Below are 128,953 nucleotides of genomic sequence, written 5' to 3' on the forward strand. Positions count from 1 at the left end.
ATCAAAAAAATCCACTCATGTTTCCACTGGCTCTCAACACAAATTGCCTGTCAGGGTAAAACCTTGAAAACTGTGCTGTAACCTGTGAAACTGTGGGCAAACAGATTATATGGCTGAGATAAGCTGTGTAACTTTTTAGTGCCTCCTAGCTTAAATGCATGTGGGACAAACGCAGACTCTCTAAGTGGAGTATAATTCAGAGCGCTCGTATTTCTAACAGATAGTGGTTTGAACTAATTAAAGCTTGGTTTGGATCGTAAACAGGGTGCATTTGCCAGACACGACAGCTTTTCTCCAAAGACTGTTTTTATCCCCATCCATTACAAGTAAGAGTTTGGCCACTGATACCGGAATGGCTAGACTCGGAGCAAACAAACTGAAAGACATGATGGATTAAAACACGATTATCCCGTCACTCATTGTAGACATCCTTGGGGGCACGGAGGCTGCGGGGAGCATCCAGCCAGCCTTGGCATCACAGATACCCATTGCTTTATCCACCGACCCCCCCTCCAGCATCAAGGAGTGGTCTCTCCCCACACTGTTGTCACCCCCCCCCCCCTCCGCCTCCTGGTGACGTTGCGCGTCTCTGCTGCCACGGGAACGGCTGTGGCGTCGCCGCCGTGGAAGCGCAGAGCGGGGTCGTTGGGATCGTTAAGGCAGGTGCCGGGGGTCCCATCTCGTGCCGAGACCCCGATGTAAAACCCGCGTTCGTGGCCGTTCGATGCAGGTTGTGGTGCTTGTTGTAGTCGCTCTTTGAATTCTATGCGTTTATTAATGTGTGAAAGCTGTAGGGCTGCAGCCTGCTCCCGTTAAACTCGTGTGGTTTGAAACTAACTGCATTCGTTTCATCCATTCCTTGTTATGCTGCACAGACTACAGCCGTTTCACCCGTTTTGAAGCCATTAAGCTTATCCTTCAATTGATGAGGAAGAAATTCCAGCCGGTTGTGGAGTTCTGATCCTTCCATAGCGCTGTTTGTCCATTCACAGCACAGAGGAACATTCCAGAACAGGGCAGTGTGGATGCTGGAGGTGTGCAGGAGCAGGCAGAGGGTAAGGGGGTAATTAATGCCTCTGATACTGACTTGCTTTACTCTTTGCCTCACTGAGAGGAGTGTCTTATGCATATAGGGGATCTATGGGAAAAAAAAAGGGGGATGCTCATTTTACTTTATTATTTTAATTATATCTTTACCCCTGTTTTGAGAGTAGGGAGTAACTATCTGCTCTGCAAGTTACATTTCCATTGTGAAACGGTTTGGGTAGGATGCATTTTATATAGTATTAAGCTTCTTTCTTTGAACTTCAGGGAATTGCCCAAATGAAATAGGAAAGTCAATCTTTTCCCTGGTATTGTGAACATAGTAACAAGCTTTTCTTTCAGCTAAATATAGTCTAGAGTTGTTTTAGGTTTTTAGTGATGCTTCATATAAAGCACTTCCACTCTGCCTTTGTCTTTCCACGCATTGGTACTTCTTGGCTTTCTAAACATATTTTTTACTGTTTTAATTTCAGTCAAATTAACATTTCATAAGGTTTCTCACTCCAGATGACACAAATTCTCTCTCTTTTATTTTTAAGAGCAGACAATACTGGGAATCATGAACAGCAAAAATTTTGTGATACTCCCAGGTTCAAAAAGTGGAACCTCTGTGAGATTAAAAGCAAAGTAAGTGCATTTTATCTGACTGTGATAGACATGTTGTATCAGCATTTTTATTAAGCTGTCATGAACTATTAGGTGAAACAAATTATTTGTGCACAAACAGGGTTTTAATGATATTTTAAACATCATTAAAACGTATGTTTGATCACACAGCCTTCACAAACTTCACTTATGTGTGTTTTTCTTCTAGTATTTTCCCTATGCTTTTACTCTCTAGCCTTTCTTCGTTCTTTGACTTCAAATTACTTTCATGTCTTATGACTCTGTGTAACTAACTGTATGGGAGCTCACAGCTTGAACCTCTGATTAATCAACTGAGGCAAGTGTTGGGTCAGCTGTGGGAGCACAGGTGAGTTCTAGCTGTGTTCCCAGAAGGGGTGGACTTCGACTCTACCCCCTCTAAGACCTCATTTAAGGGCTGACCACCACTGAGGCAGCATCTCTTGGAGATTGTTCCCCAGTGGAGACTGCCTCAGCTATCCAGTCCAGGCATTGACATTGATGAGTTTTCTTTACTTGTAACCTTTGACTATTTATCACCATCCTCTGTTACCACCTTTACACTAACATATACATATTTGTGAACAAATGGTAATAAAGCATTCACTGGGACAGTTTATTGCAATATAATTAAGCAACAAACCTTTCTGAACTCGGACACAGCTGGATTAGTTTTAGAATAGCAAAATAAGCTTATACTTGGGCAGCCATATCACGTCAAAAACAAACAATGTCAAGAAACCTTAAATTAACAACATAAATCTTTATGTTTTCTTCTGATCAAAGGCCTCACAAATCTTATGAGATTAAAAACCTGCAGTTTACTGAGGAGACTGGAATCTGCATCCTCAGAATACTTCTTCTAGTAAAGCCCACTGTGATAGGACAGTCTTGAGTGCAAGGAAGTTGTTCTTGACCTGCAGTTAATTTTGCAGAGCTGTCTTCAGTCTTACTGGTAGACAGAAGGGTACCCTGCCTTTAATGGCAATTATTTTCAATTTTATCTATTTATTTATTTATTTTGTCTTGCTGCTTTAATGTCTTTCAGCTGTCTCAGTGCATTTTATGCAGTTCCTGTTGTATATTTTACTGCTTTAACCTTTCTAGATCTGTCAGAGAAATGCGGCTGGAAAAAGTGCGGCTGGAAATGGAAAACAAAGAGGTGGAGAAGAAATTACGACAATTGCAGTCCAACATGAGCAGAGAAAAAGAGGAGAGAAAGTAGGTGAAATTTCTGAGGGCAGACCTTGCAGTCAATTAATTAACATACCACAGTCCATACTAATAGCAGTATGAACAGAAATGATGAAAAGTCAATGGCAGTAAGAAAAAACATAGTGAAACATTCAGTGTGCTCTTGACCTTTTCTTTTGGGGAACCTGTTGCTGCTGTTCTCAGCTGGTCCTCAGAGAGAGTTTTCCCTTTCCTTTTCCATCTTCCTTCTTGATTTGTTTTATTTTTCCTCTTTAAAGTGATCTGTTCTGTTGGAGTTACATGTTTAGTAAGCTCTTGCCTTGGTTCATAGGAAATCAAGTGCTTATCATTGGAAGTCTGGACAAGCGGGACCAACCCAAGCCCGATTTTGGTCACAAAACAAAGGAAAAAACAGTAAGGTAATATGCTACCAGGGTATGTACAGATAAAGCTATTTAAAATGAAAGATTTCTCAGCTCAGCAGAGAAGGATCTGGGGGTCCTGATGGATGAGAAACTTAACACGAGCCAGCAGTGTGCTCTTGCAGCTTGGAAAGCAAATGGTATCCTGGGCTCCATCAGGAGAGGGGTGGCCAGCAGGGATAGGGAGCTGATTGTCCCTCTCTACTCTGCTCTTGTGAGGCCCCATCTCAATACTCATACTCCATCTGGAGTACTGTGTTCAGGTATGGAGCCCTCAGTACAAGAAAAACAGTGGAAAAGAGAGGATCAGAGTGAGAGTTTTCTTTAACCCACTTCTTTCTTCCTCCCCTTGCCTGAGTCAAGAGGTTTGGATTTGTTACTACTTGAAAGACTTACCATTTCTCACCTCTCACTGCCACTCCCCTCAACAAACCTTATGTGTGGATGGCAGTGTGGATTTTAAGCCTGTTCAGTAGACTGCATTGGTTGAATTTTCAATTGCAGTCAGTATGGTTATGAAGGTTCTACAGGTTTGTGTGCATTCTTGCTATGTGCCTGCTGTCTGCGTATTCATTTTCATTAGCATCGTAAGGTTCCTTTTAATATTCATACCATAATACATTAGTATGTAAATATGTGTGTAAATACTTTTTCACACAGGTTTCTTCAGGAAAAGTGAAGTTGCAGCTACTGAAAGAACCTCTTCAAGGTAAGAGTTTATTATCTTAATTAAAACCCCATAAACTTCTGGAAGAGTGTCAGGTTCTTGAAAGTTGTTGTAATTAAACAATAAAGAGGAAATCAGGGATTGTGGTAGCAGATTATTTGATTTTATTTTCCCCCAGTGCCGGAGAAAGGACCATTTAAGCATGAAATGCCAGATTATGGAGCTCATGAAAAATCTGAAGCAGAGAAGATAGTTTCCCATCGTCCACGTGCTAAGAATGCAGGCCTGGTAAGTGGACTGTATCAACAGAATATGTGTACATAGAAGCTTTGAAACAGTATCTAGGTGTGATTATATGGTATAGTATGTAGCAACAGTGTGTGGTGACAGGATTTCAACTGGCATAGATCCCTTCGGTGAGCTCCAGAGGTGGAGATAAATGTGTACTCTGAAAACACCAGTTTAAACCTGAAGGTTAGTTATTGTCTTATGCTAGCTTTTCTGTGCCATGCTCCTGTATTATAGTCAATAGGAGCGTGTTCCCTCTGCCTCCTGTTTGGAGAGGAAGGGGGAATATATTTTAATAATGCCTTTGCCACTGGGAAATGATCATGTCAAGGAACTGAACTGAGCTTTCAGCCTTAGCTTTTCTGGCAAATTCAAGGTTTTTATACATGTTTTGCAATTATTATTATTGTTTTTCAGTTGCTGGGAATAGTAAGTCGTTTAGGGAGATGCTTGCTTCACTGAGATGGTCCCCGTGAGATGCCAAGTTAAAACTATTAGGTACAAAGCAATGTACAAACAGAAATATATATATGTACACACACACATATGTATGAGACATTTTTGAACTGAGTTTAAATAATCTGACTTTAACTGGAATGGAATTTTTATTGCAATAAGGTTTTTCTACCTGTTTGCACAAATTTGTTGGTAATGTTCTACACGATTACATCCCCTTCAATTCTATGATTGCTTCCAGTGATAACGACTTAAGTAAAGGAAGGCTTTAAATGATGATCCAGGAGTGGCAAAGATAAATAGCTCTCTTATCAGGTCTTTAACAGGGAGCCTCCTCAGGCTGTGCTTTCATTCACTGGCCCAGCTGTGCATGTGGCTGAGGGAGACTTGAGATTGCTGTGATGGAAGCAAGCTGTATAGTTGCAGGTGAATAGCGCATATTCAAGTCTGTGCATATTTTGTACTTCTAAGTACTTCGGCACTTAAATGCTTTGATAAGCAGGATGCGTTGATAACTGTGTTCTTTCTGAACTCAGGCTTGCTGGCTAAGTAACAGTAGAAACAGTCACTGTGAATGATGAGTTGATTTGCGTGCGTCTTTTAGCAAGGGCAAGCAGGAAACCTACCTTCCAAAACTCCTCTGAAGATCACCTGGCATCAGAACCACCTGTGTTTTGCTTCCCTTAGTGCTCAGCTAAGAATTAATTCATTCTCCACCTGTACAATGGGAGCTCCGTCTGTGCTCTGACACTGGTTGTTCCCTGACACACCGCCAGGGGGCGCTGGGGCTCCACGTCGCCGGGCCGGCGTTCATCGGCTGCTGCTCTGCGAGCCTTTGTGACTATGGGTTATTGGATTCTTTTGTTAACACTCTTGCTTTCTGTTGATTTTTAACATTAGCGTGTGTTTGTCACCATCTCTCTGCTTTCTGTGTGGTTCTTTAGTGACGTTTGGAGGGAAGTTTATTCATAAAGAGAGAAAGGTTTCATAATGTTTCATAAACAGGCAGAAGCTGGTACACGTGCTGGAAAACTGCAAGTTGTCGATCGCTTCAGATTGACTTCATCGACGAATGAAAGAAAAATTAATCATGAGGAGAAGGTGAACAGCAAGCATGGGGTCACTGCAAATAAGTCGCCATCCCCACCAGCATCAGCGGGCACTGCTGAGGTATTGTGAAGTTCAAAGCCAAAATCCTTCTAAACGTTAGTGATACATTCAGTTGAGTGACCTGAGGTCCCCTTCATTTTGCTCTTGACAGAGCACTTCACTTTATCTGTGGGCACGATCACTTAACAATTGAGTGGGTTTGATTACCAGGGCAGCACAGAAAACTGGGTTCTGCATTTCCGTAGCTGAGAGTAAAAATGTTGTTGCTATTATGTATGTAACCAGGAAGAGGATTATCATCAGAAGTGCTGTATTAATGATGCTTTGGAACTGATTTAGGAGCTCTCTTCAGAATCAGACGGGACAGGCCTTGGCAATCAGGACAAAGGGATATTACTAAATGGTGTATTTAATGAGGAAGAATCTGCAAAGTCTTTTCAGGAAGCTTTGATTCAATGGAGAAACGGTAATCATGATCACAGACAAGAACGGCATGCTGGTGAGTTCTACCTCTACAATTTCTTTGTTATTGTTTGAATTGCATTCTAAGAACATTAGCAGCCATTTGGATAAGTTAGCAGCTATTTTAGGTAGCAAGCATAGGTATTCTGCTAGAATAATAAACGTTTATCCTTTCCTCTACATTCTACTGTAAATTAGCAACAACCTATGAAGTTTTATGGCTACCCCCACTGCTGAAAGTATTGTGCAATGATCGGTTTTAAGATCTCATGCACCCTACTGAGATTACTTTAAAATTTACTTCTAGTTATTTCTAGAAGAGAAGCTTCTATTACTAGAAGAGCAGCTAAGTAACCATTGGATGTATGAACCTATCTAAGCCTTTATAAAACCAGCCTTTTCTACAAGTTCGGACAGCACAAATTCATCCTGGCCGAATCCAGTAAATGGAAACAAGTTGTAAATTATGCTTCAAATAACTCATATCTCCCTTTATCTTTTCATCTAATAGGATTATCCTGACATTCTAAATGTTAGAATTATGTATGCAAAGGCTTAGCTGAGCATAGACTAAATAGAATCTAAATAGCATGCTTATAAATGTGAATATCTGCATTTGTGTTGTTGTTTTTTACTAATAGAATCTGTGGGAAATCAAGAAGTGCAGACCAGTCTTTCTGTAATGAAAGAATGCGTCCAAATTGAGTTCAAGGAGAGTGGCCTGAGCTACATGGAGAAACTCATGCTTAAGAAATACAGAAGGTATTGTTGCAGTCACTAGCGTAAGTAAGACTGAACAAAACTCTGCTTTTTAGCAGCAATAAATTGTGATGCAGGTAAGCTAAAACTTTTTTACAGCCTGATTATTATTATTATTATTATTATTTTTGGTGGCAGTTGTTTGCTTTTCCTTTTTATCTTTTATATTAGGACATCTGTTGATGAGTATAAACCAACTGCATTACACAAAGCTGTGACTGGAGAAGAGAAAGGAGATCCTGGTGATGCAGATGATTTAACAGGTGCAATAGATTTGTTATTGGCACTAATTATTATGTATTTGGGAGTCAGATTTTTTTTTTTTCTATGGCAGTTTCTGCCTGAAAAAAGTAACTATAACCCAGAAAGTAACAATAGTTTGTGTTTATAGAAATATATCATGAACATTAAAAAAAAAAACAAACCCATCATATTAATTATTTTTTGTAGTTGAAGAGGTGAGGAGATACTGGACTTCTGTTTTTAGAGAGGAAGTACCCAAGAGTGTTGCAGAAAGTGTGGAGCCTGCTCTGAAAATGGAGTTTCTTGATGATGTGAGTATATGCTGAAGAACTTCATAAACCTTCACAGTCATCTTATATGGTTTAAGTATTGACCTGTTTAAATCTGAACTAGCAGCGATGTAGTACTTTATAATTAAAATCTGTATTTATTTGATCTTCTGATTATCTTCATAAAAATATGGGAATTTTAGCTTTCCCTTCACAGTAGTTTTCTCCTATGGTGTCCATGGACCCTCAATGTATGGGATTTACACAGAGACTGAGTCTGCAGGCTTTTTGTCACTTGAGTTCGTGGTCTTTGTACTTATTCTATTGCTGAATATTTGTGCTTGTTTGGTTTTTTTTAATTAGTCTTATGATGTGGAGTTGGAAGAATCGTGTAACTTCTTGGTGTTGGAAGCTGAGGCTACAGGAGTGAATAACCAGAGAAATACTGAACCGTCTGCAGTTGCAGACCAGAAGAACATGTTACTGGACCTATTCCCAAAAGAGACTGCAGCCATAATGAGGAAGTCATCTTGTCACTCAGCTTTCATGGCTGACACTAAGAATCCCTTACCTTCTCCTCCTGATGGAAACCTTGTTTCCTCTAAAGAAATTTTGCGTGGTAAATCTTCACATGCTTTTTGGTGTTGTTGTTGTTTATGTAAGCTTTATATACTGTTTCATCGTTCTTGTGATAATCAGCTATTGATAATAGTATTTTTTTTTTAATTAACCATTTGTTGAGCTATGCAAATGCCATGAACGCAACTTGCATGGTAGGTATGCTCATGTCTGTGAGCTTTTATATGAGCTGTAGCTACTCTAATGTGAGTTGTAGACTGAAAAGAAATCCATTGTTAAGCAGAATGTGATGTTACAAATCTGTTTCAATGTACAGTATCAGATTTAAAATGTGGCACATGGTTTTTATCCTTGCTCATTGCAGGAGGCCTGGAACTGAATGATCTTTAAAGATCCCTTACAACTCAAACAATTCCATGATTCTTTTCATGTAGGAAAAAATGATTTTATATTGAAAAGCTTAAGGAAAGCATAAATTATAATATTTTCTGTGTGAAAGGTAGGCTTTGGTGTGTAAGTGTTCCAGTGCCTGTTGCATTCATTGTAGTCACGATGAATTCGTATGCACCAGAGTGGTTCTCAGGTTTTTATTCTGTGTCTTAAATACAGAATAGGTCACTTAATCTGTTAGTCTGTAAGGATATTTTGTTTCTTAACCTTGCAAGTACCAAATGTTTGCTTCAGCACCTAAAGTGTATTCTTTTTGTACTTGGTTCAAGAAACTTCTTGAGTACTCAAATGCAAGGGGTCTGAGAGCTGACTAATGAGCTGCAGTTTATACTTGTTTTATACTAAGTACAGAAAACTTAATAGATTTAACACAGCGTGATATGAAGAAATGCAGCAAGTATAGTAACAGCAAATAGGCATTACCACAAACTCAACAAAGATTTTCCTTTAATCCTTAATTTCAGGAGATGGGAATTGGGTTACTGAAACAAGCCTAAGTGAACATGCTGATGAGTCTGTAGTTCAGGCTGTCTTAAAAAGTCAAATGAGTGGATCTACAAGTGGTCTCAAGACTCGTAGAATTTCTCCTCTGGTAACAGGCAGGTCATACTCAGGTAAGAATGATAGTTTTGAGATCCTAATTTAATAGGTTATTTTGCCTAGTATTTATTTTCAAGCATGTTTGTAACCTTGTTTCTTTAAAGCAGAGAATCTGTTTTAGAGATCTATTTGCTGTAGGTCCCTTGTTTCTGTGTTGAAATATGTGGAACTAGGAAATGGTTTTGGTTTGTTTTTTGTTCCAAATACAGAGTAAAAACAGAAGAAACAACCAACCATCAAAACATTAATATTAAATGCTTTTGGAATTTTGATAGGTATTTAAATGACAGTAATAGTTTCAGCTGCTTATAGAAGGACAATCAATAACCAACACTTACACAGCTTTTTTTTTGTTCTTTTACAAATGTTCCTGACAGCTTGGATTGATTTAGATGAGCAGAATATATGCAGTCTTTCAGTCAGGATGCCTTATTGCATCTGGAAGGCATAGAGTTGAAGATTTGTCTGTATGAGTAGTAATTGTTTGTAGTGTTTGTCTTAATAATTTATTATAACTAATCCATTTGGATCATCTTAAATGATATAATCTGTAGTTTAAATTACATTATTTGAAACTGTACTATCTTTATGAAATCTTAAGTTTGCTACAATTTGTGACCTCGTGTGATTTCAGGGAATGATTCTACCAGACCTAGGTCAATGGATGCGCTACAACGTAACCAGGCCATAAATAGTGCCAAAGACACTCGTCCAAGACCAAAGAGTTCACCTATGCATACATTTAAAGCTGATACTGAGACATCAAGGCACAAGTATGTTGATGTACTTAAACAAGATGAGCATTCTTGGGAAGATATTGCTGACCAAGAAGCCTTACTCTGTCTGGAAAGAGAGTTACAAACTTATACAGGTAAGTGGTAATATTGCCCCTTAGAGGTAATGTAATGAAAGCATGTTGCTACTTCCTTATTATTTTTGCCTTAATATCAGTTAGATCTAATAATGTTGAACTAATTAACACTTTCAGATAATGATTTACTTTCAAACAAGTATCCTTTCCTTTAGTATGTATCCTTACCTTCAAAATGGATGCCTTAAGTGTTGTAGAAGCTGGGTTTGTGATACAAGGCTAGCAGGAAAGGGAAATAGTGTGCTTGCATGTGTGTTACCTAACAACTATAGACTGTGGCACTAGCTGATTTTTCTCTCTAGATTAGTGATTGTTGGTATATCCATTACTGTTTTCATTACAGTCATAATGTATTTGAGGGTTTCTAATGGCATCCTTCATCAGCGAAAAATTTTTAAGCACTTAAAGAGTTTCACATTATCAACAAAAGTATTAAAACTGAGAGTGTAAATAATGTGGGATTTTCTTTGTTTTATTAGTTACTGAAATAACTGCAAATGTTTCAGATCCTCAAGAAAAACTTTACACCCTAACTTCTGAAGGTGGAACCTCCTCCAGCAGATGCTCAAGAAGGATAGATGGAAATGCTACAGACTGCCATAAAAACCTAAATCTGAAAGACCATAACAGAACTGATATGCTTGGGTAAGCTAAATTCCTCGAGTATGTTTTTATGGTACTGTAAAATTTTAATATGCCAAACATCTTCCTAGAACTGAAAAACAGTCTTAACTTTCTAATTATACTTTTTATACCTATTAATGTCAGCATGACCTATTTTGTATCTTGTGGGTTTTTTTTAAGTCAGTATTTGCATCCTCAGATCAAAAATAAAGCAACATATATTTTGAGACCCCAAATTAGAAAAGCTGAGGTTTAAAAACCATAAACAAATAGATCATGTTAACATGCAGCACTGAGATTTATCGGTCAGCTGAGCTCTCTGCTTGAAAGATTCCTTTAAAACAGTAGTGAGCAAGTGAGTCAATAACATTTAACTAATTAGATGTATCATTTACAATTCTTTGGAGACTGAAGAGGTACTTAGAAAAAAGGATATTCCCCAAAGTTCTGTTCTGCCATTGTTTTCTTATTATGATCTTGTAGCAAATAATACTGAGGCACTGTATATTATGTGAATATAGCTGATCTCATCTTCTTGTGTTGATAATACTGAAATTACAGCTCAGAATAAATCTATATGATATTTACAGATGGTACCATTGCTATCAATGAGGCTCACTTTCCTAGCTCTACTATTCTGGAGTGTGAGATTCCTCCACTAAGGAATAACAGTGACAAGGTTGTTAACCTCCTTCTTCAGAATAAAATGCGATATAAGCTGAGGGGCTAAAACTGGATAGAGTAGGTTTTGGTGTATATAAAATATACAGTAAAAGCTATTTTCATACCTTTATTCCTGTGTGAGAACACATGTCCTTGAGGCTTTGCCTTGAGTAGCTATTGGAACTTGAACTGCTGAAAATTACTGTGTGGTATTTGTTTTAAGGGCCTGTGATGAAGACCAAACAGACAATGAGGAAGAAGTTTTGGAGGATAAACGGCAGGTTCTCGCATTACAGTAAAAGTGAAGAATTTAATGACTTTCTATCTTTGTGTATTGTACAAAACATGCAGATGAAGAGTCATTCTTGAGTGCTGCTGATATTATTTATTAAGGATTACTAAGTAAATCTACGAATAATAATAATAAAAAAACCTTAAGAACAATGTGACTTGGATTCTTTTTCTTACTGTGGAGAAGTAACAGAATAAAAGAAAACCTAAAAATCCTGTTGGGTTATTTCCTGCATTCTCAGACACAACAGCCTGTTTCAGCTTTCTTTAAGGAGGGGTGGTGTTTTTTGTTAGTTTGTTTCCATGTATGAAATGTGGTTAAAGCTTTTGTGTTTTTTCCACTGTGGTTTTTATGATGATTTTGAAAATACCTTGTAGTGGTTTAAGTGGGGAGTCTGTATGGAATGTGATTCAGAGATCCGCACTATGTGTTTTTGGTTGTTATTAACCATTTGATTTCTTCAGTGAAGGGACTGTGTGTCTGTATCGATCATTACTCATCACAGCAACAGTGATTACGTGATCAGTAAATCATGTAACCTAATATTAGATCTCTTTTAATGAAGATTGTGATTTTTTATCACTACATTAACATATGTAGGTAGCTTGACTAAGTTTGTTCTGTTCATAGCATCAAATGTTTAAGGGAGACTTTGAGTGCTGAAGACCTTGTGGGTGTGTGTTTAGAGGTGGCAAATGATCTGCTTTAATATAACAGAAGAAACACTCCAATACATGAGGTAGGTTTGGACAGTTGAACGCACACTGGTGTTTTCCTTAATGCTATAGAACTTCAGTGTGGTGTGCATTTATTTTCTGTCTCCCCCTCAGTTGTGCACTGAACACTATATCAGTTTCTTTTACAGGAAGAAGTATTTCCTAGCTCATAAAGACTAGAGTGACTGGGCTGAACAGACCATTGATTTGACTTCCTGCTATGTTTCTCGTCTTTAAGGTGAGGGCATATTTGTTCACTTTAGTTTTCTTTACAAAGTTTACCGTATATCGATGTTTTATTATGGTAGTTCTTTGCCAGGAGCTCTAATAAAATCAGAAAGCAGGTTTTCTGCTTTGTTGATTAGGTCTGCTCATCTTTTCTGAGTGTGACCTCTTATTTCTTTTTGAGTTACTTTTCTGCATGTTCCTGTTCTGCTCATTTCCCTTGAATACAGTGGCTGACTTCTTTCATGCTGTTCCAAGCTCTTTTAACTAGGAAGCCAGTTAAGCATGTTCTACTGTATTTGTGTACCTCAGCAGTCAGATTTTAATCCTTTGTGACTGTAAGAAATAAGTAGAAAGACAGTGTGTTTTAACATCTGGATTTACCAGCTGTGCCATCACATTCCTTTTATCTGAAAGAAATGGCTACGATAATATGGCTAATGAACTTTGGACTAAAACTTACTTCAAAATGATAGTCGTCTTTCAGGTTGGTTATGCTTTAAACATATCACAGTTTTGTAATTCTAGCTTTATATCTTTGTCTTTATATGTTTGGTTTTTTTCCAAGACCTATTGGTAAGATTGATAGACTAACTAGATGATCAAAAAGAGCACCTGAACTGTATGAAGTGACTTTTAGTTAAATGTGTGATTTTACACAACACAAATCTTACAAATTGCTGCAGCAGTTTGGGTTTTGTAATCTGTTTTGAAGCGGTCAATACTTTATATATAAAGTTGTTTTCACACTCTTGAACGCATCAGTGCATCTCCATTGACAGCAGTTTTGTTTACAAGTGTTTGCAGGCTCTCCCTAGAACACTTCTTCAGCTCTCTTTGCAGAGCACTGTGAATTGTATGCTTGATGTTCACTTCAGTGGTCAGATGGGGAGTGCTCCATGTCAGTGTCTGTGCTCAAGGGCTCAACAAGTGCTTGAAGAGAAGCAGGAAGGGAACTGCTCATATCCTGATGTGTGCTATTGCTACCTTAATTTGAAATAAGGTTCTGAACAGCATAACCTTTCCTCTTGATTATCTCCATTCTGAAGCTGATGCTTCATTTTAATTTGAAATCTATTGTCTTGTAATGTGAAAATCTCTACTTTTGTAAATTGCTCATAATTTACAAGTCAGTTAAATGCTGTTATATGAACAACAACTGAGGATTTGTGCCTGAAAGTATCACTGCATGAAGTGGGCTATTTAAAGTGAAATCCATTTGCTTTAGATGAAAGTGAAATACTTTGTATTTGAATGACCTGTCAAAGTGTCAACTGAGTTGTCAGCCAAACGTGGCAGCTGTTCCAGTTTTAGGTTCAATTTATATAAAGGATAAGGGAGGAATGTTGTAGTTTTGTTTTGTGTGAAAGTATCTTTGTACTGTAAATGACTTTTTAGTAATTGGTAGTAAATGGCTGAACTTTTATTTAGGTTTCTGAAGAAACTCTGATTTCAAAATGTAAAGAAATCTGTATCTTCTGTACACTTTTAAAGGCCTAGATCCATTTCATCCTACTTTCTTCTGTGCTTTCTTTTGTGGTTCTTCAGCTGCTTCTATTTTCTTTCACTCCAGGCGTGTTAATCAAAATGCAACATATTGCAGAGTAAAATAAGTAAAGGTCTTTGTGTAAACCTTGTACTTGGTCCTTGAACTTTGCATCTTGTTCTTATTCTTCCTTTTATTTCTTCCATCCTACATTATTGCTGGTAATCAACAAGTGGAGGCAGGGGAGAGAAGAGAGTAGGAAAAGATATTTGCTGGGACTGTGGATTTGGACTTTAATGGAAAGTCTGCTATTTTGCTTGTGTGCTACAGGAAGAGACTGCTCAAATTTCTCTTCTCTCAGGACTCTGCTAATGAAGTATCCTGGTCTCTCTCTCTCTCCATTCACACTGAAGCCAAGGAAAGGCTCTGGTTTTTGTTGTTCTTTGTAGCCAGTCAGTGTTGTGGCCTCTGTTTCTCAGTAGACTCTCTGGCTCCAGCCTTTGTTTTGTTCGTCAGTGTTTCTCTTTGCTTGGCAGCCCTCAGCAGAGATGTTGCTTGTACCATTTAAATGCTACAGGCAGGCAACTAGTTACTAGGCTTAAAAATAATAGATTGCTATTTTTTTTTTTTGTGTATATGACAATTGATTAACTAAAAGTACCACAAGATGCACACCATCTGGCTCTTCCAGTACAAATTTGAACTTCAAAGGATGTGAAGATTTTCCTCAAATGAGGACATTTTACTTAGCTTAGTTCATTAGCAATATAGCATCAAATAAACAAAATCCAATTAAAATCAGTATGGGTTCAGATATATATATATATTTCTAGAAGATGAAGAGCATAGGCTAAAGGAGATGAGAGATTAAAAGTAGATTTAGTGGCATAAGTGCATATGGTATATTTACATGGCTATAGAGATAAGGCATTGTTTCATGTTTTGATAAGGGGGATCTAGGACTAATGTACTAAGATTGCTAGCTGGAAGGTTGAGCACACATAAACACATTGCTGCTCTTGTGTTTGTATGTTTTCAGTATGTGCACAGAAGTAGTTTAAATGATCTGAAAAAGGCAAAGAATTCCTTGTGGAGTTTGTGGAATATATACCAGCTTTGGTGTTCTGTGGTTATTTGTTTTTGTTTATTTTTTGTCATATTCTATTACATACTAACCTCATTTAACCCATCCAGAATTGTGGTTTAAAAGATATATCTTGTAGTAAAAGAGATACCTCGTGTCTGTACTTAAATTTTTCTAAGTAATTACAGTGCAAGTTGTGAGCCTTCTGTAGGGTTTGCTGTGCAGGGTTGAACTTTCTAGCCCAGCTCTGTCCTCTTTAGCAATCCTCATGTTTTGAAACAAATCAATAAACTGAGCATTAACAAATCGCCAGGACTGGATTGTTTTCAACCAATACTTCTAAGGGAATTAAAATGTGAAAATATCAGACTATGCAACAAATGTGGTCTGGAGTAAGAAGACAAATAAGTGACAATTCATTGATACAAAAAGGGTCTGATATTCTCATTAAATTTGCCTTTGGAAGCATACAAAAATGATTGGATGACAGAGTAAACTGAACACTGATAAACAAAGTACTGTCTGTGGGTGGGAAAGTACCTTAGAGGAATGGGAAAGGTTTGCATTTGCTACCTGGGCAATAATCATTGTATTTTCTTGACAGTGTTAGCTGAGTGTATGTCAGGCTACTGTGTCTGTAACTCGTGTAGATGTTTTATATGATAGTGTTCAGTATAGTTGGCACTGCAGATGTAGCGATAGCTGTGTTTGAAATTCAGAGTATGCCAGGCATGCTGACTTGATATATCCACAGCCCAAAGCCTGCAAAATGAAGAGCAAAAGGAAGGAAATAAAAGTAAGTTTAAACTTCATCTTACAACAACAGAGACCTGAGAATGGAATTATGTAAGTTGTGTTGCATAACCTTCTGAATTGTGGTAAATAGACCCGTGTGTAGCATCTTTTTTCTCATGAAAGAGCTATGTGAGGCATGTGGGAAAAAGTTGTTTTATTGTTGCTGCGTGATACTGCTTGGAAATGCTGTACAGTCTTTATTTTGGCTGCAGAGAAGGATTAGGAAAGGATAAAAACTAACATCCACCCCTTTACCAATATGAGATGTATGGAAGAAAATTAAAGCAGTCAGTAAAGATAACAGGGGCAGCAATACTCTTATCAAAGTTGAGCCCAAAGTAGGGCTTTCAAGCTCTGCTATTTGATCCAAAATCAGTCACAACACTTCAGATACTTGAAACAAGTGGAGCATCCACTGGCAGAGGCAATATTGCCTGATGTGTGATGGACACCTAGTGACATAAGTACCTCGAAATCTTTGACCGCATCCTTGACCCATACCTTTATTTCACTGTGATGCAGCACTTTGTGAATACTGAGATACAGCTGCATTGAGCTATATAGACATACAGCCAGATGGATCCTGCAGGGCATTTAGATGTGAGGGAGATACTGGACAGAAGTGCTAGGCAGCTGCAGAAGGAAGAGCTGTTTCATTCTTTGCCACATCAAGGACTCTAAGAGCTGCCTTTGCTGCCTTAGGAAATGCAGAGTAAATCAGAACAATGAGTTTTGGTAAGAGCCATCACTCTGTGGAATCCTCACAGCTTACTTCATCCAAAAACAAAAGTTTATCTGACTTGATATTTATTTTTGCTTTCCTTGTCTGAGAGAATTATTAAAATGAATTATATTTAGTGACAAGCTTTGGGATGCTTAAGGCAACTCTCCAGTTTTTAATATTTAGTTGCAGTGTGTCTGTAATATGTAAAAGGACTCCTTTCTTTCCAAACTGTGATTGTTTTATGCACTTGCTGATTCCAGAAATAACTCTGCATTTGCTGAGTTACCTCCACTGATAGTGATGTTATTTGGTTTCAGTTCACCCTTGCTGCAGTCTGTTGTTATTGCTTAAGGGCTTGAAGGAGATGATTACTTAAGTCAGGGAACAGTTTAACATAGGTAGAATCTGAGTGGGTTTCTAAGAAAGGAGATAACAGAGTCAGTTATAACACTTGCTGCACACAGCAAAAAGTTCTTGCCTGTCCTTTGCAGGCCATGTCTGCCTATAAAATAAATAAATGAAATTTCACATGCATCGTGTTCCTTTATTCCAACTTTTTGATTTTGTTTTGGGAGAGAGGGAGGTAGAAGTAATCCTCATCTTTTTTGGAGATAGCTGTGTCATCTTTGTTGCTTTCTCATTTATCATTTGCTTTGGAAAGGAGAACATCTGTGAGTCTAGATTAATGTTTAAGGACAGGGAGTAATAAAACAGTGTTTTATTAACATTAACTCCTTTGTGACAATGTGTGCTTACTTAGAGACCCACAAGGAATTCTACAGAGGCCTTCTGCTTTCAGCCTGAAACAGTCACAGTGCTAAGACCAGTGTCAAGCACTGCTGATAGTTCTTATGGTCTGCTCAGTGTAATGGAAGTAGCTACTCTTTGCAAATAAACATCATCTCCAGAATTGAACAAATACATGTCTTAACTTGGACAGGCACAACTGAAAGTCAAGTTAATTCAGTAAATTCCAATGTTAACATTTTAATTGGAGGGAATAGGACTAGTTAGGTTAAATGAATAGGAGTGAATTATGGCAACTGCAAGATCTGCTTGTTGTTCTATTTAGCTTCAAGCTGGCATGTCTAGGTCTTTGCTCTTGATTATATCCAGATGTCGAAGAGAGAAAAGAAATCCTAATGGATTCACAAGCAGAGAAACTGTCTATCAGCTGGGAAGAAAAGTATCTTATGTCTATTGTCTGAGGCTGTTGGAAGAAATCAATGAAAAGTAGGTTCTTAGGTTAAACCTCTGGAATGTGGTCACCCACTATAATCTTGTAATGAAAAACTCTGAGCCTGTATAATAGTAATAGTCTCGTGCGGGTAATCATTCTGTTCTGCTGAGGCTGGATGTTGCTGAAATATTTTCTGCACGCTTATTGCAGAATTTATGAGAATGTTCAGAATGCTAAACTTTTCTCCCGGAAAGCTCACTAAACCCTTGGTACTGAAGTTTCTCCTGGTGAAACAGATGCTAATATTTAAGAGATACTAATTGCAGTTTTATATTGGGAAATGAAGGCTTTTCTTAATTGATTCAGATTTTCCACCAAATCCTTTGAAGAGGACCCCTCTTCATACAGGTCTTTGATGTCGTGCAGCTACTTAACTCTTCATTAACCATAAAAACCAAGAAAAGTTAAGACCTGTTGGAAAGAAGAAAGGAAGATGTTGTGTTGTCGGATGCATGAAGCCTGGGGGAAAGGAGGTAGCTGCTGCATGCCTCAGGATTTCTGTAGGTCAGGGAAGTAAAATTAGTATTTAAGGTGTCAGGCCCTGAGAGTCCAAAAATATGATATAAAATGAACTTGGATGAGTACTGAAAGTAGTTTCTAATGATTAAGACAACATTGTCCTCAGAAGATGTAATATAATTAAAGCATAAAGAGTTTCTAAAGAAAATGAGGAGTGGGGAAAAAGGAATATTTCTTTCCTCCACAAAAACAAAATATTCATTACATTTTCAAGGGAAAGTAGATTGTACAACACCATTGCAACAATATGGGGTCAATAGAAAGTTCCAGAGATGATGATGCTTGTAAATTCAGCAGTGCTATGGGAAAGAAAGTGCTGATCTTTTGAAAACTGTTAAAATTAATGCTTCTGAATAAGTGCTAGCAAAACACATTCAGCAATTTAAATAACCAACTTTGCTTGGAAACTTGCTATTAGCGTGATTTTGTGATATGAGTCTAGTGCAAACACTTATAAATTGGGTCCTAAGAGATTTGCATACAGCATTCAAGAGCTTCTCACTGGGTTTAAAACAATCCATGTTGCAGAGATGTGCAACATGTTTAGGCAGCTCTTAGGAATTGTTTCTATGCTGATTCCTTCCCAAGTCCTCTGTTTTAAGTATTCTTTTCTCTGTAGGTGTCACTATAGCATAGCAGACAGAAAACACTTCCCTTAATAAAAATGTAGAAGAACATAGGCAGATCAGAAGCAAGCTGTAATCTGGTTTATTGTGCCATGGTTGTCATATCAACACAGAGGTTTCCCAGCAACTAACAGAATAAATTGTTTTATAGATTTATTTACTTATCCTTTCTAACAATGAATCTGATGCAAGAGATATTTTTTCCCCTTACAATTATGTGCCAATTAAGAAAGCCTTCTCAAATCATTTACGCTTTGTCTTCATGTTAATACTGACAGTTAAAACGGATCTTGTTAATCTAATTGAAGCTGATAGAATTAATGAAGGCTTTGCCCTCACAAAATAGTTATGTTATGAAACTTTTCATTTTGCTGAGAGGGGAAGGAAAAAAAACACTAGGATTTATGAATTTGATGTTATTTTAGAACCTTCAACATGTAGAATTTATTTGCCTCCTATTAGTGTGTCTTCTCTGTTTCTTAGAGTATCTGCATGCTCCTTTTCTGAAAGAACTGTTGAATCAGGGCTAACTGTTACGAAGAATGATTAAAGGAAGCAGGTACCTGTGCATCAGGAGCATCCTGTGGAATGTCAGAAACCTAGGTCTAACACATGCTTTGACTTAGGTATGAATACGCATCTCCAAAGGAATGGCTGGCGGTCTGGTGGTTAGGACCCAGCTGTGGAGGGAGTGCTGGAAGCTGTAGCTGTACTCCTAGCATTCTAAAAGAATTCTACCTATGGGTTATTTTTTTTCTTAATCATCTGTATGTGCAGGAATGAGAGCAGATCTCAGGTCACTGTTCCTCTGGCATAGTGTCAGAATCACAAGGCTAAGCAGCACCATGAATTTTATACTATTTTCTTGTGGCTCACTGATTTGGCATGGTTTTGCCAAAATGTTTGCCAGTTTCTTTGTTGCTTTACATAGCCTGGTGCTCATTTGGGTATTGCATCCAGCAGTGAGTGATTTGGTGCTGAATCTTCTCTGGAGAAAGGTTGTATTGACCTGTTTTCACTTCCCTGGAGGGCTGTTCTAATTTTTAAGCTATTATCTAATAAAGTAGAAGAGAGACTCTGGCTATCATTTAAAACCAATAAAGTTGATCTTGTCTATTAGTTGTACTTCGAACATGCTTAATAGTTTAGAGTCTCAAGGGTGTTCAGAGCCCGTGTACTTAATTACAGGCTTGAGGTTTATGTGTCTGGCTCATAAGGGCTGGATCCTTCTAGATGCAGCTTTAAAAGCTTTCAGGCAATAGGGGAGATCTGATGAATTTCTCACCTAGGCAACCAGTACGAATTCCGTTGTGGGGGTTTTTTGGATGAAGTTTTGACTTTGGCTCTAAAAAATCCTTAAGAAGCATTTGGGTACTTGCCGTTGTGTGTATACCTAATGGTTCAAATTGCTAGAGATACTGAAGTGTCACGCTACCATGTGGTTTTTATTTAAGAGCTGAAAGCCTGGTTCTGGTCCTTAGAGAAATAGATGTTAAAATAAATAAATAAATGATTTACTGCAAGCAGACTGCCTTGGATTTCTACTCTGCTCACATTTCTATGTAATTTATACCACACCTCTGCATAAACTCTCCCTCTGCTTCCTTGGAGAATAGAGCACTTGAAGTTAATTAAGTAGAGAGGCTATATGAAACCCAGAAGAAAGTAGAACAACACTGATTGTCTGGCAGTAGGAGATCATCTCAAGCAGGCTTTTGGGCACTTATTAGGAAACTGGGAAATTACATGCTAAGAACTGGGGGGTTGTGTATGTTGTGCAGTATCTAAGGAAAGGTCTTCGCTCCCGGGAAAGGAAAAAGAAAAGGTGTTTAGCAAAAAAGTCAAAGGAAATGTAATCTGGTTAATAGAAATGCGTGTACTAAATTGTATGGGGCATAAAAACAGAGCTTTTATTTGCTTAGGACAAAATCTTCTAAGTGCATTGGCACTGAGTCTGCTGGGTTATGCTGGTTTGAAATGGGCTGTTTTCACAAAGTGGTGTGATGTAGTCCTTCTTGGGATTGGAGATCTCTGTGTTTCCCTGAAGAGTTGCCTCCCAACCTTTCTGAAGCTGTTGTGATCTACTGTTATTGAGGGAAATGGAATTAGGACAATCATTTTGTACTCATTTAGTTAACATGCTGATAGGCTGGAAAGGGCAGGCCTGTTTCACTACAGACAGCTTTTCTGCAGTTCTGTGTGTTCCTTTGCAGTACACTGAGAATATGATGCAAGTTGTAACCATGAGCTGATCCAGAAAGTGGTACCATGATAAACCTGATCTCTTTTATTTTAAGGAAACTTGTTTATTACCAGCTTATATGGTGACTTGCTCTAGCTCTTGGTACTCTGTGGCAGCTTAGCACTAAATGAAACTTTTCTTCATGGAAAGTTGGCTGAACTTGTTTGGTATCATCATCATTATCACTCCATTACCAAGAGTAAAATAATGATAAAACCTGTGCAATTCATTTATCTGATTTATATTATGCACGCTCTTTGGAGCTCCAAATGCTTGTTTCCTTCTTGTGTCTCTTCAGTCTCGAGCATTGCTATTGTAATTAATTGATTCACAGGATATGCCAATTTTGTCATTCAGCTTTTCTCACTTCTGAAACCTGTTCCCTGTATTTTATATATATATATATATATTTCAGTTTAATCTTTAGCATCTTTTGATCTTGGTCACTATATTGCATAGTAGTAACATTCCAGGATATCCTCTGTAAGTAACCTTTGTTCTTAAGAAACAAGCCCTAGAATATAAATGGCTATAAATCAGTGGATATAAGTAATCTCTGTAGTAGCAGAGGACTGAAGATGTTGAGGTCAAAGTACTAGTTGTTAGTTTTATACAAGTCCTGATCATTTCATGGAACCAAGATATATGTCTGTGCAATTCAGCTCAGCATCTCCTTCTGGGAGTTGTATGATTACTTTACTCTAAAGTGTAATTTTTGAAGAATGTATTTGATAGATGTGAATGTTTTTGAAGGACTAATACATAGCATTAATATTTACTGAAGTTGTTTAGCTGCTTATTTTGTGTTAAAGCTTCACTATCTGTGAATGTCTTTATAATAAATAGTATGTGAAGGAAGCATGTTTCTGAGAGTCTGTTCAACTTAGCCAAAAGCAATGGAGTCATTTATTGTTGGCAAAGACTCCTTCATCTCTCTTTGTCCCACTAAGACTGTAAATCACTTGTGTGGTAAATTCATTTATCAAGAATACAAGAATAGAATCTGTTGTTCCATTAGCTGGGAAAAAATTATCAGGCTATTAGTTCTCATGCTGCAGGATAGAGATAGATCATGAGATAGGAAGAAAAATCACAGAACCTATAGTAACCAGATTTGATTGATTCAGTGATTTATCTATCTAGATATTTATTGATAATTTTATTTTGTTGGATGCATGTGATGTGCACAGCACTGGCCAGCAGGTTAAGCTACTATGCACTTCTAGAACCCTCACTCTCTTGGGCTCCTTCATCAGTCTTTGATTCCACCCTCATTGTTCTTACCCTGTCCTCCACCAGATATAAAGAAAGAAATTGAACAGGAGGATTGATGAAAAAGAATGAAACTGTACGCAATACATTGAAATTGCATGCAGGATTCTATTCAGCACTCAATTTATTATATTTATTATTTGGTGGAAAAATCAAATGCAGTAGTCTTAAAGGAAGGATTTTGTTACACAGGTTGTAGAATATTAATATAGTATCGCAAGAAGAGAAGGAACTAAAAAATAGGAGAGGAAAGAAATGAATAATTTATGAGAAAACACTTTCTTCGTCTCATTAAAATGGTCTGACAGTCATGGAAACCTAAGACTTTTCTTGTTCAAGATGAAAGTAGAACAGATGCAAATGAACTTCTAAAAAACAAATCAAATGAAACTTTCTCCCCCATATCTTTTGAAAGTGGGAAAAAATAGTATTCAGTAGATATTTCATTTTTAATTTCTTACTGTTTTCTATAACGGCATTTAAATTTTCATGCATAGATTACTGTGTAGCTAAGGCTGATGGTTAGGAAAGTGACCTCACTCCTTTCCATTCCCAGTGACAGGTATGTGAGTAATCACAAAGAAATAAAGTTGTTTCTTTTTTCCCCTCTTCAATGTGTGACCTGGGAAGATTATGGGAAGAGAGATGGTTTGACTCTCAGCTGCTCTTTATGTAGAAAGAGTTAATTTCTTATTTTTTTTTTCCTGCACATTTTTTAGATCTTATAAAAGTTTGGAATAAAACCAGTTTTAAACCTTACTTTTCAGAGTCTTTTTTTTTCCTTCAAAAATTGGAAGTGTCAGTGGTAATTCTTTTTGGATGGAAGGCATTTAAAGGATAAAGAGACGTAAAAGGAATGCTTTGTTAACTTCCAATTTCACAATTGTAAGTCTACTGCCTTAGGTTAAATTCGTTAAATGCTGAGTTATGGATTATTTTTTTTTCTCCCTCTGTAGTCAGCCATCCCAATTATTTCAGCTGGAGTCCTTGGGATAGAAAACTTGTTACTACTTTCGTGTCTGAGCCTTGACTTAGTCTGCTGTCAGAACAATGTAGTGCATCACACCACCATCTAGTGTTAGCTGGGTGAACTTATGGGTCACCTATAGATAAATTATGTACAGCTTTTGCAGAATTTTTGAGCAGAAAAAGTATTTAGTAAGAAACAGCATTAACCACATTATCTTATGTACTCTTTTAGGTTTGGAAAGCCAATGCAACATGTTTTAAAAGAGACCAAAGCCTGAAGAGCCTGGAGTGCAATTAAGGTAGATGAGGATCTTTTTTCCACTTTATCAGATTTTTGATGGATGTTTGTCATATGTAGGATTGTTTTTTTTAGTTCTTCAAATGTTCCATGCAGGTGTTTCTGATAGGGATATAAACTAGCAGTTTTAATCTCCTGTTAGCATACTTACTTATCTGTCTGAAATGCATATAAAATGCTGTGATAAAACGTTAATAAGGGCTGCCAGCCCAAAATAATGTTAATTGATGCTGGTGAATACTGATGTTGATACAGATGATAGGGAAATCATACTTAGCAGTGGGGTAGGTCATGCATGTATGCACAAACACGCATGCACAGTCAACCTGGAGCTATTTGCACACCTAGAAACGCATGGCCCATTTGATCCTATTGTTCTCAGAGATAAAGGAACATACATCAATTCTGCCTGTTTAGACGGCACCTTCAAAACAGATTACACAGCAACAAGGGTTTAATATGTGACAATGCATAATGTGTTACAGGGCCCTCAGATCCAGCTTCGACTGGCAGTCTGCTCAGTGAGATTAAAACTTGTCCAAAAACGGGGCTATGGCTGCCTGTGTGAATGCTGTGACTGTGATTTGTTTTTCAGCAGCATGCTTAGGCAAACCAGCTGTCTAATCTTGGCTCTGTCATGTGGCATACGACACCGTGGCGTGTTGATTTCACACCTTTCACGTGTTACTAACAGGATACAACGTGTTTTTATGTACTTTTGTTTTCTTATCGCTCGTGTCTTTAACTTGCAATAGAAAGGCTCCTTTAAGAGAAAAGATTTCTTTTGCTTCTTTAATAGTAAAGGATAAATGATTGAAAGCTAAATCCAACTCTGCTGTTCAAAGTAAGCTGAAAACAAAGGAACACACACACACACACACACACACACACACAAAGCCATTCAGCTACTCTATTTGTTTATCCATGAACACAGTCTATTTTTATCTTTAACAATGTTACTTACATTCATCTTTTCACAGTTGAAAGTCCTCTGGGTAATGCCTTGCATCCAACCAAACTTATGAGATACAGGTTTTTCATTGAAAACAGTGGATTATACTTGTAAAGGTGCCCTTATCTGAAGAACTTATTTCCAAATTGAGTGGTTGTAAATTGTTCTTCAGGCTTGCTCCAAACTTGCTGTGATATCATCTATACATTTTAAGTCTTCTGTGCTTCTTTGTAAAGTTTTCCATGGGTTTACCAAACATTTTTTTTTTTTTGCAGTGTTATAACCATTCACCAAAAATTCAAGTTCAAATCAAATACAGAGTTCCTACTCTGGAACCTCATGGGTCACTGGAAGGCTCTGTCATGATAAGAAATTTTTCTTGTACAAAATGGTAAAAATCACCTAGTTGGGAAAGTTCAGAATTCAGACCATTTCTTCTAAGAAAGATGATTGTAACTTTTACTGTCTCATTTCTGGAGGGCATGGAAGAACTCCTGGGCTGCAAGCAGTGCAGAACTCAAATTTCTAATGATTTTATGTTCTCTAAATAGAAGTGGGACACCTCGTTAAGGAAGAAGAGGCAGTTAAGGAATAAGAAGCAGTTCTGAGAGGTGCTTGTTGTGGTAACAGGTCTTTCCAAGGATCTCTTTCTGAGGCTATGTGCTTTGGTGCTTTGCTGGAGTGCTCTCATGATCCTCCAGGCTCTGGTTTAAACCATGCTGTGGCAACTTTCTCTTTGCTTTGTTATTGGTATTATTTCACATCTCTACAGCAAAACCTGTAATGTAGAACTTTACATGGCCTTCCTTAATCTTTCCTCACTGCCAACAGCAACAAGAGAGGTCAATCTCTCTGTCCTTTTGCAGCTGGGAACTGACTCAGCTTTTGCATTTCCTGATGACAGACTGATAAAAGCAGCATAAATCACCCTGTTGAGAACTGTGTGTAAATACATCTTGATAAACACAGGAGATTTGGGAAGGCTCAAAGCTAGACATCCCAGACCTCCCAGGAGTCCTATACTGACTCTCCATGTAAACAATTGCTAAAAATGGCTGGTTTTTTTACCACCTGGCTATTTTACTTTTGCTCTGATTTTTCTTGGTTTTGGTGTATTGGGCAGCATTGCAAAATGTGTTGTGCACCATGTGGAATTATGCACATTTGTAAGAATCAAATGTCTCAGGTCAGACCTCTTTAGGAAGACAAAAGCATACTTCTCTTTTCACACTGTTTAGAGTTCTGCTGTGTCTAGGCAAAGCCATGAAGCTAGCAGGGATTTTTTTATCTACTTCTTGCCTTCCCTCAGATGAATGGAGGATATTGCTTTTAGTCACTGACAGTGTATGCACTCATATAAGACCTTGGCTAACTTTCCTTTTTCTTGGCTGCAGCTCAAACCCTTGAACTTCTGATAGTATTTTACCTTGCTGGATCTGTTTCAAAATTCAAATGCAGAGTATGTCAGCTTTCCCACAGGAGCAGGCTGCAAATGCAGAATGTGCTCAGAAGATGGTTTACCTTCTGCCCTAATTATTTTCCTCCTAGAGATGCTTGTTATCTGAGCAATAATGTAAATGACAAATGAGCATCTGACCAGTAAAAACAGTTGAAGGGAAACAGTCAAAACAAATAGGCTGGGACTGAACTCTCTTGGCCTCCAGAAATTAGCAAGTAAAAAGAATGGTTTAGTTGAGAAGATGAATGTGACTGTGTGCCCAGTTTGTGGAAATAAAGGAGGGCTTATGTCCACCACTCTGGTATCAGTGTTTGCTGAGTGAGAGTCTATGTATTTATCTCATTGGAGAAAGCCCATGTAATAATGTCAGGCTGGGGTAGGTAGCTCGGGTTTAACTCAATTGTGCTTTCTCCAGTCTCCTTTTTGCTGCTCTTGCAGTATTTTTTAGGCTCCCAACTAAATTAGTCACAAGGGCTGCTTCATTAATAAGTGTCTTTGTTCATTCAGCTGCTTTGTTGGCTATACACAAAGGTGACTTCATCTACAGTTTCTGAAAAGGTCTTTGGAAGAGTCTTTGTAGATTTTTGTACCTCTCTCTTTGGCCAAAGGAGCTTGGAGTGCAGTTGTTTGATATCAGTTTGTTTATATGGTCCAATATGTTTGAAGTGGAGAGTTTGTGGTGTGTGTCTGTGGGCATAGCACAGAGCTGAATATTGAATCATGGTTTTTATCTTCCCCTATGGACTTCCCAAGAGAAGCAGAGCTTCAATTCTCCCTGAACTGAGACAGTTTATATAGAAGTTCGTGTGCCACACTAAAACTAGAGAGTTAGAAGGAAACTGATAAAAGAATTAGCACATTTTTCTCTGGCAACACCTGGGTTGATAGTGCTGAAGAATTTAGGTTAATAACCTCTGCCTGCTGTTACCCAGTTTTAATCCAACCTGTGTTGAGTGGATACACTGCTGAGCTGCACAGTTCCTTCTTCAGGCACCAAAACAGGTTAAGAAACCCTAAGAACATTCTGCTGGAAGTATTAGGCCACCCTTATTGATATGCTTTGCCTAATTTGTGCTGCTCCAGTGATGCATAGCAGCTATAAACCAGGATTAGTGCACTGGAGCAGTAGGGAAACTTAGTAAAGAAACAGGACAACTGTAGTTTGCTGTGGTGTTTACTCTTCTCTGAGACTTGTATCTAATGTATATTAGTTGTCCAATTTACTAACATTCTAATTTGGTGCAGCTGAATTCTCCTAAGTGTAGTGAATATAACAAAAATATGATCCTTTTATATTTTATTTTCCTGGAGAAGATATGGATGGTACGGAGTGGTAGATCTTTATCTGTTTTACTTAGTTATTACTCATAGTCGTAAAGGATTTGCCCTTCACTGTGATAGAGGAGTGTGCCTTGCTCTGTATCTTTTTGCAGAAGCAGAGAAGATGAGAGAGCAAGAGCAAGACTGAGCATTTGCAGCACTTCTGTGGAGAGGAGTGAGAGGTTTTCTAGTCATTATTTTCGTTTGTTTAAAAAGTTGTATTTGCTTACAGTCAAAGGGCATAAAGAAAGAGCTCAAAGAATTTGAAGCCAACTTTTAAGGTCTGAGATTACCACCTTTGACTTAATAAGAAAGGCAGTAGGAGTGTCTTGTGTTGTAATATTAGACCATCACATTGCCTAACGTGAAATGTTGAGCAGCTGGCATTAAGCAGGTACTAAAATGGGAGTCTTTATTTCTAAACTCTTAAAATTATATACGAACCCATTCTAAGAAGAAAATGGAGTATGCTTTGCAGAAGAAAGATAAGGCTGGTCTTCTTCCAAGTACAACACTATGTTTTATACCGCCACTTTCTCCCTATTATATTTTATTTGCACTCGATTTCAGCATAATGAACTAAATCTTGGGAGATGTAGAAATTCCAGAAATAGCTAGTAACAACTCTTGTTTGAAACACAGCATAAGTAAACTGAGCTGAACTATGTGTAAATACTCGGTTTCCTTTTTTATTTTTACCATTACACAATTTATTTTCCAAAGAAGAAACAATTAATAAAACATAGAATTTTATAACTTGAACTACAATCTAGGCCCCAGTCTCTCTTTCTTCTGTTCTACAATTGCTTTCCAGTAGAAAATTGATGATATTTCAGTTTAAACTTTATGAGCATTAGAATCAGCCCCATAGTGATGACTTGATGACCTCCCCCTGCCACGCTTCACCAAACAGATGCAGTCTCCTGTATGTGGTCTTCCCCTTGCTTTACTGAGATTTTTAGAAGTACTGAGTTTTTCAGTTTGCATAAAAATTTACAGCAAGTCTATGTGGAAATGAACATTAATTACTTTTTTATGCTGAGTTTATTCCCCCTGACTAACTACCAGATCAGATTTGATGTTGAGCTCTTTGGAGCTGAGCTTTGAGGAGCTGAGATGTATAGTCTTGCAATGTCTGTCTCTTTTTATATTTGTTCTCTTCATATTCAAAGCACTCCTTGCTATATAACATTAGGGCTTGTTCATATGCATTGCTGTACCTCTTTAAATTAAGATGTAATTTTAAATCAGTGTCATTAAACCAATTCAATAAACTGCATTGCCACTCTTGCTTCAGACTAAAATAAGTTTATTTCAGTGTAGTGTAAATCACCTAAGAATGTTAGCTTAAAATATAATAATCCATTAAACTGGACTGAAACTGCAAACATTCTCACAGGATTTTGCACTAGTGTATGCCTACTAAAATTAGCTAGATCAAGTTTGTGTACACAAGGAATTAGAAATACAATCAAGCACCTGCTATCATAAATTCCATTGCCCGGGACTGGTCAGAATCTCTGAGCAATCAGCAACCAGGGAAGAGACAGAAAGGAAACCAGGGCATCAGCCTTTCCCCAGCCAATGTAATGCAGCTGGGGGGCCATGCTGCTGTCCTACCCTCCTCCCTGTGCCAAGCAGGAACTGTGTCTACTGGGGTCCTGTGCAGCATCTTAAGAGCTGGAGTTGGGAAGAGGAGATGATTTCATTTTGTGGTTCAGCTGGAATGCCTTGTGTGCTTGGTTTTTCACTTCTCAGTCCATCTCCCTATTCACAAATATATTAGAGAGGGGATGGAGAGGATGAGTAATGCTAGGAGTGGGCTTTTTGCGTGAGGAATGGACTCAGTTTTGTTGCTCTTCTGCAGGATTGTTAGGAGGGAAACATGCAGGTGCAAAATGGTAAAAATAAGCCGTGCTCTATATGTGGAAAGTTTACAGCACCATCTGTGCTTTGGAAAAGCTTTCTTTAGCAGAGAAATACTGGGCTGCTTCCCTATTCCTAGTGGTTTCTTTTACTGAGTTGCCATTAAAAAAAAAAAAACAACGCAAAAACAGCACTCCTAAAAATTAAATTCAGTATTATTTACTGCAATATTTACTAAAGTTTTGTTTTGTGAAGTGAGTTTGAAGGACGACTCTCTGAGACTTGTATTTTTCCCTCCCTTAATAGGGGGAGGGGAGAACTGGGTTGAGGGAAGATACAGCACCTTGGGACTATAACTGAATCTCTAGTTTCTGATTCAGTACCTCTGGAGCTCCACACAATGCCTAGCATCAAGGAGTTGCTTTGGGATCACAGTGACAGTAGTTCCCTCCCCGGCAGTAGTACCCCCACCAATTTAACTTGCTTCTTTCCCCTGCAAACTTAGTGGGAGGAGAGGGGAGGTAACTATTCGCATCTCCAGTTGACATCACTGAAGTGTGTTTTCCCTTATGAGCAGTGATGAAGACAACCAAAGTAGCTATTATTTTCTTAAGCTTACAGGGGGTATTATTGCAGCAAACCTCAGTGATTATCATCAGGGCAGCTGCTTGGTATCAGACTGATACTAAGCAGGAACTAAAGTAAATACTAAATTAAAGTAAATACTAAATAAGTAAATAAAAATTCTCATGGTTGCCTGTCAGTATCAACAAGGACACCGGAACAGTTATTTCCTAATTCTTCCATGCCGTGAAATAACAGGTAAGGTATTTAGGATTCAGTCCTGTCCACTGCTTATGTGTGGGGTGTGATTTGCATCAGAATAGAGATTTTTCCTTTTTATCTATTAATTCCTTGACTTAATATTCATTGGTGTGCAAGCTGGGCCCAACTTGTACTGGTGTAAGCACTGTTGACATGGTGAGATGCCTCATGCTTTTGATTTATTGTTCACATGATGGATATCCAAAAGTAGACCTTACAAATTATATAATGTATTACTTGTCATCTCTGCTGTCTTTATCCTACATGAGAGGAGCTTCAATAAATTTGTGACTTGGTTGAATATTATGGCAGGGTTTAGAAAAGGGGACCCTTGAATCTAGCAGTTTCTGAATTCACCCTGAATCTGTCTGTGGGGGATTAAAGCACTGTAAGCAAGAGAGTCGATCTGCAAGGAGAGAGAAAGCAGACTTGATGAAGGTGGTATTCCAAAGCATTTTCCCAAAGGCTCAGTTTGACCTGAGGTGCTTACTGTGAACAAAATACTTGCAAAGAGAAGCCTGATGAGTTCAATAGTGCGAAATCATTAAATTCAAAGGAAAGTCAAGTTTCTTAAGACGCCTGAAGAAACATGATGTGAATGTGGGATGTTGAGACGTGCCTGGGAGCAGAAAGAATTGCTCAAGGTATCAGCAGAACAAATTTGGGGTATGACATGGAAAAAAACCACAAGCGTAGTGAAGCTTAGTTGAAACAAAGACTTCAGTTTTTGCTGAGTTTCACAAGTAGTAATGAGGAATAAAGCCTGGTACATTGTGCAAGTGGTAATCTGTGATCTGGCTGCCAAAGCCACATTGGAAGGTTGTGTGTGCTGATCAGCCTATGCTGAACTGAAGAAATTAGTTGTTGCCTGGGCCCCCTTGGAAGGTGTCATTAAACCTCTCCTTATTGTGAAACAGCATCTGAACATGCAGTAATTGTGTGCTACATTATTGTGGTTTGAGCTATAGAGAGGCAACGACAAAACATGCCAAACAAAGGGAATTATATTATTAGATTTCATAGCTCAGTCTGGGGAAGAGGCATCTTATTAGAAAGTTTGGCTGAATCAATGAAGCAGACAGTTCAGTCAATGGATTATGAATCTCCTTTACCAAGGTATATGACACAGCAACTACTGCTTTAATGTACGTAATCTTAAAGCTTATGCTCTTTTATAAAAGTACAGAAACGTTTATTGAACTAGTAAAGCATGTGCTTTACAATGAAACGTGCTCTGTCTTAAATGGCATCTCATAACATGAGGATCAATAAAATAGTTATGCAGTAGGAATCCTTAAGATAAGTGCATTTCCCTGAGTTGCTTTCTACCTGTTTTGTTTTCTCAGCTTGGAGCAGACAGATATACGTATTAAAACAAAACAAAAAAACAACAGATTGTCATTCAAATACATTTGGTTTTATTCAGATTGATTAATGAAATATTTTTGAAGATCATGGAATCATAGAATCATAGAATTACCCAAGTTGGAAAAGACCTCGAAGATCATCAAGTCCAACTACAGCCTAACCATAGTATGTTAACTCTAACAACCCTCTGCTAAATCATATCCCTGAGCACCACATCAAAACGACTCGTAAACACATGATATTAAACACAAGATATTATGTACCTGAACGTGTTTTAAGAGCAGGATGGCATCATCTGTTGGTTTTCGTGTGAGAGAGGCTGGAAAAGAAATTAAGATCTGATTTTGTTTGTATTTAGGTTTTGTGCATCATTAACTTTGCATTTAATTTTGTCAAGATGCAAGGACGACAAGTGCAATGTGTTTTTAGCTTTATACCTGTGTTAGCATCTGGGAGGCAGAATTCTTTGCTGGAAATGCACTTAGGCCTGGAAACTCAGTGGTGTTTGGAATCATTTCTCCTTGTCCATTTACAGTTCATTCACTGATCAGGATAGATTTGAAAAGGCTGTATCTTCATATATTGTTTATGTACAATTATGTTCTGTTAATCCTTGCTATAAAATTGAAGCATTCAATTTATTTTACAGCAGTTGAATACAAATAATCACTTCTGTGTGGAGTTTCTTCTCATAATGATTTTTTTTTCTTTATTTTAGTTTAAACTTGTTTTCATGTTCTTATCATAGTTTTAGTGGAAAAAATACACTAATAATCTCTACAGAGTTCATGTAAAAAATATAATGACTGTTCTTTGTATTTTTTCTTGGTTCTGTACAGAAGCTGAAAACTGCAATTTTTAAATATGCATCTAAAGATGTCCATTGCTAATTTTATCATCTGTAGGATGGATTGAGAAAGTCAACAAACGTTTGGGCTGTAAAGTCTCTTGCTGATATGTTTTGGCTTGTGGGATGATTTACTCAGAGGATATATCGAGATAAGTGTTGCAATATATTTACACAGACAAGAAAAAGCTGTCAGGAAAATTAATATGTATGCTGAAAAATGTACCTGAAAATGTTAAAATGTGTACTTTTTTGTATGTAAGGATTATTACCTGCATGCGCTGAAAGTGAGGACTATGCATGTATGTGATTAAGATAAGGAAGGTGTGTATAAACGTGTGTGACCTCTTGAAATCTGTGAATGCTTCTTCTCACCTCTTATTCTCCTCTCAAATCTCAGGATGCTTCTTCCCTCTCACTCTTTTATTTTATTGCCTCATAAGTTGATTTATTTAATTAATGGTAATTCTGGAGAGTTTTTCTTTTTGGCAAAATAGAAGGTGAGAGAATGAGTCTCCATAAATACTAACTTAGCTTTTTTCTAACAATTTTTTTTTGAAGTTACCTCTTGCAGGAGGTCTTCTGATTCAAGTACCTCTCTGCCACTGTCTGCTTCTCAGGTTTTCCGATTTTGCTTTCTTTTTTTTCTGCTCTTTTCTTCCTCTTTTCCATTTTATCCTCCTACCTTTGATCTGAGCAGCAAATATCCTTATGATATTTACAGGAGAAGTAATATTTGGATAGTTCTTTGTTTGGTATTTCCATTGAAAATATCACAAGCAGTCATGTTTCCATGATATTTCCATTGACATTAGCTTGAGAATGACTTCCTTTAATCGGGCTTATGGGGCTGGTGAAGCTTCATATTCATTACCAGTTTTGCATGTTTACTTTGTCACTTTTAAAATGATTTGATAAATGAGAATGAATGGGGAGGAAATGATTGCAATCAATTTATTTGTCTTTAGTATGATTGAACTCTGCAGTGCAGTTATGTTCATCTTCAGGAAGAATATATTGAAAGTTTTGGTGTGTTTTTTCAATTTATACAAAAAATTATTCAAATTATACAAAAATAATTTATTAAATGGTTAGTCTATCTAATTGTTATGGTTATTGCTGGAACAGTTTTTCCTCCTTCTATTCTAATTTGAGAAACAAGGATTGCAAAATTGTAAGCATTTTTGTAATATTCTCTGTCCTGTCATCTAAACTTTTAAACTTGTTTTGTAATTTATTTTCTCTGTTTTCAAATCTACTTTAATGTAAGACAAAGATGTCTACTTTAATGTAAGATAAATTGTGCATGGATTTATAAAATGTCTAACTAAAATCTTTTGTTCTTTGAAGTGATAAACAGAATGAAATATGTAGATAGGCAACGATGAAAATATGCTGATTTCCCAGGAAATATGTAATTCCAGGTTATTTCTGGAGATGGATGACTTTAGAATGTGGATTCTTGATCTTGTTACTGACTGATGGTATGAGGGAGAAGGAGTCAGTCAGGAGACGTAGGTTCTATTCTACTGTTAGTTAGAGTGTTACTTAGAGCCAGCCATGCTGCCTCTTTTGGACTCTGGTTAATACTTTACCTTAATTTGCAACTGGCAGGCACTACAGAAACAAATAGGTTCTAAGCTGGGTGAAGTATCGCCCAGTTGAAATGCGAAATGCATCTGACTGTAACAGGTGCTCTGATAAATTAGAAATCCAACAGTGAGTCAGAATACAGAACCACAACGTTTGAAATTTCTCACATTCTTCCCATCAATTTTGACAGGTTTTTGATTGCTTGTTTATAAATTCTGGTGTCCTGTGATGAATGGCAGCTAGCTAACAAAACAGCCCTATTTTTATCCCCGTCTCTCTGACAAATGAATTCAAATAACACGGAAGGGAAAAAAAACAATTAAGAAAATTTAAGTATTTTGCATTAATCAAATTGTGAAATCTTTTGCAGAAGAGGACTTCCAGTTTTGCTAATTTATTTATTTTAAAAGTGTCTTTGGAATTTTGCTATGACATTTACCCTGTGTTTTGAAAGCTTCTCAAAAGCCCCAGAAGGCTACCAGTTCATATGAATACCCAGCCATTGCCAGGAAGGCTCACTTGAAAAAGGCTGCTGAGGTGCAGGGGCAGTGCTTTTCCAGAACACAGTTAGGAAAAGATCATGTTGTGAGGAGGTGAGGACCTTCTTCAAGCCTGCGTACAGAGAAGCTGCGGTGGCTGAGGCTGCAGATCCTCCTTATGCCGAGATGCCTCGATAGCAAGCTGAGGAGATGAAAACCCTACCAAAGTGACAACTGTCATGTAGTGTGCCTTGATATTAGCGTCAGAATTTTCCAGCGTAACAGAGATTTGCGTTGATTTAATGAAGCTTGGCTTCCTGTAGGCTTGCATCTAATAATTACCTGGCTTTGGAACAGTGTCTCAATTCCAGCCACCTTCTCCATTTGGGGCTCTCTAGCATGCAGATTCCTTATATAACCTCACAGGAACTTTTAATGCAAAACATGGTGTCTTCTCATCAACATTCTGCAATGTTCTTATATGCTTTTTAATAAATTTTTTTTTTTTTTTTTTTTTTTTTTTTTAATGAGCGCATAATTGCACTCACTATATATTTAATCTGACATATTTGACTGAAATTGGCTAACAGTTCTCAGAATTCCTTAGGAACCCACATGCAACCCACAGACCTTGTTTGTTGAGAAAAGTCAGCCACAGTAATAGCTCACATTATTTTCTATATATTCTTTTGGCTTCTCCTTAACTCAGTTGTGATGAAGTAAACTACAAAATTTGCACTTTAAGGTGTGTTGCAAGGGCTTCACTTTCTGTTCTGTTTGTGTTGTTTCAGATTTGGATTATAACTCTTGTCATTAGCCTGCGGGACGCTGAAAAAATGATGCATTCTGTGACTTTCTTCTCTGGTAATCCATCCTGAATATTTTATTGACTGTACAATATAATTCCAAATCAGGAAAACCCTGTGAGTCATGGGTGTCAGAAGCTGAGTTTATTCATCAGAAATAGAATTGTAATTGGCAAGAGGACTACGTTAAATGTTCCACCTCTTTTGACTAAGCTGCGGCAGCCCCACCAGGTTCGTGAAACCTGTAAACTCACAGGACAGCTTAATCAAAGACCAAGGCGTAACTGTATTTGAGAAAATCATAGAAGTTAATAAGCTGAATACAGTGCTCTGACAAAATACTCTGAATCTGGTTCTTCATTCTTTTTCTTCACCTCTGAATCCTGTCTCATCACTTCCCCATCTTGCACTTTGAAAGGATATCCTTGCTCACAAGGATATTTTCACACACAAACTCTCTTTACAACATCAGTAGACACAGTTGATATGATAGAATACTTCCAGTGAAACCGAGGGGATTGAGGTCAGAGGCCATTTAAGGAACTTACATCAGTAGGAAAATACTTGTGAACAGCCATAATCAATTTTAAACTTCTGACTGGAAGGATGCCCAGCCAAATATCTTCCAGTGATCAGATTAGCTCACATTAGAATTTCTTTCTACCAAAAAGAAGTGCTGGAAGCCATTTCATAAGCATTTGCTTAATCAAAACTGTATTTCAATTAGGAAGAAACAAACACTTTTTTTATAAGAAGATGAGGAGATGGCAAAACTAAAATCATATAAGATGTAATTTAAAAAGGAAAAGCAAAAAAATAAAATAAAAATCTAGCAGTGCACTCTAACAGGATTTCCTTATCAAGCCCTTTCCAGATGCTGTAACTGTCATTTAGGCCATGCCAGTGCCTGGTATTGTGCCAACCTAATACAAGTTGGTTCCACTTGTCACCTTTTCAATTTCCCAGCTGGACCCAATTTTAAAGGGCATATTAGCATTATCAAAGTAATCTTTAGGATGTGTACTTGCTTTATTTTAAATCTGTTTTGTTTCTAAATCATATTAGTTGGGGGGGGGGGGGGGGGGGGTGGAGGGGGGAGGAAATGCTGGAAAGATAAAAGGAATGTTAGTTTTCTATGATATTAGATCTATGCACTCAGACTAAATACATTCTTTTTTCTCTTCAGAAGAATGCAAAAGGTTTTATCCAACATGTGACACTATATAATTTCTAATGATTGCTTTAGAACCCCTTGTGCAGTCTAAAATTCACATGATTTTAATAACTGGAATGATATATTAATTGTATTAAGTTAAAAAGAAATAACATTTTTTTTGCTATTTTCACTAGAGTTCTTAGAGATCGCTGGGTGGAAAATATTGTGTGGAAGATAAGTACTTATGCACAGAATTATTATTTTCTTTAATTCTGTCAAAGACTATGATGTTGCAACATCTCTGTTAAGCCATTTAAGATGTTTAGTCCAGTTGAGCTTCAGTCTTTATGGTCGGTGACCTCAGTAGGAGAGGTGCCTGTCTTCTGGCATTGCTTTAGTAGTTGTCTGTTGGACTTGCCTTGTCATTTCACTGCTCTACACTATGGGTCAAAATGGCAATGCTATTTAAGGAAGAATTTGTGTCTTGAATATATTCAGTACATCGCTGAGTTGTTCTGTGTACTTTTCAACCAGATCTAATGATCATACAGGTGATACAAAAGAAGGCAGAACCTCTGGAACTGGATGACTCAAACTGGGTGATTCAGTGCTTAGCTTTGATTCTTTTTTTTCCTTCTATTTTCAATTAATAGAATTGTTGTCACAAGCTATTTCCCAATAAGCTAAGGGGGCTCTATGGAATGGCTTATGAAGTCAAGAACCTTATTTTTCTATTTAAAATTTTACGTTCTGAAATAATACAAAAATTATTTCAGGAAATTGAAAAGAAATGTCTGTCTAAAGACTCCCAGTAAAAAAGAATAAGGTTGTATAAATGCTGAAGTAAAGAAGCTATTCTCTGCTTTTTCCATCTACCCTATTCCTCTTTTAAATTCCATCTCAAATTAATTTTGATAGGCTTTTTGTAAGACCTTTTGAAGCTGCAGTGGTGGGAAGGCCTTTTTGATTGTGTGGTTCCATTCAGTTAATATATTTGCTCTTCTTTCTTCAGTTCTTACTGAGATAATTAATGGAAATCTTTTGGTTACCCTGAGGCATTTTTAGAGGCATTATTCATAAATATCAAGGCTTGCAGTGTAAAAGAAACTGAAAATAGCACTGCAGACAGGAAGTGGCATTTGAAAAGTGATGAACAGGTACACTCCGTGCAGCAACCGCTAAGAAAATTGTTGCTATCAGAGCAGTTCAGTGATACTAAGTGTTCAGAACATGGCTAGAAAGGAACTGTGTCCTCTGTTCGTTCTTCCTGAGAAGGTGAGTGAGATGATGTTTAAACTAAAGGCTGCTGGAGGAGTGGATGTAACAAGGTGGAGGTTACGCTGGGGTGAGAAATGTACCTTTTAATTGCAATGAAGTAATCACATAAAATTCAATAGTCTAATAAAAGGTGGAAGGGAAGAAATGCACCTGCTGCCTTTAAACAGAAGGTAATAAAAAGTAAACTGTTTGCCCCCTAGGTACGTTTTGTGCTCTGTGTTACTGTATTACAAGTGTGAGAGGAATGCTGGGGTCATCTGCTGCATGGAAATCTGTTGCCCTGGGCCATAGGCTGTGTGCACTGCACTCTGCTCACCCACTGTCAGTCTCTTTTGCTCTTGCACATGTGAAGAAAATGGACGATTTCCACAGAAACTGCTGGAGAACTTTGAATTTTGTTTTTACCTCTTCTTAAGGTTTTATATTTTAATCAATTTTGTGCTAACATTCATGTTGCTGTAAACACAGAACTTTAATATTTCTTCCTATTTTTGTCATTCTCCTTTATTTCCTTCCTGTATCTAAATGATCTATTCCCATGCTTTGTAAAGTGTTTTCTTTCCCTGTTTTATAGCCAAATAGGCTCCTGGTCTTCCTCACCATGCAGCACAGTGTGGGACAGCACGATGAAGTTGGAAGTGGAGGAGAATCTGTTCAGCTGATGTAGTGGTATCCCTGCTGACCACACACTCAACCTTTCAGTGTTTTCCTTCAGGCATTCCCTTATTCCCCTTTCCTGGACATTAATCTGTGATTCTTTCTGAAAGCAGTGCTTTTTTTTTTCTTTCTTTTTTTTTTTTTTATTGGCAAGAAAACAGATCATTGCTTTCTTTACTTTAACCTTTCCTGTCACTTTCCAGATCATTTAATGGTCTGAAATCTTATTTTATCTGTCTATCCACATACAGAATTATCTAGCTTAGAGGCTGCTATTTTTTCAACTCTATTGTGTCATTTTCCCTTAAATGTCTTGCAGCCAGTACTTTTGCCAGTAGAATACTAAGGCTGGTGAATGTTACTGATATTTGATCTTACTTTTACCGACTAAATTTAGAGAAATTGAACTCCTAGAAAATAGGAAATCCCCTGAATATCTCTGCAGTGTTGAGTCACATCTGATTAGAAACACGCAGCTTCCCCCACCGTGACTTCTTAAAGCATTTTTATACATTTTCAGTTTTCCCTTAAAGAAGTGTGAGAGGTGTGAAAGGTGCCACAAGTCAATTAAAGGGTAATGGAACTGTTTGACAAAAATATTGCACAATTACTCGTCTTAAATTTACAGATGCAAATTCAGTTCCCGATAAAGATGGTGCTTCAGCTTAATTAATTTTAATTTATGGAGTATGGTGGGTAGCACTGCATGAGTGGGCATACATTTGCTCAGCGATATTACCTCTAAAATGCCACTCTGGAGGATGGCGATTTGAATGGCTTTTCGTTGTCACACACAGCTTCTTCACCCAACACAGTAAAAATTAATTTTAATCATATTAACCTAAAGGCCCTCTTGTACTTTTAGAGCAACCATCTTAACCTGCCTAAAAGACCCAAATCAGTGTATATGTCAGTGTGTTTGAGTGGTGCGTTATGAGTATGTGCCAACAGGCACCACGGAGACAATTTCTTATTGCCTTGATTACATTTGAATAGTACTTGTTCTCCTGAGAGCCTGCTTGGATTGGCTTTGTAATATTGCTTGTGTTTTATATCGGTGGAAGGTGAGACATGGTGCTGCTAGGGAACCTGATGCACCCTATATCTGCCATTAGAGAGCTGTCATTTGTTAAACTACACACAAAACATTGCACTGGGAGCAAGCTTTTTCTCCTCAGTTTAATCCTGATGTATGTGATCATAGATTTCATAGAATGTCTTTCCAAGGCAACCATGAGTTCTGTGTATCAGGCAGAAAAATCTCATTTTGTCTGCAGCTTAGTTGTCGTTGATCCACATCACATTACCTGGCATGTAAGCTTTCCTGCAAGTTACAGAGCCATGTGTGATCCTTGGTGATTTTGACTTGTGTTTCAGAGGGGTTTATTCTAGATATAGGATAATATGAGATGAGACTGAACTGAGCTGTCTTTTGGATTACAGAGCAAGAGAGCATTTGAGGGATGTGTGGGTGGGGAAAGGAGACATTTGTTTGGTGATTCTGAGCATTGCTATGCCAAAATGTTTAGCTTCAGAGTTGCATGGTGGATCATAACATACACTGATAATTTGGGTCATTGGAAGTACTTGCTTTCTTGAAAAGTGGTAGGGGCTGCTGCTTTGCTTGTCTTCAGCTGCAGCTGACATACATCAGTGCTGCCCTCTGGGCAGAAGGCTGAAGGCTGCTGCTGTGATTTTGTGCTGAGGGTCAGAACTGGATGAACGAATCGTTCTCTCAAGCTGTGTGTTTTTATGTGCACACTGGAAGAGTGATTTTCTTGTTATTATCCTTTTAATGTTTATGCTTCCTTTTGCTTCCTCACTGCATAAATAGCAGCAGGTAGAGAGTCAGCGAGCGGATCTACCTCAGCCATCCCCATGCTTCCTTCACTCTTGTGAGGATGAGATCAATATTTCACACACAGTTCTGTGCACTTAGGTCTCTGCAGTGTGTTGTCTAAGAGTCCACAAAATGTGCTTTCAGTGCTGTCTATGAATGTTTGCATGCACCCAGGGTGCAGCAGGGCCTGGCTCAGAGGGTGCTTCCCAGCCTGCAACAGTCAGCTTGGCTCTCAAAGTCCTCAGGAAAGGCTCATAATCCGGAAGTGATGGGAATGCTGGCTTTTCTCCCCCTAGAACCTTTGCTGACAGAAACTGAAGAGTCTTTTCCAAATATCTTCAGCTGGAAAGACAATGATTTCTCCCTTTCCTTGAGCCCTAGGGGCCTGCAAGTTCTAGAAAAGACCAGAGAATAACCATTCTGCAGTCTACAGTGGACCTGTAGCAAAGCATCTGGCAGTTGGGAAAGTAGGTATTAAAATAGAATTTAAAAGGCTAACACTTCTGTTCTTTTCCACAGCGTTCATCATTAGAATTCTCTGCTGTGGTTTCATCTTGTAAACATTTTAATATGTGGTTATCAGTCTGGATTCTCCGGACTTTTTGGTCTGACTTGTTTTAGCTTATCGCTTACAAAAGGGAAAAATCCAGCTATGAGGGAGAGCCTTGGCACGCTTATCTCACTGAGTATTTTTATAGCTCTATTGGGCTTACACTCTTTGTGTTGTTTGAATAATAGCATCAGGATGGCTGAGTTTGTGCCCCCATTTCTGCCTTTCTCCACTCAGAACCTAATGAATGATATTAAGCTCACAAAGGAGGGCAGATCTGAGGACCCAGAGGCAGTGAGTTCACCAGCTTAGGGGACTCTAATTGTTGCAGTTCAAAATGCTATCGTAGATCTTGTTAACGCTAATTTGAAGTGGTGGATTTACTTCTGGCCAATAGCAGAATACTTTGGGTACTGAATAACAGCTTCTTATCTCCAGATTCACAGATGGATTTTTGGATGTCCCATTTCTGATGGTTAGTGTTGAATAGGAAGTTTTGTAAATGATTCTTGGCAGGAGTACTCATTACATTTCTATTGAGATTTATCTCCACAGCTGAGTTTTCCTTTGCTTTTTTTTTTTTTTTCTTTTTTTCCCCACCATATAATTAAATGGGTGACCATCCTATGCAGAAGGAAATGCTTCTATTAAAGATGAAAGGAACTGAGAGTGAAGCCAGCTACACAGCATTTGGTTTTAAGCCAGCCTCACTTCAGTTTTCAGTTGAAATGAAAAAAAACACAAAACAAAAACTCCAGTAACCTGATGCATTCCTGGTCTGTGATATTTTCATAAAACGCATGCTGATAAATATATTGAATTCTTATATCAACCTTTTAGACTGGAAACATGTTCTTTAAAAGGGAAAAATGGTCTCAGTTTCTAACATTAGGTAATGAAAGCTTATCTCTTGCTCTGCTAACAACAGTAAATATTTCCTGTTGTGCTCTTTATTGCCATTTTAATGTCAGAACTCACAAAGCTGATGAGATGCTGTGTTTTACTTTACAAGAAACTATTCTTGTAAACTATTGATTGAAGAGCCCTGCTGTATTTGACAAGCTTATTATAATGCACATGTGAATCCATATCCTCTTTAGACAATGTAAGTATTTGGAAGTAAGCAAACCATCCTGAATGCCACCTGAGTGACGTTTTAATCCATAGATGAAGCACCCATATAATTTTTGGCTGAGAATAAATGTTCTAGCACAGGAATTTTTACTTGGGAGATTGCTTTCTAAATCCTCACCATCTCATAGTCTTCCACAGCAGCTGGGGAGGTGGGGGGAGGGGGAAGATGAAGTTTAGCATCAGGTTCTCTGCAAAGTGTTGCTTACCAACAGTGGTATGCTCTATGATCTTATTACTTATTTCTACGTGAATCTTTTCGATAGCCAGTGATATACTTATTCAAAGGAGAAGTGCATTGCCCACTGAAATGAACTACTGTAATTGCAAGTAGCTTTATTTTTTTAATATTTATTATCTGTGATGAACACGGTACTTCATAGCCAAAACAGTCTGTACTCATCAGAAAACTCAGCTGTGAGTTTTGTGTAATTTGCCAATAGGTGGCATGAGTGCATTGCTAAGTTTTGCAGGTGTATGCTGAAAATGAATGCCTATATTTAACTGTCTGAAAATGCTCTAGAAAACAGCGTCTCTCACTGTATCATAGTGGGTTGGAATTTAGTCATTACTTAAGATTTTATTTGTAATAACTTTTTTGAGGCACGAGAGCCTTCTTATCTATTCTCTGTACACAGAGTGAAGTCCATTGGTTACTTGCAGGCTTCTGCAGAGTGGGAGGACTTGGCCTGGATGGGACCAGTTAAAGGTCAGATTTGTACCTGTGTTAGTTATGCTACACACAGAAGCTGGCTGTTTGTGTTCTTAATTACATTTTCCTGTGCCTTTAGTGATGGCCATGACGCTGTAGAGGAAAGAGGTTTCCTAACTATTTCCATTCCCTCCCCTCCCCTTAATATGTTTTTGACAGTTTGTGTGAGTTTGAGTTGAATGTTGTACTTCATATGCACAAATTCCATGTCTTTGCTTTTGTGCTGCATTAATTTTTGACCCCATTAATCACAAGGCAGTCACCCACCACTTACATTCTCACCTCTCTCTTTGTTTGGTCTATGAAAAGAGAATGAGACTCTGCTTTAAACACAGGTGGTAATAGCTCTGTGGGTACTTCTCATCCAAGTGTCCCTAATATCAGATTAGATGGAACAGAAAACAATGCCAGTAAGGGATTTGGAAGCATTTCCTTAATACAGACAAGATTACAGTCTACATGTGATAGAAATAATAGCTCTACAAAAGAAATATGAATTGCCATCATTCGTCTCAGAGGGATGTTGATTTCTGAAGTGCTGACTTTGACTTTGTCTATTTTTGATTGGTTTAAAATGAGGATCTCGAGAGATGGTTTTGAACAAGAGATGTTCATGAAACTTTTAGACAAAGAAAAAAAAGATTAAAACTGTAATAAAAAAAAAAAAAAATTTGCTGGAGACAGTTATTTCGGTTGTATTATCTGTATTTAGTGTTAAAGCTCACAGCCTTTGCTCTCTTACCCCGAAAAGACTTAGCAGCAAAGGGCAAGAGAGTAAAGAATTAGATAGTTCTTCTAAGTACTGTTTTCCCTTATTTACCATTCAGAATGAACATAGATGAGACACAGGGTGGTTCAATTTTGACATATTAAGGACGTGTATTTTCAATTGTTCAGTTTCTGTCCTTGGAGACTGTTTCTTGTTTCTGGCTGAGCTTTATTTCCTTTTTCATAACTTGATTTTGGCTGTAGGACACATGGTTTCCACAGGTAGGAGTCTGTAATCCATAGAATCCATATTTTCTTCCTTGATGAAGAAGCTAATGTGACTTGAGCTTAAAAAGTGTTAGTTAAATTGTATGCTGACAGCTCTATAACGCTAGCATCTGTTTATGCGGAGCCAAAATGTAATATGTTCATTGTATGGAGGACTATTCAGATTGGTGGCAAAAATGTATTCAGCTTCTTCTTTGTTCTTTGTAGGTGCTGTGCTTTAACTTGGCAGGCATCTCAGAACCACGCAGCTGTTGGCTCACCTCCTACCTCCTGTGGGACCAAGGGAGACTGTGAAGAAAAATACAAGAACTCATGGACTGAAGAAAGGGCCTTTCAATAACTGAATTATCTTCTACCTTCAGAATTGAGACCTCAGTGCTATGCTGAGGATTTCATCTGGCTTTATGTGCTATTTAAGACATGGAGAGAAATTAAGGACCTTCTGTTTCCCATCTAGCGAGCACTAAGGCTGGAGATCTGGGCATAATTGCGAGCTGCTGCTTTGGAGGAAGTCAGTAACCGCATTTACATTTTTTGAGCCTTTCCATCAGCTATTTCTTTTAATGTGAAATTCATGTCACTTTGTGCCATAGGGAATAGAAGCCAGTGTGTAAAATATTCCTTTTCCTAAAGATACTGCAATTTTGTGCTGGTATAGTTCACTGTCCCTCTTGCAATTGGCTTACTTCAGTTGTGTGTGGGCTTGTCTGTAAAACACAGCCAGGTCCCATCAGCAACTTCATCAGCTGATTTCTGTCTGTTGGTACCAGTGGAATCTCTGGCCTATGGGCCAGACCCATTCATTTGCTGGAAAAGCACTGATACAAGCCCTGTTCTGTATGTTTGGCCAGCAGACATTCAAGGAAATAGTAAGATGTATCCAGAGGAATCTATGCCTGGGTGAGAAAACTGGATGTCCAAAGTCTTCTCTGACAGTTGTGTTCATCAGAGGGGCGCTGCTTGGATGGGGAGCAGCTCCCTGCAGCCAAGCAGAGGCATAACATGACCTGGTGCTTGAAAACAAAGGAAAGCAGGGGTTTTATTTGTCTCAACTAAACCTCCTGCTGCAAATTTATAGGCTTTTTAACTCGCAGTGCTACTTGTCAGTCTCTGAACAGATGCACAGCCTTCAGGCTCTCGTTGCTTGCCAGCAACTGGCATCCTGCTGGGAGCGGTGGGAGGACTTGCAGTGTGAAGCAGGGCAACCTAATAATAGCACAGGAAAACACTGAAACCAGTGCTTGCACAAAGCAGTACAGAAGTATAACCTGCAGTTTGGCTGCTTTTTTTTTTTTTTTTCCCATGCTAGCAGAAGAATGCCTGGTGAAAACCCATGGGCCACTGACTTGAGCACAGCTTGGCAGCAGGATGCTGAGAACCTTGGCCAAGATAACCAGATGTTTGAGTTCCCCCAATTCTGAAAGGAGCCATAGATACGTGAAAATAAACTTCTCTAAGCAGACGTGCATCTCAGGTTGTTCAAAATTTGTAGGATCTAGTTTGTGTTTGAGAGAGAGCAAGGGAATAGAAAAAGCATGGGGAGCATGTGTTGTTATTTTTCTCACTGTTAGAACTGTAGGTTTGAAGTTCTTTACCTTACAGGTTGCTAAAGGTTAGATTCAACCCAGATGACTTCTCATAAGCAACACGTGATTTGAATGAATGAGGTGAGGCTGATGGTTACATGCATTTCTAAACTGAGGGAGAAAATGTCCTGTCTGCTGTGAAGAAGAGGCAAGATGGGAATGAAAAATATAACTTTGGGAAGAATAACATTGAGATAATGTCCAAAAATCCCTCTTGTACTTAGTGGTTTTCCAAGAGAATCACCTTTGTATGAAGATGCTCAGAAAAGAGTACTCAAAGTTCATCTCAGACCTTTTAGGTGCTATGATCCAGGAGGTGATTAAAATGGATGGGTAAAATGGCCTAAAAAGTTTACAGAGTGAAAAAGTACATGGTGACACTGCTGTTAATCACATACATGCACATCTTCCACCATGGGGGTGAGGTCTTCTGAGGGTCTCCACCAGCACCCTTCTGCTTCTCTCACAAGGAGATTGAGGTGCTGCTAACAATGTTATCGCAGCTTTTTCTCAGTGCAGGGAATATGGTTTGATTAAAAATATCAATAAGTTTGCAAGGGGAATAAAAACGATACTCACTTTTGGTATTTTCAAGGCCAATTAATTTTTTAATTAACAGAAGTATGCTTGAAAATGTAAAACACTCATTTCTGGAAATTGGTCTGTTTCCAGTCATTGCTGGATTTTTCTGGTAGGCTGTATATTTTAAAGTAGAAAATGAAATTTTCATGCAGGAAGATGAATTGTTTAACTTCCATGGAAGTCTTTAATTCTTTTGTCTTCTGATTTTGTTGTATTTTATTATGTTTATATGTGTGCATACCTACTGTTATGATTAAAAGAGCATAATAAATTTGCAGTGCAGTTTCATTATAGTTTTCAGTGCTTGCTTCAAATTAACTTATAGTTCCCAACCATTTCTTAAGCATTTCTCCTATTCTCCTATTTCTCTCATTTCCAGTGTCGTATTTACTGAATCATCTTTATGGCGTTGCCATTAAGGATTCATTGTAGTTTACACTGTACACAGAGTTATTCAGGAGTTCATAACTCAGTCTGTTTAATTTCAATCATGCTGAAACTTGGCATATAAATTGTCAATTTGAATGCAAATTGTTTTTTTTTCTTCCTTATTTTTTTTCCTTATTTTGTTTCTAGTGTCTTCAATTGATTAAGCCTTTTAAAACTGCAGAGATGGAGAAACCCCAAAAGTGTCAAATCTAATAAGTCTGTAAGTGACAAGAATCCCCAACCCTGACAAAAGTTTTTAAATTCCAAACAATTGAATTCAAAACTATGATCTGTGTCCCAGTTGGGATGCTGCCTGTCTCCAGAGGTGACCCTTTTGTTACCTTGGTAGCTGTCTGTGCTCTCGAAACATGCAGGAATGTGTCTGAAGGTGGTGGTTTCTGTGTCCCTGATGGGCTGGATCCCAGCCCTGCTTGGAGAAGGATGTATCTGCAAGAATATGTCTATGGAGAAAAGCTTTCCAATGATAATGAAAGGATGTTTTTTCTCATGAAGGCAAGAACTGGTTTCAGTCTCCCTGTCTAGAAGATGGGATTTATCTTGATGTTTTAGAAGAGCATTTAATTATTAGGATATACACAGGGACTGGGAAGTTCCCTATGTGTATCTATTCTTGCAGCTGTGTACTGTACGTGGGAGTTGATGAGGTCAGGAGGAGATAGGCAAACAGAGAGTCTGATGTGATGACCTCATGGTGAGAGGTACAACATGGAACTGCTTGCAAACACCAAAGGGCCTTACAGTTGCCTGCAGTATGCTATTGCTTTGTATTTTATCTTCATAACAACTTAATATGTGTGGATAACCTAGATTTGAAATGATTGCCAAACTGTTACCTGTTCAGCCAGGAGCCTTGACAAACTTCTTTTAAGCTCACCATACAAAAACATTCCCAGTACAAAGAGCATTGCGTATCTCCTCCTGCCAAACATCCTTGGCAAGCCTTCCCTTGAACAATTCTTATTTGCTTCCATTTAATTAAGGAGCACTTCCCTGCTTTGTGATTATTGTCCTTGCCTGAAGTTGTTCCCATTATAGAGATGAATAAGTATTTCTCAATGTTAGTATTTACCTGCTACTTGGTAATTTGTTATGCCACTGGGGACCTATAACTTGTCTTTGCCTTTTTGTATCTACCAAGTTTGACTCTTCTTGATTCTCTGTTCTTATCTTGCATGACTTTTGTTTTGTCCTTCCCACTTACAAGTTCTTAGAACTCCTGTTCTTTTGCTGCAATCTATTCTAACTTTTTATTTTGTCATGGAATATGTATCCTGTGTTTAGGTAGGAGGTCTCTCCTTATTCTTATACCTTTTCCAGGAGCTGTTTGTGCCACACAAATGTGTGAAATGAGAAGCATAAATTATCACAGACTTTCTCTAAGTACAGGAAATAAATCTTATTCTCCCACTTTGTGAATTTTGTATCTGTTTGCATCTGTGTTGCTTTCCTTTGAATGTTTTCAGGGAACTTTAGATTGAAAGATCTTTGGTAAGTGAACATCTCCAGTGTGAGTAGGTTCCACGGTTTTGGATAAGAGAATATCAAAACAAGCACTTGACTTGCGTGACTCTTTAGCATTAGGAGTAGCAAAGAGCATAGGGGACTTCTTCATTGGCTGTCTCACGTTTTCCTTTTGTAAGCTATCAGTAGCTGATGGCTGCATTCAATAGATAAATAATTCACAAAGAATACAACAGGTTTTGATGGTCTTCAAATCAGTGCCTTTCTGGCTTTCAGCATACTGATTAACACAAAGTAATTGCTTTGGCATATGCCATACACTTCTATGAATTTCATAAGCACTGGACAAGTTGTTGGCCACAGGATGATCTACATCAGCCACCCTTTTGGTCACCAATGCTCTAAATGACTTGCATACCAGATAGCTCTGTCTCCATCTATGATTATGAGGGTAATGTATCCTGAGTATGCCACTCCAATTGCACTACTTCATCCAAAGCAAACTGTTAGCATGGCATTCCCAGCTGCTCTCAGTATGTTGCCATGAATGATATATGAGTATGATGCTCTCTCATTTTGAGAGCGATGCCACTTGAGTACTGCTGAGCTTGTTTCCATGTCACTTTGAAAACTACGGAGGTATTACAGAATTCGTGAAATGGTTGAAATACAAAGAAAACTTAAAAGCAAGATGTTCCCAGCAGCAATTCCCATTCACATTGGATTTGAGTGTTTGAATATGGATATACTCATATTTCAGTTGTATGTATTCTGTGTACACTAAACAAAATATAATTCATCTCCAGTGTGAATATATTACTCTAGACAGGAAGGACAAAAGTAAAAATTGTTTGAATGAATGTGTTTGGGTTTCCTCAGTGCTGTGATTAATTCTGTACCAGAGACCAGCAAAAAGAGCAGGTTCCTGGATGATGAGAGCTTCATTGAGACAAAAAGCAGTCGCATTACATGACTAGGCATGCTTTCTTTGCTGCACTTTTGAAAGTCTTGGTTGTTCTGGAATAATGCAAAAAACGAAATGGGAAAGCATAGTTGTGAATCATATGAAAGCAGAATTTTTTTGCCTGAGCATCCTCAAGTATTCTTATGAAACTGGAATTTGATATGAAATCTTTGATTGAGCAGTGTTAAGGAGAGCAGGAAAACACTGGGTTTGCAGCCTGGATCTTGGAAAAATAGGCATTTTCATCTCCATTAGAGTTTTCCATTTTGAGCCTGGCTCCTTTTGGGAATGGGCTACTTGCTAAGAACGTATGCTGCCAGATTGCAGTGCTACAATGGCACTTTGGTGTATAATTTATCTTTTTTGAATAGAAATGTTTGCAGAAGAGAGAGTGTAGTGGTTTCTTTGTCCTCTGGATACAGCAGTTTTGTTAGTGCAAACAATTTCTGTTCACTCAGATGCTAAGGAAATATTATTTTAGAGGGAAATAATGATTATGCAAAGTAATAATCCCTGTTGTTTTCACTGAGGCAAAAAGATTAACGTTAGAAAAAAAAGACTTGACCATAAAAGGAAAACAATAAAATTATTATTTTTGCAATTTATTTGAAGAGGTTGCTTTTTAAAATACTATTTTTTTTCCTTCATGAGAGATTAGTCTAATCTACCCTGAGTTCTAGCAGGTTCTTATCAGTGAGGAAACCATGGGTGCAATTCAGGAGTCCCAGATTCCCTTCAGGAGAGTACTTGTAAAATGAATCTGCCCGCCATACACATTGTAATATGGGTTAACCATTGTGGAGGACTCTTGGAGTGTGAGCTGGTTTCTTTTTGGCCAGAGCTAAACAGAAAGGTGCACTCTAGAGAACACCGCTTTTAAGCACAGTATTACCTTGCAGGTGTTTACTGGGCTGAGGAAGGGAATGATTATTTTTGCTGTTTATAAACTAAACTGAAATCTTGATAGTTTGAATTAAAAAATTAGATTATATTTTTGAACATGCAGTATAAGGAATGAGGTGGTGAAGTTGGTATCAAAAAATGAGACGTGAGGATCTGGTGGTTTGTTCACCGCTCTGTCTGTGTATCATTCGTCATTTCTTCATTGCTTTATGAAACCTATTTTGCCTTGAAATACTACATTTTTTATGTCTAAAATCATATTTCTGGTATTGATGCTCATGGGTTTCCAGGCAGTGGGAATGTAATGTTCTCTTGAAGTCTGAAATGTATTTTGGTCTTTGTAAAAGAAGCTTTTGTATAGCTTAAAATTTAAGGGTGTTATGGTCAGTTGTTAACGTCTTCACAGTACATGGAAAAGGTCCTGTGCTTCTTATTAATGTCTACTAAGGGGAATAAAGATTAGAACTAACTGTTCTGAGCCTAATGAGTACACTGGTTGACAAAAATGGTGGTACTGTTTCAACTACAAAATGGCAAAATAATGAACCAAATCAAAATGTATTTTTTAATATAAAATTGGGTAAAGGAGCTTGAGTACAGTGTATTTCTCATAGTTTATTGGTTTGATTTTGTGGTTGTTCCTAATTTTAATCCCATGTTTAATTACTTAATCCTCACTTTATTAATTATTTGTGTAAAATCTAAACAGACTTCAAATGTTACTCTGAACTTTTTGATACTATGTGGAATTTAAACATTTCCCCAGGTGATGTCATGAAAAAATTGGGTTTGAAATGAATCTGTGGCAGGAGAACGGAACTTTTTGGATGCTGTTGATGTTACTCCTCAGCATTTTTGTTGCAAAGCCAGAATTAAAACTCCAAACTTTCACGTGCTCTGCTAGGAAAGCTTGCTTTCATCTGAATTTAGTGATATCCTTTCAGCCTAAAAAATTAATAATTATTTCCTTATTATTTCAGTTTACTACTTATGAACTATCAGGTTATTTCATTTTTCTTCTTTGAAAATCAAGCACCAAACTGTTGTTTATGTAGAAGCTTCTCAAAAAGAAGACTAGAGAAGAGTGGAGAGCTGAATACCCCATCAGTCTGTGGTTGTCTTTAAATGTGGTACTTCAACGATAATCAGTAGAATGAAATCTGCTGACTTTTACCCATCATAAATCACAGCATAATGAGAACTGGAGTTTGGTTTCATGCTGATTTTAATCAGAGCTCAAGTCTGCTTTTTTTTTTTTTTTTTTTTTTTTTTTTTTTCTTAGCTAGTTCCTGCTAAGGAAGGGTTAGTAGATCAAAAATGTTGTGGGATTTTTATTTTTTATTAAAGGGCTGCTGGAATGGAGCCCTCCAAACTGAGTGATTCCTGCATCAATTTCATATCTTGCAAATGGAATGGAACCTTACAATGATGTCTAATCATAATTTAAAGATTTCAGTGGCTAAAGCCTATAGTATCCTTCACTATTATTTATCCTCAGTATATATAATTTAGCTCATATTGGTCAAGAAACAGGTTTTGTTCTATGAGTTATCCCTTCAGCTTTGACCATCCACAGTCAGAAATCTTATCATCCAGGGAACATGAACTTGTGCTATAATCTACATATGAAATAAGGAGCAGGTTGTTTCTCCTTTTATTACAGTCAGATTTTTAAACCTCAACAATAAACATTTGCAGGGAAGATAGGAGAGCTATTCAAAAGTATGTTTGTTTCTGTGTGTCAATCCATTGCTCCTTACATGAGAAAGAGTGAAATCCTCTGCCATGACTGATTGATTTTTCTGATTCCTAGAACCAACCAGAGCTTTGTAGACTCTTTTCTATAAATAATTCACATCCAATGAGTGAAAAATCCAACAAAGCTAAGCCAAAATGTGCAAATATCCATCTTAAGGCTCATCTTTTGGGGAAGACTATTATAAAGCCATTTGGAAAAAGAAGCTCATACATACAAATGAATGTTGCCATGCAACAAGTGCTAAAGAAAGAACCACAAGATTTAAGACTTAATTAATTTTACATAGTGGCTGGGAATGTTCTGGAATAAGGAAATTCAGGAGAACCAATGTTAATTAAACTACATTTCCTACAAATCTGCAAGCTTGTAGTTGATTGATATCAACTCAAATTGATACTTTTTCACAATAATAACATTTTGTGTGCTTGCTCTCCCACGGAACTTCCTTAACACTCAGTAAGATGTGTATTGCAGACTCTAAGCTGAACACTTGTACTATCAATTGTGCAATTGCTTTTTTCCTCTCATTTGGTAGGAGTACATTTATCTCTAAGGTCTTCATCACCTCTGCTCAGTATCTTGTAACGAGACCCACAAAAGGCCACGCAAATTTACTGGGTTCTTCCTTATGGTTGAAACTTAAACCAGCGTTTAGTGCTGATGTTGGTAAGAGAGCATAACTGGATGTATATTTCTAAATACTGTTGTCATATCAGCAAATCTGTCAGTAGCATTTGCTATTTAGATGACAGAATTGTGAGTTTCTGGGAGTTTTGAGAAACTGCTGGGCTGTGATTGGTTGGAGAGAAGTCGATGATATTATAGAAAAGGAAGAGATTTTGAAAGATGTAAATTAATCTTTTCCCATCATCTTTTTGCGATTCAATTGCCAATAGATAATGCTTGACTTGCCCACTGGGCAGAAGACAAGCAAAACAAAGTCTGTTGGTTGAAGTCTGAAATATTGTGGTGAGTGATCATAAAGGCATGTAAGTATAAACATGAGTACCTTTCATTCAACTCTACCTTCCAAGCTTCTTCAAATCCTATAACTGAAAGCTGGAGCACACGTGACCAGGATGGTCTTCTCATTTCAACCAGGAAATGGGTGCGCTGTATGTATTGGATTGTTGGATGGTATTCAGTAGTGAATTTATTAGGACATTATTTTATTCATTGGAGGAATTAATCTTTGCCTCACAGGACACAAATCACTGAGAAGAGGTGAGTTCTCTCTGAAACACTGAAATGTTTGTTAATTTTTGAGTGCTTCTCAAATGATCCATGGAATAGATGAATGGAAAGGTTAGCAAAGTTACACTCTATGACTGATGCAAAGGGCAGGTTTCTAGTCTAGCAGGTGCTGAAGCAAGTGGAAACATCCCATTTCAGAAGCTGACACAATTATGGATTAGGAAGGATTAGAGAATGTTCTGTTCATTTCACTTTCCTGCCCTACTGGAATTGCGTTTGCCAATTGTTATAAAAACTCACTAGTTTCAAGCGACTGGTGGAAGTGTCTCTGAATTCAGATGGCAGTGGATGGAGCCTCACTGAGTCAGTGTTACTTTTGACTTGCGCTACAACTTTAAGCCCTGGAAGAAGAGTATATATTTTCAAAGGGATTTTTGTTTGTTGTTGCCAAACATGATGCTTGCTGCAAAAGGATGGAAACTGTTCTTCCCTCTTACACAACAGGAAACAGTATTAGCCCTGATAGCACACCTCCACTTACATCCCTTTCTTTTTCAGTATCAAATTTTGTCCATCATATTTACAGTAACAAAATGGATTGCTTGCTCATATGCCGACTGTAACTTGAGAGGAAATTTGAAGAATAATCACCCAGGATAGTATTCATGTGGATATAATTCAAAGCATACGCTTCAGAGATTAAGAGATAACATAAAATTACAGATCAATGTGGCAAAAGATCATTCTAATGTACCTGTAATCATTTTCCCATCCAGTGGTTGTGCTGCTTCCCTTGTATATTGGCAGGGCTGCTTATCTTGTGGCACTGTGACAATTCTGAATGCTTTATCACCTCCATTAAAAGTGGAATCAATTAGAACTCTAGATTAAAATAGTGAGTGTAGTTCAGGGAGTAAAAAAGATATGCTGTTATGTGTTTTCTGAAAATGATAGCAAGGCCTAGCTGATGAGTTGTAACTCAAATCTTAATGAAATTAATAGAGTGACTTTGGAATAGATCCCATCACGAGGTGAAGGAGGATTTATATGATGTGTGTACAGATCCAGATTGAGTTGGGACTACAGTTAGGGTCAAAGTGATGGCTCCACAACTTTCCCTTCCCTAACCCTACCCCTAATCCTAGGATTAGGGTCAGAAGTGCTGGAATGGCAGCTAAGTGAGTAAAGCTCATTGACCATGATGGGTGAGTACATACAGGAATGCACAAGTCCTTTTTAACAGTTGTGCACTAGGACCTGGGCCCAAGTATGTCTTTTGTTATAGAGATTGTTACATGGCATTAAATGATGTGTTAATTTAGGGAAATCTTGTCAGTGCTGGAGGTCAGGTTGGCTGACAACTCATCGTTTTTGTTCTATAATCTGTAATGGACAAAGTCTCTCATGAGTACCATCATGAATACAGTGCAAAATATGAATAACCCCAACACAAAAATTCTTTTCATTTTTCCCCAAAGCGACTTAATTTCTTAAATTCGTAGAATCTTTCAATAGTTTTGAAGAAACTGCAAAGTCTGTTGCACATGACTGAGCATGTGCTCTTCTCGTATTTCCCATAAAATTACTAAACTATACCCAAGAGTTGCATTTAATGTTATGATTTCCTTCCACCCTGAAAAGATTTAACGATAAGTAGCTTAATAGAAAAACATTGTCGAGATAGGCTTTTTTCCCTTGGATGTTTTTGGACTGAAGCTTCTGTCCCAAAGGAAGGGATTTATGAAGCCCAGTAACCTCACTTCATTCCAGTGTTTAATTAATTTTTATTTCAGTTGCTCAATTTTGGGAACCTAAAATATTTTGTAAGAAGAAATGGAAAAAAAGAGTACTGTGAATTCTGCTTAAAAAAAAACAAAAAACATCATGAAAACAAGCCTTGAAGGAGAACACTGCCTCCATTCAGAACCAAATCTTTTTGTTCAAGTTCTCATTGCTCATGGTTTGGTTTGTTATTTTCTTGTTGGTTTTGTTTCTCCCTGATCAATGTGTAGTCTATATTCTTTTCTGAATTTCTGGACCTCATAGAGCAAGCTGAAGCAAAGACAGAGAGCTTGGGCTGCAGCTGGCTGGAACCTGAATTTTGTTATTAGCGAAAGATATTATTCACTGCTTTTGCCTAAACCAGAGGAGCAGAGGGTGAAATAAAAGTAGCAGAAAAACACTTCATACATATAAATGCTGTTTGGAGTGGTCTGTGTGGAAAGACCAGAAGAGATAAAGTTTTAAGCTGTCTTCCTCCCACACCCCCATCTGTTAACTTTTCAGTCCCTTAATGCCTACTGACCATGCATGCAATAGGCAGGGTGCTGTAGGATTCAGCATTAATTGTACTTGTAGCACAGAAAAAAAAGCCATTCACCTCAATAAGGGAAAACGGAGTTTGTCGCTGTTTCTGCAGCTTTATATATGAACATGAGTCTCAGGTTACAAACTCAGAGACAAAGATAAAAAGCAGATGCTCTTTAGCTGATGTCTCCTTTTAATCTTTTGGAGACACAGTTAAATTTAGTACATGTTGTGAAGATAACGGAGTTTTCCATGTTGAACTTATATCATCAAAACAGAAAATCCCTAGATAAGATTAAATTTCAAGGAATGACAAGATAACCCTTCACTTCTCTCTTCTCGTGGCTGTGCTGCTTTATGATCTGGGAACCTGTGAAGCCCTATAGCAAAGTCTTCACAGCTGATGGGGTCTGATACCAGCTTTAACAGGACTAACAATGGACAGCTGTAGCATCGTGGCTGTTTTGTGCTTTTTTTTTTTTTTTTTTTTTTTTTCCTAATCAGAACCATGAATTTCTTTCTCCAGTGTGGTGATGGGGAGTATAGGTGAGAGCCAGGTAAGAAAGATGAAGGAGCTTTTTGTGCAGGGCTTCTCTGACCTTTTCTGGTATCCCTTGTCTCATTTCTGGCTCTGTTTTATCTTTGCCTCTTGATTACAGCCTCCTTTTCTGTGGGGAAACTGTAAGCCACAATGTGAAATGATTAATGCATTCAGAGTAGAGTGGTATATTTCACTGAATATACTGAAACTTCAAATTGGAAATGTTATTCTTGTGGCAATAATTGCAAGAACTGGAGTGAGGTGAAGGATAATGAAGTAGGTTACCTTAACTTTCCCTGAGAAAAACATGAAATGAAATCTGTCCCAACACCTGTGAATCCTCCTTGGTTAACTTGTTGTTCTCAGTGGGAAGAGTGTTTTAAGTACAATCCCTGGAATTGATGCACACTGTCAGTGCATGTACAGCATCACTGCTGTGCAGAAGGAATTGTACAAATGGGGTGATGTAATGTTGGTGTGGGAATATTGAAATTGTCATTAAGGACTGTGCTAAATGGTTTGTGAGTTACAGCACAGCAGAAGTCACATTTGGCAGAATTATGAACTATGGATGAGCATATACAGGTGGGACCCAGCAATCCATCAGTAAGACATGTTTCCTAATCCCTAATGCCAGGAGGCCCGGCATTATGCAGCTAATAAAAGGAGAGACAAGGGTATGCGAACACACGCCTCACAGAGGGTACTGTGCATGTATACAATTAATGACGCTGGTGAATTATGGAGCAATGACAAACAACACCACTATCACAAAGGAGACCGAAGGGTTCATTCTGGGCAGATAAAATAAATTATGTACTCATACACGACTCCTTAGATCTTCTTAGCCAATGGCCTCAGGCAATTAAATGAGCCAGAAATTGAGCTCTCCACAAGCATTTAAATAGCAACTGTTCATATGCATGCACAACCAATTATGTTGTATTGAAATAAGAAAAGAAGATTGAATATAAGCTCTGTTGGATAGGGAATAAAATGGAATTACACTTTCTTGGTTTGTCAGGAACTTTGGTGAGCACAATTCCAGGGCTCAGCTGAAAAACCAACTTTGAAAAAAAAAGAAAAAAAGAATAAAAATGCCTGAGAGCTGTATATTTATTTGTGTTGAGGAATATTATGTGCTGTATTTTGCAGATGTGCAAAAATATTTTTGCTATTCTTGCTCATTTTGTTATTTTATTTTCACCTGGAGAGTTGTCCATCTGCAGTCCTATTGATTCTTGGGATGATCAAAGACAAAGTGTTTATATGTGAGTCTACATTATCTGTGTATATTTATGTATTCATATTTATGTACAGATGTGCATATACATGCAGGATGTATCTTTGAGAAGTACATTAAAATTATAATCTTTCACAGAGAAGCAAGATAGTAGAATGGGTCCTACAACAATTCACAAAATATGAATGCGGTACCTATATCAAATATAGCTCATTTCAAAAAATTAAATGTTTATCAATATCTAATTACCAGTAAGACACCCTATGATCTTAAGCAAACCCTTATCTTAACAAAAACTAGAATTACTGTGGTTTCTATGTGCAGTGAATATGCAGATGACATTACCAGATGATCTACTTAATAATTTCAGTAATAGAAAGCAGCAAGGCACATACTTGACTAAGACCTCTTCTAAGTGGCTCTGTTCCTTAAAGAATTTGAAGAATTGAGACAAATTCAGTGATATCTCGCCAATGTTTTTTTAATTTCTTTTGTGGTTCTGATGAAGATACAGAGTTCTGAAAGAGCTCTGTGAACTTAACATTGAAAAATATTAATGGAAATACTTTTAAAAGCCTTTTTTTCTCTCCAGTTTTCTTCTAATTTCTTAACTTTTGTGGCAGGCCCATTGGCTGGCATGCATGGAATCAAAATTCATTAATAGGAAGAAATTTTGAGTTAGTTTATGAAGTTAAGCAGGTTCAGAAACTTTAATGTGTCAAGGGACTGCAAATCCAAAGGCTGGATTTGGTTGGTTCCTTTATTGTCATTGGGATTTTAGTTTGTAATCATGCCAACAGCACTGAGTTAACCTAATGAATTGAAATATGCAGCTTGCAGGAGTAGTGCGTACTGTTCACATTAACTCGATGTACAAATATCTATTTGTATGATGAGTTTACATTGCAGTTTTTTCCAATCAAAGGTACATGCATACACTGTTCTTTCCTTTGGAGTTTACTTTCAGATCTTGTTTGGATGGTTTTCCCTTCATCTATAATAAGGCTATCACCAGGAAGTCCATTTGTGCTTGTTATGGATAAAGGAGAGAGAGGTTAAAACTTTTCATCTACCTGTTTATTAAAGAGGGACATAAAGATTTCAAATGCTAAAGGCAAAATACCTTGAGGACTGTTTAATTTTTTTTTAAGAAAAAAGGTATTTTTAAGTGGGGCCACTTTTAGTCTTTGAACTGATACATAAAATGGCAGATTGTGGTTCTGTTTCAAATTTCTGCTTTTAGCCACAGTGAAACCTCTCTCTGTAATGCTATCAATTTTTTGCATCATTACCAAACCACTGTAGTTGGAGCAGCGCTAACACGTCTATTCAATAACATCTTATTTTTCAGAAATTTTCATCCAGCGGTGGCATTTTTAATAGTGTGCAATTAAGAGTTAATCAACAGTATTCTGTGAGAGTAGTGCTGACATTCAGAAATGTAAGCAAATATGTGGTGTATTTTGCTCTGTTAACATGAATTCTTCGGTGCGAATAGCAGCTTTGACTTGCCAACTATAGAATTAATAAATACATTTAATATGTATTTCAAAATATGCAAAATGGCAGAAAATATTCTATTAGCCATCTGATTTTTAGAGCTACTGTATTCCAAGAGATTATAAATTGAAAACAGGTCAGTATCGGGGTGCTTAAACTTTAATGGTTTTACTTGTTGATGTTCATTTTATCAGAGCAGGCATCAGATGCCCTTTGTTGATGGTGATTCCCTCCCCATTTGTGTACTCTGACACCATGACATGATGTTGCCAAGATGAAACCTAGAGCAAGATTTGCAGCCAGTATGTTTCCATTCAGTGACCTTAGAACAATTTAAAACAGCAGTGTCTGCTGTTACACAATTCAATATGCTCTGTTCCTGGGGAGGAACACTGCATCCTTTGAGTCCAGCACTATAAAAACGAGCTCACAAGTACACTCATGACAGTATAGAGAATCCTCCTGCATGTCATCCCTTTTATTTTCCTGCCACAAAAATAAAGGGCAAGACTTAAATCCAACTGAACTGTAATGTAAAAGCTGAGTAACTGTCGTTTTCGCTTTGGCTGTCTTCCCTGTAGAATTTCTAAGACATGAAGCAAACCAAAGGCCACCATGCGGGAAAGCGTACGGAGTCTGAGGGCTTCCTTTATGCCTACTTCAGTTACTGAAGTTGAAAAACACCCTAATTCCATTCAATTACCTTCACTGCAGTGCTATTTTTGAACTACCATACATATGCATGGTTTGCTGTTCTGTGTGACCTAGCAAAGTTCAGCAGAGCTCCAGGAACCATTATGAAGGGAGAGAAATGATTCTACATGGCAAGCAGTGTTATTTTTTAATTAGTTTTTTTGGTTTCAGCAGCTTTCTTTTTTCTTGCTTTTCCTCATTCCCTCATTTTTTTCTCACTGAGGAGGAGAACTTCTTTGTCTTGTTAAGATCAAAGGGGAGAGCAGGATGTCTGATAATACCAGGATTTTCACAATATGACAACATTAGTAGAGGTGAGGAAGAAAAAAGTGACTTTACAAGATGTTTTTATTTTAAGGAATAGAGTTTATTTCAAGAACTTGTTCGTACGCATTTGGATTAAGAAGCTGAGCTCTCTGAAATCACACTGTTATGCTTTTGAGCCATGGACGTTTGTATTTATTCTTTCACAGCCATCTATCTGCTCTTTTTCTTCCTCCTTCAAGTGCAGCATTCATCAGAGTGGTTACTTCAGTTCCCATTGTTTTTGCTCTGAATTCATGGATGTAAAGCAGAGAGAAAAATAATGGAAAGATAAATCCCTGGAAAATGATCAATTAAAGATGGCAGATCTTATCCTTGAGAGTTGGAACTGTTAATGAGACATGGGAGTGATTTTACTCCCCTTTACCAATAAAGGATTCATCTCAGTGAGGAGGATGCAAAAATTTATACCACCTGCCTTGGAAGGTGGTTCTTCTTACTTTTAGTTCCAGAATGGGAGCACCTGACATAGATTTTCCCCAGATTACAGCTGACAGAGCTGGGGTCAACATCTGATGCTGATTGGGATGTTAAAAATGGTTGAAGTGAAACCCCACACTTTTTCTTGTGGTGCAAAGAGAAGCTTTGTTACTTCAGAGCAGCAGAGCAGCACATGGTAAGGACTGTTTTCCAACTTCTTCACAAAAAGTTTGCTTTGCACTCTTTTATTTAAAAGGCCTAAGAAAATGGATGTATTTGCTTTTTCTCTTTTTTGTAATTTTTTTTCATGAAGATTAAATAATTCCTTTTTAATACAAAAGACAACGCTCGGGATTTCATATCTTCCTAACTGTCTTTTATCAAAAACACTGAAGAAAGAGCTTTGTTGTTGGTTTTCTCCTCATGTACTACAGAGCTTCCAACTGCTGAAGTCTCTTGGGGAACTGGCAGTATTTGTATGCAAAGATAATTCAGCCATTCAGTTCAGCTGTTTATGAATTACACGTTTTCTGCACTTTTTGTGATAAGTTGAATTTGTGGTAACTTACATCTTTTAAAATGCCTAATATATGTGGAGTATTGGGATGTTGTATATACTCAAATGTTTAAAATTTTATTGTGAAATTCATGTTATTTCTTAAATGTGTAATACAATTTGTTGTGTGAGCTGTGCAGAGTCAGTGTTTCTGAATTAGTCTTACATTTAAACTGATGATGTGAAAAGCTGCTCCAGAGTCAACTTAATTTTTGTTGCTGTTGTTGTTACTGTTGTTTTCATCAAGAAAGACTTCTTATTTTATAATTAATTGTGGAACCATTATCTCATGGAATTAATTATATGACAATCTAATGAGAAAGAAGAAGCACCCAAATTAGTAGAAGTTTTTGCACGTTGTTTCGGGTTGCAATAAAGTATTATGCTTTTAGCTGAGGTGTTAAGGGCCACTTGCTTAGCATAAAGAAGCAGGTATGTAATTAAACACGCCAATTGTTAATGTGCTGCAGTTGTCACTTCTTGCCATGGAGGAGGGGTTGGGGAGTGGGGTGTAATGTGGTAGTCAGTGTCTTTGCTAAGGTTTAACTGAACAGCTCTCACTAGGGAAGGAAGGGGCTGTGAGCCCCTAGTGCTGCTTCTACTGATCACTACTCTAGAGGAAGATATAGACGCAATAGTCAAACTTTTAAGAAAAATGATGACAAATGCTGTTTTTCATAATTTACCAAAAGGATGTAGTGTTGCAACTGATGCTATTTAGCTCTAGATCAAGTTTGTTTTCTACTTCTTGAATGTAATTCTGAAATTCAGAGATACTTTCTGTTTTCTGGTAAGGTGCATAATCAAGTTCTTGTGTTAATTCTTTGTACTTAAAAATATAGATGCTGTTGTCCACAGAGGTTTTTCTTTTAGAAGGAAATTAACTTTATTTTGTTTAAATACTTTTTAAAAGCCTTCTTTAAAATCAGTTTGCAAGAAATTCTGTCAGGATGACCAGTAGTGCTTAAGAAGGTGGTGTATTTTGGTGTTTGGTTTTTTTTAGCAGTGTGAAGGAAAATCGTCATACTCCAATAATAATAATCTTGTGAAGTCATCACAACATTATGACAGCTAGAAAATGTGATCAGCAGACAAAACAACGTCTGTTTAGAAAAAGTTCCCCCTCCCAGCATGTAAAAAATAAAAATCCTATTGGTATTAAGCAAATATAGGCTACAGTTTAAACAACTTCTCTATTTTTGTATGCACTGATGCTATGAAATTATGTCTCTTTTTAAAAAGGGACTCTTCCACTTTAATGGTAAGAAACAATAGATAAGCTTACTGATGATGCCTTTATCATAGGGAAGAATGTGCTTTTGGAAACATATTGCTAGCATAGGTGTGAAGAGAGAGGGAAACCTGCTAAGTGTTCCATAAGCTCAAAATGCTGTCAGCCTTATAAGCAGCAGTGATTTGATATTTGTATTTATTAAATGCATTTTGTTAGGTCCTTCATGCTTCAAAGATACGTAAAGTACAACATATTTCTAGTTTCAGTCATCTAATTGCCTGCTTTTTTTTTCTCATAGAGAAGTCTTCATTAAAGGCAACTGATTTTTCAGTTGATACCTTATGATTCGTTATAATGCAAGTAACATTTAGCACATCTTGTAGACTGCCTGAAGAATTCCCATCAGTTTCCTAGCAAATGTCATCTCACTTTTGAATTGAGTGAAACACTGTCTTCCTTTTGCTTTCCTGCAATTTGTCATGCTTCATACTTGGCTAGAGCTGCCAATTTTCATTGTCCTCACTGACAACGGCTGTCAGTGTGCCATTTATGTCTTCAAAACTCTTGATGGCAGCATCCCCTAAGTTACAGGATTGAAATGCAACCTGAGCAATTCTGGGGTTTAGATTTGTGTGACTTCTTGCTATATTATGCTCGGAAATAACACCACAACATCTATTAATTGCTCCATATAGGAGGAGCACATCTGGATGTAGCAAAGTGGTCAGCAGGTCTGATAAAGCCATCGTTATCTCCTGACTGCTTTGAAGAACTTGTATTGACAGTGATGGGATTAAAATAATTCAGGAAAGTGTGCATGTTATGAATCTCATTGCTGTGAAAAGACATGGTGAAGCAGGGTAAAGCCAGCTATAGACAATTTTATTCTTTTGTTCCATGCAGAGCTGAGTAGATGCTTTCTTTTGTACCTTCTCATTTATTGCAAACTCATGACTGCTTTTGAATTTTTAAATGTAAGTGCTAGGACTGAGTAAGATAGAAAAAATGAAAAATTCCCACTTCTCAGAACAAGGTTGGAGATAAGTTCAAATTGGTTAGGTGGGGTTACAGGGAATCAGATAAGTCACTACCACCTTTCTGGTCTGTTAGATGGACTAATGCCAGGGAAGACTGTGGCATCTCAAAACTAACTCAAACAGAATTTGATTTTAATGTAATTCAGAAGATCAATGATTCTGGTCATTAATTTTATCTAAAGTACATAAACTGGTAATTAGTAGGAGTTCCAGTTGAAGTGTGTTTCAAGTATTATTATTATTATTACTTACAGTCACTTTATGGATTTGATAATTTATAATTCTAAATACCAGGAATGAGTTCAGAAGCCATGAAAAATGATTTGTGTTTGTTTTTAAAATTAAAGTATTTCTAAATATTGTGATATTTCATATTTAAAGTAAGAAAGCAGAGGCATAAGATATCTGCTGAATGGGAAAGAGCACTTTCAAATAATAATGATTTCAAGTATTTTAATAACTGACGTCTTTCTCTATCTTAACTTGATTATTCACCTTCAAGGAGGATGACATACTGGTTCAAGTCACAGTGAATATTTTGGGATGCTGTTGATCACGCAGAAGCCACTTAAAACATTTGCATATGTCATTTCTTCCTCCATAGGTGCTTTGGGTCTTCTCTGCTCTAAGACTAGCTCTTGGCAGCTTTTGAAATAGTCATTCACAGCCAATGTGCTTTTAAACTGCATTTCCATGCGTGTTTTAAAGGAAAGAAAGGATTGGTGTGTATTAACATGGATTATAGGGCTTATGACTCTAGATATTCCAGTCTTCCATAGTTAATTTTGATTACTCATCAGATACTTAGTGCAGAAGGAGTTTATTATGTCCAGTAATTTTGATGGCCCTATTAGTGATTTAAAAAGCTATTGTGACTCTACTCTGAATCAGCAGGTCTCCCATCAGTTATACCAGGTCTCTGGAGATAAGAGCCCTGCAGCTATTAGCTTAGCCTGCTATTGAGTTTGCTGCAGGGCAGTGTCTCAGCAACACTTTTCCTGGATGAGGAGTTTATAGCGCTGTTGGGCTCGAGTTGCTTTGGGCTGCAGGTGCAATTCCACCCTAAGGCAATTGAGTTTGTTGTTCAACTTACTTTTCTGCTGAAACACATTTGGAGGACTGCCTTCTCACCACTCTGGCTATGGAGGATGCAATGGTCACTGGGGGTGGTCAGGCATGGAATGAGACCTCTGTGGCTTCTGGGAATGGTTTGCACTCCAAACAATGCTGGTCTGCATTAATAGGTTATTATTTTTCACCGGAGGAAAGGAAGGTTACTTTGCACAGATAAGGTGGTACAAAAGTTGCTGTGAGAGTTTCCCTATAGGTTTCTAGAATAGGCAGTACCTAAGTTTTCAACAGGTCCTGGATAAAGCCTCAGTCTTGGCAACAATGTTGTTAAGGAATAGATTAACAGTTACTCTTTGATTAGGTCATAGAGTGCAACAGAACAGATCTAGGTGAAGTATCTATCTTTTTGCTGATATATTTGGAATGCTTTCTCACTGCAGTCTTCTTTGAATACATAAAAACACACTTTTACAGCCCAGAGATATATATACTTTGCAGTGATTGCCAGCAGAGGTAACTTAATTGCTTATCTAGATACAGCTTTGCTCATAATGTTCCATGAGAGCTGCTGCCTTGCTACTTATTTAACCAGGCTTGCTAGTGGGTTTTGAGCTCTGCAGTTCTGATGTGCTGTGCCGGTACACGAAGAAGAAAATTAAGCAGTGCCAAAGTACTTACATTCAAGCTGCAGTGTTTGGGTTGTGGTAGCCATATCCTTTATAAGTAAGCAATGTCTGTCATTTGCAGATGAGTGGCTTTCTCTTGCCCCAGAAAAACATCATTAGCTCATGCTGTGGCAGCTTGTGCTTTTGTTTTTTTGGATACTTTGACTTTCAGTCACAAATGTGGGAGAATTAGCCTGTCTAATCTTGTGGATCACAGGAAGACAAAGCATAGGCTTACTCAAAAATCAGCATGTCGTACATAGCCTTTTCCTGATACTTATAGTTAACACCTTCACTGTCTCAGAACCCAAGGTAACTTGGGCCTGCTGCCTTAACATGTGCTGCATTGCCCATCTCAGTGTATACTAATCTCTGTATTTAGCTTCATTTTCATATGCATTTATAAGAGAGCTCTGCACAGATGGATGAGTCTTTATCCATATTTCTTGGTGGTTTAGTGTAGTTACATTGGGAGGAGTAATTATTTCTATCAGGAAGATTGTGACAGCCACCACATATTATGGAAATTTTCTTCATTGAAACTTTTAAATTTTTTCCTTTTGTCTGATTCTCGTAGCAACACAAAGACTGGCTTAGAAATGTAATTGCAATCTGTGGAAGAAATATAACCAGACTTGCTATGAAGCTGAATTACATTAGAGCATAGGGAATAGAGCCACCTATAAACGAAAATGAGTAGAAAGAAGATCACAGCGTGAGCCGTTGTCATTTGTCAAGAAAGAGGAATCTGTGCTGTACCACCAATGGCCAGACACCCAAGAGAGAAGTCATTTTGACAGTGATGGCTTGTAGCTGCTGCTGCTGGGAGGCTCTTGGGGTAGTTCTTTAGCAGCAAGGATTGCTTCATTATCAGGCACATGGAGCATAATTATGGTGCTTGACTGAACTTATCCAAGCTGTTTTACCTTATATGTGGGTGAACTGGTTGTGTATAGTGCTAATAAAGCTGAACTCTCAGCTGAGGCTTTGAACAACCAGCACGACCTTTCTAACTGCAGGGTTCAATCTGTAAAACATCCATGCTTTGCTACCAAACCACAATCCTATCTGCTTTAAGGGGTTGTAAATGAGATATTGATACAATTACTGTGATCTTCAGGAAGTCTTTATAAAAGTTCAGTGAATCCATTAATTCATGATGCAAATCTCTTAATGCCTCATTCTTTCTCAGCACTGTGCACAGTGAATCACAGTAATGCAGATTATACCTTCATATGCATATATATATATATCTTTTTTTGGTCTACACGCATGCAAGCTATAGAAACATAGTAGCTGCAGAAAGTGTTAATAGTATTTTGTGTTTCTGTAACTGCTCTTACTTGAAATAACTGCTAGATCTGTTGTCTGCTGAATCTCATAAAAGTCTTGAAATCTTAACTGGCATTTTACCACATTCAGATATGCTCAGGTTCACTTTTGAAGCCCAGTACTTCTGATTCCATATGCAGTTTGTCAAACTGGAACTTTGATACTGACTAATCCTCCTTTACCCAACAACTTAGGCCAACTTCTCATTCTCAGTGTATTCTTTCTCTTTAATGAGGAGCTGGATTTTATTTATAGGGAGCTACAAGAATCTGAATTCTGTACTTTATCTAAAATAGTATCATGATATAGCTTAAAATTTTCACGTGGTGAATTAACAACTAAAGTAATTGCTGCACTATTTAATTCCTTTAGGACTTGTATTCTTTCCTCTGTAAAGTTCTGAGATCTCCCCTTAGACCAGTTTGATGATAGTTACTGCTATGATTATCTGGTTCCTTTTTTTCTCTGCTGCTATCTAAATAGAATATGCAGAAACAGGGAAAAGAATGTGGAAAGCAGTTGGGCTGAGGAAAACAGGAATTTCTACAGGAGGTGACCAGGAGAGCATGGGCTTCAAGAAACAAAATTGGTCATTTAAATTGATTTGAAATACTGTTTTGAATGGTACCTATCAAGGTGACTGCTTGGAACTACACTAAAGAAGCATTTTATTGTTAAGTCCCTGAAGTTTCTGAAAAAGTCTGCCTGAAAATCTCTGGTAATTAGCATAATGTGACCAAACATAATGCATGAATTTGGTATTGCAGTGTAAATAATGCTGTTCTGCAACATTCTCATACTGAAAAATTAAAAAAAAAACAAAAAAAAAAACAATAGAAAGCTATGTTTAAGAATTATGACTGCTTGTATTCACACATAGCAAAGGAAATGAATGTTTTCATTTCTGGAAGTTATTCTTCAGAGAGGTAAAGTAGAGGAGAACTTGTATTTGAATGAGGTATAGATGCTTTTATTATTGACTATTTTGTGTGTGTGTGAGAGCCATTCAATACAGTCCAACACACTACAAGTATGGGGGAAATTTAAGCAGAGAGGGATGTCAGGTCAATAACAGCATTTATTGCTCAAGTGATCAAAAGCAAAATCTGTTATGGGGTATTACATTGGAACTCTGTGGGTATTCCATATCATAAAGCTTATGAATCCTAACGGGCCAGTGGAACCATGATGATACCATTCAAAAAGTAGAAAACTACCACTGTGCAAGAGTAGAAAATACCTGCTATTATACTGATGGAGCTGTCAAGAGCATCTTGCTGTAAAAACTTGCTGTGAGCTTGGTTCAGCTGAAATTGGTGGAGTTATGCTGACATAAGCTGGAGTGAAGCAGCTGTGAATTCATTGTCAGATATCACGTATAGAATCTTAGAGGTTGTGAGGGAAGCCTGCTTTCAAGAAAGTGCTTAATATTTTATACGAGGACTTTAATATGGTGTCACTGCCTATATAAAAGTATCATAAAAGTTATACTAGCAAATTCTGCTTGTGTTTGCTTTCTTTTTTTAACCTATTGAACATTTAATTATTTCTGGTGAAACTGCTTGGCTTTAGCAGCTATTCTTAAAGCAGAATTAGCTTCATTTGATGGTTGAATAGCACCAGAAGGTTAAGACCTGTCAAGAAATAAGACATAGATTTGAATCTCTTTTGGGCAAGAAAAGGATTGAATCTAGATTCTCTTGTACATAGTAGTTTAAATACTCAGTGACCAGGTAAATGGAAGATGATAGTTTCTTTCTTAGCACCTTTATTATTATTACTAATATTTTGCTAGCTGAGGGGGGAAAATGTGAAACGGTAAGGACATTCTGAGATCTTTTTGTGAGTTATGGATCTCAATGAGTAAGGCAAGGAACTGGGGGAGTAGTTTGGTTTCTTTCATAAACATTTCAAGATTTTTCAGCACCATTTCAAGAGTGTTTCCAGGTGACATAAGAAATTTGGTACATTTAAAATGTAGCTTTTTGAGACATTATTATTGTTAAAAACTCAATTTTGAAATTAAGGCAGCCCCTTTTGAAAAATTTACCCTGGGACAAGTGTGAGGAAGAATGAAGCTTTGCAGGACAAGTGTGCTGACACTCAGCCATTTGGGGAAGCCCTTTCCTTTGGTAGCACAGAATATGCAGGCACAGAGATAACAGTTAATAGCTTTACATGGTGGAATAAAATGTAGTTTTTGTAAGTTTCTTGCTGGTTGCTAGCTTCATTTTTAGCAAGCAACTTCAGCTAACACCAGTCTGATTCTTAGTTAAGTGGAAGATATTAAAACAGTAGACAGGAAATTTTGGTTGGAAAAGATATGTAAAACCTTAATTATCTCTATCTAAGTTAGGAGTTGCAAGTGTAGGAAAATATTCTATCTAATTAATAGGTTTAACAAGGGAAGGCAAAAATTATTTCTAGTTGCTATCCTTGTTGCATATCTGTTTTCCCCTTCTAATCATCCAAATTGCATCTCCAGCTCAGACTACTTTGTAAATGAGGTGGCTTTTCTTCTTTTATTTTGTATGATTTGTCACATTGCAGAAAGATGTGCATGTCCATCAGAAGCACTTTCCTGCTTCTTGGATGGTGATCAAAAATTTGTTGAAAGAGACTGAGGATGTACAGCCATCTGGAATATTGCTATTGTATGGCTGGCTTCAATTCTTTCAGGGAGGGGAAAAAAAAAACCTGACAAAATGAATTCTTGTTGTGGTCAGTCTACCAAATTAAATGTTGATTACTTTGTGTGTGTGTCTGTCTGTTTTAAAATCTGTCACTCACTTTCTATATTTGAAGAGACAATTACTGAAAAGTTAAATCCCTGATGGTGTGGGAAAACCTGAGGCAGAGTTGCTGAAAGTTTTATCTCCTTCTGTCACTTCAGAAAGGCTTTCAGTACACAAAGTTAAATAATTACGATTGTGTTTTCCTGAAAATTAAATTGTATTTTTTTAATCTAGTTTCACCTCATAGCCACCTTCTTTCTAATCCTAACCCAGCTGAAGGTTAAATAGTAGCATATAGCTCATAAAAGCATGTTAACCCCTTAGAATGACAAATGATGGCTGTGATGTATGCCTGAAAGCATCCTATGGACCTGGACTGAAGTTCCTAATTCTCTCACATTGACTAGGATGTGATCGAGCACATGTTCTGCAGAGGGCTGTAAAAACTGGTGGAATTGGATGGGGTGCTTGATACCAAAATGTGACACAAATAATTGCTGTGTACTCTGAAGGGAACATAGTGAAGAATCTGCCGTGAAAAGCTATTTTGATGAGCATTTTGAAAGCTGTTCTCTTTCAAACCTTGCAATGGTACTTCTTTTAAAAGTAAAAACAAATATTTCATGGTGCTTCTCTCAGCTGTATCACTGCTACTTTCTCAGATATCAGGGAAGAACTTCATCTATCAGCTTCACTGAGAGACCCAATATAACTTAGGGTAAATAAGACAGCTCTTTTAACTTCTGCACACTCTTCCAACTTAAATACTACAGAATTTCAGATATGTGATGCACCCAGATGTGTACTGAGTATGACTTCGCATAATTTAAGCAAAGCCAGTGCTTTATTTCTGCATGCTACAAGGCACTTGTAGTCATTTCCATTTTGTAACCATTACTAACTATGGTCAGACTATGTGAATCTCTAATTCAGGCATAATATAGAGAGCTAGCAACTAACTGCATTAGCGGTGTAAGAGAGCTCGAGATCTCTGTCCTGTGGCTTCCAATGTATATCTCATGTAGTTATTGCCTTGTTGATCACAGTGCTTTGGAAGGACAAAAATATAAGGTGATCTGGAATGCTGGGAGGCTTTGTGGCTGAGGAGTAGGATAAGCAGCCAAAATGAAGTGACTTAATGATTCTGCTTTTTGTCTAACTGCTATCTTGTCATTTAAGCACAGCACACTAATTAAAAGGACAAAAACTCCCACAACATTTAAGACAGCATTGTGCTTAGGAACAATATTTCTGAGTCACTGCTTTTCTAGTGCTACTTTGAGGCTTACAGATTATATGCTTGTACCCAGGAGTTAACTAAAGTATGCTTTTATGGTTGAGCGCATGGGGTGTGATACCTTGACATTAATCAAAGTTGTTTACTGTTACACTGGCAAAAAGTTTCACCCATTTTTGTATGTAATTGCAGCAATGAAGAAAATAACCTGTTTTTGCATTTTTCATCCCTGGCCCCTGTAGGCAATGACTTGCTGATGTATGTAGTACGCATGAGGTCTATTTTCTTCGTTGTTGTTGTTTTAATTATTTGAAGTGATTTTAACTCTAGTGAGAGCAATAAGATAGTTACAAGCTTCTTCCCTGTAGGCTAGCAGTGACAGGGTGCCTAAGCGGTGCCCCATGCCCTGTTCTATGCAGGGCTTTGGCACAGCTAGGCCTTACCAGCAATTAGATGGCCATGCCAAATTTGTCCTTGAGAACAGATTCTATACATTCTATACACTATAAACTATACACAAGTTTCATGTGAATCACTGAATGGCAGTCATAGTGGCAATGACTCCTGACTTTAACTATGTGTTTTAGAATCACGAGGTTGTTCTCAGCAGCTGTTAGCACTTGCTGTCCTCTGGCTGTTTTGGTGCTAGTTTGGTGGGATCGTGCCCAAGATGGAACCCACAGATGGGGAATTTGGTGTTGTTAGAACTGAACATCCATCAGTGTTGTAATGGGCTGGAGTCCTCTTTTATATATTTTATATATATATGTATGTAATATATATATATATATAAAACTATATATATATATATATATATTGTTTATGAAGCTCAAGTACCTACATGGACTCCAGTTCCCTTCAGCTTGTGACTGCTGATACCTTTGGCCAGCACCTAGAATGTTGCTGATGAGCTCTGCAAGAGCTGTCTTCAGCCTTCCCCAGCCCTGGAGATGGCTGCTGTGTCTGGCCTTAAGGGAAGGGAAAAGTACAGTGTGGAAAATTAGAATGTCATGAAGGATAATTGGTCCTGAAGTAGTTTTAATTTAATTTGGTTTTAATTAAGGGTTTAAGGTAGCCCACAGAGAAGACAGTAAGCAAATAATGGTGCCTTGTGACTTGCAGGTGGTTTGAGGAACATCTTAGGCATGCTATAAAGTTGTAGGTATAATGCAGAGGATCTTTTATATTATTTTTTTACAATAAACTGATTCTATCTGTTGTGTAGTGACTAAATAGTTATTAAAATCACAAACTTCAGGGGTTAATAAATTGATTTCATAGAATTTGTTTTTAGACCCTGATCTGCGAAAGTAGCAATGCTGAGAAGGCTTTCTGTAGACAGGTTTAGTGAAGCTGGAGGGTGCAGTGGGGATAATAGCATACAATGTGTTGGGGGTAATCACAGAAATATTTGAGTGAACAATTTGCTTTTCCAAAATCTTTTACCTTTCTGTCTGTGAAGGAACTGCCATGCGTAACTCAGGCTCTGAATTTGTTTGAACAGGCTTAATGCCTATTCTATCCTCCAGATTAGATGTGATACTGCACAATTGCATCAGTCAACCAGAAATAATCTGTAAGCAACAACCAGTATTTTTAGACATCTCACACGTTACTCTGTCTCATTTTTCTTTAACCAAATAGTGTATTTTAATGAGCAGCAATGGAATGTAAGAAAGCATCGTTAAGCACATGGACACATAAACATGTTACCATAAAGAAAGGGAAGGTGGAAATTCACTGACCAAATGCATCCTTGGTTTCTTTAAGAGTCTCTGAGCAGAATCTTACTCATAGTAGTGCAGGAGCAGTAAACCAGTGTGTTTTTTATTATTGTTATTTTTTATTGTATTGAGGGTACATAAGGGCATAAAGGTAATAAAGTAAAGTTAGTTCTCACTGTGACTTGCTTTGTACTGTTTCTTTGTTCTTACTGGTGATTTCTCATTGAAAAACTTTTGGGGAGTGTCTGAAGAGAAAATACAAGAGTATAGCTGTCCAAAAGTAAGCCATAACTTGTTCTGTATGCAGTAGGAAATGCAGTAACACACAGTAGATGTTTAAAAGATGTACCTTTGGGCAACCTTTCTGTGACCTAAGTTCATGCTGCTCTAGAGAGCAGGAAAGGTAGCAGGTTGAAAAACTGCTGATCCTGTCAAGTGGTGGTAACTGGGGAGGCAACGGGCATTGCTGGACCTCATGTTCTATGGTATAGCTGTTTCCCACCAGAAAAAAATAAAATAAATATTTGTCTTGAGGCAAACTGTGTTGAATGACGTTTCTCAAGACAAGTTCTGTCAGGAATAAGAGAATGCCTTGCTTCTTAGACACAGAACTTCCCAAGCATGGCTGTATATCACTGTGAAGACATGCATCTCATTTCACGAACTTTTTTTTTGTCTGAGAAGGAGTTTTCTGAGGTTATCCTGTTCCCATGTGTGTAGGCTCAGAAAGACATAACGATTTGTATGCTCCTGTCTGCACTGTGAGGCTTCAGGCAAAATGCAGCCAGTGTTCCTCAGGGACAGTGACGCTCCACACAGTGCCCAAACAGCCCATAAATTATTTCCTCACTTATTCTGAATATTCATAACTTCAGCAAGTAGGAAATTGTATAAAGCTGGCATTGCAGTTTTTCCTACAACCTAGTAGTTTCGTTTCTTGGTTGTCTTAACATTTTGAATTCAAATTGACTTCAGCAAACTTTCTGTCATTTAAATATTTTCTTGATGTGAGAACACATTAAATAGAATCCTCAGATAATTCTTTTCAGTAAAATTCTCACTAAAAGACTAATCAGAGTACAATTTGAGAAATTAAAACTTGTTTCCTAGAGAGGATGACTCTTTCCCTTTTTTAATCAGTGCAAACTGTGCTGGTGCTTGCAAGCCTGAAAACAAGTTAGGAGAATCACAGGAATAAGAAAATGAAATGTAACATTGCTGTCAGCACTAAAGGGATGTTAGTCATAGAATTCTCTAAGATTCTTCCAGTGCTCAGTTAAAGAGAGAGAAACTGTAATGAGAATAATCATAATTGAGACTGATCAGAATATCACAGATAGTTTTGAACATTGTAACTATGTATCTTCTGTTTAGTGGCCTGAACTCGTACATTTAACACAACAATTTTACCACAAATGGTATTTTGTCTCTGCCTGATTTTCATTTTAATTGAAGTCTAAATTTTCTGACTCTGCTATCATTATAGAAAGTTCACTGGGGTGCACTTCCATCACATGAACTGTAATGTTTCAGAGGTGCCAAGTTCAGTGGAGAGATATTAATGCTGAAACTCATGTTTTATTATCTTGAGGAGTGGGGGAAGATCAGCAAATATAGTCACTGTATAACCTAAATAATATGACCATAATATGGAAGAAGGAGGGATGACCAAATTTTCTTTTAGACAAGTAGAGTGACTTGACATTACTGACCTTTATAACAGAGGTTATAATGGATGCAAGATCTAAGTTACCAAAAGTATAGTAGAATTTCTAGAATGTGTTTGGTAATTAATCCAAATTCATCCTGAAGTCACCATCTGACATTGGATGGATATTGTGTTGAGATCAAGATTTTTCTTCTGCTATTTCCAAACATGTTTAATGTATGGCTGAACTTTGCTTGTTTGGTAGCTACCTGAAAACTTTGTCCACATGGTTCTCTCTATAACAGTCCAGATACTTGATTTGAGGATTCAGATAATATAAAATTTAAAAGTATCCTAGGTATGGAGTGAGACATGCTGTTCTTTGCTTTTATCACTTTTAAAGGCCTTGGCTTCAAGTCTGCCCTTTTCTGTACTTTCTCCTCGCTGTTATACTTTTAATGGGTTTAAAGCTGTAGATGTCAGAGCCAAGTTCCCTCAGACAGGTGGCACTGCCTGTTAACTTCATATCATTTCCACCGAGGTCTTCTTTAAGATAGAGAATGGAAGAGATCACTTGATATTCCATTTGAACTCCTACTTTGTCTTAGATCTCTGGAGTAGCTAGGATTCTCATATGCCTGAGCAAAGAGCTGATATCAGAGGGTGAAAAAGATACACTCTTTATGTTCTGTTCTTTCCCTCTTTTCTTACATCCCTTTAAGGTGCATCCAGTGTCAGATACGTGGCTCTAGGATAGGTGTACACATGGGCTGAAATGGGTGACTTTGCAAGGACTTGTTGTAAATACTTAGTGAAGAAAATGGCAGTGGTTTTATTATGACATCTAACATATCAACTACCCCATGCTGGTGCACAGTCTTGTTTAGGCTGTGTACTTGTCTTTAAGAAGAAATCATTTCTGGAATCAGAACTTTATAGGATAGAAGTTTGCCAGCATCTGACCAATTCAGTTCTGCTTTGGAAAGAGTACTTGAAGGCTGTAGACAGACTCTTTGTGTGCTGTTGGAGACACTGCATCCTTGCTGTGCTACACTGCCTATGTGGTTACTTAGCCCTTCTGGGGGAAGAAAGTCCCAAGTTTTGGAATGAGTTTGTTACAAGCTTGAAATCAAAACAATGACTGAATGCACAATTAGGTCTTAGGCATAATTTCTGTTACTCTAGTCATAGTTTCAAAGACTCAGAATGGCTTGGGTTGGAAGGAAGTCACCTAGCACCCCCCTGCTGTGAGGTAGGATTATCAGAGACTATACCAGTGGCTTTCACTGGCTTTCAGTAATTTACTCTGAGTGTTGCAGGTAAATTTCATGTATATCTATATATGCAGCTGCTACAGAGGGCTGTACACTGTCCTTTATTACCTATGAACATCAACTAACCTCCATGGCAAGGCACTATTGCAAGCTGCTTTAAGTATGTTTTAAACACTGTGCAATTTCATTATTACCATTAGACTAATGAAATGTAACTTCAGGTCGTACTCTTTGCAGATGAGAACTTTCACTTGCACAGGCACTCACCTCTGAATCCCAACCAAAGCAATTACTGAGTTATAAATTGTGTGTTTGCCCATTCAGTTGCTTGCAGGATGCAGCTGCGAAAATGGTCTTTGTAGCCATTCTATGATTCTATGCCAGAGTAATCTATATTACACTGCTCTACTGTATATGCCAGCTCTTGCTCCTTTCTCTAGTTACACCAGCACTATCAACCTCTTTACTCTGGGTTTCTCAGCCTGGAGCTTCTCAAAATTTTGAAGCTTAGAGAAGTTCTCCCTAATTGGGTATACTGTAGGTGGAAAAATGCTCATTAAAATCAAGAAGTTATTTGTGAATGTTGAAAAGGTTCTAAACATCTGTAGATGGTCTGTGAGGCGTCATTAATTTATATGTGGCTTGGAACCCACATGTGAAGGGCAACCAGGGTCATGCTAACAGGATCATAAGAGTAGCTGTATCAATTTAATCAAAAAAAGATGTACCAGCAGTGGAGATGCAAACTCAGGTTTTACTGTGACAGGAAGCTGGTTACAAGATCCAGACATAGGACTCTCCTCATATTTTTGTCTACCTTTCCCCTTTGTATAGAATTATTTTGCTTTAAAGACTGTAGTTACATTTTTATTTTTTATTTTTAATGGGCACTCTAATAACAATAATGACTTGATTTTCTAAATAAATGGCTTTCCACACAGCACAAACTTTGAAGTTAAATACTGTTCTTCCCTGAAAAACTGTGAACAGCTATGATGTGTGAGACCATTTTAGATGACTATTTGAGGTTATGTTTATCAGTAGGAAAGGAGTCTCCCATTTAATATTTTGACAGATAGAGGAAGTAGACCAAAGGCCTGAACATACTATCAACAAATACAGTCCTCACTGATGCCCACAGCATCAAGGCTAGGAGGGACAATCTGTTTTACTTATGCATTTGAGCAGACTTTAAATCTAAATTTAGAGCACAATAAAAATGAATGCTCTGTTTTCCAAATGCATCTGCTGAGCATGAGTTTCCATACCAGATGGCTTTATATTATGTTAGAAGTCAACATACAGTATGATAGCATTCACTGGATCTGCCGAAATGACCTTGCAGTTTTTCTGTGTGAAGCCTAAATATGACATTTATGAATGGTGACACTCAATGTTAGCCTTTCTAGCTTGCTGTCGTATTTTGCTTCACCTGGTTGTAAGGATTAGTTGGTTTTGATAGAAGTTTGTGGTGTTTCTGTTACAATGATTGGTTCAATGATACAACGGATGCATTACTAAATCTATACTGTACACAAACCACATTCGTGCTTCCCAAGGTTCATCAGGTTTTTCTGCAAAGTCTCTGTGGACAGTAACTAAATATTAGATGGTGAGTAAACCTGGATTCCACTTAAGAGGGAGATTCTAGAGGTACTGCCTTTTTGGTTGTGCTTTTTGTTTGTTTTAATGTCTGCTTTAAGGTAGTGAATGACTGCTGTGAATCTCTGAATATATATTTTCAGAGTACTGCCCCCAGAAGTGTGTGGCGTAAGGTTGCCTAATAGTGTGACAGTTGCCTAATGGCAAGGTGTACATCAGTGTGTATGAACACACAGCTGCTCACTGCCTTTGTGGCTGCTGCTTGTTGATAAAGAGTGGTTCATTTTCATCTGACCTCAAGCAGTCAGTTTGTAGAGAAAGGATGAATGTGTTCTTCTGCGTTACCTTTGATTCTTTTATTACTTATGCCATATTTCCAACGTGCAGATTGTATAGAACACCTTTTTCTTGATAATTCTACATGTACTCCATTGGTTTGTTTTTTTGTTAAACTGAACTTTTTATGATCTCCATGCTCATTTCTCAGTTATCAACAGGGTGTTCATCCTCACAGTGACACTGAAAGGTAGATTCCACATGTAATACCTGAAGCATCAGAGATTAAAAGCCTTATTTGTGATCAAATGCACAGGAAGTCATGAGAGACAAATTATCCAAATTCCTAGATAGTATTATGTACATGTAGTAGAAACTACATAAGTATGATGTGCATAACTTATGTACATTTGATATTATTCAAGCATTCTGTTTTTTAAGCGTTTTCCACTGTTGGGTCAATGCTTATTCACAATTAAAATGCTATCATTATTTGAACTGCTGAAATTATTCTTCTAGCTCAAAAATTGATGTATTTTAGAAGGAGAGCTAGCAATGAAACAATTGGGGAAGAGCTATAAGCAGTGACTCATTAAATATTGCTTTGTTTCTCTGCAGGCCAGATTTTATTAAAAATCTGGACCTGAATGCTTGATTTCCTCAATGTATTTTTGACATTTTTGACAAGAGTTCACTTCTGACTTTCCTTGGTGAACTCAGTCACTGAATTAGTGTGTCTCATGGGTTATCTCTGCGAGCATCTCATATCTGTCTGACATTAAGTGCAAGTGGAACAGAGACAATAGTGATTGAGTCTGGCAGTTTGTTGGCTGGTTTTTGGTCTTGTTTCACTGAAGTCGATGTCACTTGATATCTTCTAACACCCTTTAGCCAGGAACTTTTGTGTTAATTTTAGTGGCAGCTTGTCTCTTTCATCGTACACTGGTTCCTTATCTTGGTTGTGTCACTGTTACTTCTTTAGCAACTTAGCAGTCACCAAGACATGTAGTATTTGGACTACTGTTATCAGCAGAGGCCTATAATCCGGGGTTTTGTGTGCATAGTAATGCACAGAGGTGGACATCTGGCTGAGTGCTACTTGGTTTCTTTCTTTTGATATGCTCACCTGTGTTAAAAATACTTTCATTTTTAAGTAGTTTTCAGCATAAGCAGTTCTCACCTTCCCACAGGATACTTACTAGATGACATGCACAAAGTATAAATTTTGTTTATTAAGCAAAAAGTCCACCACGATAACAAGAATTGTCAGTCTATGGTAATTTTATATTTGGACCAATTCAAAAATTGGATAGATTCATTTTCTGTTCTTTCCGCTGGCTGCCTTAATTCTGTTGAAAAATCTTGTCTATGCAGCATTCTCATGGTACTGAGAATGTGGAATGATGCTGGATAGCAATCACAAGCCTTTTAGGCTTGAAAAACGCATAATGGAACTGCAATTTGTTAAACAACAGCAGGGACCATGTTCAATTATAGGCTGGACTTGTCAGTTTTTAGGTAGGCAGCTGAGTTTCAGGGAACCTCTTTGTAACAATTATGACAAAGAAAAAGACAAGGTAGCAGAAAAAATGGTTTAGCTGGGCAGCGGCTTTATTCACTAATACATCAGAAAACCATCTAGTGGTAATTCAGCCCTAATCCAAGTCCTGGTGGAGACCTACAAATGATGTTTAATCTTCTCATAGCACTGTTGATAAAATCTCCCTGAGTACAATAGGGATGAGCAAGCTGGAAGACCTCCGAGTGGTGGTTTTAGGGACACCAACCCCTCTCCATCACCCTCTTTAAGGGCTGCTTTCTGTTAAGCTGCTTCAAGATTGTGTGAATGTGTGTGCGCTCAGAAAGATGGGGATGTTTGTGATACTCAACTTTGCAGGCTTTTTTTGTAAAGATAGAAATGGCTAAAATGGTAGCATTTTAGAGGTCAAAAATTATTTACTTCTTAAAATGGTATTTTCCATTTTGGTAATGGAAAATTCCTGCATTATTCCAATTCATATTTGCTGAAATTTCATATTTCAAATCTTTTAATTGATTCATCAGTGTGTTGGAGATCCGTACTCAATGTGACTCCAGCTCTTGCTCTGCGGTGAAATTAAATGTGATAATTCAATGCTTTCTACGGCTTTGTTGTATTTGGTTATTTTAGGCCAGTTCCTATAGAGAAATGCTGTATGTGATGGGGTATTCTCCTTTTTGTGCATTTGGAAAACGTGGCTGCTATTCTGGGTTTGAGCTCAAACACACAAGGCAACTGGCAAAGCTTTTGTGTTTTCAGTGGAGTAAGAAAGCCTGAGGGAATGAGATCATTGCTCACCTCCCTCTCTAGTGAGTGGCAGAAAGAGGACAGAGTGACGCTGTGGCCTGGTGTCTCCTGCTGACACAGCAGGCACAAAATAGTAGCATCAGAGATGGCTCAGAGCTTCTCATCAGTGTAACCAATGCTGAATTTTGGTGCCATGTGGCTGAGGGGAATACGGTCAGCCTCATTCAGCTCCAGGAGGAACTAGGGAGAGGATGTCTGCCATGCAGCTTTCGTGGAAGTTTAAGTAAAACTGACGACTTTTCTGTACTGACTCCAGGAGGAAGAAAAACAAAGGAAAAATGAATGTGATTTTGCTCTTGGTTGGCGTTGTCTTCATTTGCCACTTGAGCCTTAAGAGAGCTTCTAGTGGAGACACTCAGGGCTGCAGACTGCTGTTAGATACTCTGTGGTTGTCTTGTGCATTGATTCAGGATCAGTTCTGCAATTTATTCCATCAACGCTTTCATGTATGACACAGAAAACGATTTTGATTATGTTCATAAGATTATATTTGTTCTTTTTGGCTTTTTGTATGTTCTGATGTTGTTCTTGAATTACTATCTCTTTTACTCTGCTTTGTCTCCATGTTTATGAGAATTTCTGCATCATCGAATACATAAATAAAAATATGTAAAACAGCTTCTGAGAATTTTCTTGCATGGCTGTGAAACAAAAAAGTTATCTTATTGATGTGTTACTGTTAATACTGGTATCATAACATGATGTTGCATCAACTTTAATAAATTTTTCAAATAAGGAAATAAACAAAGTGCTCCCAGTAGAGCAATTCAGGCCGTATATAGAGAGCAGTAGTGGCAAAGTCGTAGATGTAGACTTCACAGTGGCATTTTAAATAATGACTAAATTTTTTTTCCATCATCGAGTCAACCTGTAGAGTTAAAGATTTTCTTTAGAAAAGTTTTGAAGAGTTGGTTGTTTGTTTTGGTGTATTTGGAGGGTGAGAACTTCTTGCAAGATTTATCTTTATTTCGCTGTGTTTGGGAAATACAGATTTACTATATAACACTTCATACTGATAATAAAAGGAGCTCTACCTATTTTTAGGAATTATTACCCCAGAGCAGACATTGGAAAGTCTTAACCCATTTCCCCAAACTGCAATCAAGCTGAAAGATGACAGTATGCAGCGTAGGTTGACCACACTGGTACTTTGGAAAAAAAAAAATTGCTGACATGAGAGCTCAGAATTTGTCCTATAAGGGTGTAGTTTTCAGGTTCTTTTATGGTTCTTGCATGAACTGCACGGCAGAAACATACCATATCCAGACTGGTACTTTAATACACATAATGCAGATCCACGCAGACAGAATCTTTAAGACTGGTTGCATACAGGAAACAAAACTCTGAGAAATTGGGATTTAGGCTCAGGAACAACTTACTGGGTTAGGCATCATCTAAAGAATCATTTGGAGCTGGAAGCTGTCTCACTATTGTTTATTTAGACAGGTGGGCTGAAAGGAATTTTCTCACAATGCAGTACTGATGACAGTAGTTCTCATACAACTCCCAGGAGTTAGGGGAAATGGTCCTGTCCTGCATTGTCCAGACTCGTGGCAAGCTATAAATGCATATAAAGGAGCTGGATTTAATTAGATTTCCTTCTTCTTAATTCATAAATTCGGTATAAGTAGAAAATTATTGGTTATGTTGGATGTTTTCAACAATGAGAATGTGTTTTAATTCTGTGTGCTCTGGGACTAGAAGAAAGCATAAACCAGCCATGTTTTGCTTCTCATGTCCCTCAAGAGATGAGCCCCAAGGCATCTGTGGCCAACTTCTGTACCCTGATGTTCACCTGAGGTGCACAGAATAACAGCTTTCTGAGCTACCTCTTACTTTGTGGAACTGAATTCTTTAGGCTTCCTGGATTTATATCAAGACTTTCTTATTCTAGACCCTTTCTGCAGTATGTGGTTGATTAAAAACAATTCTTTGCATTTGTTTTGTATCCCTGACTGTTGTACTAGTGACATCTGTCACTAGAACACATGTGCTCAGGAAGCCAGATGAGCTTATGGGGTCCAGATGCTCAACTAAACGAGTCGTAAGTTATAATCCTGTTCAGGCTGTCAGTGTTTCCAATTTATTAGTCTGGATACTGCTCATGGGATTATTATGTTTAACTTTATTGTGGTGTTTAATCACGGCTAGTGTTGTGTGTGCTATCCTTCTGCTAGGTCAAAGCTTCTTCCCTCAATACTCTTAAATCTCTTCATTCTTCTGTGGTCCTTTTTCTCTTTCTTAGCCTGCTGTTCTGCACTTACCATCTTTTCTGAATGTTTTCTATGTCTTCAAAGGCTTTCCTGTTCTTTATGTCTTCAGCATCCATGCCTTTACTAGACATCTGACTTTTGAGGATAATGCCAGTGACTCTGGTTGTGGTTCTCTTTTTTAACACCCACTAATTCTATGCTCTGATTGCTGGAAGCACTTGTAGTGTATTCACCTTGCTTTGGATTGTTGTTATACCTCCCCTGGCAAAAACATCAAAGGCACAACAGGGGGCCCCTTGAAAAACTCACTTCTGTGGTCAAAACTGAATACATGAAATAAGAGCAGACTTGAAATTTCCTTGCTTGGATTGTTCCTTACTAATTAAAAATTTAATCCTTATGAGATTGTTTAAAAAGGTCGAAGATCATCTCTTTTGTTTTTCTTTTTTATTTAGGAATGAAGTCTTAATAAATTTTAATTTTCTTCTTGTTGTGGGAAAGAATGTTTCTGGAACTTATAGCATAAAGGGTAGACAAAGTGGAAATTGAGTAAACTTTGTTGCCTCGGGATAGAAATGATAATATTTCCTCCTGGGTCATCTTATTTCCAAATAGCCATTCTCTTATATTGGGATATTTTCAAGGACATTTTCAATGAGGAACCTATCCTCATGAAAACAAAATTCCCTTCAGATGTTCTTGTGTCACATCATGCAACTGTAAAGAATGGAACTCTCACAGATTCTAGCAAGCACCCTGTTCAAAACATGAGCTTGTACCTGAGTGCCCTCTGTAGAGATTTTCCAAGCACAAAATATACACGTGAGCTCCTTTATAGCTAGATGAAGTTTCAGTGGAAGATGCATTTTCCAATAATTTTCTTGATTAATTCTTTTGAAGAGTGTGAAGCAGAGAATACCAGAGCATTTCTTCAATATTTCCTGTGTTTATTGATGTCTGCAATGTCTAGGATCATGATAAAGGTCGATTTATGACAAGAATAAATATATTCTTCTATTTTTCTTTTTTTGTTGTTTGTAATTTGTATTGATTTCTTTTTGGCACATTCTATTATCTGTTAATAACATTTTAGTTTTTAATCATGCCAGTTTATTTTCAAGAAATTATTTGGCAAAAGAGCATGTTAAGTCTAGTGAATAATTGCCAGTGGGATCTGTTCTGAAAAATTTGAGCTCCTTAAATAATATTAAATAATGTTAAAGACAATACTTTCAACTGACCCCTAAATAAAGGGTTTGCAAGTCCATGTATTTGAATCTGAAAATACCAACATATGCATATGGCGTAGCTGTATTTGGATGAGCTACCTAGTGCTGTATGTGCATCCATAGTGACTGTAACTTAAAAATCAACTGTGGTGATTATTTCACTCCTCTTTAATGTTGGTGTTTTTTTAAGGTGTGCTTGGCCATAGTTACTTTTCTTGTCAAAGGAAAAGGAAAAAAACTATGGTCATAGATGTTAGCCAGGTTAAGTATTTGTAGAGATAGGGACACATTAGAAACTCTGACTCTGAAAATCCCCAAACATTACTGCATTTAGTTTTCATTTATTTCTACAGTAAGAATGTAGCTCTTCAGCTTGAAACTCCATCAGCAGAAAAATGGAAAAAGTTTTTTCAGGTTTCTTACACAACATTCTATGGATCTACATTGAGACATGTAGATCCGATATGACATTTATTTAGAACGAACCTTCCAAGAGTTCAATATGTAATGTGAAGTGTAGAATCTAATAGAAACAATATATAAAGGCAAGTTTTTGGAGTTTTCTTTGCAACAGGTTATTCATAGCATAACATCTGCCTTTAGTCTTGTTGCCTTATTCTTTCTTTTCCTGCTCATAGAAGTTATCGGATTCTGTCGCCAAAATCTGTAGGGGATAATTTGGACCTAATTCCTTTTGATCTTTTCAGAAATCTAGCTTGGAGTTTTTTATGGTTCCATCCGTGTTGGAATGCAAATGCATAAATCCCAGCTGTCTTTGATTTCTTAAATTTAAGATTATGATACGTTTCTCCCTGACTTCAGACAAATTACTTTAAATATATATGCCTGAAATTCCTTCATGCCTCAGAAACCACACTTGGAGTCCTCTGGGTACTGAAATTTGGTTCCTACACTTGACAATCTTCTTGATTTTGGAACACTAGAAAAGACAGAGACAAGATCATGAGTTGCCCCAGGCTTCACAGATTGAATATGTATATATTCACAAAGAGGTCTTGATCTGATAGGATTTCCAAAACAAGACCATACCAGATTTCACTAATAACAGATAAGATTCCAGTAGCTTGCTTATGAGGTGCCTGATGGTTAGTTAGCCAGCACACAGGAGACAGAAGCTCATTTCAGACCTTCTTGAGGGCAATTCCCCCTTTCTAACAGGAGACTGAGCAGTTTTTGAGGTATGCAATATCTTTGTTTAGCTCCTCTATCTGATGAGATTAACTCTCTTCAGAAAGCTGTAGGCTGCTCTTGGAGGGAGAATCCTTAGGTGAGAGAGAGACCAAATGAGTTATTATTCTCATCTTTCGTGTGTGTGTGTGTGTGTGTACGCCACGGAAAAATACAGCAAAAATAAGCCTGATTTACTAGCCTAATATTAAAGCATCCACTGGGGGAGATTGGGCTCTGAAGCTTTCACTAACGGCTGTGCCAGTCATCAGTTGAAGTTATTAAGTAGTCACAGGAGCCTTTGCATCTGCCCCTTGGGTAGAAACTTTATCCATCAGGAAAGATTCTTTTTCTCCTGTTGGGAATGACAGTGATCAGATAAATGATCCACACACAAAAAAGCAATTATTAACCAGCTGAGCATCACTGTTCATGTGTAAAAGAAACAAACAGTTATATTTCTGTTTGAACTGTGTTTGTTGAATGAGGCATTCAAAATGAAAATCCAAGGCTCATTATTTGTGCATGTAGTTATAAGAGGTGACCAGGAGATGGCGCATGTGTGTGTGTTGTTGGAGTTGGGTCAATGGGACCAGGTTATACTAATGTGTGCTGAGCTCACTTCGTATGTTTGTATGATCAGATTTAGTTTTCTGAATATATATTTGGCCGACCTTGCAACAAAAGTAATTTCCAGTTACAGTGAAATAGAAGGGCACAAAATGTCCATCTCTGAATCAACAAGTCAAGTAAGACAACGTTATTTTAGCAGGGCTAATTACTACACTTTTTCCAATACGACTGAAATGAAATTAGAAGGCTGTCCATTGTGCTTTCCCTTTTATACAAATGTCTTTCGTGTAGAGGGACTTGGATCACGGGAAAAGTGATGCTTTTTTCTGTACTTAATAATAAATGTGAAGCTAGAGTGGCTGACAGGAGAAGAGAAAGGGGTATAAGAACAAGAACAAATATTTTACTTTCAGAATGAAAACTTTAATGTGTGATTGAAGTGACCATGAATTGCCATCATTAGTAAATTGCTGACACAATACTGATCCCAAAATTCCTTTAAAAATCTTTCAGCATTTGACTGATTGTGGTGCTAATAATAGAATGATGCTGCAATTTTATTGTCAGAGTTGTTCTTGGGTTTGACATTGTCTTTCTCAATCTGTTAATGAACACAATGCTTATGTAAGGTGATACAATGCATTCCTGGTTCAGAGCCAGAGATGGTGGCATTGCTGTTCTGTAGCAGAGCATGTTACTCACTAAAGCTTTCTTCATTCCTTCTGAAAGTGAAGACTAGGAAGGGAAAGACTAGTAGATACTTTACATTTTCAAAAGCTGTCCTGAAACATGCACAAAAGTCATCTAAATTGTCTCTCAGGTTTGAAACACATCAGCACCAAAAGACTGAGAAAGAGAAGCAGCTAAGAAGTTCAATACTAGTTATAATTCCATCGACTTTTTCACACTGGCAGTCTCTTTCTTCATCTTAAAAATATAAACTTGTTTCAGTCTTTGCAGCTATGCCTGTGCTTACAAAATCTTGAGAGAAAAGCAGTTAAATTGCTTTTTTTTTTCTTTCTTTTTTTTTTTTCTTTTTCTCTTCTCTTTTTTTCTTTCAAGTTCTAACTTTAGGCACACTCTCATAATATTTTGTTCTCTAGTTCTGTAGGAGCTGGGAGGATTAGAAGAGGTATGTGCTCATGGTGTACTGTTTGTCCCTGCCAGACGATTCCCCAAGTCTTCTTCTGGGAAAGTGCAGCTATGTTTCAACTGCTTTGCAGACAGATTGGACACTTGCAATCTAGGTCATTGTAAGTACAAAGCAAAACAGCTGCCAATAAAACTGTAATATAATTCAGTATTCCCAGTACATGCAAGCAAAGAAACAAATCCAGAATATTTGGACTGGATGACATTCCCTTCTCAGTTTATGGAGTTGTGTTCTTCCACTCCCTGAACAACCTCAGCTGCTGCAAGGACAAAGAAATAACATGAATAAAGTGCTTGAAAGTTTCAGATTCTCTGATGCTTATGTTGTTAAGGACCTTGCTTTGCAAGTAAGCACCTGGCTTTGTGTTGATCAATCTGCAGGCTAAAATACTGCCGAAGGTAGCTAAGGGCAGCAAAACTAGAAATGATCCTTATTTTGGAAAATGTGCAAGTTCTGCAGTGTAATTTGGCTCCAGAAAGTACTACCACCATTCTGAGTTTTACTAACATCTGTAAGATGTAACAGATCAGGTCAGTGTTTATCTTTAAAGAAAAGGCCAATTGGGAGACTGCATTCATTTCTGGACATGTTACCAGCAGACAAAAATATAAATGCAGAGGGAGTTCAGCAAAGAGTAGAAGTAATAATAAGAGACCTGGAAATTCTTACTTATGTTGACTAGAACTATTTTTAGGCAGAGATTTGTTAAATGATAGCAGAGTAGAGAAGCTTGCTAAACACACAAGTATTTATGCGTACTGGTGTGCTAGCTTGCAGGTTTCCAAGCTGATTTAAAAACATTCCTGTCTGCAACATTTCACTTCATTGAAGGTTCTCTAGCAGGTAGATCTTATTTATTTGAAGATGGGAATGTTAGGAAGGAAAGATAGATCATTCCCAAAACAAATCTGCATGTATAATCTATTAGGGACACCCAAAGGTTCCCATCACCTCTCTGGCCCCATCTACACACAAGACCCAGGGTAATTTGCATATGTACACAGATAGTGCTGTCATCAAGTCCCCTGTTTGCTCAAGGGACTGCTAAGTCAGAACAATACCAACCAGGAGTGATGTCATTTTTGGTGGTAGATGCTAAGTTCTAGTGATTTCTTGATTCTGCAAGAAATCACTAATTGCTGTACCACAGCATGTTTTGGCTTGTAGAAAATTAGCATGAGTGATGTTTTCAATGCATTTTGCTGTATTAGAAGTCTGGACAGATTCAGTGAATGGATTCTTGGTCATTTCTCGCAGTGAGCAGCTCATGGCATTGCAGAATCCAAGAGTGATTTATTATGGTGATGCCACAGCTCAAAAAGAATTTCTTCTACAGAAGAATGTTTTTTTTTTGTTGTACTTTGGTTTGAAGTAAACATCCCTTTCTCCTTTTGCCTTTCTTTCTCCAGTGACATTGCTTGATGTATCAGTGGCATATTAAATGTGTGATGTTTTCACTGCTTTGCTTGAGGCATGCTGGAAAAGAGAGAAATCATTAGTGAGTCCTCACAAAAACCTAGCTGAAGAGACATAATATTCTGCCTTTTTCACTCTCCTTCATTCAAAAGTAGATTTAGATTTCACTGGAGTGAATAGACAGATTTGTTGGCAGCAGTTTGCTTTCAGATGAGATAATTTACAAGATACAGACGTTCAAAGGCAGTATTGTGAATAAAATTTTAGTCACAAAGGAAATTTTATCACTGAGTTCAGAGTGACCAGGATATTGCTTTTAAGATTTTTAGGCTCTTCTGTTAGCACTGATGTTATTTCTGCATATGGTTTATTGAAGTCAACAAATGGTATTGTTGCAAATGAGACTCAGAAATGCAGCTTATCTTAAGTCCTTAGTTATCTGTGTGTCACTCAGGGCCTTTTCTATAACTTCAGTGTTGTGATCTTTATCTTTTTTTTTTTTCTTTCCTTTTTTTTTTTTTTTTTTTTTTTAAGGAGAAAAGCAATTTATGAAACAGCAGAATGCTTTTCTAGAGAATGAGATGTCTGACTTTTGTTCCAAGCTCTGCCAGAGTGACCTTGCACTGCCACTTTCTCTGTATTTCAGCATCCACAACTATAAAATGTGAGTAATGAGGGTATAAATGTATCATTTCTTTCTTGAGTAATGATGTTGCGTGGTCGTGCTTTGTCCTTTATTTCTGTTTACTGTATAGTTTGAGATTTACTGATAAAAAAGCGTGTTTGTAGCTAACTACATTTCAGGATTCTCAATACACTATTACTTGCAACTTATTTATTTGTATCTGTACAAAGGTGGTATTAATCATTTGGAAACTGTTACGGTCTTATTAACTAAATGGAGAAAGCAGAATGTTTAGAAGTTCTGTGGGCTGCAGATGCAAAAGGCAAGGAATCATGTTAAAAGAGAAGACATTCTATAAATCACTCATCCTCTAAAGTCCTGCATACACATCACCCTTCCTGCCTTATATGAGTCAAGACAGTAAACTTCATCTCCAGTCTCCTAGAGCAGTTTGCTACACTTTCATCTTACTCTGTTCAAATTATCCCTATTTACTTATTACTGTTTCATATAGTTTATTAATCCTTTCCTTCTACCGGACATGCCTAAGTTAAGACTCAATCGTAGAAGTTTTCCAATGCACAAACTCTATAGATCTTATAAACAGAAAACAAGTGACTAAATACTGACTCTTGCCTCTGATATTACATATGTTAATTTAGAAAAACAGTTCCTCGTGTTAGCACAGTAATAAGATTGTACAGGTTCTGCCCCTCTGCTGTGAACTGCCTAATCAGCTAGAATTTCGAAGTAAGGACTAGACTCAAAGATCTATAGAAATTCAAAACATTTTTTTGCCTGGTGCAGAATATGTCATCTGTAAGACAACAAGTTCTGCTTTGGTCCTTGCAATGCTTTCCAAATGTATAAGCCTCACTGGAATTTTAAGCTGTTAAATATGTTTCAGAATAATCTGTGCTGCAGTAATTAGAGAAAAAGAGATTGCCTTTTCTTCCTACTGAAGAATGTGTTAGCATCACTTTACCATTGGTTTTCATTCCAAATGACACAATTCTGAAATATACTAAAAATATCTCATAGAACTTTCACATGAAATTGTTATAATGATGTTTGTACTATAAGGGTCATTTTACTTGCCTAACATCCATGAGATGAAGACAAGAAAGCATTGTGAGCATGATAACAAGAATATTATGATGGTTAACATGACATTTATGTGGCAATGGAATGAACAACTCTATAAGCCCGCTGGAACACAAGGGTTGCTGAAACATGACAAATTTATTAAACCTATTTCCTAACCCACTTTTTTCCATTTTTTTCCCCATCCAATAACACAGAGAATTCTGTGGCACAACAATAGAGGGAAAAGAATGACACCCGCCGGCAAGGTAGCAGAGCTGGTTTCTGTCTGTTCTTGCATAAAGTAGGAGGAATAGAAGCTTGTTTGTCGCTGCAGGATGTGGAGAACATCTCCACAGAAGATGGAAGGTCCAAATTGATGGACATTGTCAAAAGGACCTTCAGAGATAAGGCTTAGCTTCTCTCACTGCCTCATGTGTTACACAAAAATATTGTTCTCTTAGGTAGTGGATATAATCCTGAAGGCTGGTGTCTGTTCACTTTCTTGAGCAACTTTGGAAACAGATATATCTAAAAAAAAATGTGTGCTGTGCTATAAAGGAATATGTGTTAAGTGAAGTGATAATGCTTATTTCTAATGGTTTGCCTAAAAGTTCGGGTTACAAAATCTAGTGAAACAGAGAGGACCAGATACTTGTGTCCCCAAAAATGAAAGAAAATACCTCATTTTCATCAGGCTTCATCCAGACCAGCTATAATCTTGTATAATGGACTTGCTCTCCAAGTAAAGAGGAAATTTTCATAAGGAAATTGCCTTGTGGCTTCCGAAAGAAAACCTTTCTGATTCATGAGAAACTACACACCAGCATTAAAAACTGTCAAAATAAAGTAGCTGTTCTTATGGAAAGCTGGTATTTAAAATGTTACTACTTAAAACTTACTTGCAGCAGGACATGGCTTTAGCCACTGCTGATTAGTGTTCTTTAGTAATACAATTTCAACTAACACTAAAATGCTTTTTGCCCATTGTCAGTATACAGATCTAATTCCTTTCGGTAACTAGATGAAGTTACGCTGCTATTTTTAGTGCTGGGCCCAGTTTTTAATGCATTTCCAAATTGTTCTGTGTCTGCCAGCCAGAAAGGAATTGTTTATGAAGGGAAAAAGTAAACAAAACAAACCCATATTGCAGGGGTGATAGCAGGGGGATGTTTGCTTGAGCATGAAACAGTGAACCAATACTGCTTCACGGAGAGTCTCTCAGACTCTCCATGTGACTGATTTCTTTTTCTTTTAGCAAAATTAAGATAATTACTAGCCTGAAATGATTGTGACTAATTAATTGTTTGCAAAGTACTTTAGAATTGTAAAGGGCAGTAGCAACTCCAGTGCAGTAGGTACTTTTTTTCCTAACAAAAAAGATAAAGCGTGGGCAGTACCTGCTGTTGTAAATGGGCATGGAGGGCTGTTTTGTGTTTCAGACTTTGCTGACTGATACCTCAGCATCAGCTGTAGTCACCTAAAAAGAGTCAAAACATACCTTTGCCTCTATCACTTTTCTCAGTCACAGGGGTGGGCTGACACTCTGCCCTTCACTGAAGTTGCATATAAAAAATGTTTGAACCATTAAGGTCATTGAGTTCAGATTTTTGGAGTTTCCACTTGTTCTAATGTAATTCAATCATTTTCCATAATGTAGCTCCAAAATTGTAACTCAGGAAGATTGCCTTAGAAAAGAATTTGAGACATATTTAAGACATATTTAAGAAATAATGCATTTGTAATTGTTTATTATATGTGTGTGTGCTAAATAATATTAATACATAAAAAAACTCATTTGATTATCAGAAACTAGTTCAGAATTGATGTTTTCAGGACTTCATCTGTATGGAGGCAGCAACGTACATGTTTTGCTGACAGATATTTTTATTATTTATGTGCATTATAGGCTCTTGGGTGTTCATCTTGAAATTTTCTATACTAGTATGCTTGCATACATTCATCTTCTCTAAAACGGATGCTACATAAATAGAAATATTAATATAAAGAAGTAGCAGCCTCTTGACTGTAGTGAAGTCTGGGAGTAGATAAATTGTTAATTCAAATTAAATTGCTTTTATGAACTACTTCTTCATTTATATTAATTGCTTCTACTGACCTGACCTAACCTACTTAGGTGGAACTGCAGAAATTACAGGTGCTTCCATTTTACATGCAGAGAATGCACAGAGATTTACTTGCTTAAATGCACTCATAGATGCTGTCTACCTAAAAATTAATAAAGCTCATTGCTATTGTGGTACAATAAGAGTAGAAGTGCCTTTGAAGTTTCAATCAGGACTTGTACTTTGTGGTGGGACACACTGGAATATTTTTGCCTTCCAACAGGAATTCCAATGAATTAGTAGCCCATGGCTACTTTGCCATAGGGAATTTTTATTATTATTATTTGGTGTGGGGGGGTGGGGTGGGGGGGTTAATTAAAAAACAACAAACCACATTTTATTCATTATATATATTATATAATATATATATATAATATATATTGTGTGTGTATATATATATATATGTAGAGCAGTCCAGGGATCTTACAGTTCTAGCTAAAATAATTCTGCACAGGAACAGGTTGTGGTTTGTTAGTGAGGTTTTTCTGCTAGTCCAAAAACAAAATTACAAATGAAGTGTATGCTGAGGTACAAAGAAAGCTGGTACAAAACCACTACAGATTTTAGTAAGCCAAGCTCATATATTTAAATATATGCCATCCTTTGTTCATAGGAGTTAATAAGTTCTTTTTCTGGGTTTTTCTGGTCTATTTTTTGATGTTGGGTTCCGTGATTAAACCATTGGCACAACAGGGATAACTGTCTGTTTTGTCTGTCCCCCTGACTTGATTAACAAATCTTTGCTGTAGTGCCCGGCTGCTAACACCCATCCTGAAACTTCAGGAATCATTATGTTCTTACAAAGTCTCTGGAGACTTTTTGAGAGCAGTGTAGTACAAAGACTATCTCTGATCATTATCCTTACTACTTCTATACTTTCTGTAACGTGAATTCCTGATCAAGATCTGGATTATAGAAAACAAAATGTCAGAGAGCACTTCTTAGCTCTGAAATGACATTTGGGGTTGAATGAAAGCGTTTGAAAGGGAGAGAGCTCTGCTGTGTTGTACTATTGATGCATCAAAGAGTTCAGGTGAATACTAATTTTGTGGTTGCTTCCAACCTCTGCCTTTCCCCCACATAATTCTGGATACAGATTAGCTAAAGCATTTAGTAAAGAGTGTAGCAATCCAAGCAGTCTAGTTCTTTATGCTCTGCCAGCAATATTGGGAACTAACAAGTAGATGGCATTCTATCTCTATTTTTAAATTATGAAACAACAGTTTAGGGTGTCATAGAGTGTATTCCTTTCATTTATTATGTTACACTGTTAGTCTGAACAAAGAAAGAAATGTATTTCTTTAGCAGTTATAGCCTCTGATTCTAAATAAGCAGTGTAAATACTGCACTAAAATCAATTTAAGACAAAATGATTTCACTTTTATGCTGAAATACTGTGTTTAATAAAATGCCTAACAAAAAATATCTTGTATTGAAAGTGGCTGAGTAATGAAATACCAACTTCCTGAAAACCAAAGATATTTGAAAGCAATCAGTGGGCCTGCAAACTGAAAAGGAGAATAAGTGATTAATATTTTTTTTTAGCACTGCTGTTTGCATTTTCAAGTTCACAATCAAGGAAGGAATTTTGTGTCTTCTTTATCTGCAGTCTTATAGTTTTCTGTGTTATACTAGACTCAGAAATCTTGTACTAGGAAAAAGAGGCATTAAACCTGGAAGCAATGTGAGTAATTGAATCCAAGTGCCTTCAGGCATGCATGCCATGTGGTCTCATTCATTTATTGGTTAAATTTCACCTTTAAGATTTCTCCTCAATTTTCCCAGCTGCTCCTACTTGGAACTTAATGATGTGCTGTTTGCCATCATTGCTGAGATGCAAAGATTTTGACAGAGAACTTCTATGTAATCAGGAACTTTTAGACAACTGGTGCACAGTCTTTTCTTGCTTTCATATCAAGTTGAATTTAAAAGGAATTATTCTTAGGTGGGAAATATGAAGATGAGTGCTTAATCCCATCACAAGTTGGAATCAGTGTTGAAATTAACATTGCAATTACTCTACAAACCGCATTCAGTGACACTTTTGAACTTTGCTAAGCCTTTGTTTGCTAGAAAAAGAAAGTGCTTCAAACATAATTCCTTGTTTATTCTGTCTTGAGCAACGAAGCTGCACCAGTCTCAGTGCCTGATGTCATCTCTAGCTGATCACAATGAGAGCACGTTAAATAAATAGATGCAGATTCAAGTTGCCCTGTTAATCCCAGTAGAATCTAGGTTCAGCAGTTTTTTCTGATTAAACCACCTGTGTGAGACTGAAATATATAGAACTTTTGAGTAATTATCTGTGAGATTGTCTTTTATAATGTATCAAAGAGTAATGGCATATATATATATATATATATATACATATATATATATACATATATATGTAGTCTAAATTGCTGATCTTTGTTTTTTCATGGTCGAGATTTCCTTGATATTCTTTTCTTGTGAATATATCTAAGATGACTGCAATTTAAGAAGCTTATACTTCTTGCCTAAGGCCTTTCAAGAAGCTACCTCACCTTAAGTGTCTTTTTGATTCGAGGTTGAAAATGCAGTTTAGTGAATGGTAATGATATCTAACAGGCAAGGAGGCTAAATGAGAAACAAATATATTTGAACCATACACTCATTAAAATGATATTAAGACTATCTCTTGAGGGCTGATTGTCCACACTTATACAGTGCTTTGTGGTACTGATGTACATGAAATATATGTGAATTTGGTATGAAACCTTTTGCTCAATTAATAAAACAAGTACTCCTAGGGGTTTCGGAGGGAATTGCTGTTCTCCTTTTCTCCAAAGGGTAGAGCAGCTGTAATATGGATGGTAAGGGAAAGGAGATGTGCATTGTCTGGTCTGTGAGATGGTATTGTGCTGACAAATCAAGTAGGTTAACATCTCAAACCTTCTGGCACGTGTGTGTGTGTAGGACACTAGTTTCACCAAATGAGTTTTAATGTTAAATATTAAGTGCAGGACTTCTATGAGCTTCAGCAGCTGCACTGACTGTGAGATATCAGATTCTTTGCTGGTTTATCTGAACTGGAACCAGAGCTGGAGCACTGCACTGTCAGGTTCCATTGGCTCCAGCTTCAGTGTATGTGAAATGGGGAAACTTACTGCTAGTGAACAAGGATGGAAATTAGTTTCTGTCTGGAAGATCCACAGCTTCTGCTACAGGGAAATGAATATATATATATATATTTAAAGCTAGTTAATGAAATTAGTTAAAAATGCAAAGGGATTATAAAATGGTATATAGTTAGTAAAAAAAATCATGTATTTAAATTGAGTCCTACAGCTTGCACCTATAAGGAAATTAAGTTAATGTTAAAACAAAAAAAAAAAATAAATCTGAATTCTGTAGTGATGCATAGCTATCACAAACTTGAGACTATTTGGTGTAAGAAATGCACTTGATCAGTGAGTGTCAGCATTCTGGCATTGCTTCAAACACTGGCCAAACAAACTTGTAAATTTCTAGTGGATTATTTAATCTTAGCGGTAAGGAATTCTAGGCAGTGGAATGATAATAAGTCACTGCAATTTCATTAAAATAACACTCTTATAGATTACTTCACTAAATCTAAAAGATCATCAAGATAAATGAAGTAATTAATTAAAAAATAAAATCCCACAAAGGCTACATCCCCAATGATTCTAGCTATTGTGCAAAGAAGTGATGGCTCTAAAATAGAAGCATGCACAAGTTGAAGGATTCAGTACAGCTTACTGTAAAATATTGCCCTTTATTCAGATTCTTATCCCAGGCGCAGCAATTTCAAGGTTTATCAGTTTAATGTGATTTCATTGTTTTGTTTTACAAGTATCAGCAACTCTTATAAACTTAATACTTATAATTATTTAAGACTGAAAAAATAGTAGTAGAATGTAATAAAGTTAGGAATAAAATCTTAACAACAACATCTGAGCTCATATCTGAATTGATTGTGTTAATAACAGCAGAGGTTGATATTTTTATATTTGGATAGTTTCTCAATATTGTAACTGAAATAGAACAAGTGCAGTTCAATATTTTGTGAACTCTAATAAGAAAATACATGAATATAATATCTGTGCTGTAGCAGTCATGATTCAGACTACCTTACTCAGATTACCTTACTGCCTTGTCCTACATGCGCCTGTTATGATTTTGCTAAAGATGTGTTGCTTCAGAAATACCACTATCATATTTATGGTGCATTTTACACCAAAGTTCTTACTTTTAGCTTTGATAATAACTCTGAAGATTTCATGCATGTGCTCAACTTGCGTTTTACATTTTAAAGCCGCATTGCAGCTTATTCCCTACCTCACTCATAATATAACTTGCAGCTCTTTCACTGAAATGCAAACTAAGTCTTGTTTTATCTTATCTGAGAAGACTACTAGCATGTGCATGGCCACAGTTACCATGGCTGCCTTCATATATTTTTAATTCGTAAGCCAATGAAGTGTGTTTCAGGCTTCCTTAGAGTAATGAAGGATGACTATGCAACATTATATCTTATCAAGTCCATAAAACCAATAACTTGACTATAGAACACTTACTCACTGAAAATGAAATGAAATCAAATAATATGAATCATGCAAATACACTATCGGTCTTGTTCCTCATTATTGTCTGATTTCTAGGAATTTAAATACATAAAATGCTCTTCATGGAATGGTCTACATAAAATGTATAAAGGACTCATTCAGCTAAATGTAAACGCTTGCCAGTCAGTCCAGATCAGTCAGACTAAAATTGCCAGGCCTTAAAAGATGGGCCCCACCTGGTCTGGTTGGTCACAAACCACTTAGATACCATTGGCTGAATATAGACAGTCATGTTTGATTACTACTCAACATTAGGACATCAAAATGAAATGAACTTGAGGTATCACCTCTTTTCAGCCTTTTGATAAATTTAGGAAGGAGAAGAGGAAATTCCAATGAGATCAGAAAAATTAGAGATAAGCTACTGAAAGGGAGGAATTGGAATCTTAATTCAGAGACCACCTTTGATTTTCTTGTAACTTTGAGTGCTGCTGTCCATAGCCAGAAAGCAAAAACATAATCTACGCATGATTTCTGCTGTCCAGTTTTAAGCTCCTGACTGAAAGTTGGATAAAAGCATTAGTATCCTGTGTACTGAAGTAAATGGTGATAAAATATGCTGAGAAGAAAAAATTATTACCTTATTTCCACTGGTGAAATCATGTAGTTGCATGTTTCCCACACCAAAACTGGCTGAAGTCTAGCTTGCCTGGAGCACAGATTGCAAAAGCAAACACAGATTTTCTGTGCTATAGCAGTTTCATCAAAATAAAATGTATTTTCTGCATTATTATCTATTTATTTATTTATTTTGCAGAAATACTTCTAATGTCATCATTGGTCTTACTAACATACAGATCATTAAACATGAGGGAAACTTACAGAGAGAGACTTCTGTGTGTCCTGAAAATGTTGTATAATGAAAATAATAGGCAACACATCTATTTAGATTAGATGATGAGAGGAAATTCCGTACTCAGAGGACAGTGAGGCTCTGGCACTGCTGCCCAAAGCTCTGGGTGCCCCATTCCTGGAGGTGCCCAAGGCCATGGACACATGAGACCCTGGTCAACCTGAGCTGGGGTGGAATGTCACTGCCAACAGACACCAGTACTAAATGGCCCCTTCCAACCCAAAGCATTCTATGGTTCTACAAATGCTCAGGCTTTTAAAAATGCTTAATTATGAACTATCTCTCCTTCCTCCCCATAAAACAACAGGATGAAGATAAGTTCAAAGCTGTATTGGATTGTCAATTACTTAATATATTTGCTTTGTGGTAAAGCTAGTTACTCTATAAACTGGAAAGGTAACTCAGTCCTTGATCTAACATAATTTCCTGTTGAAGGACTTCTTGCCCAGGTTATTCTTCTGCTTGTATTTTAAACATATATACTGCATTTTCTCTCTTGCTACTTTAGCAATTACCACTTTATAAAATTCTCTCCAGCAGCATTTTTTCTTTTCAGCATGACAGGCGGCCTTCCTTTGTTTGTGCCCTTTGCATGCCTTGAATGTTGATAGCTGGGATCTGATTCACCTCATATATACAGGTGTATACAGGAGAAGAAGATCTAACTTATTATGGTTGTTACTGATATTACAGGATACAAAGGCTCTCTAGTCCTTAAAGAGATTGCTTCAAAAAGTTGCAGCAAGGTAACATCTCAAGTTTCGACCCTTTATTTAGAAAGTCTCAGCACAGGCATTCGCTAGTGCTGTTATTCAGAGAGACATTTTATAGCATTTTATATTTCAGTAACAGAAAAATATCACTTTGTCTATTGAAAAAGTGCCTAGAGTTTTATCTGGAGTGCTTTTGAGTTTGTTTTTCGTAAGCACCTCAGTGACTTGGGTATCTAAGTCCTAGTGAAAGTCATTCGGACTTAGATAAATGGATTTTAAGGGCATCTGCTATGAAATTCACCATGTCACTCTGTGGAATCTTAATTGCCAACTAAGGTTACAACATACTCCTAACTTCTTTATGAGATATAATAATTCTCTTTGAAAGATAATAGTCTTTCTAAAAGTCAACTGCGTGTAAGACACGTAGGTGAAAACCTTGCTATTTGTTTTTTATTCACTTCTTTAATTGTGTCTCTGAATATCTCTGTCACTCACTTCAGCTGGCATGCTTCTAATTTAATAGACTATGCTTGTCAAGATTGTATATCAAATGCTGCAGACAATCAGCTAAGTCCTTAGTCATCTGTCAAATAATGGGGTCTTAGGTGCAGTGAGAATAAGCTGGCAAAGTAGGGTATGTTGCATTCTGAAATTTAAACTGTTTACTGATAATACAGAAAGAGCATTAAGGGATTGATAGTCTGTTTGAAATTCCTTTGAAAATATATCCCAGACTGGATCTTTTCTGTTGCTTGTCTCTTATGTGCCTCTTTAAGAAATCCATTCTTTTAGATCCACAGCTGCTATAAAACCTGAAACCTGTCAGAGCTCTGCTGATCCAATTACAACTTTAAAACTTTTAAGCTTATGATTTACAGTAAGCTCATTCCATTTAAATACAAAGGAATCTTCTTAAACACTGCATTGTCTAGCTGTGTATTTCACAGCAATTCACCTCTTTTTCCCCTTGACTTATGCAAAGCAAAATAATTTTTATTGGAAATTAAAGGTAGGGGTAGTTCAGTTTCCTGCCATAGTTAAAGCTAGGCAGCGAGCTATACTCTGTTCTGTTGAGACAGTGTTCTACTGTGACATAAAAATAGATCTGTTTGTTTTACCTCCTTGTTTTGTTTGCTTCTGTTTGTGCTATTTGGTTATGAAAAAGCACCAGCCTACATTACTAAGATGTTGATAGAGACTGTAGGGTTTTAATTTTGGAATTATTTTAGAAAGGCAGTACTATATAAAGAAAAATCAATATTTAATGGCATTTTTTAATTCCTTCCCCACCCCCTTCATATAGCCCAATGTGATCCATCAGAACAACTATAACTGAAGATACTCACACTTCACTGTGCAATTTTCCAAATGATGCTGCTCATGCAGTTCAGAAAATTTATGGTTTTATGCCTTTATTTTTCAAGTATATATATTTTTTTCTTCTTTTATTCGGTTTAAGGTATAGTTGAAAATGTTTTTGCATTTGTCATCTCCTCCAGCAGAACCTGTTATGGACATTATTGCTGGTGGTATCTGATTTATAATTCTGGACAATGCAACTGATTTGCACGTTTGCATTGTGTCCAAAAAATGGTGAAATAAAGCAGTTTGTAAGGCAATTCAAGAAAAGAGTGGGTGTAACAGCATAAAGAGCGCTACAGTGCTAGTCCTCATGGTTTCACTACTGAACACAGGGTAGAAAATGAAGAGTTCTGAGACATCTGTGTGCATTGCATACTACTTTGTCTTCTTCTATTCTATTTGCTTCCATCTTCTCTGCTCCTATTACTAGACTAGACAACCATATCTTCAGTGTGCTATCCCACAACTGTGCCTTTGCTGTAAAACTATCCCTCTAAAGACGCTACCATCTGGAACAGTCTTTTGGAGCCTCTGCCTCATTGACTTGCTGTATCTTTTAAACTTTCATTGGACAGCAGTTTTTCTCACTTGTCTAAACCTCTTAATTCTATATTTTGTCTTTTCCATTGTAAGCTTTCTAATTTAATGATTATATTATTCTAGTCTGTGAAGCACTTCAGAATATTCTTTGGAAGAAAAATTAACTGTGTTATAATGTTATTTTATATTTTACTTTACATTAGAACAGTACACTTGAAGTTATATCTATATGTATATTTACCAGTCTGTCATCTTTGAGTGAACATTATCTCCTATCAATAATTTAGCAAAATAGATTTTTTTTTTATTTTTTTTTTAATTTTTGGAAGTTGTTTAAGACAGAAAGCATGTTCTGACTAGCACAGTCATTTGTACTTATCTTAAGTCATAACCCAGTAACAGTAAATAATTCATTTTTCAGCATGTCATTTTTCCTATCACTGTCCAACACGTAAGCGAGTCAAAGCTGAATAATCATGGAGAAATCAACTGATGAGGGAAGGGAGTTGACTCCATGCCATGAGTTTCATTATTTTGTGTATGAACTTAGATACCACTGGATCTGAGACTGCAAGCTGTTACATGCTCTTACTACAACAGCCTGATTAACTTTTAATGGGACAAAAATTTTGTTCCGCTCTCAAATACAATAATCTGGTAAAGGGTTAGCCATCCCAGTTAGACCCAGTTAAAGGGCAGGAACACAGCAAGAGACCTATAAAGCTCAGCTACAAGGGTGTAGCTCAAGAAAAAATAAGTAATTAGAGTTGGCAGGGAGGGGATGTCAGATGTGCAACTGTCTCTTGCATGAATTGTCTCCCAGAAAGCTGAAGGACAGCACAAAATTATCTTTCCTTAGAGACTCATCCATAAGTGGTGTTAATGACTGTCAGTTACATTCAATTTGATAGTTATCATCTGAAATGATTGATTGTATCTGTGCTGCACATGGATATGGTTAGCAAAATCTCCCTGTGCTTTTGTTATCCCAGAAGAGAATGTTAGCTTTATAGTTTGATGGTTAGTGCTCAGATGGTGTTCTATACCTCTCTGGTACCATCATGCTGTTTTTCTGTTTACAGACATGATGGCAATATTGGACTGTGTTCTGAAGGGAAAATAACTTTTAAATCCACAGTCGTTTTTTAGCTGCTTCTGGTGCATGTGATAACTTGCTTGAAGTGTTTTGGGGAAAAAAAAAGAACAAACAAAATCAAACAAAAAAACTACTTGAGAAAAGCCAAAGTGGCCAGCATACAAAAATTCTGTGGTTCTGGAAACTGGTTTAATAACTCCCAGAAGGTGGCTTTGTTCACCAGCTGAGCTCCAAATATGATGCTACTGGCATCCACTAACCTTTAAAGAAATCTGTTGCCACAAAATCTTCCAGCTTGGGAGAACCTGTGCCTATAAGAGAAGAAAAAGTGGAATAAGTGATCAGGTGCTTGAACGCAGATATCAGGTGCCAGCTTGGATGCCCTGGTTTGTCTGACACATCTCTGTAGAGCTGGCAGGTATGAATGAAGACACACAGGAGGCTTCTGTTCCTGTTCTGTAGAGATGCAGAGAGAAACTAATGAATAAGCTCTATCATATTTACAGCACTGATAATTTGTGTGCAGGTAACTGATCATTCCTAGAATTTCTCTCTTGGGAATTTCTACCCATCTCATTACTGGTTATATCTCTCAAGTGCATCCTCACATTAAGATCATTTAATTAATATCATTATCCATTTTTTGTAAAATCTTAGTTTCTCCCAGTTTCAGAGGGAGATTGATGTATAGATTGTGGTTTGGCCTAAGGTATAGTGGGTGGCTTGAGGTAGAAAGCTTGGGCACAGGTATGTTTCCATATCCAAGCTTCCTTCAAGCTTCAGGGCTGGGATTGGGACTCATTATTGTAATGCATTAAATTAATGTTATAGATGAAATTTCAATTCAGTCTTCCTTGTAAGAGGGCCTCTGACATGATATATTAACCATCAGATTAGAAGAAGACTGACTAATTATCATTTAATGCATTTGAATACCAGGATTTGTCATTTGATGAAGCTGGCTGAGTGGGGAATATAAATCTGTTGGTATCAGTACCCTTATAAACTTTAAATGGGAGGAAGATTAAAATTCCATGGATGGGATATTTATTTGCAGTCATTATTCACTAAGTGATGTATCACAGTCATAAAAATGCAAGTGCCTATCTTTTCTTTCATATGCAGCCTTTGGAAAAAGGATTAATGTAGTCCCAATCATAGTTTAGATGGCACTACATGCTCTTACTTTTTAATATGTCTGCACATGTACTCTATATTTACCTGAAAGTCATCCCACAGATGTGTAGTAGTTTCCAATTATTGTAGGGACATAAAGAACAAGACAGGAATAAAGTCCTCTGGGTCATTAAGTCTAAATCCTTGCTATCACAGGGAAGTTTAGCCTTATCAGACCACTCTTGCATCTTTTCCAGATAGTTCTCCTGCCTTCCTCCTTTTTTTTTTTGTACTGATTCTCATTTTAAGTACTTTAATGAGTAGGGTTTTTTTGTTGTTGTTGTTGTTTGGTTTTTTTTTTGTTTTGTTTTTTTTAATATTCAGTAGGTCAGGAAAATGAATGTTCCCTTGCAAACCTAGTTTTCATTAAATCCTGTTTTTCCATTTCCTTTCTGGTCTCTTCCTATTTCAGGGTTTTTAATATCTTACATGCAGTAGAGCAACTACAGTAATTCCATGTTTGCATTCTTTTTCTCACTTGGATAATAAAATATTTCTTCCAACATTAAGCAGAGTTGAAGAAGTTTAGAATTACAACTTGACAAATTTTTAGCTGAAAAAACATTGGTTTCAGGGAGGAGAGAATGGCTCTGAGTGTGTTTGGTTAGTCTTTGACACCTGATTTTGTTATTAGGTATTTTATTCTGTTCTTTCCTTCTGACCCCTGATAGCTGTGCTTCTGTTAGAATGGACTCAGGAGTGTCAGCAGGTTTAGTACCTTGCTAGTTGGGCAGCTGTCTAAATCTTGTATGCTGCAGGGCATCTATGAGGCTCAGACAAAGAGTTTGGACTTGTTTTCCAAATGATGTAATCTGAAAAAGGCTACAGCTCAACAGGAAGACTTGTGACCCAGATGATCTTCTGTGTCATCTGCAGACTTTCTGGAGTATGGCAGCAGGAATTTAAAATCTGCAGGTTAACAACATGGAAGGGTGTGCTTTTTGTCTGGGTAAGGGAGAAAAACCTCTGGAGGGCTTCTGGGGCTTAACAGCTGAAGTTGTGAATTTCGACCCCTCTCCAGTATGATGCTCTGATCCTTCCTTCAGCAAGCAAAATGTCTGTGGAAAATAAAACTTCACTCCCCCTGAAAATAGAGTGCATAGCACAATATAATCTTTTTTTTTTTTTAATTAGTAGTTATTTTGCCATATGATTTTTCTCATCATAAGCTCGCATTATCTAACTGCTGTCCCTTATGTAACAGAATTCCCACATTCCCTGGTAACAGGACTGTCTTTTTGACTGGATATACATATTTTCATGATGTGCTGGACAGTGTAGTTAAATTCTTACCAGGAAATTTTTTAATGCAATTGTCCTTGCTGCTTCCAATGTTCAATTATATACTAAACTAGCCATGAATTTTAAATACTATTTGTATGTAAAAGCTAGAAAGAAAATGTCTTCTACAAAAGCATTCAATAAAACAACATTCTCTGAGTAATTAACATGCCACAGGCATTTGCAAGAAACACAAATTTTACGGGAGAAATCTGGTTACATTTATGGCAAAATCTTGCAAATGGTTTCTAATGAGATCTATTTTTAGTAACTATATTTTTGGGCATCTGTATCAAATCTCATCTGTGCTATAACACCACCCAGCCGATTATGTCCTGTCAAAATAAAAAGAAAGACACATTTATACTGTGTTTCTCTGAGCACATGGAGACTTGCAGTTCTATAAGCCTTCATTGAACAGTTTAATTTCTGATAATTAGAATGGTTGCAGTCTTTCAGATTAGAAGGGTTTAGTGTTTATTAAGAGGTTGCCTTCTGTGTTGCAAGATGGTTATCAGCATGGGTCCAGTCTGGTATTACTGAAGGCGCAGTATTCAGGGAGACGGCTCTTTCTTCCTCTTGCCTTTTTTGACCTGAAGGAAGAAATTAGATATGTAAGGGCTCCTCATCTTATTCATGCTCTGCTTATCACAGATTCCCTGAACAACTTGAATATGGTAGTGCTGTATTTTCAGGCAGTGCAGACCTGATCACCCCAAGTCAGTATTCTCCTTCTTTAATGAACCCCATCGCGGGTTCTGGGAAGTGTGCCAGGAGTGTGAGGGGATTCTCAAGATGGGGTGGTGGAAGGGCAAGGATTTAACAAAAAGGAAAGAGAAGGAGGGCTGCACAAAGTATTCACTTCTCATATAATTTTTGACACAGTGGAAAATTGGGTATATGAACTCATGGTGCCCTCAGGCATCTTAACTTGCCAGTGGTTCTTACTCAGCACATCATTGACCTTGGTATTGTTACAGAATCATATTTGCCCATAGATGAATTTCTCTTGAATAGTTTTATCCACATACACAGCCACAAAGGCACTTGGGTGCCTTACTCTTACTGACTTCCAAAGTTGATCAGGATTGACATTTTTTCCATACAACATTTTGTCTGGCATTTTTCTTTGAAAATCCAACAGGTAATGAAGTCTCACACTGACTGTAAAACTTGCTATCTGATGTTATCAGACTTGTTTAAGGTGGCCTTTGACAAGCAAAGAAGGTTTAAGGTTGGCTCCTTATCCCTGAGCCACTTGCATTGATGTGTTCATGTAAAGTTTAGTAGGCTATTCAAATACAAAAAAGTCTCAAAGTTCTGAGAGGCGTTTGTTCTAAAAAAGACCACCAAAGTCTTCCTACTCTGACAGCATGTTGAAGTTATCCATGTAAGGTAACTGCTCACAGCTTTGTACTTCCACATTCTTTGGTGAGTAGATGGGAAGGAAATCAGACCCATGCTATGTATTCAGTGGTTTAGAAATAACAAGTGTACATACACAGACATTTTACTTACATCAATTTTTAAATTATTAATGTAATTTTAATTACATTAAGTTAATAATGAAGCTGATCAGCTTAAAATATCTGAATTTGTGGTTGTACACTCAAGCAGGATGCTTGATTACATTGAAAATTATGTTTTTATATGCAGGGCTGATATATTTGAAAGCTGGTTTTGTTTCTTATCTGTAGCATTTTAAAATCTTAGTATGCTATTTATCATACTTCTGACAACTTCATGACTATAGGATTGTTAAAATGGAGTCTCCATAGATTGAGTCTTAAAACCATAGAATCCTCACTGTCTCTAAAAGGAGAAATTTATCATTTGGGTTTTAGAATATTCGATTCAAGAAACCATCCTAAATGTGGTTTAAACTTGTCCTTCTGGATTTAGTTCCCAAGATTGTTTATTATGCACAATTTTATTTCTTATGATCTTATTGATAAAGTCCTCTTTCTTGATGGCTGATAATTTTAGACCATGGTACTCTAAATCATTGGGACATCGATCTGAAAATATTATATATGAGAATACATCAAACTTGAATATTTGTCATAAAATATTTCTTTCTTTATGTGTAAAACTGGGCAGAATGCCTTATATTTCAAGTGAGTATTCAACTCAGTGGAGTATATATGTGTCTTTAATACAGCATAAGGTGAATGAGAGGAAAGCGTGATGCACTTTGGCCCCCTCTTGAGCAGTCCTTGTGGGCTCTCCTTGTGGATGACAATTATTTCTCCATTAGGGTTCTGCAGAGCAAGTGCTGTGAGGTCTGTAACATTCATGGTTTTATCCTGCTACCAAACCTCTGTTTTTTTCCTTGGGAAAGATCCTTGTCATCCTTCAAAGTGTGGCTTTAGGGGAATTTATGCTGGATTGTTTTGTCGTTCCTTGGATTTTTTTTCTTTTACCCCCTCATATAGCAGTGCTGGGCACTATGTCTCCTAGATCTGCAAATGTTATTTTGTATTCCGTTTTCTTGCTCTCTATTTTCTCTAGTCAGGAAATCAGCCAAGGTACTAGATAATATTAAGCATTTCATTAGCATTCAAGAAACCGTACTGGCACTTACCTAAGGGTTCAACACTGAGCCAGGAGTCATCAGCAGTACGTTTTCCACAGCCTCTCGTCTTGCTCTTCCCTTTGTTTCAACTGTCAACACCAAACTTTTTCATACCTGCTCACTGAATAATATTTCCTATATCTCCATCTTTCACCATGCGTAATGTCATTTTCCACATCTCTGGTTTTGAATATGGAAAAGCATTTGGGGGGTCATAGTAGGCTTTTTTAAGGAACAAGTAAACTGTGTTTTGAGGGGAAAGGGTGTCAAGCTGGAAAAACTTGTAGACATAAGATTTTATGTCTGCACATCTTGCAGGCTCTGGGTAATGCTCATGTGGAGAGAAACATTAACAGGTTTTCTTGTGTTTATCTGCCCACTGAATATTTAAATAGCAGGCGGGAAATATTTGCTCTCTTCTTTCAAATAGCATATTCACCACCTTAACCTTTACTGTTCATTTTTATTCAAAGTTATAAAAAGATTTGCCACTGTAACTCTGGTTAAGCAGATCTGGGAACTTTGCGTCACAAAGAGGCAAAAATTATTTTAAGAAGTTTTTTATATCAGCATAAGGTTTCTGTTGTTTCTGTAGGTCTGATGCTTTCCAAGCTGCGTAATGTTGGGATTTTACTGATGTGGCCAGCTCAGATATATTAGATCAGTTCAGATCTGTTCTGTGAGTTATTAGACACAACAGGAAAAAAATAAATAAAAAAAGAAATCTATAGTTTATTCTCTCCAAATCTAATTGGAAATAAAGCAAGATTCTCTGACAAGTTCCATGGGGATATGTCTAGTACCTCTGAATCAATTTTATTCTGGCTTCATGTTGGAGTATGGAGGATGATGATGAATCTTACTGAGCTCTTATTACTTCGTTACCATTTTGAGTATTCTGCTCTGAGCTATGAAGATATCAGGTTCATCATACTGTGCAATCTCTCTCCATCCTCAAGAAATGTTTTGGCTTCTGAGGGTGCTCTTCAGGCAGCAGACACTGGGTTGATATCAGCCTTGATGTGCCCAGCAAAGGATGAAGGGGATGAAGGCATGCTCAGTTTGCCTCTGAAAGTAGGAATATTGTTGTCTATGCTGTACCTTACTAAAATAGATAATGTGATTACTCCACAGGACTACAAGTGACAAGCACAGTGGTTTATAAGCTGCTGGGGGGAAATGTTAACTCCATCCCAACCAGACCAAGAACAGTATTATCCACTGAATTCTCACACAAAATGTGTATTCAGTGCTTAATAATGCAATCAACCCTAAGGATCGATTTAAAAAAAAAAAAACACAAACAACAACAACAAAAAACACCCAGCATTTTTTGCATTCCTTTTGTAACACGGACTAGGTCAGGTTGTGTTCCTCTCTTTCTGATAGAATTTCTACATAGATCAGACAACTAGCTCAGAGGCTGTTGAAGGAACATTAACTAATGCACAAAAAAATTGTTATGAGAAAACTGAGATAGTGAGGCAGCTTGCAGCAATAAAGGACTAAGTGCCCTGAGGGCCTGAGGCAGAAGTGAACCCATCTGACCTCTGCAAGTACTAAAAATAAAGGGGAGTACTTGCAGAAAAAAATCTTGTTCTAGTTATTCTGCTAGCTGTGGTAAAGCTCTCACTTCTAACTTTTCATAGTGCTGATTGAGTTCATGGGCCAAGTTCTCTGCCTGTGTTGGTTACCTTATTTTTGTTTTTATTTTTATTTATATTTTTTTTCTTCAAAGCAACTCTGCAGAGAAATCTTAGAGGAAACAGCAATTACAGCTCTTGCAATCTCCTCGTTTTTTAAATTTTATTATTATTATTATTTTCTTTATTCATCTACACTTTGTAGCACCTTCAGTGTCTTCAGTTCTCCCATTCTTCCTGGCCATGAATTACTTCTCACCTCCATGGATTTGAGGTTCTTGGTCCTTTTGCTGGCCACTGCCATGACACAAGGCTTGAAACTAAGTGATCTTTAGAATCTCTTCCAATCCAAGCCATTCTATGACTTTGGCCCTCCTTTGTATCTGATCTTGGTTGTGTTACAAGACCTAGTTTCATAGTCTTGAGAATGATTGCAAAGATTGTACCTTGTCCTTTGACAGTGGAGATGGATAATGGGCACTTCACTGCAATTCTTATAGTGCAAAAACAGCTGAGCCAACTGTTCCCATAAAAGTCCAATTGGTTGCAGTAGGCATTATGTTCATTCTGACAATGATAAAATGATTGCTTTAGTGTCTGGCTGTGTAACCCATTTACAGCACGTGCACCGGTATTATGGGAGTGTTTCAATTGTGAAAATCATTGAGATGTAAATGTCGTGATTATAATTTATCTTCATTAAAAATTCAATTGGAAGAAGGAAAATTAATACATGTGCTGTATAGTGTACCAGCTACTAAAAAGTAATAAGTTATACTGAAAATAGGGAATTAGGAATGAAACTACATCAGAAAATAACTCAGAAACACATTCTAGTGATGTGACAGGTGGTTATCTCAAGGGCATTGCCAGAAATATTTTACTGGCTCTCAGTTCTTGTCTGGAGTGGTGTAATGTTTCATCTTTCTCTAATAGCAATCTTAACACCTCTCCCCCCTTTCTATGCTGCCAACACAGACAAGCAGCCAAACAGACGGGGCTGTCGTCTTGTGTTTTAATGCTTGAAAATGATTGTATCACCTGAAACCACCATCAGCTTAGAGCACAAAAGCCAGCTCTGCGTATTATTAATGTCACTGAAAAGACTTCCTTTAAATTCATTGATCATTGGCTCACATTATTTCTCTTCCAGTTGTTGATGGTTCTTTTTTTGTTTTGTTTTGTTTTATTTACTTGCTGATTTATATGATGACAATGAAATTTTGTTTTTGCTTTTAAGTCCATCATACATTGGCTCATTCTGGTATTACTCATCTATCGCAGACTCAGAATTGCCTTAATATATATATTTGGGTTTTGAGGGGTTTAATGATTGCTCATTTTAAATTATTTCTTGATTTGCCATTAATTCTTAAGGAGTTCTGATGGTTGCACTCAGATGAGCTTTCTTTGATTTAACTTCTGCTTATACAATCACAACTTCTGCTTATAGCATCATCGTCAGTGCAGAACTTCCTGCCATGGCTGATACCAAAAATCTGTGCAGTGGAGATGTTTTATAGTTTGAAACTATAGCATTAACTGCCATTCTCTTGGCATCAGAGATTTAAGAAGCGTACTTCTTCCTGAGCTGAGTTGCGCTTGTATTTCATTGGGCAGATGCGTTTGGCTACTTTCTTGCATTGGTTCTTAAACAGTAGTGGTGAGAAATGCGTTGAAACAGGAGAGGGAGCTCTCACCCTGGCTATGAGGGAGGCAGAGCCGAGCGAGGCACCGCTTCCCCAGATCTGGATGGGCAGGGGAGCTCCCCCCTTCCTAACAGCAGAAGGAAAAGGCGTTATTTTGACCTGCCATTCTATGCCTCAGCCATACTCATCCGTTCTGCTGAAAGTGACCGACTTAAAAAATAAAACAGAGAGAAATGAGTTGGGATAGGTAAATAACGTAGAGAACTTTAGGTAATTGACCACGCACGTCACATAGGAGCTCAGTGAACTGGTGGGTCTACTCCCCACCCAGTGTTAAAGTGGCAGTGTTGACTAGAAGGATATCCACCTGTCAGTTGACATCATTATACAGCTGGAACCATTGTAAATGCTCATGTAATAAACCTAGTGAAAGTCTTACTAAAATAATAATAAAAAGACCATTTTGGGCAAAATGCTAACGTAACAATGTTCTACATCCAGTCTTATGAGTGTAACATATACCAAAGATTTTGCCTAAGGGATAGGTGTGGTAACGGTCATGTATCTGTGTTTGGAGTGGCAAAGTTTTTTGAAACATCACTGTGCTTCAGAAATACAGAAGGATTTTTTGTTTCCATGTTATTCTGTGGCTCACTTTTATAACTGAAAACTGTGCAAAAGGTAGCTGTCAAGGAAGCCAAGACGAAGGCGTAAATGAAAGCTGCTGCTTCAGAAAATAAGAAAGTCAATATAAAATGTTTTAGAGTGACTGCTAATGATCTGCTTGATCTTTACAGAAAGGTCCCTAAGGATCCACTTGTAGAGATTCAGAAATACAACACTACTTGTAACAAGAGCTTTTAAGAATGGTTCTGTATTTGTTGGTATGTTTTACCAAAGAAAGAATGACTCTTTTCCTGACATTCGTATATTTGAGTAGTGTGCCTGAGTACAATTCTCAACTTAGTATAAAAGCTTGTTATTAAAGCTTTAACAGAGCATGACAGCAAGTAATAACTTCTGAATAGTGTCTGAAGAGATTCTCTCTCTTTTTTTTCTTTTTTTTTTTTTTTTTCCCCCAACGTAATTTTAGCCACTTTTTCTTTTCAAAACTGTGTCAGAACTTCATACAAATTTGTTTCAAGAGAAAAGCAATTCATAATATTAAGTGCCATCATTAGGAGTGACGCCCAAAAGTAGGGACTGAATGATATTCCTTGAAAAGCCTTAAGCACAAAGTATATAGCACAATAGATTAAGGTCCAAAATAAGCCAAAGCTACCTGATCAAGAGGTATGTAGACCAGAAACAGAGCTTGCAAATTGTGCTGCTTGACAGTAGCAGATGTGGGAAAGTTGTCTTGTGGTACTTAAAATAAAACAAAGATGAAATGCTTTAAAATGCATTTGGGCATCTTTTGGTTAACATTATGAACAGGTTAACTGTCCACAATGGGTAATGTAAAATAGGAAGGAGAGACAGACCAGGAGCAATTACAACAAATTGCACTGAAGACTATTCGCCACTTATTATAACACCGTGATCAATATGAGATGGAACTAATGTGCAATATAAATTTCTAATCTATGTATGCCTGCCTTGGATTAAAACTTAATCGCTCTTCAAAAAGAAGGATCCAAATTAAATCCTTGTATCAACACTCTCAATTCCTTAAGTAAGTAGTGAATATTATCATATTTTTTTCTAGCAGTATTTTGCCTACTTTTTGTTAAACACCTGCCTTTGTACTCAGTTATCTGTTATGTTCTTCTAGAAGGGAAGTGAATTACTAGGAAAATTCTCACCTTGTTCAGTGCACATAACGTAGCTGATAATTGCCTTTTTTATCATTATTATTTTAGTCATAAACCCAGATGTTGTCCTTGAATGAGGGAAATGTGTAGATTTTTAAAAGTTTTTCCACACAAGATACTGTTGGAGGGACTGGGAGCTGATAGTTAGTGAGGGCAATGAAATGACATCATGTATCTGTCTTGAAAAGGAACACATCAACAATAGCTTGAAGCTTTCATTGGGATTTCTCCTACATTTCCATAAGCATGGCAGGTTAACTTTTTCCTGGGCAGAAATTCAAAATGAAGAGACTATCTGAATGCTTTCATCAATACTTTTTTTCTTGTTTCCCAAGGAAGGAATATGATCATTCTGAAAAAAAGGAATAAACATACATTATTAGTAACTGCATCTTTAAGGCTATGCAATGCAATGCAAATGAGCTAAAGGAAGTTTAAGGGTCTTTCTGATGTCTCGATTAGCATCTCTAGCTTTCATAAATTTTAAAACCAGAAAGGATTTTAAAGCCAGGGAGAATAGGATAACATTTTGCAGTGATCACATTGTCTGTATATCATTCTGATTCTCACAGACTTGACATCCGAATATATGAGACTTCTAAAATATCAGAGCACTGCTGTCCTTTATTCAAACAGTAAATCCACTGAAAGTCAAACATTTGTACGTAGAACTTGATAGAACAGTCTTTCATCATCTTTCTTTCTTTTCCTTAATATTTCAGTTTCCATCTGTGAACACTCAGGAAAGTGATTCTTAGGGTCTTATTTCCCTTTTCATAGGCAGTATATCTGCATTCATATTTTATGACTTTTTATTGCAAAAGTGATTCTGTTTTGAATTCATCAAGTGACTTTTTTAAACTATCAAGTCTATTTTTAAGAAAACAACTGCTTGGATTAAATGAGGAAAACCTTTCTGTTAAGTAATCGAAACAGTCTATCAATTTACCCAAAAGGAATCCAATCTTCATTCAGCTTAGAAGTCTTCACTGTTTACTAACAAAATAGTACGTTCTGTTACATTTATCATTATAATTGATTGTGATGTTTTTTGCTTGTATTTGAAACTGTAGCTATTCTCTATATAAGAACTTCTCAGAAATGTTTTGCTCAGTAGCCAAACTGCATCTCAGTGTTAGATGGACTGGTTTCCTCTCTCTCCTACATTTATCTGTATCCATGATCTAGTGGAGCCCACATTGGCTCTAAATGTAAGCAGCATGAAATTGAGACACAATGAACTATAAATTCCTTATACTGTATTTCTCTTGAATGGACCAGTACGTGTCATGTTTGCTCATCAGATAGATGTAGCTACTAAGCAAATTCTAACAAAGCAAATAGTTTTTGCTATTCTGGCTTTAGTAGCTGTGTTCCTGTGAAAGAAGGTTCTTTTTTGTTGCTTCCCCCACTGGAGGGGAAAGTGCAGTTTTTATGAAGTCTTGTCATCTTCCTCCCACATATTTCAAGCTGCTGTTTAGAGTAGTGAATCAATCACAAGCTGTTTCTTCCCATGCATTTCCAAAATACTTTGGAAAATAATAGGTCTGTGTTATATCATAATAATAATCACTTAGGATTTAAGCTCATGAGAGTAGTCTAAACAAACAGTGCAAGATTTGGCCTAATTACCCAATTATCTCTCTCCTGTAGTCAGCAAAATCTTTTTTTCTGACTTTAATTGGAATGAAGTTCAAGTTGTAAGTCTTGTGGAAGGCATGAATTTCACTTTGCTGATAGAATGCATCTGGTTTCGTTTTTCTATTCAATTGAAAGCTGAATAGATTTCTTCCCTTAAAATTAGATTTATAGACCAGGAAATTTAGGTTAACTTTAAGTTTTGTAATTTGGTGGTTTTGAATAAATGAAACATGGAAGAAAAATTATGCTGATTTCATGCTTACCTTACTTGCTCTTATTTATAATATATAAAAAATCTTGAACTGTTAGCACAATGGAGTGATGGTATTAGTTTTCTTTTGTGGAAAAACTTCCAATTTTTCTGCATTGTTTAATGTAATTTTAGTTAGAATTTGATTCTCTCCTTTTGGCTCATGTTTGAATGACTGAGTTTCATAGAGTATTGTGTCTTATCCTCATAATAAGTCAAAGGAGTGGTCACCAACAGCACACCAGTGTATTTCCAGAAGTGGCTGAGTTTGGAAGCAGATAATAAATTTTATTTCTTTCAGTGACATTAGATTTAGCTTCTAAGACTTTGGACATTTCTCAAAGTAAGGTGGTTTAAAGTCAATATAAATCAAACAATAGTCTGAAATGTTAATACGCTACTTATGTCACTGGTTGTAGTTCTGTCAGAAATTCAGTTATCAAAGAACACAATTTGTTCTTGGGTGCATTTTGGGTGAAATGTATAAACTTTATGCAAGCTGAGAGGTTCTCCTATCAGCATATTTTGGGTCACTGTAAAATTGAAACAGAAGTTTGGTTTTGGAGTTACAAATACTCAAAGTGGATCTACCTCTCTATTGGTTTATTTTGAAAAAAGACGACAGTCAGCTGCTGTGGATTTCTACAAATGTATCTCTTACTATCTTATGTTGCAGATAAATGGAACGATTCTATTTGGAGCTTATCTTTGTAAGGAAAGCATACTGTTCATTCAGTGACATGTTGGTCCAAAAAAGAAAAAAAGGGAAAAATGTGCCACACTTTCAACATCTGCAGGAATGTTTTTCAGCTGTGCAAATCCAGGGGCAAAAAAAAATCACTGTGCATTCTGAATGAGTAAGTTTTTAGAGATTCCTGGTTTTGGAGAGCAATACTGTGTCAAGGCATTGGAAATTCATTGGAAGTCCCATCCCTCAGATGCCATAGGCTATGTATAGTTGAGTAGATAACTTCTCTGTGAGGTATCCGGTTTACTAAAAAGCCTCCATAGTTCTCTGTTTTTGGTCTTGTGACTAAGTTGCTAACTGAACTTGTGCATAGATCTTAGTTTTATTGCAATTGTTTCTCTAGCTGTACAACGTAAAAAATAAATACCTACTGTATGGCAATACAGAAGAGGTTAATTCATTAATATTTATGTAGCTTTAAACAATTTTATAGAAAAGACCATAAAAATGCTTATACAGATGAAGCTATAAAAATTAGAAATTATATTTCTGCTAGTTCTAAATTTCTTGGCAGCAGTGACATGCACTTTGTTTTCATCATGGGCTCAGTTCATTTATGTAAAGCCCTAATTTAGAATGGGATAAATGTAAGAATATAATCTCTTGGCTAGATCTCTTTCTGAAGAGTTAAAGTGAAATTTTACATTGCCTTGCTAGCTATCCAGAATTCACTGTAGAAACCATGAGTCTGCAATGTTTGGCAGGCTGAGGACTAAAATCAACAAGAAATATTGAAAGCAAATACATTTTGATCATCAAATTTGATCATCAGTAATGATTTGATCATGGTCAATTCATGAGCTGTAGTTGCAGTATTTCAGGTAGTCATGAAATATGTTATCCCTTTAAATGATTTGCCTCTCACTACAAATAATGATTTTTCACCTTTTCTAAAATTATGAAGTATATTGCTGAGAAATAATGAGCACATCAGTTACGTACTGAGAGGAGACCCCATAGCTATATGAGTCTCTCTCTCTTATTACTGATTGCCACTATTCAAATGCCCCAAGCATCCACATAAGCTGCCAAGAGTACTTGAATTAGTCTTTAGTATTGATAAACATTGCAAAACAGGCTTTTGCCTTTCAGAATGTTCACCAGGTGGCACAGCAGATTTGCTTGTATTAACATAAAACTTCAGTAATTTACTAATAGTTTGTGGTTAATTCCGTGGTACTTTGCTCACCACTACCATAAGGAGGTAATGGACGATTATGTTATGAAATTTTCTTTTGGTGCTAAGGTTAACATTTAGAAATCCGGTGACTTTTTAAACATTATTGTTGATGCATCCCTCTTTTGCATTCTGGACAATGATGTATTTTTTGAAATGTTCCTACCTACAAAATCAGAAAGAGGTCTCGAGCTCCAATGAGCAATAAGCTGTGATTCATAGCTTGGTGTTTTGAAATATTGACTCATCTTTTCCTCTGTTTATTTATTTTGAGAATCTTTTATACTCAGTAAACTTCCCTATTGCTTGCATAGATGTATAAACATAAACACACCTTACATACATGAAAGTACAGACAGATCAGTAGAACTGCACTTAAAATAACTAAGCTAGACTTGTGACGGTTTATGTTTTCAGGAGCAGGTCCATCCTTGTTGGCACACTATTTTGGTGTTCTTACCAGTGGTATTTAGCACTTTTTAGCAACTGTGTAAACCACCTGCCCTGTTTTGGAGGTGCACTTTAGATGAAGAGGACATTAATTTTTGTGGCAATTCAAAGGAAAGCTGGCAGGCTGCCACCAGGACTCAGATTTGCTTTTCAGAGTAAATTCAAACTTAGAACCTGCAACTCTCATAACATAATAAACTTCTTATTATTTCAGTCCTAGAATAGGCAGGTGCTTATATTATGTGAACTGTAGAGAATCCAAAGTATCTTGCTACAGAGAATCCAGCAGCAAGATTAAATTAGTTATAAGGTTTCACACTGATGTGTTGTTTGACAATCCATTTTGTGTCTAAGGGCTCAGTATAACTCTGGAAGACTTTGGTAGTTAGAAGGTCTTTATAAATCTCTAAAGAACTTCATCAGGAGCTGTATTTCATGTGATGTAGGTAGATTTATCAGCACAGCAATAGAACTTATTAAAAAAAAAGCCTGTATGCTATTAGTTTGTGTTCTCTGAATTACAGAGTAGTGTTTTTCCCATCCTGCCCCATAATAGCATTCTTCCCATGTAACATACAAACTTGCATGTTATATATTTATGTGTGCATATATAACTGCATATGTATATAACTAAATGTCACTAGCATTCATAGTGTAACACTGATCATTCCCAGATATGATATATAACCTACACATTTCACTTACTCATTCTCAAAGCTCTGCTCCTCTCCAGAAGGTGAGGTCATAGTCTCAGGTAAAGTGTCGATCAGGGTTCTATTGCTTTAGTTTCCTAAGCCACTTCATGAAAGATATGCAATGATAGTTGTAATTATCAAGGTTAGATGTGACTGGAGTTGGGGACCATTTAGTTTGGTTTTGTATCAGCTGCCATATGTCAGCAATACAGTATCTGGAAATTATTACCTGAAATGTAATGTTTTTTGTTTTGTTTTTTTTTTCCTTGGAAATAAGCATCTGCAACTTTCAGAAGTTCTCTCAGCTTTTGTGTGTGGGATTCTGTCCTGTTTATTGTTTCTGTGATTTAAGCAGCAATTTTGCAGTGAAGAAAGCCTCATATCTTATGATTGTTTTTAATTAATCTCGCCAATTTGCTGAGCTAGTTACTATTCCTCCAACTAATGGAGAATCCATAACAGGTAATAGTACAGCATGGCCTAGTTTCAATTTTGTTTTTTATTTTTTATTTCTTATTCTACAGGAGCGGGAGGAAAGGATTACAAATGTCACTAGCAAGGGTAACATTTGTTTGGGTGGATTTCAAAATGAAATTTTTATTGAAACCACAACTCTGCATTTAATAGTTCTCAGGACATGTTATGTATGTTACTCAGCTCAGCTTACAAGCACATAAACTGCCTTCTGCATCACAGTGGGTGTTTTTCTCTTCGAGGTCTCTTCTATGTTATTCCTACTGTCTAATAAATATTTATGAACTACCCCAGACTTGTATGTGAATAACCATAACAAAAATGAATAGAAAATAGTAAAAAAAAAAAAAAAAAAAAAAAAAAGAAGAAAAAAAAGAAAAAGAAACTAAGAACAGCACCCTTTCAGCTAACAACAAATAGTTCTTTAGTTTAACCAATCTGTAAACCAACCTCCCCTCAGGTTGTACTGCACTGTTAAGGTAGTCAACCTCTATGTATCATGAGCTGAAATGTTATCATACAGCTAACATTTAATGGTTTTAAAATGGAAGAGGGTAGATTTAGGCTAGGTATTAGGAAGAAATTAGTTACTGCAAGGATGGTGAGGCACTGGAACAGGTTTCTGTGTGAAGTTATGGATGCTCTCTCCCTGGGAGCATTCAAGACCTGGTTGAATGGGACTTTGAGCAATCAGGTTTAGTGGTTTGCTAACTATAGCATAGATGAGCTTAAAGGTCTCTTCTAACCCAAACCATTCTGTGCTTCTATGAGATATACAGCTTAGGAAATGTGTTTAACTATTTTCTGCTAAAGAGTTTCAAAAATGCTTAAAGGATAGAATGAATTGCAGCACAAATGTAAATTGCACTCTTGCTGTGAGCAGCTAAGAAATGAGTGCGAGTTCTTTTCACATTCCTGGTTTTCAAATGTTCTGGACAGGGGCTGTGGGGGTTGGTGGGGCTGGGAAATAGTTGAGAAAGATAAGTGTGCTGAGCTGGCATTCTGAAGTGATAAATAGCAGCTAACAGTTATGAACAGCTGAGGACAGGCATAGAGCCAGCAGTGTTTGAAGTGGCATTTCTGGATTCTGGATAGCATACAGTGTATTTTGTGTGAGGGAAGAGAAAATTGTTCAACACCTGTATACTGCAGAGTGTTTTGTACATCTGCCTGATGTGCCAGACTGGTCATTCTGATTAAAAAACAATAACAGCAACAACAAAACAACAACAAAAATCATAACAAACAATTCATCTCACGTGGTTGGCTTTCCATCTGTTCTATCAGAACAACTCTACATATCTTATTAAACCATTTCTTATTTAAATGCAAATATGATATGACAGGAGATGCCAAGAGTTTTTGCTCTTGAACAGTATCATTCCTTTTTCTAGTCTTGTGTACTGGGCACAAAAACACATGAGCTCTAAGGCTACAATTAAACCTTTAAAGACTGACATTCAAATTCAGTAGCCTGCTTCTATTGCTTGATGCTACTCAATACCAGTTTATTATGATATTTATATTTCCTTCCCTTACACATAGATGATTTGTTCTTTCTTCAAAAGATAAAAGAATAAAGAAGTTAATTATTGAATTGATATCATCTTATTGGAGATTGCAGATAGAGGATTTAATCACTGTTTGATGCTGATTTCTGGATCTGTCTACATTAAGATTGTATCAATGGCTTCAAAGTAGTAAAAGTGAAATAAGTATCAGCTATTAATGATCTTAAGTGACTGGTACTAATTTTCTTCATTTATGGTTTCATAACATTAATGCATGGCACTACACCTAAATTATCCTGAGTGAAAAGCTGTCCTAAGCCCACCAGGTGGGAACAGGTGTAGCCAAGACCTTACCTGTGGATCTATCCTCAAATCTGAAAAGTTTAGCTGCTGTGCATTTGTTCTTAGATAAACCAATGAGGTTCTGTTCTATCCAATATTGTTGTGTATCTATGAGAAATACTTGAAAGGCATCTGCTGATAATTCTCTGAAAAAAGATATTTTTTCCTCTATACAGTTTTACACGCTTTCTGAAATTAGATTTCGCTTCTCATTTTCTTACTAGCTCTTCAAAGGACTTTTTGAATTAACACCTCAGTCAAGAGTATGTGTTTGAAAGTAAATGTTCCATAGAAATGTGAATAAAATATCTGCTAACCTTGCATAACAAGTGAATTGTCTTAGATCTGGGGGCTTGTATTGTAGCCATTACAGTATAATAGAGAACAGTCTTAGCTGTGGGGAAAAGACAGAGACATCTGCAGTCTAAAACAAGTAACAGAATTAAACACAATGGGAACATAGTGAAACTGGTAAAAATTATGCTGCTGTATGCCTCAGTGGAGCTAAATGTTGCATAACATGTTTTTTGTTTTTATTTTCTCAGTGCTTCAGCATTCAAATTAATTAAAGAATCTTCCAGAATGAGCTGTGGTGTTGCTTTGGAAAATATTGATTCAAAAGCTGTTAATAGGAAACTCTGCATACTTCTGCAAAATAAATCTGTAAACTTTTGCCAATTATAGTTGTTACGCTATAAATTAATTCTTTAAGTTCCTTGTTTCTAAAAGCCATTTTTAATTCCCCTAATCATTAATGCTTTTATGTGCAGTTATACTGACACATCATTGACTTATGTTTTATCTTGTTATTAAAGGCTGTGAAGAAAAAGATGGTGAAATTTCACACTGATCTTCAACAGACAATGGAAAGAAGCTAGCTCATATTACTCCAGCCTCAGAAGAAGCCATCATGACTTTTGTCATGCAACATTACACCTGTGTCTAATGTAAACTTCTCTATTTTGTTGAAGCTACAGCTGAAGTTCTGTCTTCAGATTTTGAGGTGAGCTGATTTATAACTGTTAGAAATGCTGTATATTTGCCTAAAGTGGCTGTGGTACCTACTAAGGTACTTGCACTCAAGCATGCTGATGATGAATATACTGCTTCAAAATGAGTTTATCATGAACTGTGATAATAAATGTAGTATTTTATCATCTGGTAATTTTATTTCAATGAAGAAGTAAAGTGTAGCTTTCAAGAGAGGAAGATTCTTTGGTAATTTAGATTGTCGCTGAATCTTTCAATTCAGTGAAACAGGGTTGACTTACATGAACTGAACATCTGCTGTCAAATTCTTACTAGCATCTTTACCTCATTCAAGGTGCACATTGGGGAAAAAGTAATGAAAAAATTAAAAGCTCCAATCTGTGGAGTGGACTCACAGATGTCTACTTACACTAAACAATTAATATCTGAGCAAATAGAGGCTTGCACCATAAATAATCGAGGGGAAAAGAGATGTTAGTGGGTATTTTAGCAAGATTTTTTGAAGCATTCTTAAGTGACTACCCACAAATATTGTGTAAAGAGGAGGTAATAGAGGAAAGGATACTTGGCCTGAAATATTCTCAGAGAAGCATCTCAGAGCATGAGTGATTTGCAGAATTAAAGGAATTTATTACCTACTCTAAAAAATGCACTTTCTTGAGGTGTGGGTAAGGGATTTTACAGTGCATTTTGAATAGTTGATTTCTTCTGTGATGGGAGCACTAAGGACACATCAGAAGCCTGGAGGGGGCAGGAGGAAGGGCTTGATTGTGTGCCAACATGTTAAGTTGAATATTTCGTTATGTCTCTTAAGAGCCGAGTATGTATCAACTTTGAAATTCCATCTGAAATGCTCATGTATAAATTGTAAAATTTGAGGGGAAACCCTGAAAAGCAAAGTTCAATCCCAGCTCTATTTTGTGACTAAACCTTGACAGACCCTCTGGCAGCAAGCATGGAACGCAGGGCTCCTTTATCAGCAAACTATCAGCAATTCACCAAACTTGTGTTGATTGAATGAATGTTGAATTTTGAAGCACATTGCATGTTCGCAGACATGAGCTTTAACTTGGTACTTAGGGTGCCTTGATAATAACCTTCTCACTAGGAATAATATATGATGCTCCATGTGCTACTTCCTCCTTAGAGCTGTCTACCAGCAGGTGTAGGTAAGTCCTGCTCAGCTGGCCAGGCAGTGTGAACTCTGTTGGAAACGTGAGTGTAAGATTCCTGTGTGCGCTCTTCTTACTAAGGCTTTTGTAAAGGTTAAGATGAGAATTGCCATAGCTGAGTGATTAAAGCCTTACTGAGAACTCACCTCACTAGATGTTGAGGAGTTATGTATCTACATTCAAACTGGTCAAGGTGAACTCCTTTTATTATCTGGCAGAGGGAGCTTATCAATGTAAAGCTAATTACATTCAGACATGCTTATTTTCCTCTACTACAGTGCAAAGCTTGGATGGCAGGTTTACACATAGATGCCTGGACCTTAGACACTTGAGCCTTCAACCTCACTGAACTTCCACTCCCACTCCTACCACCTGGAAGATGTATAACTGATTATACTTCCTCTGGAAGATCATTAGCACAACAGGAGCAACAAAAACTGACATTGGATCACCACTGTAGAATAGGGGTTTAAATTTTTCATTATTTCTGAACATTTTCAAACAGATTAATATTTCCAGCATGAGGAAAATGTGTACTGGTTTCTCAGCACCTCTCAGACTGTCAGAGTTTTTGTATGATACTATTCCCTGTTTCCACTTGATGATTTGATTGATCTTTATCAAAGCCACTGAGAAGAATGGATGAGGACTAGTACAAAATATCTTAATACTCTGGATTATTGCTAGTTCTTATGATACTATATCAGGTAAATCCTACTGAAAGAAAAGTCATTTGAACTTCTGAGTGGTGTCAGCATAAAATATAGACCTCTCAATTCTCCTGAGTGATAGAACCACTTGAATGGCTTTTCCCCTCCATGTCTTTCAATAGCAGTGAATTTAAGATTGGAGAGAGATGCACTTCTGGTCCCATCTCTGTGGCAGCCAATAGCTGCCTGCTATTTGTATTGCTTTCATCTCCTTTTATGAAATATTTTTTCAGTGTTTTCTTGATAAAATTGTTTGTGACTGCTATTTAGATGTGTTAGAGTTCTGTGTCACAGCTCTGCAGGCCTGTGTCTATGTAGAGAGATTAGCTGCTCTTTCTGTATTACTCCTACTGCTCTCTCTGCTGTCCTCAGTGCACTAAACAAGGAATTTACATCTGAAGTGACTAGAAATTTGTATGCTTTGTATTTAATTACGCTGCTTGTTTAGGAATCAGGGCAATGGAGTTATTCAATTAGCACAAGGCTTGCTCCTTCTGAATTGTAATTCCCATTTGATCACCAGTTATTGAATTTGTGATTGCGAGATTTATTGAGTTTCTCTAAAATCATCCTAAACTCCCTGACACTGATGTGTAATGCTTGGCAAAGCTATGAAATATGAAACAGCTTCTTAAAGCTGATGTGCAAGGGTGAGTAAGTTAATGTATATCAAAGCAAGCATGCATTTTTTAAGAATGATTTGTCTGTAATCTGTCATTTGCAAAACAGTCCAGCTACAGACCTTACCAGGATTCCCTTTCTATCATGAAAAAATTGGCTTGCCATGCTTTTCTTGGGCAACATTTCAGCAAATATCACTATCAAAGATTCAGTTAAATACGGCCTAGATGTGATCTGCTGTTGTTTGTGTTCCACAGCTGTTCATCTTGTGGTAGATATTATTAGCTTTTATGGGTACTATTTCTACATAATGCCCACTACTAGATCCTGAAAGTACCGAATAACTCTTTTATTGCAAAGTTTGCTCATAAAGAACTCAACTTATAGAATCTATAAGGATACCACAGAGTTCTTGTTATCGAACAAGAATTACAGGTCTTCAGGTGTAAAGAACTAGAACAAAATGTCTTGGCTGTAGATGTCATTTGAGTAAGACTGAAAGTCATCTACATGAATGTCTATCATATTCTGTTGTATAATCCTGGAACTGCAGAAAAAATACATGAAGAAACACTATATTATAGTGCATAGTCATGCTGAAGAAGAAAACAAATTGCATGTTATATGTATTAAGAAGAATTTTTGTTCATTTGGCCATGTTGATTTTTGATTTCTACCTATTTTTACTTATTTTCTCCACTTGCCTTTTAATCATTGTCTTGTGTTATTTATCTTCATTTACTCAGGTTTACTGTACAATGGGACATTGCTCATCCTAATCATTTTGGCAATCTCTGTTTGACATTGTTCATTATAGTTTGCCTTTCATTGTGTTACTGTTTCTTCCTGATGCTTTTCTCATCATGTGTTTATCTGGTGGTTGTTGTCTAATATCATTAGCCTTGGCAGTTGTTCACTGACAGGGTTTTCTTCTGGTGGGTTAATTATCATAAGTGATAATATGGTGAGGAGAAATTTCCTTCTCTCTCCAGACATACTGGAAAGTGTCCAGTGATGGTCTTGAATCATAGAATGGCTTAGGCTGGCAGGGACCTTAACGATCATCTAGTTCCAACTCCCCTCCTATTGGATTGTCAGTAACCAGACCAGGCTGCTCAGGACCCCATCCATCCTGTCCTTGAATGCTGCCAGGGATGGGACATCCAGAATTTCTCTGGGTATTCTGTTCCGGTGCCTCACCACTTTCTGAGTAAAAGAAATTCTTCCTAAAACCTAACCTAAATCTCCCCTCTTGTAGTTTAAAGCTATTCACCCTTGTCCTGTCAGTGTAATGCTACCCATGAGAAACATGGCAAGCTAACCTTTTTATGATAGAAAGGGAATCCCAGTAAAGTTCTTAGCTGGACTGTTTTGCAAATGACTCATCTCTAAAAACAAAGACTAAATGACCTCTATTTCTCTAAGGTTTCTCTCAGAATGAAGTTGATAAAAAGTCTCTAAGATTTAACTGTGCTAGATTAACAATTTTGTGTCTTTAAACACTGGAAAATAGTGTCAATTACCTCACTGTAACTTCACTGTGAAGTAGAAAGTGTTTTTGTAGATTTGATGTGGATGAAAACAGAACACTGAGACATCTATTGCTGAGCAGATTACAAGGGTTTTCCTTTTAAAAGATGACATATGATAATTTGTTTGAGCTTTATTATGTGTTTGAGCATTGTTATTTACCACAAAATAATACATGTGTCATGTTGTACTGCCTGTACAACTTTTGGCATCATTATTTTTTATTTTTTTTTAGTATCCTAGAAATATAGGTCAAAATATCATCTTCAGAAATAAAAGGACTTTTCTGAAATTTTTATGTATACTGTTTACCTGCTGCTGACTTTGTATTTTACACCTAAGTCTAAACATAAATTCGAAGAGCCGAAAATAATTAGACTTGATTTCTTTTCAAATGTCTGCTGCTGTCTCTGATCTACTACTAACAGTAACCCATAGTTCATGTTATTGGTGAGATCTGAAACAAATTCTGAACAATTGATAGACTACGTATCAAATTTCAGACAACACAACCTATTTTTAAAAGAACAATGAAGTTTTTATGAAAATCTCCATACACAAACGCTTACAAATCTTTTTAGAAAGTCTGTAATATTAGAGAGGTGAAGTTTTAGTAAAAGTCTGAATAGGGCACTGATTTTAGACCTCAATTTTCTGAAAGTATATTCATTCTAAGTTGGGCATTACATCTCTGAGTCTTTCTATAGTTTCCACCAGAAGTGAAGACCTTGACTTCATTTGTTGTAAATGTGCTGGAAGATTCTCAATACTTACATAAGGAAGAAAACTGCATGTGGAAAAAAGAGCGAACACCTTTATTTGCAGCAGGAAATGTCAGAAAATGATCAATAGTTGAACAGAATTTCACAGATTATCTTTGGAGTTCATTAATCAGTAAGTTAGCTTTTTTGACAGATGCAGTCATACGAGATACAAAAGGGAAGAAGTTATGTTGGTTGATATTTTACGTCCTTTACACGAGAAAGTGCACGAAAGGTTAGTGAATAACAAATACCACGGTGTTCACACTGTGCAGTGTCAGGAACTCTGGGCTCATCACAAAATAAGATTTGCTCTTTCATAGTCTTATCCACATCCACCTCACTTTACAAACATTTTCTACAGCAAAGGTTAAGTGCATAGCTGTGAATGGCTCAAGGTCGTCCAAGGTTCTGAATCAAGGTTGGCTGAGTTTTCAGTTCTTACAAATCTTTTGAAGTAGGATTGTTTGGAGTATCCATAGATTCCTTTTGATGAATTATGATGACAATGTATTAATGATGTACATATATACCCAAGTAAGTAGGTAAAATAGACTGTTTCAAAAAGAAGCTATGTTTTCACTCGTCAGTTTCTCATAAGACAGCAAATTAGAAATATGTTTCACTCTTGTGCTGATTTCAGTGTCTTGTGCACTCCCAGCAACTTACAATGTTTTCTTATCTTGTATAGGTAGTGACCTCCTCCCAGGACTCCACTGTGCACAACTGTCACACAGCTGAACACTGCTGTCCCTGGATTACCTCACTGCTTTGATCTGCCACTTTAGGTAAGCGCGTAATATGCTTGGTACTCTATGTAATGATATTCACAGTCTCTCAAGGCAAGACAAAATGTATCTTAATTCAGCAGAAACAAAAGTAGGTCATCGTGCTGGTTTTACTTTAATGTCACTTTAACTATATCCCTTCACTAACGCACTTCATATTTCCTTGTAATAAACATCCTTCAAGTATGAACGGTGGCAAATGTTGGAAAGAATTCTTTTCTTCATTTCGGTCTCATTTTTGTTGGAGTAGAAATTGCTGATGTGCAGATAAGACCATCTCCTTGTTTAAATCATTTGGAGTGCTGATTGCAGATATGCTGAGTGCTACAATGGGCCCTACAATCTCTGTTAATTTGATTATAGCTCAAGCACCAGAAAACTGCACTACAGTGGTGGCTTCTGCTGACAACCCTTAGATACTGCCAGTGTAGAATAATGTAAAAATATTGTGAATGTAGGACAAATAAATGAATAACACAAAGCACATCACTTGTCTAAGCCTGGATATTTGCAACCAGGAGGCATTTATTTCATATGTGATAGAAACTTCAAAGAAGAATGATGTAATGCAATATGACTTATAATGGCTCTGAAAGATATTATGTATATATATATATACACACAGAGAGACTTATATACAACTGAACCCATATAGTTGTCTTTACACTAGCACTTCACTGAAGTGAAAAGAAGAATGGGTCTAGAGGTAAGCCCACATTCAAGAGTCGGTGATAACTTTCCTGTTCCTTTCGGAGGCCTTGAATTACACCTCACTAAAGAAACCTTGCTAAGAAAATTTCAAATGCTAATTTTTCAAAAGCAGATACACTAGCAGACAAACAGTACTGAGGCTATTTAAAGAAATGATGGCCATGTTCCTCTTAAGTTTGTCTAGGGCTGTTATTTCTCTGATTTTAATAATTCATCTTAGTTCTTTTCATTGAAGATTCGTTTTTATTTATTTATTTTTGTTTTTACTTCTACAGAGATTACATGACTATGTAAAGTTATTACCACAGTGAATATTGTCTGATATCAAAGGGATGAGAATCAGGAATTGTGAAACCTAAATGATGTGCCTCTCATGGTATGCATCAAAAAGCATTTTACAAGGGAATCATGATGATGAGTTCTGGCAATTTCATTGTGAAATGAAAATAATTCTGTCTTAAACTAGAAATGGTTTTGCCCTATGTGTGTATATGTATGTGTGTATATACATATGCAATGTACGTATATTTTGTCTAGAAAGCCAGAATTTTTAATATCGCTTTTACAGTATTCTGATTGTTCTCCTAAACATGTTCATGCTGTCACACTTCTCCATTTAAATGATAGTCTAATTAGTGGATGTTACCGTGCCACTTATGTCAATTGACATTCATTAGCTGAGGGAAAGCGGGAGAGACAGAGAAGGTTTTCAGCTCACTGGGGGAATCAGTCAGCATTGTCCATCTCTTATATAGACACATTAGGATAGAACAGAGTGAAAAATAGGAATTAGTTGTACTCAGTTTCAAATATCTTAACTGAAATGTTCGGAATAACTACAGATAGAATATCAAAGCCCAAGGGGACTTGCTTTCCTCTGTCATGTTTAAGGATAGAAAAGAAAGAAGCTTACACACTCGTCTTGTGAAAGCAAAGACAGGGAGAAATCCCAAGATCTGAGCTCCCTGGAAATCTGGAAAGAGAAAAACTCTTCACTTTTATTCAGTGTTTCAACTTACTGTACCCTTCCAGAAAATAATGTATGCAGTATTTGGGAAGGGTTATACTTACCTGTTTCAGTAAACAAACCTTAGTCTCCCTTCTCATCATGTATGATTCAACACAGAATATAAACCAACTTGCATGGTCTTGCATTGCTATAAGCCACTCATTTAGAAGGAAGCCAAAGAATGGAAAAAAATATGCCTGCAAAATTCAGTCTTTTAAGTTTGTATTTTTTCTGGTGTTTCTACAGAAAGTTTGCTGTCACATTACTCAGGGTCCGTATGATTACAAAGATAAGTAGGGCAGGCTCCCTTCTTTTCCTGAGTTAATGATTAGATGTTAAATTTCAATTAAAAGGAAATTATAAACCTCTGATGTTAACAGATATTAGTCCTACATTTGACTATGCATACAGTAAAATTTTCTTTCACTGTATTTGATCTGTTTACATTAGTGCCTTAAAACAATCAATATCACACTGTGTTTAGAATTATCTTTTAAGGGACACAAAGTATTCAGGTGGAAAAAAATCTCAAGAGACCAGCATGAAACTAATAAGATTTGCTAATAGCTTTTACTTTCTTAATTTAAAGGGAAGCCAAAGTGTAGACTCTGAATACCCAGACCCTTAATTGGATATTGATCTAAATAAATATTCCTTTTCTAAGTACCTGTTATAATCACTTATTGCTATTTGTTAGGACACATTGTATTTATTTTTTTCTGCTGAAGTGATACCACTATTCTAAGTTATATAAAGACACATTAACAGTACACTTTTAATAGACCTATTAGATTCACTTTGATTTATTCAACTTTTGAGTGTAGGTTGAGTATTTTATACAATGCCAGAAAGACGAACACTGAAAGTAATGTAATTATCATCATTTATACTGCTGGGTTTTTTTTTTTTTGTTTGTTTGTTTTGTTTTTTTTAATGTGCATGGGACAGTGGTTTATGAAGCATTTGTGCTGCATCCAGTTTTAAACATGCTATATGTGTGGCTTAATACAGTCTATTCTCCATTTTCATTGCGAGATCCCGCTTTCATTGACATTTCCTGTTACTGCCTATGTTTGCATTTTTATTTCACTATTATGGTGATTCAATACACTATTAGCCCAGAAGATTTTGGTGTAAAATGGTGTAGGATTGTGGTAACTGTTTATAACTAGGCATACTCTATACAGACCATATCAGCTATAGAGAAAGATAGCACCAAAACAGTAGTTTTCTCTTTAGAAAGAAATCTTGCAATTATGTATCATTTGGGGATATTGTAACAAATACATTCTTGGAGAGGAGAGCAGCGCTACCTTCTGGATTTGTTACAAGTTTTTCCAACAATACATTATTCCATTTGTGATGAGGAATTATCTCAGAAATGTAATTCCGTATTCTTCTGGTTCAATCATTGACTTTATACATATACATATATGTACATCCCTATTTATTAAAATGTATGTGCAAAATACTAAAGAATATATAGAAAGATACACACAATATATGTTTCCTAGTGATCAGTAGCTGTAAATCATAAACATAGGAAATAACTAACCTGTTGGCAAAATAAGTAAATAAAAGTGTAGTGCCATGAAGTTTATAGATAGAACTTGCATAACAGAACAGGTGAAACAAGATTGCACAGATTAATTGTTGAGCTTTTATATTTAATTGGATTTCTGGTCTTTAGTTGCTATAAAGCTAACCTTCTGCAGATGATGTAGTATCTTAAATATGCCAAGGGCATGACACTTCATCATGCCAAGAGGCTTAAGTAATGAATATCTTTGATAAAATGTTTGGATACCTGAAGTTACATTTATGACACTAAAGTTTTTGGAAGATCTTGGCACCCCAAACACCTTTGATATCAACGAAAATCAATGAGCATGTATAATTAGAGAATCAGTTCTATTTTTCTGTCTTTTATGGAACCTATGAATCTGATAGTTGTCTAATTCACAGTTATTTCAAAAGAAAATATTTTGCATTTTAATGATCTATGTATTTCATTGGAAGCCTTTTCTATAAAAGTTACTACTTTGAGAAATGTCCTGACTTTAGTGTATTTTTTGGTTTTTATTTTAATTTCCCTCCTCCCCCCTCTATTCATAACTATAATACATTTAGGCAACTTCATCCACAGCTGCTGTAGCTGTGTGTGTACCTGAAGCTGAAAACCTTTTCTTTCCTGACAACACCTTGCTATTGAAAATCCTATGCCTTTTTATAAACTGTGTTTTGGTGTAAATGTGTGGCATTATATTAACCTTCTAAATGATGAGTAATGTGCTCTATAGAAAAGCCATGTGATAAATCGAGATTTATTAATCAGAGGGAATTCACTGTAGTAGACACAAATTCCAGGCATATCTAGCAAATATTGCATGTTATCACCAAAGCACGTTAGATTAAACTCTCAGGTGTGCTGCCTCAGCAGTCTTATCATTGCCAGAGGTCTACAGGAACAATAGTGCCCTAAGGTAGAAGTTCGAAAGCAGGCAAAAATGAATTCTCAAATTTTTACATATTGTAGAGCTTTTTTAAGAACTGAAAACAACAGGGAGTGATAAGCAATTAAATGTCTTTATACTAAGTGTGCCATATCTACTAATAATTAATTGATTGAGCTAGCACTCTCATAAGAAATAAGCAACAATCCAAATTATCGACACCCATTCAAATAGAGGGAATAAAAGGGCAGTATAAACAATATAATTCCTTAACACTTCCATGAAATTTTCTTATATTTATGATCACTCTCATTCACAAAAAAAAAAAAAAAAATAAAATAAAATTGCATTTATTTCATGTTTTCAGGTTGATCTTATTTTATTAGCTACAATGATTATTTAAAATCTTCTGAAGTCATTTAAAACTTAAATGCATCTCTGTAACATAACCGCATTTTTGATAGAGATTTTGTTTTATATTCAGAGTTCATATGGTTATTATAGCAGTCTTAAACTGCAACTAGAAGAAGTCTCTTGCTTTGTTTCATAAAAGAAGTGCAAACTAAATGCTCATGTCATTGTTAGGAAGTATTAAATGTGCTCTTTGGTTTAATTCCTTCTAGTGCAGCATTAAAATTTATGAACATCAATGTAAACAGAAAGCTTCCTTTCATCATTCATTAAAAATGACAAAATGCACCCAAACAGCTGAAGAGCTCGTATTACATTAAGCATTTTAATGCATATATACATATATATATGTCTACAGATGCACTTCACAAGTCTTTTTGTTCAGGCCTTGCATGCAAATGTTTTTGCTTTTAGTAAGTACTGAGTACAGTTGAGTATTGAAATCTTGTTATTGGTAAGCAAAATGAAGCGCAGTGAAGGCAAAAAGGAGGATAAGTTCACTAATAATGAACATGAGATCTTTAATAGGCTGCTGAACTGACTTTACTGGAAGCCAGTTAAGCATTCCTGATCCCTGACTCTCTTAACAAAGTCAGAACCTTCCACTCCACAAAACAGATACATGTGCACTGCAGGTTAGAGGTACAACATTGTTAAAATGAGTGATACTTTAAATATACTGTGTGTGATAACTGTGCTAACAAAGTGCATTGCTTGGATTTTTAATCCCGAACCTACAATTTCAATTAATTTCCAGGGAATCCAATTTTGAAATACAAGAACTTTGCTCCTCTACTATCACCCTGTAGAATTTCAGCATCTCATACTCTATTAGAAGGAATTTCCTATACAAACATGCTATCTTGGCTTAAAAGGCATGTAATTTCTGAAGCAGGAATATAGTGGTGTTTAAATGACAGGGTGAGAAACAAAAGTTCCAAAGCCATGTGTTGCATTTAGGCATCTCAGTCTCCACCGTGACATGCTGTTAATCTCAGAAATGTTGGCAGTATTGCACCCTCCACTCGTTTATTTTTAATGTAATTAGATTTTATATTTTAGTGGGGGAGGGTTATTTTTTAAGGGCTCTGCTGGACCTGTATTACCTTCTGCTCAGAAGAGTAATCTGATACAGCATATTTATTGTAAAGATTTCTTACCCAGTTACTTTCGGTTTCAGAGCTGCCAACAGTACAGTGCTACGACATCTCAGAAGGAGGAGGCTCTCCTGGGAATATCTGGGCATGATCCCAGATAGTGATGTATGGTATTCATATA

General features: G+C 37.0%; 1 protein-coding gene and 1 long non-coding RNA gene across 21 annotated transcripts; both read left to right on the forward strand.

Moving 5' to 3' along the window:
* Positions 1–575: 575 nt before the first annotated feature.
* ZBBX (zinc finger B-box domain containing) lies at positions 576–47,682 on the forward strand. 20 transcript variants are annotated; one of them, XR_014933408.1, is made up of 24 exons: positions 576–736; positions 876–1,055; positions 1,589–1,671; positions 2,776–2,889; positions 3,194–3,281; positions 3,945–3,993; positions 4,130–4,239; positions 5,701–5,865; positions 6,145–6,304; positions 6,909–7,029; positions 7,198–7,289; positions 7,477–7,580; positions 7,902–8,157; positions 9,032–9,181; positions 9,802–10,038; positions 10,545–10,683; positions 12,248–12,356; positions 12,483–12,571; positions 23,748–23,814; positions 35,314–35,386; positions 36,679–40,726; positions 42,579–42,649; positions 43,856–44,159; positions 46,393–47,682. XR_014933408.1 is itself a non-coding variant. In XM_015872063.3 (17 exons), the coding sequence occupies exons 3-17, from the start codon at positions 1,604–1,606 to the stop codon at positions 11,622–11,624; spliced, it is 1,929 nt and encodes a 642-aa protein (XP_015727549.2). In that variant the 5' UTR covers positions 576–736; positions 876–1,055; positions 1,584–1,603; the 3' UTR covers positions 11,625–11,769. The 20 variants fall into 20 exon arrangements, 3 of the variants coding, with proteins under 3 accessions (XP_015727549.2, XP_015727547.2, XP_085369483.1); XR_014933409.1 differs by lacking the exon at positions 46,393–47,682 and having other exon boundaries at positions 36,679–38,431; positions 40,556–40,726; positions 43,856–46,109; XR_014933411.1 differs by lacking the exon at positions 46,393–47,682 and having other exon boundaries at positions 36,679–38,431; positions 40,635–40,726; positions 43,856–46,109.
* Positions 47,683–86,617: 38,935 nt separating this feature from the next.
* On the forward strand, positions 86,618–117,519 carry LOC146758877 (uncharacterized). The gene is made up of 2 exons (XR_014933602.1): positions 86,618–86,749; positions 117,335–117,519. It is a non-coding gene; the product is annotated as an uncharacterized LOC146758877 (long non-coding RNA).
* Positions 117,520–128,953: the final 11,434 nt, after the last annotated feature.

The sequence above is a fragment of the Coturnix japonica genome, chromosome 12 (assembly GCF_054131305.1).
Source record: "Coturnix japonica strain WE chromosome 12, WE-NBRP24, whole genome shotgun sequence".
NCBI classification, from domain to species: Eukaryota; Metazoa; Chordata; class Aves; order Galliformes; family Phasianidae; genus Coturnix; species Coturnix japonica.

What these genes read in the sequence shown, in the direction of transcription:
- ZBBX (XM_015872061.3), top strand. Translation starts at nt 1,026, where the DNA reads ATGCTGGAGGTGTGCAGGAGCAGGCAGAGG. An exon ending in AAATGGAGTTTCTTGATGAT is followed by an intron (nt 7,581 to 7,901) that starts GTGAGTATATGC and finishes TTTTTTAATTAG; the next exon opens with TCTTATGATGTGGAGTTGGA. An exon ending in CTCTAAAGAAATTTTGCGTG is followed by an intron (nt 8,158 to 9,031) that starts GTAAATCTTCAC and finishes CCTTAATTTCAG; the next exon opens with GAGATGGGAATTGGGTTACT.